Raw genomic sequence first — 127,004 nt, 5'->3', positions numbered from 1 at the left:
TGGAATGGAGGGAAGTAGCAGAAGAAGCTGAAACAGGGTGATGTTCAGGGTATGGAGGGAAGTCAGTCCTTTGGTGTCTGCTGCAAAGATGGTCCAGTTTATGAGCAAAGAGGAGAAAGAAGGCAGAACCAGCAACTGTCCTGGCTTAACAGTGAGTTTTGGGTGTGCTTGAAAGCAAAGGAAGAAGCAGCACACTGCCTGAGACACAGACCCGTGCCCATCCCAGCGTAGGGAGCGCTGCCAGGCAGTGCCTGGATCCTGTGTCCAAGTCTGGTCCCCACAGTTCCGGAATCGCAGCCCCTGCATCAGACGCAGTCAGAAATCAAAGCAAAGGAGACCAGAGGGAGGGAACCATTCCAGTCTGTCTGGGACGTTGCTGCAGAACAGCCAGAGCTTCTTCCTCCGCCTGCATCTGGGGTTTGCTGACACCAGAGCCAGCCAGGTTGTGCTCTGGTGCCCAGAGACTGTTCAGAGCGGGCAGGAGAAATGCTCCGTGCAGAGTGGAGAGTCCTCACAGAGATGCTGTTCTATGTTCTTCCTGGGAAGCAAGAGAATAAAGGAAGGGAAACTTGGGGAACAGCATTATTTCTGGTGGAGGGCTTCTGGTAACCTGAAGATGTGAGATCTGCACCCTCGCTAAATTTGGTGTAGTGAGTTGATTGATGAATAAGTTAATTTTTAAAACAAAACCCCAGGCTGTGGGTTTTGGGTATTTACCTGAAGAGGAGCTCAGTGAATGCTTGTTTGGCTTTGCCAAGTAGCCAAGGGAACAACCAGACCTAGTCAGTGGAATCAGGCTTGAGATGTAATGTGGTTAATGGGGCTTTTCTCCCTCAGCAGTGAAATCTATTGAGAACTTATTTTAGTGGTAGAGCTGTAACTGTGTGTTCTGTAGATGTGCTGTGACACAATCAGTGCTGCTGGACTTGGTGTGGAAAATGGTGCATGCCAGAAGAAGAGATAAGCCACTGGTTGTGGGATTTTATGGGTTTTTTTGATCCCAAGCACTTTATTCCTCCTCAGGATACAACACAACTCTTTTCTTCCCTTTGGGATGTGAGTGAGTGTAGGTGCTCTCATAATCAGAGACCACAGAGGACCAGCCAGTCCCATTTTTGTTTATTTGCTATAGGAACAGGAGAAGGTTCTGTGGTGGCTCTTTGTCCCACCAGCAGTGATTTTTTGGTGTGGACTGAAGGATTGCTATCAGCAGGCAAAATCTCTCTTGCAAAGATATTTGTGCAGACAAACTGTTATGGATTATTGCTCTCCTTTTTTGGACTCCTCCTTTCCTGTGAACATGCTGAGTGATCACAATGATCAGTATAAGCACAACAGCAGACCCTTTTCTAATGCTTTTATTTCTTGGATGTGAAGACATGGATGGAAAGGATTCGCAGGAAGGCATGGGTGGGATTTGCAAGCTGACAAGACTTTCTGAGCAGCTGCAATGTAAAAGAGTCAAGATAGGAAGAAGATATTTAATGGTGGTAGAGGGTTCACTGTTTCACCTGCGCGCTGTGGCGCATTGAGGCACGGACTCAGGGGGGTGAAGCTGAGACAGGTTTATTGGAGTGGCAGCCCTCCTTTTCTAACCCAACACCAACAGGCAATCACACCTTACCAGGTAAAAGCTGTGACTGCAGCATCTGGTTGGCTGCAGCTGTCAGGGCAGTTGAAAGAGCAGTTGGAATGGCAGTTTTGGGAGTTGCAGCTCACCCCTGTAATGAGCCGCTCCGTTCTCTGCAAAGGTGTGGTTTTTTTTCTAGGCCCTATTTCCCTATTTTCAGGTTTGTGAACCTGAAAAGGGAAAGCATAGGAGAGTCTGTATCCTCATGGTCAGAGGGGGGAGGAATGTCACCTATTGTTTGGTTCAAAATTCCACCTGTTCCCTCAAGCAGCCCTTTTTCAGAATACTTATGTTTAGCTCCGTGGAGAACAGGTTGTAAGCAGGGTACTTTTGAATTAGATGATCAGTGGAGCAGAGAGGCGTGAGAAAGAAATCATATTAGGATGTGAAACCAGCTAGAGTATTGTACAATGTAACTTCATGGCACAAGCTAATTTTAAGGTCCATTGTGCTTTTTAGCAAGTCAGCCTGATATCCCCTATTATCAGAGCTGAGTTCTTCCTTGGTTTTGCCAAATACTGCAAGATAGATACATCCACCCTTGAAACACAATGGGAGAGGTCCTGGCAGCCCTGGCCTGTCTGTGTGGGTAAGCACAGTTTATTGTTAGGAAGCAACCGAGAGAACAAACTTTTTAATATCCTTTTTGTGTCCCTTTAATTCCCCTTTTATTATTGAATATTGTTACATAAATAAGTTGTCCGTGGTATTTCCCTTTAATTTCCCTTTTTACTAACCAATATCGTGTTCACAGTTATCCATAATATTGTGTTAAGATCCTTTTTTGGTATCTTTTCAACTCCCTTTTTACTAGTTAATACTGTATTAAATGCTGTTAGTAGTATTTGTTTTAATTCCACCCGATAAGGTAGTTATTTCGTATTCTTTTTAGTTTTTTGATTCTCTTTGTTAAGTTTATTATTATTATTATTTTCACTGTAATAAAAGATATTTTGTGTGTTTGAATGTTTGTTGCACTTGTTTTTATTCCAGGCATGTATCCTAACAAACTGTTGCACAGGTCCTCAGATATTTGTCTGGAGATGGTGAGTTTACCACAAGCACCTGACTTAGTCTTTCCTCTGAACAATTTCACAGGCAGCCAGATCTCTCTGAGTCCTCCTCTGTCCTTCAGCCCGGGCATTCACACGGCAAGAAGAGATGCTGATTTAAAAGAAAACAATGCCCAGCTTGGGGAAGCAGAGGGAGATCTTGACTTGAATGAGAAATGAAAACGTGTTGTTGAGTAGAAAAAGACTGAACAGCAGATTATAGTGTGGCTCTGGGAATGCAGTTTACTTACAGCAGCAAGACCTAAGCTTGGTTCCCTAGCATAGGGAAATGTCATTTGCTCAGATTGTCCCTGCTCTTGTGCAGATAGGAAGGCAGGGTCCTGTAAGACGTTTTTCTATGCTTTGTGAGATTCATGTCAGCAAAATGAATATTCAGTATTTCTGGAGTTCTTTGGAGAGCAGCTTCACTGCTTGTCTTGTTCAGAGTTGGTATGTTGAACACTTGTTTTTCTTGAGAAATAGGAAATATTTGTGCTCTCAGATCCGCATGGCTTTTACTTCTGTTTTGAGAAATCCCTTTGTATTTACGTGGAGATTTTGTTGTCACTGTGTTGGTGGAAACCCTCTTTTTGTTCTCGTGAACTTAGAAGTCTTCCAATTTTCCTAAATGAAAATAATTCCTCACAATGTAACGCAAGAGCCAAGTGGATGTTTGAGAGGTTCGAAACCTTTTGTCTTGTGAGTAACTGTTTCACACGGAGCCTTAGGGGTTTCATTTTCAGACAAGCTGCAAAATGCAAGTTCTCATTTCTTCTGTGCCACTAGCTAAAACCGGAAATACTCTGCAGAGATAGCAGAAAGTCAATAGGATACTGCAGCTGAGCTAATGTCTGGGGGAGAAATGGAAATCTTTGTCTTTGCTGTCTTAGGGCTATGTTTGTTTTAAATCTCTTGGCCTTGGCAAAAGGCTGAATGAGAACAATGTGTTTCTGTAGTTTCCTAGGGCTGTCTCGCCTTGGGGGCAAGAGGTCTCTCTTTAAAACCCATTTCCCATTCAGTTTCTCTCTCCAGGGTTTCATTCAGTTCCCACTGTATCAGTTACAAGTCTTCTGACTTCGAGTTGATTTGGATCAAGGTACAGTGATTTTAAGTGTGGATGAGGTTAGTAGAACTGACCTAAGTAACACTTCAAAACAAGGGGCCTGTGGGCTCTGCTGTAGCAAATAACATGGATTTTTTTTCTTCCATTTCCTGCAAAGATGAGCAGTAATATTGACTCTGAAATTGTAAGTTTCAATGCTGGCAGTTTTTTGTCATTAGAAGTGACAGATGAGCAGATTCTTGGTTTAGTCTGCTGGGACTGTTTTGGTTTTTTCCATAGAAAGGTACAAAACTGTTACTACAATTTTTAATTTTTTTTTAAATCAGAAACTTCACTCCCTAGCTTTCATTAGAGAAAAGAAAATTCCAGGGTAAGTTGGATGTCCTCCCTATGAGACACTGCTCCTGAGCTGACAAGCTGGGGAAGATGTGGAACCCTGATCAAGCTGAGGGAGAAGTTCTTTCCCTTTTTAGGAAATTCTTACTGTAAATTGTACTTATCCAATTTTCAGGTCTTTATTGGTCTCCTAAGAGCTTTTAATGAAGCATTCTTCACTAGAACATGACTCTTTGCAGCATTTGCAGAAATGTTCTTATAGTCTCAAGAAAAAGACATTTAGAAAGGATTTCCAGTTTATTTTCAACTTACCTGTCTTCCATAGTTAGTACTCAGAATACCAGGCTGGAGGAAGGTCCATGCAGAGCTGATCTGTCTGAAGAAGTTGGGAGATCCTCCAAGCATGTCTGGTGAATTCCTCTGAGAGCAAGGGGTTAGTAATATTCCAAAGAAGGTCTTGAAGACCAGCTAATAAGGCGCAAGTCAATCTGCACTTGTGCCTGCTTCTCCAGATCCAGCAGCACTGAAAAACATCCTTTTTCAGCACTGAAAAAAGTGCTCCTTTCCAGCACTCACCGAAAGAGCTTTATCTTGGATGGCACTGACTGGTAAAGTGCACAGAGCTGCCAGCTGTGAGTTGCAGGGTCACTGGGGGGGGCTGGGGATGTGCTCCAGGTGGAGGATTCCTGTGTTTGGCTCCAGTGTCCCACCCTTCAGCTGTTTGCCAGGCTGCTGTGCCCGTGTCCTGGGAGCAGAACGACACAGTTACGGTGGGAACACGCTGCATTCAGCAAGGGGCTGTGTTTAAGAGTTCAAAGAGGGAGGCTGTGGCCCCAAGTGTGCCCTGGTGCCTTTCCTGGAAAGCACTAAGGTTCCTTGGTTGCACTGCCTGTACCAGAAGGGTGGGCATCCCCCAGCGACCTCAGGCTGCTTTGATTCCACAGGAATCTAGGACGGTTTAGGTTGGAAGGGACCTCAAAACTCATCTGGTTCCAGCCCCCCTGCCCTCTGTCTGTGTGAAGCCATTCCCCCTTGTCCTGGCACTACAAGCTCTTGTAAAAAGTCTAGAGGGCAAGCCTGAGAGCAGCCCCAGTCCTGGCCATGCAGCCTGTCTGCAGGCAGAGAAACACTTCTGTGTGTGCTGAGCTCTTCAGAAGGTGAGGCAGAGAAGATGGAAATCTATGAAAGAGTGGGAAATACATTAATTAGTCTTTGTTCCCCAGTTTCTTCCAGCATCTTTGCAAATAGCAATGTGTCATCCTGAAGCCTTGTCATTTTTCCCATAGTTAAGAGTTCCCAGACTTTTGTAAGATGTGTGCTGTTGAAAGCATGGATTTACTCCAGTCTCTTTTTCAGGGATCCAGGCTATGATAAACAAATGTCAAGAAAACCTTACCTCAAAGCTTTTTTTTTTAAACAAACAAACAAACAAACAACCCCCCCCCCCAAACAACATGTTAAAACAGTCAAGGTAAGTATAAGGAGCCATGTCCCGATTTATGCATGGATATAAACCAAATCCTATTCCTTCTAGGCAGGAATTAAGGATTATATATTTAGCTATTTGGATGCCCAGCACATCTACTTTAGAAAAAAAGATCAATTGTTTACTTAAGCTATGGCATTTGTGATAGATGTGCTTCATTTTGCACCTCTTTTTGGGAGAACCTTCTACTGACTTCAGAAGGGACAAGGATCCCACCTCAAGTCCAGCACAACCTCTGGAGAGCACATCTGGCCAGATGGGAAGAGGAGAGCTGTGATAAGGAATTGTGCAGGCTCTGTTAGGAAGCCACTGAGAACAAGACTCTGTAAAGCATAGGAAATTCTGTCTAAAGCAGAGAGGGGGAAGGAAAAATAAACAGATATGGACATGTTTAACCTTAAATTCAAATTTATTTCTCTCAGGGTATTTTATATGATGGAGAAAGTGGTACTGCTTTCCCTTCTGCTTCTAAATTTCATGCTGTCTCTAGGCACCTAGCACAGAAGTTAGATTCTACTAAATGATTAAATTTACCACTTAGAGGCTGAATTCCAGAAATACCAGCATATCTAGTCTGATCAATTCAACAGCACACCGCAGGACCACTTTCTTCTGGTTGTGTTGTATCCCACACAATTTCAAATGATGCTTTTCCAAGTAATAGCCTTCTTGGGCAGCAGTCATGCAGTGGGAGGGGTGACTTAAAAACCAAACCTTTTGATTCAAACAGAGGTCTTCCTACTCAGAGTTACTTGAGGACTCTCCTTGTATATCACAGATGTAGCTGGAAACCCCTTAACCACTCATAACTTCTTGTCCCTGTAGTATTTGTAATAGAATTTGGTGTCCTTGAAAATTAATGTTTGAAACCTACTGGGTTTTTAGCTGTTTGTATTCTGTGTTTGGTGGTGGAGTTGATGTCATCCCTTGCCACTGCAGAATGTGCACTCTCATGTGTGGAGTGGTCAGCTCTATGGCACCACAATCAGTCAGCAGGAGGAATAATTTGGGGAAAATCAAGTTATCACATTTATGGCTTTATAGTTTTAATATTTTGGCCTGGAAAATTGTTCATTCAGGCAGCCCAAATTAACTAAAACCCATAAAATGTGACAATTTTTGCAGACAAAGGCAAAGAGTGTGGGACTTGGAGGATAAATTGTGATATTTAGTAGTATATTCACAACATGAGTGTGACTGGGGGAAAGAGGCAGAAAAGGAAATGTTAAGAAATCCCATAGTTTGGAGCACTTCCCTCACATGTGATATGTGATGTTTTTGTGTGCCTAATCACTCCAGACCCTATGGAAGGAGGCACCTGAGATGATAGGTGAGATGGATTTATCCAAAAGACCTTGGGAAAGGAATTTAGAATTGAAAGAATATGAGGCAGTATGGATCCAGAGATCTCTTGGCAAGATTATTAACTCAGCAAAGGCTGTCTTAGGTTTGAGATTGAGTGTGGAGCTGGTTCCTTTGATTTTTATTTTTTAATTAGGCCATGAGCACTTTGACAGTTTTGCAGCCCTCCCAGATGCATATTGTGACCAAAATAAAAACCTTCCCAGTTTAGCAGCTCAGGGATACTTTGCCATGTTAGTGAGACATGAAGGACCAAGAAGGGCAACCCTGTGTCCTGTATGTCGGGTGAGTGGGAGCAGCCACGGCATCCTTGTGTCCATCAGCCCAGTGACACACTGGGGAATGAATCAGTGGGGAGAAAAACTGTCATAGGTTCTGGTGGACAATTTGTACCCATTGCAAACCAGAACAGCTCTTTGACCTGTTTTGGAGCTTGACTCATGCCAGGAGGAGACTTTTCTCTCCAGTTTCCCAGCTGCTTTCTGGGCTCGTTTGTTTTCCTTGCAGCGGTGGTTTATGCTGCATGGGCTGCAAGGAGAGACACATCTCTGCCATGCCCCCCTCCTGCTCCTGGAGACCACCACTGCCACAAACCCCTCCTTGAGGAGGTTAACCACATGGCTGTCCTGGATGCATCGTGGGATGGGGCTGGTGGGAAGTGGAGTGGTGTGCAGTGCCAAACCATGACGTGTGTGCTCTTTCCGCTGGGAACACTGACTCATGAAGCAGAGTAAAAAGCTGTTACATTTCCACATGATGAAAAATGGGCCCCAGTCTCGTCTCTCCTGTGTGCTCACACAGTCTCTGCCCGGTGAATGCTTTCCCTGTTGTAGCTTGTGAAACGTGGCTCCCGTTGGTAGAAATTCAATTTATTTCAGCTGAGAAGAATTGGGTGTCACCTTGGATGGGCCTTCTCCTCACCCACAGTCAGGCCAAGCAGTGGACTTGTGACTTTCTAAATACAGTCCAGGTTACTTATTCTCTGTTATTCTAATTCAGCTGAGAAGAGCTTGGCAATGTCTCCCTTCGACTGTTCTGTCACCTGGTTGCATTGCTGATCAGTTATCCAAGGTATGCTTGGTAGAAAATAGAGAAGGAAGCACTTCCAATAGCCATGGTTCTCACTTCTAACTCCTGTTTCAAATCCAGAGTGTAAGATATCAACAGGAGAAGTAGATCAGACAATTAGAGGCGAGGAAGCTTAGGAGAGGATGTGAATATTCTCACTGTGTCCAGCAGAAGGTGCAATAGTTAAGGACTGGACTTTATGGTATGATGTGTTACAAAGTGATTGTGATGTGGTGTTAGACCAGTGCTGTTTTCTTCATAAGTAGATAAAGTTTAGGCAAAAGCCACTCAAACCTCTAATTATTACAACTGTGAATGGGGATACACAGTTAAGTTGCAGTTTATGTTATTGTGACTATTGTGCCATGGTCTCAAACTATCTGAGATTTGTGAAAATGCCTCTTTATTTGCCTGAAAGAGGAACAAATGCAGTATAATTCAAATAGTGTGGCAGAGCTTGAACTGTCTTTGGGAACAGTGGCACAGTAGAAAGTAAACAAACTGTCAAGAAATGTTGAACTGGACTCAGTGATCCTTTGTGGGTCTCTTCCAACTCAGGATATTCCACGATTCTATGACTAAGAAAGAATAAGAAATGTTTTGCTTTACACTGGGGCTCAGACACAGCTTGAGGAATCACTGCTGCTCTTGCACACCCTCCCAGCTGATAATTGTGTGAGCTGTGCCTTAGCCAAAGCCTGTTCCTGATGTTTTGTGCAGCCTGGGCACGGATGCTCAGCTGCTGTGGTTTTGCAGGGGGGGAGGTGAGTTGTTGGGACAGTGGAACCTGATTGTTTGGCCACTGAATGTTAGGATGTTCCAGGTGATGCCACGTTGATGAGTTAGAAGCATGGCCTAGTTATACAGCAGCTATACCAGTTGTCCTGGTGAAAAAATTCTTGTTGCTTGGACTTGGCTCACTTTAACCAGTGGGGTTTTCATGCAGTCTGGGAATGCATCCTTGCTCTTCAGTTCAGTGTTCTGGATACACAGTGCATGTGAATTTCTGGAGGCAGGGTGGTTTTCTGCTCAAATGGGAGCAAAGTTAAGAGCCAGGAACTCTGTTGAAATCCTTTTGTTATCAGCACAATGCACTGTGGCCTTTGGCATCCCCTAATTCAACTTCTCTGCAAACTGATAGATACTTATGGTAATTATGGTACCTACCAGATGTGGGAATGTGGAGGATCCTGGAGAAGTATGTGGCCTCTTTAAATCTGTGAAGTGATACATCTGTTGAGTATTAATGGTTTGTTAAATTTATTGAGCACTTTGGGACTGTTGAATGAAAGACCTCACATAAAAGGCACTTAATTATTGTTATTGCTAGAGAAGGGCTTGCACAACAGCAGCAGTTATCTGGGAATCTGTGAAACAAAGGTCTGCAGCATGCTGCCAGCTGTGCTACCACTTAAAACTTAGAACACGAGGCATTAATTTGGGGACACAGGGAGGAGAGGTTCTGCAGTCACTGAGTTGTGGCAATCCTTTGGTCAGGCTGGTCATATGCTGAATATATTCTGTCCACCTTACTCTGTGGGAAATACTCTGCCCTGGTAGGATTGTCACAGGGATTGTGTGATACCCTTTTTACAAATCTGCTTTAAACACTCCTGTTTCCTTCCTCACAGACCTCACAGAACTGAGCAGAAATGTGCATTGGTGTTTTTCATTCGTGACCTCAGGCGTCCTCACAAACACGGGCAGGACTGTGCTGCAGAGCACAGAGCAAAGTTTTCCAGGGCAGGTAACGAAACCTTCTATTTCTAGGAGCTCTCACAGCTCCTTAAAACTCTTGGGTCTCAGCATGTGGAAAAATCCATTAGTGTGTGGTGTTTGGCTCTGGGTTTGCTTTGCCTCTGGAGCGGTGGGAAACAACCGCTCAATTTGAAGAGAAACTGGGAACTTTGCAACACCAGTGTACTGTGAGTCATCCACCCAGTGGCTTCAGAGGAGAGAGGATGAAACCTCCTACCCCCAAGGTTAATTGCCAGTGACTGTGGCAGTCTTAGTAGGCCCATTTCCTAGCAGTTTTATGGGTACTATGATGAATTCACTGGCAAGCTTATTCTCACCTTTCTGTGGTGTAACAACAGCAGAGGGAACAGGGCAGGGAGACGAGATTTATTTAATGCTTCTATTTATGTTCATATTATGGACCAATAAACTGCCAGCTGCCTTATGACCAGCAGGTTTGCTCACAGGCACGAGGAGCAGGTGGTGGTGGCTGCTGAAGTTTTGTGTCTTGACTGAACCAAATTCTTCCCCAGCAGCTAAAAGGATCACTTAGTCATTCTGAGTATATTCAGCTAAAAACAAAGCCCATAATTCATTGAAGAAGGTGCCACTGCTCTCTTTAACCTACTAGTTAAATATTATCCTGGGATATGGAAGCTTCCCAATCTTGTTTTGATAGCTATTTTTGGCTTTTTATATGGTATACAACCAGGAGCTGTGGAAAGAGGCCCAGGACAGAATCTCAGATGTGTGAGCAGCCCTTCCAGGACACACAAGATCCAGCTGGAGGTTTTGCTTATGTCAGTTTGCTTTTTGGAGGTCTCCCATGGCACACAGACCTCCAAATCACAAGGGGATGAGAAGGGAAGGCTCCACCTCCATCCCCTCTCTGCTCTCTCAACCAGCATCAAATTCCATCTGCTGCACTGGAGCCACCCGTGGTCATAATAGTATTTAAACTTTATATATAAATACTTCATTATTCAGCAAACCCTTTTGTCAGTGGTTGGGAAGAAACAAAAGGTTCTTTTTCTGAGATCTTCCTTCTGGCTTTAGCAGCTCAACTACAAATGGAAGCAAATAAGAGAAGCAATGAATAAGTACTTTTACTCCTGTTTGATCTTCCCTCCCTTAGGACATTTTTGCTGCTCTTTCCACCCCACAGGGATGAATGTTTCCTCCAGCAACTGCCCACCCACAAATCCATACCCACACAGGCTGTGGTTGCTCAGCACACTTGCATTAGTAATACTTTGGCTAAGAGTAGTGTCCTGTCCTCAGACACAGCTGTGATTGCTCTTGCACTTGCTTTGCCCGAGTACCAGGAAGGAAAATTGTCTCCACAGCAGCCCCTGATGGCTCAGGAGAGAGTGGTACCATCCCCTTTTCTTGGAATGCCAGAGATCAACTGGTTCCCAGATAATTTCATGGTGACAGGAGCTGTAATTTCTGTAGATGAATCTATGGTTTCTGGTTTTGACTGTGAGTCTCTGGCTTTCCCACTTGTGTACTGGACTGGAAGAGTGGAAATGTTAATTTGAGCGTGGAAGGTTGGTCCTTTTGCCAGTGGCTCAGGAGAATGGAACTTGGTACTTGTACATGGATGTGAACTCTTGTTTTGCAGGAAACTTGTTTCTTTGTAGAGCAGCAGGTACATATTTCCTTTCCAAGGCAAGAGAACTTTGCACTTCTGATTTGTCTGTATTTTGCCTACACTTTGAGATCTGACACATCTCAAACCATGCTAAGTAGTGCATATCATGTCATTCCCAGTGAAACTGTTTGGTTTCACTGCTTTGTGTTCTGTTCTGCAAAGTTATCGATGCTTAAAGGGGTAACTGCCATAGTTAATAAGGAAACTGATTTTTTTTTTGCCTAGTCTTGAAGTTTCCCTTTAGGAACAATTAACACTGACTCCCAGTATTTTAACTTTAGCATTGCTTTTGATACTTTTCTAATCAAACAAGGTCTTATGTAAGTATTGTTGGTCCCTCGTGGTTTAGGAACAGTTAAGTCAGGACATCAAAGATTGAAAAAACAGAAAATTCCTTTTTCTACCTCTTCTATTTCTAAACCATTTGGGCTTGTTAGTTCCTATTCCCCAGGCCTTCCTGAAATTTGTTCTTTTTTTCAACAAAATGACTCCCAGAGCAGCATTTCGAATAAAATGTTGGGTTTTCCAAGAGTTGACAATGTTGATTATGTGGGGCATTGCTGGTTTGTTCTCTGTGCCAATTTTAAACATTTCACTGGTCTTGAATATTGCCGAGAGTCTGATTAAAATATTGATGTGCTCATCCTCAAGTTGTCTTCACAAGAGGAGAGTGCTTGGGCTGGATTTGAGGCAGACAGGATAGCCCTGCTGTGAGGTTTCCAGCATTTAAAATCCAGGCTCTGTGTGGAGCACATGGAGCATCCCCCTTGTTTGTGCATTCCCCAGCAGGGCAGCAGAGGTCAGGACAAGCACCAGTGTGCTTGGAAGAGATCATTTCCAGGGTTACACCAAGGGCATGTACAGCTACAATAGCCCATGGCATCAGGGAGAGAGAAATCCTGTGCCACTGCAGCTCGGTTTGCACTCCAGCTTTCCAGTGCTTGTGATCTCTCAGGCCTAGCTACTGCTGAATTTGCTCCTTGGGACCATTCAACATATCTATACTGGGGATTTTATTTGGAACCGGAGGGAAAACATGATCCTTGTGCATTTGACGCCCTCTTGGACTGAGGGCTGGCTGAATTTTCTCTCTTCCCTTGCAGGGGTTTCAGGGAGTGTTGCTTTGTGTCCTGGTGATGCTCCATCAGAGCTGCTCCGAGGAGACGCTCTGGCTGACACGCAGCTCCAGCCTTGGCTCCTGACACAGAAACATTCCTGCCAAATGCCTGGCCACTGAGTTCCTGCTCCCCAGCGCCAGCGACTCGCTCTTTGCAAGGTGGGGAACTGCTGTGGAAGGGAAGCATTTCATGAATCACAACTCCCACGCCTTTGCCTACCCGCTCGTTCCCAGCCAAAATACTTTCGCTCTTACTCACGCCAAATACCACCTTTCCTCCAGAATCTTTTCCATCTGTCCTGCAGGTTGCCGTGCATAAAGGAAAGGACACGAGAGGCTCTAGGACTCCTCTGAAAAGACCTGCAGCAGTAAATACGTGTGTCCCAATCAGGTATTCGAGTTACCTCAGTGACTTCTGTTCTCTCCTGTTCCCGCTGTCAACACCAACACAGGGGTGACAGCAGAAAGATGTCAGAGTCACCCATCAGTTTGCCTGTATCTTGCAGCTTGGCAAGAAGAATTATCAATTTCTCAAGTGGGTGCCTGAGGAGCTTTCTCAGCTCTGATAGCTTCCTGTGGGACTGTGCTCATCTCTCATCAGATGTATATTTGATAGCAAGCCAAAAAGGAGAATTACTTTGGGTCTTTAGCTAGTAGCAGGGATTTGTTGCAGTGTGGCCTGTTTTAAGCACCTAAAAGCATGTGTAAGACACTCTAAAATGGCTTGATTTTAGGTCTTGTGTGTGTTGTTGCCAGATAGGACCTGTTCAATCATTTTGTCTGAACTCTTGGACAGTGGCAAAACTATACTCAGTGAAATAGATTGTGCTGTTTGTACTCCTTGTGTGAGTGGTTAAAATCTGGGCCTCTTAAAGGTAGGACAGCTCTGAGGGGAAAGTCTCCTTGGCCTGCACAGGACTGGCTATCAGAAGTGAGGCTGTGCAGCACAGCTTCTTCTGTGGCCCCTGGGGAAGCGAAGGGGATGAGTTGGGTGCTGTTGGTACTGCTGAGGTTTGAGGGAGCAGCACAAGGTCCAGGGTGGAGGCAACGTGTGGAGACCCCAACCTGGAAACACCAAGCCTGAAGCTACAAAGGTGGATCTGAACCCTTCTGCTGGGGTAGACATGAAGCATGTTCTGGCAATGTCAGGACATGGCACCAGTCTGAGCTGTGATGTTTCATGGGCTGGAAGCTCAGCCTCAGAAAATAGGGATTATCAAGCCAGATACTCTGTTCTCTCCGTAAATATTTATGAGCTCACTGTGTAGAGAAGAGTCAGGGAATGGTTTTGTTATTGGCATGGAGCATTTGAAGGACCTGGGTGTGAGTGTCAGGCAACACCTAAAGCTCTTGTGATTTTAGGATATTAGCAGAGCCTGGAAAGGAGAAGATTGTGGTTTTCTTGCTGATGTGAAGTGGTGAAAGCAAACCACCCTATAATGGGAACATTAATCATGAAGGTACAGGTATTCATTGCCCTTTCTACCATATGCTGGAGTAGTAAGAATGGTGTTCTTGCCACAGTCCTTCTCTTTCTTTTCCCCTATTCATGAAATAAGGGCAATCTCTTGCCTGTTCTTCTTCCCAGGTGTAATGGAAGGATATTTGTCCTGTACTTTGAGCTGGTGTTCGGATACCGAGTGATGTGGATAGGCATTAACTGGGCAAATCCCACTAGGCTTATCTTGTCCTCAAAGAGATTCCCAGGGCTGAATCTCCTGGCTAAAATAAGTATTGCTCAGAGATGAATAGGGCCCCTTCAGCTGGTTGATGGTGTTGAAGGTTGGCAGCAGTGACTGCAGCTGGCTCATTCCTTGAGGAGGCAATGCCAGGCAGGAGTTTGTCACTAAGTGACTGATACTGTTACCTCCACCCTGCTCTCCTCCCTCAAGCTAAAGCTTTCCATGGAAAATTCAGCTGGGTTGGCTCTGGCTGAGGCTTCAGGCATAGAAACATTCCTGCACTCCTGCTGCGTTCAGGTCTTTAGCAAAGCACAGCAGTGAGCTTACAGCCTGGCTAGCGTGGCCTCCTAGTGATTGATGGATGTGAAAAGTTGGCTTTTGCCCCCAAAATAGTGGTTACTATTTTCTTTATAGTCATGTCTAGCATGTTCAGGTTACAGAGAGGGGGTGACTCAGCTCTATCAACATCTGAACTGCCTCACAACATTGTCTGTCCCTTCATTAGGCACGTAAAGACCTCCAGCAGGCTCAAGGAGCTCCGTGCCTGCCATTAGCTGGGTGGAATCTTGGCCATGGTGAGAGGCAGCTTCTCTCTGACTCGGTGATAAACCACTCACAAGTTAGGCTGGCACTAAGGATTAGGAACATTTGGTTTGGAAATAAATTCGGCGTTTGAAAACAAAGAGTCAAGACGCTTATTTTGTTGAGCACTGAGCTGCAGGGAATTTTCAGGATGTGGTTCTGACTTTTTCTCAGGCACAGAGTAGCATTTTATGTCCCTCACAGATTTATTCAATGTGATGAGTTACCCAGATTTGAAAGAGTTGGTTCAGCCAGAGACAGGTGTTCAAGAATGTGCAAGTTCACACCAGGTGTCTGTGTCAGAGCTAGAAATAAACCCCATGTCTCCAGTGACTTGGTTGTCATCACTGTAAGGAAGCCATAGAGGTGTTTTTCCTTGTGTTATATGAAAAGAAGGTTAGGCTGGAGTGTCTGCCTTGGCAGAGGCTGTTTTTCCCTTTCCAGGGAATGAGGGGAGATTCACTCCTTCCAGTGGCAATGAGAATTGCCTTTGTGTTCAAGTTAATAACTGCAAGAGATGAAGCTGAACATAATGTACAGATTAGAAACACAGCTTTGCCCAGGAACTAAAGATGCAGGAAAGAGAGTCAGAGCCTTGGCAGCAGCCTGGAACATACAGCAAGTTGTTATGCTGGGTGTGGTATTAAAGCCATTTCTTATGGACATTGCAGGAAAGTCTTTGAGACTCTTCCAGTGATTGCTGGAGGTTTTCTGGTAGCAGAGAACTCAACAGAGCCATGGGTGAATGATGCAGCTTTTGTCTAAACCAAACCAGCTGCTTATTAGCCTTAAATCTCTGCTCTCCAAGCTGAATATGCTCCACTGCTCCAGGCAAAGTCATACACTTGATTAGGAAGCCTGAGGCACTCCGGGCTTTTTTATCTGGGAGACCTAGAACAAGCTATTTTGGCTTTTTTCTTTTCACTGTGTCAGGGTGGGGGAGAGTTCATTAAATAGGAGTGAAAAAGATGAGCTGTATCTCTTTTTCCATTTGGAATCTGACGGGGCAGAAATCACACCTCTAATAAAAAGAGAAAAGTATGTTATTGGACCTGTTGAGGACATGAAAAATGCCTCACATTTCAGTCCATCTTCAACAGCCCAGCTTGGAAACCAAAATCTGCAGAAGAAAGAAACATTGTTTTAAATGAAACCATTTCAGGCTCTAAACTTGGAACTTTTCCCCTGAAAAATGTTACAGCAAAACATTCTGTGAAATTTGAAACTTAAAACTCATATGGAATCACTCTTCCCTATGAACATTCTCATTTTCAATGAGGTCTCTATTTGCTCCAGTGCTCTAGTGAAATATTTCTAAATAACTTATGCCCCCGACAGAAGTGTCTCTTCCCTGCATTCAAACCAACTGTTATTGAAAGGATATTTTCTGTGGAGGGAGAAGATATGCCAGGGTGTTTTTGCAGTGGAGAGCACCTGAAGTTCAAAAACATATTCAGGCATTCTGATCAGCAGGGTGATGCTTGGGACTGAAGAGATCAACGTACTGAAGTCTTGGTGCTTTGTGGTTTTTCTTCTGGTTTTGAATATCTGGCTGTAAACATACCAGAGTTTGCTGATGGGCTTTGAATACTCAGGTATCAGAACTTGGTCAAACTTTCCAATCACTTATACTCAGGTCTCCAAGGCACTTCAGGTCAGGGTGGGGAAAGGTTCCTGACTGGGGCAATTTGGAGCATTTTGAGTAGGTTTCTGTGTGCCTGGTCCTCTTGGAGGGGTCTCTTTCTTTCCTAAGTGACTGGAGGATGATTCTGGCTGGCTTCATTGGATCCCTAAATGGGTGGGATGTGATGATCTCCCTGTGAAATCCTGGCTTGCAGAAGTGAAGACCTCCTAGTACCTGAAGGGAACCTGCAAGAAAGACGGAGAGAGAACTTTTGAAAGGCATGGAGTGACAGACAAAGGGGAATGGCTTCAAACTCAGAGAGTAGGTTGAGATCAGGTATTAGGAAAAAGTTCTTTTCTGTGAGGGGGGTGAGACCCTGGCACAGGTTGCCCAGAGGAGCTGTGGCTGCCCCTGGATCCCTGGAAGTGCCCTAGGCCAGGTTGGACGGGGCTTGGAGCAACCTGGGCTAGTGGAAGGTGTCCCTGGCCATGGCAGAGGGTGGGGAACAGGATGATCTTTAAGGTCCCCTCCAACCCAAACCATTCTGTGATTCCGTGATGAGTTGACACCCAGGGTTTCACCTACAGTGACTGTGTGTGATATTCTTATCCCCTCCAGTTGTTTTGGGGGCTCCAGTGTTAAAAGCAGAGCCCCAGGGAAGGCGTTTGGCACTGGGTGACGTCATGGGCTGTGATTCCTGAAAGGCTGCTACGTGCACAGGAAAGAATTTGATCTTGTACAAACAGGATAGCCATGTGCAGTTATGGGCAGCTTCTGTGTTCTCTTTCCCAGGGAATATATGCTGTTCAGCTGAGATCCATCCCTCTTGGTTTCACTTGCCAGCAGTTTTCAGCTGACATCGTGTTTGCACGAAGGCAGCACCAAGTAGGAACTGTATTAACCATTTATATTCCCCCTACTCTGATATTTCAATTTTATCCTTTTCTGTTCCTCTCTGTCTACTGTTTTATATAAAACACTTCCAGTAGAAGCATACTGGGGGGTTGTTTTTACTTGCCATTAGTTGAAGACAGTGTAAAACTACAAAAAATACAGGCAGAGAGAACAGGACTCTGAAACGGGGTGGTAGGGATGATGGGGCTCTGGTTCTTAAAAGTTTTAGACCAACCAGATTGTTGTAATCTGTCTGACTTCCACCAGGTCATCACTGGGCAGGAGGTAGAAGAAGGACCTTGTGTGACATGATGTGTGCTGTGAGACAAATTTGGTCACACAGCAAAGGAGGTGACTAAAAATTCCCAATGGATTGTCTCTCATGTCCCAGCAGCCAGAGAGGGATCAGTGCTCCACACAGCCAGGAATATCTGGTGTCCCATGGCTTCCTGCTGAGCTGGTAGCACAGTCCTGTCTGAGTACCAGCAGTGGGATATTGATGGAAGCCTGCAGATCTCAGCTTGGGCAGGGCCAGATTAATTTGCCCAGGCTGTGTGTGAATGTCATTAGTCAGGTTCAAAAATGGCAAAGCAAAGTTAGTGTGAAGCAGTAACAGGTGAAAACAGAAACTCTTCTACATTTAAGAGCATAAGCATGGCTCTGCTGGGTCAGATCTGACATCTGGGCATCTTGTTCCTGGCATGGTCCAGGGGTAGAGATGTGGAGAGAGTGCCAGAGCAGCTCTGAAGGGTCAGTGAGGGAGGTGGAGAGGAGATGCTTCAGCCTCCTCCAGGAATATCATGCAGGGGGAGGGCAGCACTCTCAGCTCTCAAACTGGTCAGTGAGGTAACTACACCACTGCAGTTGAAAAGTCTGCATTCAGGAAATCCAGTTTGCTGCCACCAGCAGCCATGTGTGCACTGTTGCTTTATGAGGTTACCTGGGATGCCCTGGCTTTCCGTGCCTGTAAGATGGAACAAGACAAGGCTTCTCCTTTCACCAGGGCAGCCACACCCCCGTCACTTTTGCAGGCACTTTGCAGTTCAGACCAAGTCTAATTTGCATCAGGCAGCACAGGCTGATGAACTCAAACACATGTAGGGATAATGCCAAGCAATAACACTTGCCATATTCCTGGACTGCACTAGAAGTCACTCTTGTTCTGTGCTGAGGCTGTTCCAGTAACCAACTGGCAGTTCATAAAGAAATATGTCACCATTGAAGATGCCATTAAGCTGAGCCTATTTTTCTCCTGGTGGAGACATTCCTTGTCTGACTTCCTGGTGAATCATGGGGAGAGTGAAAACTTACTTGCCAGGCCTCCTACTCATTTTTTTTCCCTGAGAATGTTAATTCAGTGTCCTGCCACTTTTCTCCAGAATCCTCCATGGTAGCCAAGCCAAGAGAGAAATGGGAGAGACATCAGGAGCTGGTCCAAAGTCCTACAGCTTCCATTCTTGTTTGCACCACAAAGTTTCCATGGGGCCTTTGGGAGACCAGAGAGGGTCCAAACACCAAACTGACCAGTGTGTGAGATGAAGTTCACCAGTTTCAGTGCATCAAACTTACAGGGAGGAGGTTTAAATGACACATTATGAAAAAACTCTTCCCTGTGAGGGTGGGGAGGCCCTGGCACAGGTTGTCCCATCCCTGGAAGTGTCCAAGGTCAGGTTGGAGAGGGCTTGGAGCAACCTGGGTTAGTGGAAGGTGTCCCTGCCCATGGCAGGGGCTGGAGCTGGATGAGCTTTCAGGTCCCTTCCAAACCAATCCATTCTGGGATTCTATGATCCAGAGAGGTCAGCAGGATCCAGGTAGAAAGGCTGGTTTTCTTCTCTATCCAAACTGTGATATGATTCAAAGAACTTCAGGTAGGATTCCCAGAAGCACTGGTGTAATTCTGTGAAATCAGGTCTGTTTATTGCCCTGTTTTACAGCCCCTCTTTTAGAGGCAGATACATTTACTTCCCAGCCTGATTTTACAGTTGTTTCAGTGCTTAGGATTTTTCAGTGGAAGAGTGGGTGAAGATGCAGATCTGAAGGGATGGAAAGGTCTTTGGTTCAGGGTTTGAATCCATTACTTAAGAGGGTGGTATTCCAGGATTTTCCTGTCTTGGGGAGCTACCATGCTAAGAGGAACACTGTTACTTTAAAGACTGATGCTTTCCTTTTGCCTTTTTGTGCACCAGAGCCTCAACCACAAGCCTTGCTTTAATTTAAACTTTAAACAGCAGGCTGACACACACGCTACAAAGAATTATGGGGTGTCACTGCCAAGGATGCCATCAAATGATTGAGCAAAAGGAAACATTTACAAGCTAATAAAACCTGTTATTAAGGGGATTATTAATGAAAGGCTTTTGAGCAAAATAACTCCCTCCTCCTCAAAGTGCTTGAGGTTACTTTTTTGTAAGCTCCTCTCTATTTTTCTTTTTACTGGACTTCATGGGAAGATAAATATCAAAAGAAATGAGTGAGGAAGCTATCACCATTATTTGGGTCATTTTTTGGGACCTGGAGGTTTCACAAGAGCTCAGATCATGTGTCTGTCCACCCCCACTATTTTGCACAGATGTAGTGAACTTCACAGCCCATTCTAATTAACACCAGGCCTAACGAGGAGCTATGGCGTGGGAATTCAGGAGTCGTGGGGGGGTGGAGAAAAATAATTCATACTGTTATTATTTGGATTTGGTTAGTGAGGGGAAAATGGCTGTAGTCTGGAAAACACGCCTGGGTACTTAAGGTTTCATTTAGCAAATGGGGTGAATATCTGGGAGACAGGGGAATTGGTCTGTTATCCTGGTTTTTGGATCATGTAGGTAGGAGTTTGCCTGTCATGTCACCTCTGCTTGCCTGGGTAGAAATGAAACCACTGGATATCTGCATCCCCAGCAGCGTGGGCAGCAGGAGGAGGGAGGGGATTCTCCCCCCTGCTCTGCTCAGGTGAGATCCACCTGGAATACTGTGTACAGGCCTGATGCCCCCAATGTAAGAAGGACATAGAACTGTTGGAGCAAGTCCAGAGGAGGCCATGAAGTTTTTAAGGGGACTGGAGCACCTCCCCTGTGGAGACAGTCTGAAAAATTGTGGCTGTTCATCCTGGAGGAGAGAAGGTTGTGTGGAGACCTCAGACCAATCTTCCAAGTCAGAGAAGGACTCTGCATCAGGAACTGGAGTGACAGGACAAGAGGGAATGGATTCAAACTGAAAGAGGGTAGATTTAGGTTAAATATACAGAAGCAATTCTTCCCTGGGAGGGTGGGGAGGCCCTGGCACAGGTTGCCCAGAGAAGCTGTGGCTGCCCCTGGATCCCTGGGAGTGTCCAAGGCCAGGTTGGACGGGGCTTGGAGCAACCTGGGCTAGTGGAAGGTGTCCCTGGCATGGCAGGGAGTGGGGAACAAGGTGAGCTTTAAGATCCCTTCCAACCCAAGCCACTCTAGGATTCTATGATCCTGCTTCCTGTGAGAACCAGATCCTTACTCTAAGATGGCTAAAGAGAGGAGAAATGCCAACAAGAGAGTGGAGGAAAGGGAAGCCCTGAGGAGATGATTTCTCAGTAAGCCCTTTCATGGGGCACATGGCAATGTGGAGAAGAGATCCCACATCTCTTGAGGGTCCACCTTTCCATTTGCTCAGCCAGCTGCTCATGGCTTGAGTTACAAGGTGACTCCTTGTTCCTCATCTCTACTCCACTGTTCCATTCTTGGTGGGTATCACCTACTTTGGCACCAAGCAGGGCTGACAGACCAAGTCCAAAGACACTTCTACCTATGGCAGCACCCAGTGTACCCACAATAGTGTATGTTGTTGCTGAGGGAAAGGACAGGTCTTGCTGTGCAATTCTGGCTGCCCAAGGGCGAGGTGTTAGTCCCCCATGCTGCTGTGTTGTAGGCAGGGAAGCACATTTCTGAGCTGGAGATGGGCTTTACAGGGAAGCCAGCGCTCTTCTGGGAAACTCTGAGCAGTTTGGCAGATGCTTGTGAGTGGAAGTATCCACAAGAGAAAGGCAAGAATTGATCAGTGTGGAGAAGAAGGAGGGCAAAGCCAAAGTACCTGGGATGGAGGAGGCAGCCTGTCCTCCATCGAGGGGTCAGGGAGTCAGGGTCCTGCAGCTCTGCCCTGGCTGGTCTGACTCTGGTTGTGAGCTCAAACAGCTGGTAGAAAATGGATGATGCAGAAGAAGCATCTTTTGGAGTTGGAAGCAGCAAAAGGCTTGGCTTCTTCCACAGCAAATGTTCCCAAGGATAGAGGTGGAAAAAAAATTCCTGTGGATTAGTTGCGTGCAGCTGGGAGCAGGGACTCTGCCAGTTCCTCCCTCCTTGCTGTCACTGTGAAGGAAAGCTAGGGGATGTCTTTAAAGGGATTTCACATGGTGCAACTCCATCTTCCTTGAGGTTTGGGAGGCAGAGGCCTGGCTGATATCTGTCTTGCTTGCATCCGCCGTGGACTGCCCCCGAGGGCTGCATGTTGCTCTCTGCCTTTGCAGCCCAGCTGCAGTTTGCTCCAGATAAAATCCTCTAGCTTAAGAAAATCAGGGAGCTGAGCTGCTGCTCTGCTGAATGAAGCACATATTTAATGTGTGGCAATGGACAGCTCAGTGGGAACCTGTGAAAGGGAATAAATGGGATTTGCTCTCTGTCAGTGCTCACCATTCTCTTCCTGCCATGTCCCTACCCTGGTACTGCCCCCATGATGAAGAGTCCTCTCAGCACTTCTGAGTAGGGATGTCCTGTGTCACCTCAGCTGTGCAGCTCCTACAAATCCCTGGAAAACCCTCCTCTGAGCGGGGCTGAAGGGGCATCCACGGCTGTTCCCCAGCGAGCAGCCTGCAACACTTACACCACAGTCTTTGGTTACTGGATGCAAAACTGAGATCCCCATCAAGTCATCCTGTTCAGGAGCTGCCTCACCTCAGAAGCACAACTTTCCATGTTGGTACAGCTCCTGCATCTGGTGTGACACGTGCCCAGCACGGCTGCTGCTGGAAAAGGAGGTCAGTGTTCAAGGATTTGGGTGCAACCGTGGCAGAGCTGGTCCCAAACCTCCCCAACCTGGCTCTGTCCCTTGCTGTACCCATTAAGGCAAGCCCAGATTTACCTTATGGCTGAGGTCCCCCACCAAATCTGCCCAAGAGAAGGCAGCATCCTCCCATTATTGGGTGGTAGCCTGTTCAGAGTGCTTCTTGCATGCTCCTGCTGTGAGTGTTTGAACCCCTTCGGTGGGGTTCAAACCTCCAATCCTTCAGGAGGATCTCAAGGAAGACAGAACAAACAATATATGAGAAACCTGGCCTCGTGGAAGGTGTCCCTGCCCATGGCTGGGGGTTGGAATGACATGGGCTTTACAGTCCTTTCCAACCCAAAGCAGTCTGTGATTCTGTAATCTTCACCTGATAGGGCTTTGGACTGGCACAGGGGACAGGGGACAGGGGTATGGCATGGAGGAAGATGTGGACAGAGAGATCCATGGGTAGCTGATGTAATGTGAGCAGCATTTGGGAATGGTTTCCTCTCTGCTTGCTCTTGACATGACTCTGTTGGCTTAACTCAAGGGGTCGCTGCCTTCTGGGCTGAGTGGGAGGGGAGGATCATCCCTTCAGCCTGCATCCTCTGGGCCATGAGAAGGAGCAATATTCCCAACAGACATCTCTCACTTCTCTCTTAATAATGTAAGATGATTAGGGCAGCTGTGCTTTATAGTTTCTGGTCTAAACCCCAGCCACACTTATTTTGAAATCTTTCCTGTGTCAGATGTTCGTGGTCCCGCCTGTAAAATGGTGCTTCCTGAGATCCTTCCTAAGAGTCCTCTGGAATTTCTTTCCTTGGAGGTTGTTACTCTCCAGTTTTGCTTCTAGATTTGCATGTGCTCTCTCCTCCTGCTTTCTGAACACCCTCTTTGGCAGCCTTAGGTTTGCTGGAACCTCTCTGAGCTGTCAGTGTGACTGATGTCTCTCAAGCATACTTGAGTCAGTGCACAGGACATCCACAGGTTCCCCTTAGGCTGGGCCTGGCTCTGCCACCTCAGGTGACACCACAGTGGGTGCATGGCCAAGCAGTATCCATGGACTTACTCTGCATAAGGACAGTGGAATCCCAGAATCCCAGAATGGTTTGGGTTTGAAGGGACCTCAAAGATCATCTCATTCCCACCCCCTTGCCTTGGGCAGGGACACCTTCCACTAGACCAGGTTTCTCCAAGCCCCGTCCAACCTGGCCTTGGACACTTCAGGGAAGAATAAGTCTTATTGTGAAAATCTCTATTTTGGTCAGAATACACATTTTCCACTGGAGTCAAGACAGATGGAACATTTTGACCATTCGTGCAGCAGTGTCTCACTCCTGACTGCATGCAGTTGATTTGGAAGAATAAGCTTATTTAAGGTTCAGACTATTAAAAACATCTGCTTTCCCATGTATCCTGAAACATGGCAGGATTTGAAAAAGGAGAACATGTATCATGCTTGTCCTACCACTATAAAACCTCGGCTCCAGAGTTTAAATTGTGGGATTTTAATGATGGTGTATCTGTATTATTCAGTCCTGTGTAATGCACTGTTGGTTATGGTGCTGTGATCCATTTTCCTGGGTTGGAGCTGGGCCACCTGACCATATTTTCAGTGTGTGGTTAAACATCAATCTGAATAAGCAAAATAATCACTTCCAGACTAAACACAATTTAAAATTTGTTTAAAATATTGAACGAGCTTTGTCACTGGGAGATGTCTCTTCTATGACATCAGGCTACATTGGTGTGTCACTGCTGAGTGACAGTTTCTTTTTCCCCTGTTTTGGGACTAAAAGCACAAAATTCACTGAAAATGCTCCTTTGGCTGGGGTAACTTTTGGCTGAGGGTCAGTCTCTGTCTTACATCTGGGCATCTCTGAGCATTAATATCTATGCCTTCAGTGGCCCCTGTGGAGCAAAAAGTTATATACAGTTATCCTCCTCTTTCAGATGGACAAAACTGGATTGTAAAGAGACAGTAAAAATCCTCATCTGTTTAGCTTGGAATGACTTGGGAGAAGCTGATGACAGCACTAGAGGACAGTAGAGACTTGACATAGATTGAGTTGCTACAGGACCCTTACTCTTTTAGCAAAACTGTTTGCTGGTGGCCAGGGAGAAGGGAAGGAAAGATGCTTTATATCTCAGGAGTGCTGGAAGAGCAAATAGAGCCCATGTATGTGTGTGACTTCTGTCCCTGCTGACTCAGTGTCATGGTTATGATTTTTTTAGGCTTTTTTCTGTTTTGGATGTTTAGCCCTGACGTTGTCCTGACAGGATGCTTTTCACTCCTTGCTTTCTTTCCCTTTCTGTTTAGTTCTCCAAAGCCCTGAGGTTGGAGTCTCTACATTGGTATTGTGCCTTGGAGGTGAGCAGTGAGAGCTCCAGCTGTATGATGTGTGTTCTGCCTCTGATCCTGTCTCAGCAGTGCCACTGTAGATGCTGGTCCAGAGGTGTGATGCTCGCCCAAAGCTCTGCACGTTACAGAGTAGGGATGCAGCACTACAGGCATCCTGCCTACATAAATCCTTCTTTTTTGGGTAATTTGTCTGTCTTCTTGCTGTCTGCACTCCTGCAGTTGTGGCAAGAGTTTATAAAGCACCTGTGGTCCTTAAAAATTCTCTGCCTCCCTGTTTCTCTGGAGGGAAGATTGTTACAACCTCCCACCAAATTCCAGTTGGTAATCACACATGGACCAGAGTCCCAAAACAGCCAGAACTTGGACACCAATGACCCCCTGAGCTGTTGCAGAAAGAGCTAACACACTTCTTCCCTGCCCTTGCACAGTGGGAATGCTGAATAAATCAAGCCAAATAACGAGGTTGGTTCCTGAGCCAAAAAAAAAAAAAAAGGTGCCAGCAGTCCATAAGGATTGTTCAGTGTTAATGCTGAGCTTTCGTGGGGCCACAGGGAAGGAGCTGAACAGGGATGCTGTAAAGGTCTGGGACAGAGTCAACAGGTTGATAGATTCCCACCAGGAAACTTTCCTTTGAGTTTAACATGGCATTTAAGCACATACCTCAGGGCAGAGGGGAGATTTTGGCCCCAGTGACAACGTGTGTTTAAGGTCAGACATAAACTTGAGCATCGTACTGGAGTAATGCTCTGCATAAGAGTTAAAAAAATGTTTTCCTGATCAAGCTCTTCCCCACTCAGAGATAGTTTTCATCTTGGACTTCTGAAGTTCTTTAGAAATGAACCCTCCCTTCCCCTTCCAAAATATTTTCTCTTGAATAGCAATGTAATCAGTCGTTTCAACCTGCTCCTGCAATGTCTGTGATTACTGAAATTATTTTTGTACGTTCAAAAGTGTTGTATTTTTTGCTGTGATTGTACCTAAATAGTAAAGGACACTTTGCAATGGATAGCACTCAGGTTTTTTTTCCAAAACCATCTGAGTACAAGAATGAGGATGGAGAGTTTGTGACAAGTTGTTGTGTTGATGAACAAATGGGCTCAAAGGGTTTACCTTTCCAAAGTAACAGCAGCCATTAAAAAGTCCTTCTGCGTGTGTTTTGCTTTTCTGAACACATTCTTATCAGTATATTTAGTTTGAAAAATACTTTTTTATGTACTGAGAAACATCTATTCTGTTTCTTTCAGAAGTGAAGTTTTGAAACTTAAAAAAAACGCCTCCATTTGTATTCCAAGAGCAATCAAGATTCTCTTTAAGATGCTGCTTTCCTCAAAGTTTTTACGTTGTTAAGAACAGGCATTCAGAGCTGAGGCTGGATGAGTTCTGTCATGTTTATGAAGTTGTGAAAGCATCTGGATACACTACAGAAACCCTCAACCAAAAGCTTTTTGAAGTCTCTTTCTAGTATAATCATCCAGGCTTACTCCACTAAACCAAGCATGTATTGGATTTGGATGGAAGATAAAGAAAGAATCAAACTGATATTGTGGAATACAAATATACTGTTAAGATTACATTGCTTTAGGGAAATGTCCCTGAACTGTGAATGTTAATTGTATGCACTTTTCAGCACCTAATTGGTACTTCTACAATTGATTCACAGCCATCCTGAGCGTCAGTCAGATCAGCTGGAGAGCACAGTCTGTTCAGTGAGCACTTAAAGCACTTAAAGCAACCTTTTGTTTCCTCAAGTATCAGGGAGCAAAGAAACAGAGTAGTGTGTGGGGCCCTAAGTTTTTAGGGCATCATTCATCTTGGGCTTCATTGGCATCAGTTTCTTAATTATCATGAGGGAATAAATAATAATAATAATAATAATAATAGTAAATCTAAATAATTATAAATAATAAAACCTGAGGCACCACTTAGTGTCTGTTGTCCCAGGATAAAGAGCTTCACCCTGGCTTTGCTGCAAAACACCAGTGCACAAAATAATTCAACATGTGGTGTATTAATGACCTGTCCTTACTATAATTTACCTCTCCACAGTCTTTATCTCCTATAAAATTAGTAAAAATCTTCTTAATTTTATTTCTCTACATCTGATATATTGTGGGTTGTGTCTGCTCCATCCCTGGAAGTGTTCAAGGCCACGTTGGATGGGGCTTGGAGCAACGTGGTCTAGCATGAGGTGTCCCTGCCCATGGCAGGGATGGAAAGATATGGTCTCAAACCATCCTGTCATTCTATGATTTTCCCTTACACTCTTTTGCCCTTCAGCAATTTTCAACCCAGGCACTACCTGAGTCCATTTATCTCCAGCTCCTTACATGTTTTTTTTACTATGTCTCTGCCTTAAAATTATTCAGGTATCACAGCTGCACTTAAGACATCATTTATTTCCAGGCTGAGCAGAAGAGTTTAGTTAAGCTGCCAATTAATGTGACTCTCAGTTTTCCCCCATAGCAAGGTCACAGCAGTTCAGTCTGTAACAGGATTTACCCCTCTGTAAGTGCTTCCAAAAGAAGCCCTTGAAGTGATTCAAGAAGTCATTTGAAATGATTCCATGAGAAGAGATTGGGATAGCTATAACATTTGTTTCTTCCTGTTTGCCAAACCAAAAAGAGCTGGAAAAGGAAGGGGGAGTGCAAACAGACACACAGGAGTGTGATCACTGGTGCTGGTGACCTTGTTCTTCACATTGGGATGTTTTCTGCCATCAGCCCACTTCAGGATGGTTGGTGACACCTCACTGGGGGTACTCCAGAACCATCTGGATGCAATCCTGTGCAATGTGCTCCAGGGTGACTCTGTTTGAGCAGGGAGGTTGGACCATTGACCCACTGTGGTCCCTTCCACCCTGACCCCTCCTGTGATTCTGTGAAACTGAATCCAGCCAAGGGCTGGAGAAGAGCCCCTGAAACTCTTGAAATCTTGAAGAGCCCTTGAAATTCCTCTTGAAATCCCCCCATCTCAGTCTAGGCTTGGGGGATTGCTGGGCTGTAACAGATAAGGGAGACCAGAGCAAGGGTCACTGCTACCTGCAAAGCTGCTGTGGGAGAGTGACTCTTATCTGAGCTGGAAGCAGGACAAGGACTGGTGGATCAGTTCCCACCAGCAGCCATGGGGATGGCCTGGAGGAAGCAGCTGAAAGCAAACAAACATGGGATTTTTACTGCCTCAGAGAACTGTCTGGGTCACCTCCTTATCTGTGATTTGTGTTTCTCAAGAATAGGCTGCTCAACTATCTGCATGAGAGGACTCACCACCTTGGAATTAGAGCTGGGAAATGTTTTTGGAAAAACAGAAGAGGTGCTGGAGGAGAAAAGCGTTGTCTCTCTGGCCTGGCAGGTTTGTATAGGTTTGTTTTTTTCCATTAAGATGAGGAATTGATTACTTTATTTGGAGAGAGGTATTCCTTGGAAAAATCATTATTTGCTCGCACACCATGTCCGTGATGTCCTGTTGCTATGATCCCAAAAGAAACAAACAGTTTCCTTGTCAAAAACATACCACTTTCTCAGCAGGCTGTGCCCAAAAGCTCTGTGTGTCTTCCTCCTCCTCCAGACATGCCTCCCACTTCCTCCTTTAGGCTTTCTTGAGTACTTAAAAGGCATGTTGTCTTCCTTTCTTTCTGTCTGTGGGTCTCAGAGTCAGTCATTAACAGCTTCCAAAGGAAATTGTGTGTTTATAATGTTCTGGAAGGACAAAGATTCTAGCTCTGGATTAAAATGAGATGACATTTCTACTGATTTTTTTTTTTTGGTTTGACTCTTTAAACTGTATTGCATTTCACTTTTCTCCAAGTGGTGCTCCTCACCCCTTGTGGACTTTAAAATAGTATGGAAAGAGAGGCATAACAAAGGATAATTGGATTAAAACCAGTGTTTGTGGTAATGTAATGTTTCTATCTGGCCTTAGCCTCTGAATTTATAACTGAGGGACAAGCAGTGCCCAGTGTCAGGGCTAAGTGTGGAGGAAGGATGCAGCACTGAATCACAGGAGAGAGGCTGTCCTATGGCAGGGTGGGATAATCTGGTCCAGGAGGGAGCACATGTGCTATCCCTGGTGTCTCAGAGCACTGTTACTGCCTGGATGATGTTACATTATATTATTGCACGAGTGGTCTGTGCTCCTTTATTTCAGCTCTGTTCTAAGGGCTGACAAGAGTGAGGAATTCTGTGCCAACCACACCTCCCAAAGGACTTCTTGGCATTTTTACAGCTGGACCACAATGTGGGGCTTCCCCTTTCTGGGGTGGCTGCTGCTTGCTCTGGAATTTCCCAGCATATTCCGGCAGCAGTGACTGTGCTTTTGCATGGCAGGCTCAGGTCTGTTCTGGGTGCACAAACTATGCCCAGCCCTCTGAGAGCTGGGCTTCACTGAGCTGCTGTTCACCACTGTGCGGGTCTGTCAGGCACTTGCTGACATCTTTGACTCGTGGGGTAAATATTATTTGTTTTTCAGACTCATTCTGTGGGCAGCAAAAAAAGCACAAATGTAAAGAGATATTGACATTCAGTGGTGCAGCCCGACCCTGCTGAGCTGCAACAGAGGGGAATCTGCCTTGCCATCGGAGTGATGTGTGTGCCTGTTTCCCTCAAACCAAGTGGGAAAACCTTTGGATCCCATTTAACAGGTTGAGATGACTCAGTCACCAAACTCAGACTCCCAGCTGAGCCGGGCACCCTGCCCCAATATGTGACACAAAGATTGATTCCTGTTGGCTCACTGACTGGGAATTCTTTTGTGGCATGTTGCAAAATCCTGTCCTATTAAACTCCCTGACAGCTTCTGCTCCCTGCTGTGCCTCGTGGTGTGAGTTGGACCTTCATTACCCTCAATGCACAGTGAGGAATGGGCAGATTCTAACCTAATTACATTCTTCTTCCCTCCTGGACTTTTATTTGGAAGGGAAAAGAGATTTGGCCCATTGTAAATATTGTACATCATGGTAAAGATAGAGTTAAGATTGTCTGTAATGTATTATACTATTTATTTATTTGTACAGTGTATTATAATATATATCCCTTTCCCCCCATTTTGAGTCTCATGTAGTGTCTGGAAAACCCATCTCACACTGGGTTGAGATGTGGGAGGGGGGCTAGGAATCAGGAATTGGATTTTGGGACTTCAAACCATGACACTCAGTCTCCTCCTTATCATTATTGCCAGGTTCTGTGGGACATTTCTTCAAACATCTCATCTCTTACGAGCTCATCTCTTGTGGCCTGCAGCAGGGGACAAGGTTTTCATAAACCTTTAGCAGCTGTGAGATGTAAGGCAGGATTTTTCCAAAGCACTTACCCTGTGAACTCCACTTCTGTGGCAATAAGGGGTGAATGATCTCGATTTCTGTGAATTCAGGGTAAGAGCAACAATAGGATTTTTGTAAAATCCAACAGATTAAGCCAAGTTTTCAGCACTCACCATCCTGAATTCTCTTTAAACACAAGAAATTAAATCCCAAACAAGAGCCCCAAGGGAACACAAAATTTTCCCCACATGTTTCAGCCCACAACATGGGAGCACAGAGCTCCTGTGAGCTCACCTGGATGTTCCTACCTCTGTTTACCCTGTAAAATGGATATCAAAGAAATAATCTGAACAAAAGGTGGACTTTTCAGATATATGAATGTATGATCTTGAGTTAAATGAGCCTTGGTCTTGCAGTATCAGGACATTTTCTGAAAGGCTTCTGCTCTAAAGCAGAGATACTAACATTAGTCTCAGGGGGAACAAGTTTCTCCTAAAATTATCACCAGTAACAACCATAGAGTGGTTTGGGTTGGGAGGGTCCTTAAAGCCCATTTTGTTCCACCCCCTGCCATGGGCAGGGACACCTTCCACTAGCCCAGGTTGCTCCAACCTGGCCTTGGACACTTCCAGGGATGGGGCAGCCACAGCTTCTCTGGGCAACCTCCCCACCCTCACAGGGAAGAATTTCTTCCTATCCTGTCCCAGAATTTGGTGTCATTAGGCTGAATTTAACATATGACCAAAATGAAGTGGGTAGGTTACATTTACCTTATTTTTATTAATCAAGAGATTGGGAATTTCACCTCTTTCAATGACACTGTGTGAGACAGACTTGCTGTGATAAGCCCTAAACAGGCAGATAAAAGGAGTGAGTGATTCCTGCCCGAAACATTTCTAATGTAAGTAGATCATGAAGGAGGTGATGAGGGGACATAAAATTGAGTGATTTTTTTGAACAATAAGACCCTAAATGGTGACTGGGTTAGAATTCCCACCAGATTTCAGCCCAGGTTGACTCATCTGCCTACAGTTGTCTTCTCCATTGGCTTGAGGAAGGACAGCCAGCAGGGTATGAGGTAACACCCCCTCCTTGCTGCTACCTAACCCAGAGGGCCATGGATGTGTTTGAATGGGCCCAGTTCTTGGAGAAGGACTGAACTCCAATCCCACTGCTCCTGTGGAATTCCTGTGCCTGTTCCTCGAGTCTCAACCAGAAAATGTTGTGTCCTCTCAAAAAGAGTTAATACAGCTTTTTCCTGTAGCTTGTGAAAGCAATTCAGTGTCCTCAACATCATCTGGCTTCACAAAAACACTGAAGTCTGAGTGAAAAGCCCATTAAAGCCAACCTTTTTTGAAGCTCTCCATCTCCCAGATGGAAGGGCTCCAGCTGTGTGAGGAGGCAGCACAGAGCTGCCCCTCCCTGTCTGTGTTCCTGGCTCTGCATGCCAGTGGGGTAAAAATAGCCATATTTTCAATCTAATACAAATATTTGGGGCTTAATTACCATCTGCTTTGGGGCTTTCCTTCAGCTGAGGCTAAGGAGATATGAAGAATTTGGCTGCTGTTTCCTGCTCCTGCACCACCCTGAGAGCTAAAGCATCTTGGTGGCTACTGTGTTTTCAGTGGCTCCTCTGGTAGGAAGGGATTAGAGGGACTTACAGCTACTTCAATACCCCCTTGTTCCAGGCATGTGTGTGTGTGTCAGTCCCCAGCAGACCCCTTGGCAGTGTGCAGCTTTATATAAAAGAGGGACACTAAAATCTGTTTATGGGCAGTCTGAGCAGCCCATTATTCGGGCTGGGTTCTTGACTCTTGCCCATCTGATATCATTCAAAGGCTTAGGTATTGCCAGGGAACAAAAATTAGTGCTGTTACTTCCTTCTAGTCAGCAGAATTAACTGTTCTTAAGATGACATTTGCTTTCATGGCAGAAGCAGTGCATCCCAAAGGTCCTGTTAATAATGTATACATGGCTGAAAAGGTGCAAATCTGGATTTTCTTGGGTTTATGATGATGGAAGCAGAAATATGAAGGCACCAAAGCTGCCAGAGAGCCTTCAGCTCTGTGTCTGGCACTTATGTTCATCTCTATTAAAAGAACTTGCAGAAATTGTAAGGGAAGGAGACAAAAGGCAGCCCTGTTAACACCACGGGTTCTTCCTTTTCCACGGTAGAGTCTTGGAAAGGCCCTTCCCTCCTCCTCCTCATCCCAGCTTGTCTCGGGAGTATTTGCTTTGTTAAATAGAAACTCTTCTGTTTCCTGTCTGTTGGTTTTTGGAGCCAGTTTTTAAGCCCTGAATCACTCTCTGGGGATGTGCACTGGAAAACTGATGGGAACCGATTTCCTATCAGCAGCTGAGATGCAATTCTTGGCTCCCCTTTCCCAGGGAATCACAGTGTGCAAACCTGGACGGCATCATGTGCTCAGTGGAAGAGACCAGGCATACCTCTTGAGGGCTGAGTGTGTGAAATCCTGAGGCAAATACTCATTGCAAAGTCAGGGCACGAGGGCGGTGGGAGGGGAAAATATCAGCTCATAAAGCTTTGGCTGCTGGCTCAGGAGAAGGGAAAGGAATACATAAAAAGTGAATATAGGTCTGCTTCTTTTCTAGGTCACAGCTGAAATTAATCATGAGAGATTTAGCACTGAAGTGGAGGAGAAAGCTGAAAAGCTGAGAGAGGCACTGCTCGAACACTGGTGAGCCCAATGTCTCTTTCCAAAAAGGAAGATGCAGAATTTGCTCAGTGTAAGGTCACACAGCCATCACAGAATGGTTTGGGTTGGCAGGAACTGAAATCTCATCTTGTTCCACCCCCTGCCATGGGCAGGGACACCTTCCACTAGCCCAGGTTGCTCCAAGCCCTGTCCAGCCTTGGGCACTTGGACACTTCCAGGGATCCAGGGGCAGCCACAGCTTTTCTGGGCAACCTGTGCCAGGGCCTCCCCACCCTCCCAGGGAAGAATTGCTTCATAATATCTAGTCTAAACCTGCCCTCTGTTAGTGTAAAGTGTAAAGAATCACAGAATCACTGAGGTTGGAAAAGCCCTCCCAGCCCATGGGTCCCCCCTGTGCCCCATCCCCACCTTGTCCCCAGCCCAGAGCACTGAGTGCCACGGCCAGGCCTTCCTGGGACACCTCCAGGGCTGGGCACTCCAAACCTCCCTGGGCAGCCCCTGCCAAGGCCTCACCACCCTTTCCAGGGAGAAATTCCTCCTGATGTCCAACCTGAGCCTCCCCTGGCACAGCCTGAGGCCGTTCCCTCTCCTCCTGTCCCTTGTTCCCTGGGAGCAGAGCCCGACTCCCCCTGGCTCCCCCCTCCTGTCAGGGGGTTGCAGAGCCAGAAGGTCCCCCCTGAGCCTCCTTTGCTCCAGGCTGAGCCCCCCCAGCTCCCTCAGGAGACAGAGCTGAACTCCCCCCCACAGCTGCTGTAATTCCTTTAACTTCCCAAGTCCCTCTATGGTGACTTTTTCTCCCATTTAAGGAGTGCTGAGAGCTGCTCTCTGGGTGCACCTCTTGGTTTACCATGGTGTCCATGGTGCCTTGATTGCACTGTCAGAATTTAGGCTGATCAGAACCAAATGGGGCTTTGCTTGTAGAAAAGATTTTTCTGTACCATGACAGCAGTAGTTATCTCAGAAATATTCCTGGAAAGGTCGTGTTTTTCTCACAAATGAGAACGTGGGCAGAGAATGGCACTCTAGAGACAATATCTGAGTCAATCCCGACTCTTTGTGGGGTTTGGAAAACCTTCTTTAAAGTACTTCTCAGTGTCATTGGATGCATAGAGCAAAACTTATGCTGCTCTTCAGGTTAGCACTGCACGTGCTGGGCTGTGCTCCCTTTGCCTAACTAGAAAATTTATCCCAGACCTGAAAGATGTAGATAAATTCCTTTCTTTTCTGAAAAAAACCCAAGATTTTTCATGAGGTGAGTGGGAGAAAACTGCATTCAAAAACGCACAGCAAGAAAGCACATCACAAGAATATAGGCAAAGTAGTCATCAACAATTAGAACAGTTACTTGGAAATAGCAAAAGAGCTTCTTTATTTGTGATATGTTGACTAATGATGTGCTAATAGCTGAGGCACGTTTGTAATAACTAATTGGTTTTCAAAAAACTAAGCAGAGCCAGGGTCCTCTTTGGGCTGAAAGGGCATTTACAGCTTCCCAGCAAGGCAGGCAGTGGGATTGGAGCCAGCAGGTCCTGGGAGTCACAACCACGGTTCAGCAAAGCCCAGAAAGCACATGCCTAACCCTGCCCTTCCTCCATAAAACTTGTGATACGTATTGACAAGGCAGAGCAAAAGAAATATTGGATTAAAGGGGAAAAGACCGAGTTGGCCAAGTCAGGCAGGAGGCCCGAGTTCAAGCCAGGAGCTGAAATCACCTCTCCTGAGACGCTCTTTGCCGTCACTGCCAAAGGCAGAGATGACCTCCCCAGCTCCCTGGGTGAGATCCCAAGCTCCACAGGACCTGCCACTTGGACCCAGCTTCTTGCTGGTTGGCCCTCAATCTGCTTTCCGAGGGGGCCATGAGCATCACGGTCCCACAATCCGCTTTCCAAGGGAGCAAAAACATCGTGGAGAAATGCTGGCAGAGGGCTTTTCCTATTGGAAAAAAACAAACAAAACTCACCAAAAAAACCCCCAAACAGACAAACAAAAACACCACCACCCCCTCCCCGAAAACCCAACCCCACCCCAAAAAACAGAAAACAAACAAACAAAAAATCCCCAAACCCAAACAAAATCCGCAAGCTACTTCCAAAAACCTTCCTGAGGCTTTTTTACCACAAACTCATGGAGAAGTTTAATGCCATGGTGGAGGACTATGTTGTGCAGCGTGGTCTGAAGGGTGAGGAGGAGAAGGAGAGCAAGAATTAATCCTGTGGCATGCAGTGAGCAAGATGTTCACCTTGCAGGCAGATGCTTTTCAGCAGTTGGTGGGGATGCAGTCCCTGTCTAATTGTATTTACCCAATCCCTGACCTTTTAGATCAGTGGGAAGAGTCCCAGGCAGTCAGCAGACTTGGGAAAAAAGCCCCAAATGACAGAGAAATGTAGACTTTGAGAGTTTTGAACTGTTATTGCTTTTTGAGTCATGGCTGCGGGTATTTTTCTCTCTGTGCAGCTGTTGGGAGAGCTGTGGGTGGCTACTGGGAGATGATTGAATCCATGTGACATCCCTGGGGTAAAAAAGCTCTGTGGTGAGGCCTTCAAATGTTGCAGCAATCCTAACAACCAACAATTCTGACAGGCAGGACTGGATCTGGGAGAGCAGGCATTGGCTCTGTTGTCGAATTCCTTGAGTAGTTTGGGCAGTCACAGCACCCACTGCCCCCAGTGTTATGTGAGAGGTCAAAGGGAGAGGTTGTTGCTCCCAGAAAACTGCTTACAAAAGAAATGAGAAACAGAAGTAAAGGGGCTGTTGAGAATTTGAAATGCTACAACAAACAGGAGGATTGTTCAAACGTGGGTGCTGAAGGCTCCTCTAGCTGCTTTTAGGTGCCTTCTCAAATGAGCTGGCCATCTGAGGAAGGTTTTAAAGAGGTGAAAAGGAGCTAATCTGCTCCAGAAGTTAGGACCAAGGATGACTGCATCCTTGTAAGTCCTATAGCAGTGGTACAGAGAAAGAGAGGCCCTTAACTCCTGCCTGCTGTCGGGCTGCAGCTCAGGAAGCTGCACGGCTGTGCTACTCACAGCTGCTGGCTCCTCTCTCTTCCCTGCTCTGCTTCTAAGAGGGGTCAGAACCAGGGCAACAGTCAAAGTGCCAGGAAGAAGTTTCAGTGGTGATAGCCATAGTTTCTACTTCATCTGCAAAGCTGAAAATGGAGAGAGACCAAAAAAAAGTCTGAAGCGCCACAATGATAAAAATAATCCCAATTCCCTCGCAGTCAGTCTCATCCCACCCCACCCTTTATTTCTTCTCCAGCAGGAAAATCTTTCCCCAGGATTGCTGGCACCCTTTGGAGGACAGATCCAGTGCAGGAGTCGTGCTGGGGGTCAGAGGGATGGTGTGAAGGGCTGGGCTGGGATGTAGGTTTCTTTCAGGACAGTAAGTTCAGATCATGGTCTGCCAGAGGTTTTTCCACACAACCTTAAGCCTACCTTTTAAACTCCTCTCTGATTCAATTTGCCTGCAATTAAATGGGGTAGTACTTTTCTCTTCAGCTGTTTGGGTTGTCAGCTCTCTAGAACAGAGGCTGTTCCACCTCCTGGTCCTGGCTGCAGCTGCTCAGTGAGAGAACGAGCACACATCCTCCTCTCTCTGCTCAGGACCAGCCCGGTCTTCCCCTTTGGGCTTCCCATCAGTCAAATCCTATCTCCAAATTGTCCCAGTGTGAAAGCACACCACGTGTTGTACCTGTCAAAGCATGAAGCAAAGCTCAACTTCATGCAAACCCGTTGCCTGAGCAGGAGAGGAGCACGGCAGCCTCTCCCACACACTGCCCAGCACACATTAGCCAGGCATTTGCAAAAAGCCATGGGACAGCCTCTGCTCTGAGAAGGAGCTCCCTGAAAGTTGTGTCCCAGCCTACAGAGGGTCCCTCTGGACTGCTGGGCTCTCACTAGCAGCACTTGGCCGTAGGACACTCTGAACAGGTCCTGCAAACTGTCCTCCTTTTGTGTTTGTTTTTTTATTTACAAGCAGGGCAAGACCATCTGTTATGCTCTGAGGTCATTAATGATTTCCAGGATGGCCAGGAAATAGAAAATACTTCTGCAGCATACGACATGTGGGGCAAACAAATATCATCCATACATATGCAAGAACACAGAGCAGGGTGTAGGGTTTTATGAAATATTCCAGTGGGGCGGCTTCCAGCGGTTTTGCCTCAGGAAGCTGCACAGCTGCTCCGGGCTGGGGAGCGCTGGGGAGATGAGCTGGATTTGCATGACAAAGGCCAAAACATCGCAGTGGTCTGTGACCTTTTCCTTGGTGTGCCACGCAGGGGTGGAAATACAATCAGCAATCCCTGGGAAGGGATTGCCTCCACCTGCAGCCAGGGATCCCCAAGGTGTTACCCTGGCACTCAAACCCACCACTTACCTGGAGAGCTTGGTGTTCTGGGTTGTAGCCCAAAAACCCAAATGAAACCCTGCTGGAGCCATTGGGAATGTTCCCATGGAATGCTCAAGGGTTTGCCTTGGATTTCATTTGCTTTCTGCAAATCTGATCCAAAGTGAGTGGAATGACTCTGCTTTGGGACACTCACGCTGCCCCTCTGAGGAGTGTTTCAGAGGCTGGGGAGAGCTGGTCTCCAAGCTGGAAGTGGGGCCCTACCAGGAACACATGGGGCCCCACGGATCTAATCCCCCCAGAAGCCTTAATGAAGCTCTTGTATGGGGCAAGGCCACTCAGTGCTGCTGTCAGACACTCCTAAACAAATCCTTCCTGGCCCGTGGAGCAGCTGAGAGTGCTCAGGGGAGAGCTGGGATGTGCTGCTGTACTTTGGCAACGGGCAAGGAACATCAGCCATTGGCTTCCCTGGGACAGGCAGGATGAGGCTGTATTCATGGATCACTTATCAGGAGTCTGGCTCAAGTGGGAGGCAGAAAGGCTTGTGATAAAATTGTCTGGATGTTTCATCTGCAGCCAGGAAAGGGAGCTTAATTTTCTTAGGCTGGCGTGGGTTTCCCAGGCTTTGACACAACAGTTTTTGTTTTGACACTGTCAATACATTTCATTTTTCTGTGCTGCTTTGCCTTTTTGATGGAGATGCTTTTATTAGAATCTGACTTCAGTATGCTATAGACCATGCTATTTTTATAGTATATTAATAGTCTGATTTATTGTTTTGCTGTTATTGCAACAAATTATCTCTACATCATTAAGAAGAAGAGATGTTATGCTATCAGAAAAAGAAATCATCATTGCTAGAACAAACTACATTGATATTTCAGGTGGGTTTCAGGGTTTTTTTTGTTTGTTTTTTTTTTTTTTTAAGTAATTCACCAATTAATTTCCACAATGCAATTTTTATTTAATTTGCCTTTCTAAGAGCTTATACAAAAATATTGGGGTTTTCCAGAGAACAGAAACTACACCTGCCAGCCCACCTGAGTGTGATTCTTTGTGTAGGGATATGCAGGCATTCATTTCACTGGAGCAAGAGTCCCTTTGTAAACCTATTTCCTGATCCACGTGGTCTGGCAATAAGAACCTGCAATAATTTAACATTACTGATTTTATAATCTGTTATTACATATACCTGGCTTACAAAAGCACCCAGGGGGTTTTCACTGAAAGCCATATAGAGTCAGAGAGAGATTGTTAATCCTCCTATTTTACATCTGGAGAACCAGGGAATGGAGAGAGCAATTATTTTCCAAAGCTGGTGCAGGGAATTAAAGGGTGATAAAACCTTTGCCCCAGAACTCCCACGCAGCATCAGGACCCCCAGCAGTCCCAACAGGTCCTACCTCTGTTTTCCATTCTGTCTTGCCAATGCTTTTTCCAGATCCCAACCTTCTATAGAGACCTCATAAAGCTCTTTCAGGAGCATCCACTCTGTCCTGTTTAAAACTGTGCTGCGCCCTTGAGGAAACAGAATTTTCCCTCCCTCTCTTTTAAACTTGTGGTATTTTCAGCTGTAGCATCACAGGAAATTATTTGGTGTGATCCTGCGTAAAACTTCATGCCATCAACAGCTTCATGCCATCCAAAATTCTTACTTTCTGAAGGTTATCCCAAGAGTGATGGTTAGGACATGCATACTTCTGAATTTACTCAGAATTAGAAGCTCACAGGGTTATTCTAAACTTAAAAGAGGAATTTGAGAGTAATAAAGGGCTTAAGCAGCCTATTGTGGTTTGATGGTCCTGCTAAGGTAGATAAGTGTATCCTTGCACTGTATGCATGGCCTCCACTCCAGTTCCTCCAGATTTCACTGCCAGCAGCCTTTTCACTCCCTCGGGGTGAAACTGGGTGGAATGGTGAGGACTGGCCAGTCGGATTGCAATGGAGGGTAGGGATTGTGATATTTGTGGAATGCCCCAGCAGGAATCTGGTGCAGTGGAGTCTGGCTTGAAGTGGAGACTGCAACTCCTGCCCGCCCCGAGCCCTGCCTTCAGTCTCCTGGAAGAAATTAGAGGGAGTTACTCACTGAATTCTCAACACTGCCAGTGCTTTAGGACAGATTTACACAGAGGGTGACTGGAGACAGAGCTCCCCTGCTGCAGCATTTCTTTGGGTGCACAGCTTTCAAAATGTTCTAATCATTCCCCTATTCAGGGAAACCCGCCTGGGGCCTCCCCGGTTTAAATTCCAGATTCCCATAGAAATCCTGGAGTACAGCTTTCAAAATGTTCTAATCATTCCCCTATTCAGGGAAACCTGCCTGGGGCTTCCCCAGTTTAAATTCCAGATTCCCACAGAAATCCTGGGGTCTGGGGACATTTCAGTCTGACGTTTGTGCTTTGTGATGTCTTGCCTTTGTTCGGCAGCATTAGATGCTCCACGTAAAGCAAATCCTAAAGTGAAAGATCTTAGAACAGGGTTTGCCCTTTCTCTATATTGAGAAATACAGCCCATCCTCCAGCTTTTCCTCATATTGTGGTTACCCAGGCTTAGAATAAAGTCTGTTTTAAGACAGCATGATAACTTGCAGCTTGCCAGGGAGCTGCTTCCTTCAAGTCTCACCTACCAAATGTTTGGGCCGGGTCAGCTCCTTTCTTTTTGCTGTTTGGTTGGCTTTTTTTAGCATTCTCTGAGCTTTCTAGGAAACAATTCATGTTACAAGGTTCTCCAACCAAATGTGGCTCTAACTCCTACACTAACAGTGCTTTTGATGTGCTGTTCAAAGAACAGAGAAACAAGAGGTCAAGTGATGTAAGTAAATAGACCTTTCCATCTCTTTGGAGCTCCTATTCAAAGGCATGAGGATTTTATCCTGACAAAAACACTGGTTTTCACTCTGGAGATTGTTCTTTGAGCCACAAAGGACTGCTTCATGCTAGTGGATTGCATAGCAACACTCTACCCACATCTTTCCAGTGCTCCCAAATGTGTCTGGGAACAACTATTTTTTTTTCTTAATACACCTTTTCATCAAAAGAAATAAATGCCAAACCTATATGTTTAATCCTTTGGTGACCTCTAGACTTGTGGCAGCTTCAGCATGTCAGGGGCAGAATCATTTGTAACAGGAGATGAATTGCCATTGTTTATATTTATCACATAATAAAAACTTATACCGGGCAGTTCTTGTGGTAATACCAACGCTCTCATTTGGGCAAGAGGGAAATGCAGTGAATTTAAAAGAACTTCAGCTGGTCAAAATTGATTCTGCCTGAAATCTGCCCAGTTTCACCTGGCAGCCTTTTGAGAGAGTGTGCAGGTCTTTTGAAGCTTCACACAGAGGGTGAAGGTCAGTCCATACCTAAGTCCTCGACTTTGTTTGGTGTTTCTTAGCTTCAAACATCACTTCTGAATAGAAACAGAGGCATTTATTCTGAGGAAGAGGTGAGGGTTTGCACAGGATATCAGCTGGCCAGGGCTATCTTTACTCAAGGAACCCCTGTTTCTAAAATCTGCTGGGTTTTGTTGGGGTTTTTTTGATCCCCAGAGGGAAATCTGTGCTATTACTTCCTTTTGCACATGGCCCAGTGTTTTTAGCTGACTTTCCACCCTGCCAGTCACATAACTGAGATGATGCCAGTACAGAAAATACCACATCTTGCAGAAAACTTATGCCTCAGACACTTCATATGGGAGCACCACACGTGAGGGTTACCTGGAGGAGCTGCTGCCTGCCTTTGGGATGTCTGCCCTGGACATTTGGGATGGGGTGAGATTTATCTACTGGGCTGGCTTCCCCTCTTCTGTGAGATTTTAATCAGCTGTGTCTCTGCCCTGTTTTCAGATTGGTGCCACCAAGAGAAGCATCTGCCATAGCTGATGGGAAGAGCTGCATGCATTGCTGTACCCAACAGCAACAACCTCTTCCCTTTTAATGCAACTCATTGTGGGAAGCCTTTACTGATGGCATCACACCCTTGTTTTCACCAGGATGGGAGGTAAGGAAGATCTGAAAATCTCATTTCACATGGCCCACCCAGCCCTGTGGTTTTTCTCTCCACCTCTTGTCTCAGTAGCCTTGAGCTGCTTCTTGGTGTGGGGGCTGCCAGTGGTGATGGAGAGATGTGCTCATCTCTTGCCAAAGATGTTTTTCATGTGACCACAAACCCAGAGCAATCCTGTAATGCTCACTCTTCCCTGCCACTTCCTCTCTCCTCCCAGTGTCCAGAAGTGACCTTGCAGAGGCCATTTGCAGGTTTTTCAGGCCTCCAGCAAGGTTATTGAGCCAAATAATTTGGCTTTCTCTCCAAGTCTTGTCTCTAACTGAAATACCTCAGCATGGACAATGTGCCAGCCATGTGGGCCTTCAGCCTGGCAAAACACAGGTTGTGTGCAAGATTCTGGGTGCCCTGAAACCTCAGTGCCACTGTTCCCATGTAACCTGAACTTATAATTTCTATCAAGGGAGCTTTGAATTAAGAGGAGCCTGTGGTATTCTTTAGGGATGAAAAGGAGGATGTCAGAAACCCCAAGCTGGCCCCAGGCTGTTGGATATCCAATAAGTGCTGGCTGATGGGAAGAGAGGACGTGGGATAGTCTCTGTGGGGACCTTCTCCCTTCTTTCCACTCCTTTGGCTCTGTGCCTTTTGCCAGCACTTTCCATATCTGTCATCCTGGTGACACTCTTGCCAGATTTCTCCCTTGGTGACAGACACGGTCATCAGACTCACCCAGCAAAAATCTTGCCCTGGTTTGGCTCAGGCCCTAACTGGTCACCATTCCCAGCCCTCCCCCAACCCCTGCAGAGATTTCCATGCCCACAGACGCCCACGGCTCTTCCAGACTCCCAAGCAGCCCTGTGAACCAGTTGCATCCCCACGTTCCAAGGGTTTTCCCTTTCCTCCAAATGACTCAGGGCATATGGGGATAAGAGGCCCTTTCTTCTAGAAGGCTCCCAAACACATTGGAGATGTTGCAGAGAAGGACAAAAGTCATCTGGAAATTATTGTGTTGTTGGTAAAAAATGTAAAATATTGCAAAGTGGGATTTGTCTTCCCAAGGGAATGGCAGGCTGTCTCAAATATGGATCCCTCCCACCTATCTTTGGACAGATTGACTCACCCTGTGAGGGTTCTTCTTTCTCTTTCCATCAGATACATGCCTAGCTTAGGTGGGCATTTAACTTGGAGGACCTTTGAAGGATTCTATATTATCTTAATTTCTCTTTTCAGGAGGGTTTGGTGCACTCTGTAAGTCAGATAGTGTGTGAAATGGGTGTTCAGAAATACTGAACCATAGCCTCAGCTCAGCCTAGCACAAGGCACAGAGAAGTAAAGGGCATTAGGAGCTTGCCCAGGCTCTTTTTAGACTCCTCAGCTTAGTGGGTGAGGATGGAAAGGAAACAGCCACTGGGGTAGATGTGTGGAAAATGAGCATCCAGGGACACTGGGTATCACTGGTCCCACTCTGTGAGGGAAGCACAGGTAGAGGCTTCCCTGGTTTGTGAAACTCCAGACTTGGGAGTCTTCAGTTATGCTGGAAAAACCTGTTATATCTGTGACAAGTCTCAGAAGTGCAAATATATTCACCCATTATGGGTCTCTTCACTGCCAAATGGTGCCTCAGTGGGTTGGTAGCAGCCCAGCTGCTGAGCAGTGACTTGTGCTTTAACCATAAAATAAATCATAGAATCATAGAATGGTTTGGGTTTGAGGGGACCAGAAAGCTCATCCAGTTCCACCCCCTTCTACCACATCTTCCATTATCCCAGGTTCCTCCAAGCCCTGTCCACCCTGGCCTTGGACATTTTCCAGGGATGGGGCAGCCCCAGCTTCTCTGGGCAACCTGTGCCAGGGCCTCCCCACCCTCCCAGGGAAGAATTCCTTCTGTAATGCAGTACAAGAACAGAGTAAAAAGAGTAAAACTTCTTGTTTTAAGCCAGGTACAATTATCTGGGCACATATAAGTGATGTTTGGAGATTTGGGGTTAACATGTGTATCTGAAGGCAGTTTTTGGATTTAAAGGTCAGTTGTGTATGCTGATGAGAGGAGGCTGATTTATTAAACATACTTTTCCCATAATTTTTCATACTTTTGTGACTGTGTATCCCTACTCTCTTAAAGAACAGCCTTCACTTTAGCTGTTACATCATGAACTTGATATCTCTCCCTGGGAAAAGAAACACTTTTTTAGGGGAAAAAAGAAAAAGGATGGGAGAAAAAAAAAAAGAAGGAAGTGTTTGCAGAAGTTCAGAAAGCCTCAGATTCCTCCAGGGTCCCCAGCTGTGCTGTATGTTGTCCCAGCTGACTGCCAGATATTTCTGCTCTGCACATTAATGCAGTCACAGAGAGATCAAAGCAGCTGCTCTGAGAGTGCTTTGGGCCAAGTGTGGATGTCCTACCTCCGAACAGCCCTGAGCCTCCAGCCCTTTATTCCTCCCCTTACAGGCCTGGGGCTGAGCAGGGGCTCTCTGGAGCTCACTGTGGCAGTGCATTAAGTGATGGACAAATCTTCCAGTGCCTCGCTGCCCTGGAAACCAGATCTGCTGCTGGACCATTTCGGGTGATGGAGAGATTTTCTTTCCATGTTGAGAGCAAGAAGGGCAGTACTTCTCTGATGGTCCCATCATACCACATGTGCTGTGCTACCACTTGTTGAGAGTATTTTAGACAATACAGGACATAACATGTTGCTTCAGGCCTGCCTGCACAATCCAGCCCATGTGCAGGATGGTGAGAACCGTGTGCCTCGAGCAGATGTGTGTCCTTGAGCAGCAGATATGAGAAAGCTGCATGGAGGTAAACAAGAAGAAAGTATGTAATCCAGGGTGTTAGAAACCAGAGGATGGGAGGGCCTGGAAATGTCAGAGTGTGTGCCTTGAATAGCTGAACCAATAAAGTTATAGCTATAGTGTGTGAAAACTGATGTAACCAACAGAGAGTTAGGATAGAGCGTGTGAACCCTGTAGGACCCCATATACTGTGTGTGATTTTTTGCAATAAATGGAGCATTGACTTTACCTCTCTGAGGATGTGTCTTTGACTCTGGAAAATTGGAGCACTGACTATACCTCCATGAGGAAGTGTCTTTGACTCTGGAGCTCCTTTTTGCATCTTCTTGTTAAAACCACTCTTCACTGAGGTGCCTCCTTTGGAGACAAATGCTGGTGTGTGGCCAAGCACCAATGGCCTTGGGACAGCCCAGCTAATCCAGGGTGTTAGGAAGGCTCTGCCAGATTTGTTGGTTTACTGGTCTGATGTTAGCTTGGTCCAGCCACTGGCATGAAGCCAGGTTTTGGTAAGTGATGTCTGCAAGCAGAAACCCTTGTCACAGCTTTCCTGACATCCCAGAGGAAACTCTGTGTGGGGTTGTGGCTGTGCAGGGGAGCAGAGCTCTGTGCTGCAGCACCCTTGGTGGGGAAAACTATGTGGGGTCTCTGCAAGGTGGCAGGTTCTGTCCAGACCCGATATTCCAGCACTGGAACAGGCTGCCCAGGGATGTGGTGGAATTGCCACCCCTGGAAGTGCTCAAAAGGAGTGTGGATGTGGCACCTGGGCACGTGGTTCAGTGGTGAACGTGGCTGTGCTGGGTTAATGGTTGGACTTGATGACCTTGGAGGTTTTTTCCAACATTAGTGATTGTGATTTGTCACTGAAGAAGCACTGCAAGGCAGAAGTGCAGTAAAATGAGCACCTGACATATCACCCTTGATGAGGTGAAGATGCAGGGGGCTGGGCTGACCTGGACTGGCCATGCACGTGGTTCACCTGCTTCTTACATCTCTGAGTTGGGAGCTGCTGTGACTGTCACTCACATTTCCTCCTGCCCCTGTGTTATTCACTGTCCCTCAGCCTTCCATGGGGTTTTGTGTCCTTGTTGGGGGACTGTTTCTCTGTACAACGTCCTGTGGTTGCTTGTTATGCAGCTCAGATCAAAACCTTGTCACCAGCCAGTAAATGATTTGAAGCACTATTTCACATTTGCACAGTATCTTTTCACTCTATGAAGGAGATGGTTCTGAAATCATAGAATCACAGAATGGTTTGGGTTGGAAGGGACTGCAAAGATCATTTTAGTTCCAACCCCCCTGCCCTGGACAGGGACACCTTCCACCAGAATCAGTCCTCGTATCTTGCCTTTCTCTTTTTAAGTGTTTTTAAGGAACCATGACTGAACACAAAGGGAACAGGGAGATCTGCTGAAAATTGAAAATACTGGAGACAGTAAAGTGTGTTGTGCAAGGGCTTCTGTTGGCCAGAAGAAGTGAAATAACAGCTCACTTCCTAAAATGGAGATATCCCCACATTTTGTTCCTGGCTGAGGAGAACAGCTCTATTTACCATAGATCTGACAAGTCCCGGGGCATTTTGCACCCTATAAAATTCCTATAATTTACCTGAAACTGCCAATAAATTGACTGAAACCTAAATAGTGTATCTTCCTTGAAAAGAAGCTGCTGTTCTGTGCTTTTTTTTTTTTTTTTTTTTTTTTCTGTTTGGTCTGTTACTGCTTATATTGCTCCCAGATTCCCTGGGGCTCAAATGTTTCGGGCATGTTGTTAGCACAACAAATTTAAATTGGAACTCTGAAAATCCTATATTTGGAATTTATTTGCACGGTTAAGCAGCAAAAGACTGTTCCTTGAAAGGGGAGAGCAGTCAAGGTCCACCCGTGCAGTGTGGGGAAAATGACTGGTAGGTGACAGTGGAGGAAACCCAAATACACCATGGGACTCCTCACCCTGGGAATGATCCATCATTCCATCCAGAGGAGCAGTTAGCCTCCCTCTCTCTGTTTGGGATCCTAAGATTGCAGGTTAATTTTCATTTTAATTTTAACTTCACTCACCATTTAAGCCTTCCCCAAGACTTTGGGCAACATGACCTTCCCAAAACCTGAGGTGCTGCTCATGTTCTTCTATCACAATTTTTACCTCTTTTTGTTTTTTTCCCCCTTAAATGGCTGCAGCAGGATTGTATCATTAAGGTGTTTCCAGGTAAGTTATTTAACCAGATAGCACATTTGTTTAGCAGTAGCTCTGGACACTAGTTCCTTCCAGATGTCCTTGAAGCTGGCAGTGTCTTGCTCACAGTGCATTAATCGTGCAGCCTCTGCCTTGCCAGAGCTTGTGGACAGCATTTGTCCTGATGTTGCTTCCAGTGTGCCTGAGCATTTTTATCCATTTAAGGACTAGGGACTTGAATCTCTTCTCCTTCCATATGAGTTTCCCCATAGTTTTAGCCGTTTGACCAATGCAAGCTCTCATTTTGTAGTGAACTTTTTTCCACATTCATTTGTTCTTTCCCATTACAACTTGCCCAGCCCCTCACCACTCCAGAATTTTCCCTGCCACGCATTTTCTTCCTAAAAACTCCTTGATGGTATCTGTGGACCAGTTGTCTTGGCTTTCTGGAGCAAAACTCCTCTCTTTTGGGATGCATCGTGTGGAGTTTCACTGCTTGCCCCCGCAGTCCAGCTCAGCTTGGCCTTTCATGTTTGTTAGTCCTTCCAGGGTCTCAGCCCTGCTTGTTATCACCCACCTCATGCCCCTCCTAGGGTCTGATCTGCCTCGTGGCTCAGTGGAGATTTTCAACACCTTTAAAAGTCTCCAGAAACGAGGTTTTTACAGGATTGATGAAAATTGCATCCAGTCCACGGCTTAGTTTCAGAACCAAATCTGGCACCAGCCCAGCCTAAGCTGCACATCATGGTTCCACACAGATGTGCCCTCTGGCACGTCAGGTATGGATGTCCAATTAAATTAGAGGTAGTTAGCAAGTCACCCAGTTTCACTGTTCTGTTGCACAGCCCTCATTTACTCCTGTCCTGAATGTGTGACCAAAACACAAGCAAATCTGAAGAGATGTAGTTGAGCTGCTTCTAACAGGGTGCAGGTAAGGAGCAGAGGCAGGGATGTCAGGACCAAGAGGGACCACATGGCTGCTTCCACTTCATGGTTCCACTTATTTTAAGGCCAGGGACCAGGAACAGGGATATTTGTTCCATGAACACATTAGTTGAGTCATTCATACACATATGACCCTGATTACTGAAGTCATTCTATGGATTAACCCATTATGTATCTCTAGGGATAGATATATACACATTATATAAAGCCAGTGTAGTTTTTCAGCAGAAAAAAGGGGCAAAGTCCTGCCCTGATCCATACAATGGACATTTGCAGCCGTGTCTTCCAGCACAGTGACCTGGGCAGGGAGCTGAAGGGCAGAGGAATGAAATTTGGTGTGGGGAAACCTGAATTTCAGCTGCCCTTGCTCCGGGGCAAGACTGCATTTCAGCCCCCTTTGAGCACTACATGCAGCACAGACTGGTTCAGGTGGTGTCAGCAGGCCAACTAGGAATTTCTGCTTTAAACACAAGGGAAGCATTGAGTGGGTTTTTCTTTTGCTTTGTTCTTTCTTTCAGAAGAAATAAAAATGAGGGTGAAAGCCCTAGCAGTCACTGGGATTGTGGAGCTATACACTGGTCTGGGATCTGCCCTGAAATCCCAGCCCATGGGGAGCTCCCAGTCCTTCCTGGGGAAGGATTCACAGATATCAAATTCGGTATGAGATTCAGTATGAAACCTCTAACACTGATGGGAATAAATTAAAGAAAGATGACACGAGTTTTTCCTTAAAACCCCTTAAGGTTTGACTCAGTTTATTTGAGAAGAACTGAGGCAGAGATGGAAGAATAGCTTCCCTAGGGGCAGTGGCAAGGATGGACCAGGAGACCAGAGGGATCTGAGGTCTCCAACATCAGCTGCTGTGAGAAGGGAGGATCAATGCCATTTCCTTGAGGCAGAGCTCAAGGAAACTGAGAAAGGTGGGAAATACCCTCTAAAACAAACTTCTTTTCAAAGTCTTCAACTTGTGGTTTTTTCCTGTGTTCAGTCCTTTGGCCTGAAACTGCAGGTTTTTGGAATGGGAGGTTCCTTTTATCTGACTGAGAAGGTGTGTGTGTGGCTAACAGGATTCCTGGGACAAATGTGTCTCCAGCCTGTTAGCTCTGGGCTGGGATTCAGTCCATCAACTGTCTTTGAAAGTGGTTGTTTTCATTTCTGTCCTCCTTGGCACAGGAGGGACAGAGGCCATGACTAAACTTTTCTGGCTTCTGTGCCAGTGCAATCATGTGAGAGGTTCAGGGCTGAAGAAAATACCGAGGCCTCACATCTGAAATAGGAGGGATTTTTGCACATCAGATCAAAATGAGCAACCTCAGGCAAAAATCCAGGAGAAAGATGTTTCTCTCTGCAGGACACAAACCACCCAGCAGCACTTCCCAGCTCTGGTCAGAAGGAACAACAAGAGCAAAGGGTGGATGCAAAGGGCATTTGCAGCCTTTCTCCCTGGGCGGGCCCAGAAACCTCTGCCCTAATCCCCCAGCCCCAAAAATCTGCCTTTTCGCCCCAGAATCTGCCCTGGATCCCAAAATGCGAATTTTTTTACCTCAGAATTGTCTCTCAACACCTCAAAATCTGCCCCAGACCTCCAAAGTCTGCATTTTCACCTCAAAATTTCCTCCCACACTCCAAAATTTGCTCTTTTCACCCTCAAATCCGCATTTATTTTTTTTTTACTTCAGAAATTTCCCCCACACCCCAAAATCTGCCTCAGACTGCAAAACATGCATTTTTTTAACCCCAGGATTTCCCCACACACCCCCAATTCCACCTTTTTTTACCCCATGATGTACCCCAGACCCAAAAATCTGCATTTTTAACCTCAAAGTCTTCCCCTTTTACCTCAGGATTTTCTCCCAACCCCCTAAATCTCTCTTTTCACCCCAAAATCTGCATTTTTTTTACATCAGGATTTCCTCCCACACCCTCCACCATCACCCCCTGGGGTCTCTCATCTTTATCCTACTGATTGCCAGAATAACATCAGGAAAATCATGGAAATAAATGTATTTTTATCCTTGATGCTGTTGGATGATAATGGAAGTGAAGGAGCTGGATGTGTGGGAAAGCGGGATGATAAGGAATCAGGGGTGAGACTAAGTCCATCTCTCCCTGTGCATTTGCTGACCCCAGCAAAGGATGGATGCTCCAGAAATAATGAACTTTTATTAAAAATGAAGAAGGAAACCAGGAATCGCCTTGGTAACACATCCCTGGGTGCTGGGTTTTCCCTGGTTCTTGTACGTGGCCATGGTGTGGAAGGAGCTGGGAAACTGTGCTCTGGGAATTTTCCTGCCCCTGTGAGAAGTGGGGTATTCAGACTTTCACTAATTTGCTTTCTTTCAAGCTGTTTCACAGAGAAACTTGTTTTCTCCTGTCTGGATTTTCAGGGGAGGGATGATCACGGTTTTCAGCTCTGAATCGGATCAGAAGTGGGACAAGGACACTTTTTCCAGCTTCCCGCCCCGAGTGGCTGCCAGGAATGTCGGGCTCTCACGTCTGGCTTTTATTCTCTGAGAAATATTGTTTCATCCAAAAAAATTACCGAGAAAGCAGCTAAATGGCAAAGCTTTTTGGGACACGTTTTCAGCCAACCCCGTGCCACTGGGGGACGGAGGAGTGGTTTTGCAGAAGCAAAGGCTGTGCTTGTGTCTTCTCATACAGTAAACTCCCCAGGAAACGAGAGGGTGCAAAGTTAAATCAAAGCTTGAAGTTCTCCCAGATTAAGGTATTATTAGATTAAAGTATTACTAGAAAGCACCGAGTTTCTTTAAGCCCAGCTTGGGCAGTCAGTTGCTGTTTCAAGGAGGTGTTTGGCCGTGCCTGTAAAACATGAGACACCTCATGATGCAGTAAAGCTCTCTGCAGAAAATTGCGTCAGTGAAGTAAAGGAAAAAGATACTAATTGGAGGAAATGACTCGAATTTCTGCCTTGGATCAGCCAGTGTCCACCCCCGAGTTTCTGAAAAATGGCAAAGCCAAGGGCTTGGAGAGCTGGATGAGTTATTGGCTTGTTTTTGCTGTGTCCTGAGGAATTAGCCACGTTGGTAGGGTTGCAAGGGACACCCAGTATCAAGGCTTGTTTAGTGGTTAAGGACTGGGATGGTGTGAGAACACTGTGGGTTAAAAAAATGTGGGGAAAAGCTGCAATGAGAAGGGTCATTGCTGCAGAAGGATGGAAAGGCCCCATCTCGGTGCCCATCTCCCACTTGAGGGTAGGATTGCATCCCCAGGGGGATTGTAGGGAGAAGCAGCCCCCTGCTCCACCAGAGCACATCTCTGATTCCCACTCTAAAGGGAAACAGCTTAAAACGTGCTTGAACCCCACTCACTTCTCACATCCTTCAGGACATCAGCAGGGCTGGATTTGCCACTGTAAGGAAAGTCTCCTTATCCACTTTGCCTTGCTAACAAAATAATTCCAGAGAAGTCCCAGTGCAGGTGGGTTGTAGCTGCCCGAGGACTGGGTTCTTCTCAGTCCCCCAGTGATGGATCATCAATTTTGTTGGCAGAGTTTGCTGGCTCTGGGTGTACAACCCCCCTCCATCTCCGGGCTCTGCCCAAGCCAGCCCGTGGGTGTCCTCCAAGCTGGGTCCCACAGGGACAGCACAAATAAAATGCTGCCTTGAAGGTGCTTTTACCATTCCCAGAGGATGGTTAAGAGGCTTTATCAGTGGCTTATTGTGAGGTGAGATGAGATGAGGACTGCTTGAGTACCCAGGGCAGAGGTTGGAAGTGGATGATCTTGAAGGTCCCTTCCACCCCAAACCAGTCTGGGATTCTGTGAGTACATGGGGTTTTTGTAACTGAGCTCCTCTGTGGCTGAAGCACATTTCTGCAGAATTTGTAGAACCTTCCTGGGAAAATGCAATTGTGTTGTTGGAGAGGTAGGGGATGAGTTGCCCCACAGGCTTTCCCATGGGATCCTGTTCCATGGTGCAATCCCAGTCATGCAGGAACCAGAGCAGACGATGGCAAATGCATGAGTATTAAAGTTGTTTTGGCTGTTGATGAAGTTCTCCTTTTTTTCCACCAGCCTGGCCTTTAGAGCAGGAGACAGCAGCTGTAATGTCAGCAAGGGACCTCTTCCAAATCTCACGCAGGGATTTGTGGCCACAAATCATCCCCTTGTCTCAACCAGCTCAGAGGGGAGACCAGCCAAGCAGGGTCTTCAAAAAAACACTTGGCTCTCCACAGAGAGGGTTATTTACTTGCACCCCTCCTTGTCTGAGTGTGTGCTGTGGCTGCTGCACCCTGCCAGTCCCACAGAGAGCAGAGAGGTCTGTGAAATCCCAAAGCCAGCCCCTTTTCAGCCCCTTGGGCCAGGAGAGTTCCCTGTCTGTAGGTGTGTGAAATACACACAGGACTTGAAGCTCCATTTCATATGGGCTCAAAAAGCATTGAAGTCAAGATGATTTCCCCCCCCCCCGTTTCTGGGTTTGGCAGGGAGGCTGTTTTCAGCAGGAAAAAGCTCCCTTGGCCCTGCCCTGGTCCCCATCCTACTTCTTGTTCCTTCCATGAGTTGCTATAGGCCCATATGGAGTCGGCCTCAATCTTTTTCTTTCTTTTTTTTTCTTTTTCTTTCTCTTTCTTTTTTTTTATTTTTCTTTTTTTTTAATTTTATTTTTCCTATTTCCTTTTTTCTTTCATCTTTCTCCTTTTTCCTTCTATCTGTTTCCTTTTTTCTTTATTTTTTTCTTTTTCCTTTTCTCCTTTCCCTTTTTCCTTTTTCATACATATATACTTCCCATTTTCCTTTTTTACCTTCCCTCTTTCTTTTTTCCTCTTTCCTTTGGTTTATTTTTTTAAATGCACATATATTCCATTTTCCTTTTCTCTTACCCCAACATCCCGCTTCCTTTTTTCTTTTTGATCCTCCTTTTCCTCGTGCTGCCTTTCCTCTGCTTCCCTTCCCTCCTGGGTCAGGCTGGCACCCCCCCAGCAATGACCTCATGCAGCTCATGGCTGGGTCCCGGATCTGTGTGGGAGGCAGGGAGACGATGCTCAACCTCAGAGCTCAGCCCAGTGCCTCTCTTGGTGCTCCATTTCCACCCCATCACTCATGTCCGTGGTGTATCCATCATCTCCCACTGCTCAGCAAGCAGGACAAACTCCCCTTATATATTTTATTGTTAATTTTTTATTTTTTTTTCCATTTCCAACCTCCAAAATAGGGCAGTTGGGTCTTATTCCTAGGGGATACAATCACTGGCCAACTCAGGATTGTGCCGTCTTCTTTGGGATAACCATCTCCATCCATCCACATGTGACTTTCCAATATATCCACAAACTTCCAGTGACACTTCTTGGAATAAGTGTTTCAAAAATGCAAATATTTTTCTCCTTCAAGATGCCTGGCCTGAAATCAGATGTCCAGAGGCGCCAGTTTTGTCTCACAGCAAAAGTTCCCGCTGGGGCTTTCTGAGGCCAGAGGTGGGTGAAACTGGGATGCAGCTGGACCTTCAGAACAAACCCATGGAGATTTGTTACCTATGGAGAGTTACCTGAGTTTGGTGCTTTCCAAAACTGAGCTGCCAGAGGTGTCACAATGTGTTCAATGACCAGTGGACTCCCTGACAGGAGGGGAGAGCCAGGGGGGTCGGGCTCTGCTTGCCAGGAACAAGGGACAGGACAAGAGGAAACGGCCTCAAGCTGTGCCAGGGCAGGGTCAGGCTGGATATTAGGGAGAATTTCTTTGCTGAAAGGGTGGTCAGGCATTGGAAGGGGCTACCCATGGTGGAATCCCCATCCCTGGAGGTGTTCAAGGAATGACTGGACTCTGGTCTAGTTGACAAGATGGGGGATCAGTCAGGTTGGACTCTATGATCTTGGAGGTGTTTTCCAGTCTTAATGACTTTTTCCAACCTTAATAACTCTATAAGATGCTGCTTGGCCACTGCAGCATTGTCTTTCTAGCTCTTCTAAATCCACCACGGGCTGCTAGCAACATTCTGAGGGTTTTACAGCTGGGAAATAGCAGCGACCCCCTAAGAGAGCCTGATGTCACAAGATTTTTCAACTTGATTTCCAGAGCAGTGGTCTGGATGCGCTTCAAACTTCTGACTGCTTTTTCCAAGAGCAGTTGTTGCTTGCGATTTTTGCCTCTTTTTTTTTTCCTGAACTCTCACTTCCCCCGTGCTGGGACCATCTTGTGCAATCGGTGTCCCTTCACAGGCACGTCTGTGAGAAATGCAGAGGTTTCCTGAGAGCAGTGCCATGGAAATTCCTGAGATTTCTGGTGCAGACAGACGTGCAGGGAGCTGGGGCTGGGGAGGAGGAGGCAGTCTTTTAGGAGATGCATTTTCTGCAGAAATAAATCCTTGCCACTCGTCCTCTCTACTCTGTACCTGCCAAAGGGTTGTTCCCCCCATGGAATCCCAGAACTGAGGGAAGGCTCAAGCATTCACTGCTGCGCCAAATTTCTGCAGCTCCTTCGTGCCTCTGGCAGTTTGGGGGCTGACAAACATGTCTTGGACCTCTCCCTGCCCGCTGAAAATGCCAAGGGAGCAAAGGTGAGATGAAAACTCGTGGGGAGATAGTGGATTTTGGCAGTGCCTGGGAACTGCAACTCCTCCCATGCTGCTGCTGAGGCTGGGAAACTCATCACATGCAGCCTCTCGCAGGCCTGGAGGAATTCGACAGAATGCACAGTTGTGGAGCATGTAGCAAAGGAAAACCCTTTGGCAGGAGGGTTGGAATGAGATGATCTTTAAGGTCCCCTCCACCCCAAACCCGTCTGAGGTTCTGTGACTCAGGATGAGTTGCCCCCACATAGGGAAACCCATCTGGGAAAAAGTTTTGAGCCCACGCTGCAAGGAAGGGAGTCGGGAACATGGGATCATCCAGGGATCAGCACAGCACTGGTTCGGGAAATCCTCAAGCCCCCTCGGGAAAGAGCAGAGCTGGGCACAGGCTGCCAAAGGAAATTTGTGAGGGGGATGTTCTCCTGCCCATCTTTAGGTGACCACCAGCACCAGGTGTCCCTGCGGTGGAACGCAGCTGCAGGGACGATGCACGGGGCTGACCAGGGTACAGCCCTCTCTTTTGCAATGAGTTTGGCTCCAGACTGCAAACAAAAATGCCTTTTTATTCATCCCCCCCCCAAAAAAACTAGAAAATGGATGCAACATTCCAGCTGCTCTGCCTGTTCAAGTGGCAGAAGAGGAGGGGTGGAAACCAGGTGCTGTTTCCAATCTTCCCCATCCAGCAATGGCTCAAATGTCTGTGGCAGAACTGGGGTCTCAAAAGTGGGGGCTTTGAATAGAGGGGGGTCAAATGGATGAGGGATTAAAAAAGCCGTGGAAAAGTGAAAAAAGACCTGGGTTGTTAAATGCAGATCTGCAGGTGATGGTTGATGGTTTCTGAAGCTGTGGGGTGATGCAAGCCCTGGGTGGGAAGGGTAACCATCCTTTTCTCTATGCCCACATCCCTTCCCAAGGCATCTGGAGCAGGAAAATAGGGCAGATATGGCTTTGTTCGGATTGGGGAAAAAACCCACTAAAAATTGGATGTAGCCCCCAAATTAGAATCACCTGAGCTGGAAGGGACCCACAAGGACCATCCAGGCTAAACCCTGGCCCTGCCCAGGACACCTCAACAATCCCACCCTGTTCCTGAGGGTGTTGTCCAAACCCTCCTGGAGCTCTGGCAGCCTTGGGGCCGTGACCAAACCCTGGGGAGCCTGGGCAGTGCCAACCACCCTCTGGGGGAAGAACCTTTCCCTGAGATCCAACCTAAACCTCCCTGACACAGCTCCACCCATTCCCTCAGGTCCCATCCCTGCTCACAGAGAGCAGAGATCAGGGCCTGCCCCCTCACTTCCCCTCGTGAGGAAGTTTTAGCCTCTTATGAGGTCTCTCCTCAGTCTTCTCATCGGGGTGTTTAACCTGGGATTAACCCCATCCCTGAGGGCCTGTGCCCTTCTCAGGCATTGACACCTGCCTTCTCTGCTCACCTCCTGCTTTCAGGATGAAGCTGGCTTTAATCCCAAGTACTTCAGAGCTTGTTAAGCTCTTCTAAACCGCAGATATTTTTCTAGCACTTGACAAGGCTTTTGCACTTAGGTGTTAAACCCAACTGATCCACCTGGTCCTGCTGGGAAGTGGGCATAAAGGGGTCCAAGATGCTCTGAGTCGGCTGACTTCAAGAAATAGCCTTCCCTGGGAAGACAATTCTAATTCTAATTCTAATTCTAATTCTAATTCTAATTCTAATTCTAATTCTAATTCTAATTCTAATTCTGCTTGCTAGGATAATTATCACATGTTTCCCAAAATTACAGGCAATCTGGAGATGTCACCTGATGTCACTCATGGCAGCTGCCATGAGTTCGGAGGTCCCTAAGCTGCTTAGTCTGTGTCATACCCGTGTGAGGAGCTGTGGCTGTCCTCAGAGACCTCGTGGGCTTGGCCACTGTGGTTTTTCAGGGTAACATTTGCAATTTTGGGTGTCTCATTGGCCAACCTGCTGCTTTATTCCCAGATTGACACCTACAACCTACAGGCTTTTAAGGTAGGAAGAGGAGGTGCAGCTTCCAGGCTGCTCTGGAGGTGCCCCTCTGCCTTTCTCCATCCTGGGGGGGAAATAGCATTAAATAATCCATCCTGAGGGAGAAATAGCATTAAATATAATGCTTCTGCCAGCCCAGGACCACCTGGATCTATTGCTGGGGGGGCACAGAGGACGATGCAGAGCTGTGAAGGAAAAGGGATGAAGGATGAGAAAGCACAGAGAAAACAAGGAGTACAATGCAAGTGGGGATTTTGAATAATTATTTTGGGAAAGGCTTCGGGAATCTGGCAACTTTTTGCTGTGTGTCAAACTGTCAGTCAGTTTATCCAAAATGCACCCCTCTATGACTCCAAGTGCTGGAAAGGGCAGGAATAGGGGGAACGAAGGTAAGAGGTTGAGGATTTTTCCTCAACTGGAGTTTCATCCAGTGAGCCGTGCACAACACCCAGGGCAGGATTCTGGCTTTTCCAGAATCATTTCTCATTTCTAGCAGCCTTAAAAAAAAAATGAACTGGGGCAAAATGCAATGCCATGAGATCTGTGGAGCTGTGGATTTTGATGGGAAAGGTCAGGTTCATTGTATCTAATCCTCCTGCTGCAAAACTTCCCTTTTCAACCATTGATTATCTTTTTTTTTTTCCCTTAGAAAATCATTCCTGCCCCCAAAATTGCCAGATTTCTGGGAAAAAATGTGTGAGCAGTGAGTGAGAGTATTTAACTTTCCTTTCCAAATGGCACTTAAACTTTTAGTTGCTAGACAGTAAGTGGGAACGTTGTCATCTGAGATTTGCCATCAGTAAATATAAGGATCTCCTAAGGGCTGGAGCAGGGAAGCAGCAGGGGAGCCTGAAATCCAAAGGCCACAGAAGAGTGGCCGCAGTGCTCCAGTTGTTTCCAAAGGCTGTGTCATGCCCTCTGCAATATTACAGTCAGTCTAATGCAATGCTCATTCTTTTCATTAACCTCCAACACAACCTCCCCATCTGCCGAATTAATCACTGCTGGAAAGCTAGAGGGGTATTTTAGAAATAACAAACTACTGATTTTGTCCCTAGCAACCTTTTTTTTTCCAGGCATTCAGTTCCTCTTCAGTTCATTGACCATGCTCACCATCTTGCAGAGGCCATTTATAAGCTCTAAATATTATATATATATATATATATGTAAATTCACAGACTTTAAAATAATTTCTACCTTTTTTCAAGAACAGTGGCTTATTTGGCCTTTGCTCACTGGGATATCCTAAAATTGAGACACTGATCTCAGAGGGGATCCCTGGCAGCACACTGGGGTGCTTTCATCCCAGGTTTGGAAGCTAATTTTCGGTGAGTGAGAGCTGGATGTTATTCCCAGGGTATTTCCTTGGCTGTGAGGCATAGAGCTAGGAGTTTGGAAATCAGAGAATCCCTAGGTTTGGGTGGGAAGGGACCTCAAAGCTCATCCAGTGCCACCCCCTGCCATGGGCAGGGACACCTTCCACTAGCCCAGGTTGCTCCAAGCCCCGTCCAACCTGGCTCTGGACACTTCCAGGGATGGGGCAGCCACAGCTTCTCTGGGCAACCTGTGCCAGGGCCTCCCCACCCTCCCAGGGAGGATTTCTTCCTAATATCCCATCTAACCCTGCCCTCTGTCAATTTGAAGCCATTCCCCCTTGTCCTGTCATTCCATGCCCTCTCCACCTTTCTTGCAAGCTCCCTTCAGGTACTGGAAGGCTGCAGTTAGGTCACCCCGGAGCCTTCTCTTTTCCAGGCTGAACAACCCCAATTCTCTTGACCTTTCCTCAGAGCAGAGGTGCTTCATCCCCCTGATCATCTCTGTGGCCTCTTCTGGACTCGCTCCAACAGGTCCATGTCCTTCCTGTGCTGAGGGACCCCAGAGCTGGACGCAGCACTCCCCATTTTGTCCTCCCCCCCTCAACAGAGCCTTCCCAAAAGCTTTTCATCCCCCAAAAGCTGCCCCTTCCTTGAGAGCACAAGGCAGCACCCACCACTCTCCCACACCTCCCCCCATGTGTCTTGCTCCCTAGGCGGGAAAAATCCTCAACCTCTTGCCTTCATTCCTCTTATTCCTGCCCTTTCCAGCCCCGCTGTCCCGGAGAGCACAGTGATGGGCACGTCCTCAATCCTCTGCCCGGGTTATACCTTTACAAATCCTAATTTTGGTGGAGCAATAGGATGAGGTCACCCCAGCCGGCCGCACTTTTATTTCGGCGCGGTCGCCATGGCAGCGGAGGGCGAAACAAAACATATAGTTCACCAAAGCAAAGTTTCCTGGCTCCTGGTGCTCATTTTTCTCTCTGAGCTGGCTTTGGGAGGCAGCGGAGCGGCGGCTAATGGAAACTCCAACGTCTTTCTCTCTCCCCTGTCTGCTCCTCCGTCTCCTCAGCAGTGGAGATAAAGGTTAGACATCTGGTTCGGATCTGCCCCGCTCGGCCGAGGAAGAGCCGCGCTCCCGCCGTCCCATAAATCATCCCACAGCTGGAGCACAGTCCCGGCCGTTCCCGCGGCTGTTTATTCCCGCCACGTCCGATTCAGCCCCGGGCTTTGCTTTTGGGAAGGCTGTGCTTCCAGCAAGCTGCCTCCTGCCATTTTGTGAGCGATCCACAGCTGCCGGGCAAGGGCTGAGAAATTATCGTGGGTTTAAAATGATCCCAGGATTTAAAGCCACCCAGGATACGGGGCTCAGGTCAGCTCAGGTGGCAGGAATGGTGCTTGCTTGCGCAGCCAGATGCTGCTCCCGGGGGAAACTACTCTGCCCTGAAGGGGCTATAAAACACAGGCAGAAAGTAAATGAGCACCTAGAAAACCTAGGATCGTTCAAATCCCTTTCTCCCAGCTTATTGTTACTCAGAAGTTTAATGATTTTAGGGTTGGGAGATGTAGCACTTCCATTTCACAAGCAGAAGGAAGGGCCAAGGGTAGGGTAATGGCCACACAGAAGACCCCTGGCCAAGAAAATGCCCATATTTCTGCCCCAGTTATGTGAAGATCCTTTTCTCCAGGCTCAGTTGCTTCAAGTTTATCTGCATCTATGCTGAAGCACTTGGATACAGTCCTAATTTCCAGGAACACCCAGAGTGGAAGACATCCTTTTCCTTCAACTCTTGACCTTGCAATGTCAACACTTGCCATGTAGGGCATTGCTGGAAAACCCTCTTTAACTGGAAGGACACAGGATAGACAGGTACATGTGTACATCTATGGACTGTTAGACTGGCTTCCTTTACTGATGTAATAAATTTAATACTGGCTAATAAAATGTGTCAAAGCCACTTTGCCTCTCCTTGTGAAGGTCTCCCAAGAAGGCCAGGATTAAATGCAAGGCTACAGCATTAAGGGCACCAAACCAAGCATTAAATGCTGATGATGTCTTAAATTTAAGGGTCTGCTTTCAGTGTTTAACTCCCTCTTGGGAGGAGGTGTGGGTGCAGGAGGGGATGTAGGATTTTGTGGCTTCTTCTGGGCAACCTTACTGTGAAATACTCCATGATGAAGGTCACTAGTAAAAGAAGGGCTGCTGGCTCTGCTGATTGTAATTCACCCATCTCCCTGCAGTACCTGAAGGGACCCCACAAAAAAGATGGAGGGAGACTATTTACGAGATCATGAGGGGACAGGACATGGGGTGATGGCTTCAAACTGACAGAGAGTAGGTTTAGATTGGGTGTTGGGAAAAAATCCTTCCCTGTGAGGGTGCTGAGGCCCTGGCACAGGTTGCCCAGAGAAGCTGCAGTTGCCCCATCCCTGGGAGTGTCCAAGGCCAGGTTGGATGGGGCTTGGAGCAACCTGGGCTAGTAGAAGGGAGTGGAACGAGTTAATTTTAAAGGTTCCTTCCAACCCAGGCCATTTTCTGTGACTGGGACAGAATTAACACAGATTTGAAGACAAAGCACTAAATTCAAGGCTCACTTGGACTTTATGCAGGTCTCCAAGTCAGGGTCAACTCAACCTACGTCAGCCTTGCGAAGGTTTCCCTGACCCGTTCCTGTGAAACTCCAGAGATTTAAAGCACTTCCAGTGAAGCTCTTTTACTCCTCAACGCGCCCTCAGCTCGCGGGGAAATTCGAGGCTGGAGTCTGACTTTTGTGTCTTTGCTGTCCCATCCCCGGGCAGGGGTGAAGCAGCGCCACTTTTGATGCAGGGGGTTTAGACAGGATGTCTCCATTAGAAATCCTGCTTAGAGGGGATTCTAAGGCCACCCCAAAAGCAGCAGGGCGTGGATGTCGGGGCTCCCCGTGGGCAGCCGGGAGCAGAGCGCGCTGAGCTATTTTTACTCGCGGTCGGGTCCCGCAGCCACGCTGGCAGATGCGCTCCCAGCTGCAGATGACTTCCATGTGTAGCCCCTCGTGGCCGCTGGCCGGGGGCCCGGGGCGTAACGTGCTTCCTTAAAAGGCTCGGGAGAGGCGATGCAACGCCCCAGGCACGGGAGGGAATGAGGGGCCCCCTTCCCAAGCCTCCTCCTCTTTTCTCCCCGCCCGGCGAGTTGTGAAAGCCCGGGCTGCGCCTTCGCATCCCGGAGGTCTGCGCGGTTCATTGAAAGCAGCTTTCCCGGGAAACGGAGGCGGCACAGGCGCTGGGAAACCTCTCCCGTGCTGCGGAGGGGTGGGAGGGCGAAGGGAAGGATCACTTTAACCTCAGTGCAGCTTTTATCCCCCGTGAGAGCAGAGAAGGGGTTTTGGGGCACGGCTCCGTTCACGGTGAGGGGCAGGGCAGGGCGCGGTGTGCTCGGGAGCAGCCCCAGCCGGGTGCAGCCGCTGCAAGACCCGGTTACAAGAATAAATAAATAACATTCACCCATTCCCCCCTTTTTTAATGAAGCCCTTGTGATGTGCTCGGAGAGGGTGCCAAATAAACAGCGCGGTTTCCCAAGTGCAGCTGCCATGGCTCGGCTCATCCCCAGCCGAGCATTGTCCTGCTGTGCCCTATCCCCACTCAAGTGGCTTAGCGCTGACGGGAAGTTTTGGGATCTGGGCTGCTCTGCATGCCAAGAATGGGGTGCCTGAAACTGTAAAGCCCCACGGGGACAAAGCCCCGAGCAGCCCTGCGAGGTCTCCTTGCCCCACCTGTTGGATTGCAGATCCATATGGACCTGCAGCCCCCGTCAGCTGGACGAGTCCAGGTGAGGCTGTTGGAATCCTGTTAATCGTGTGCAGCATTGAACAGGGAGCCTGAGGCGTTGGACCAGCTAAATTCAGCCTTGTCAATGGTGCTATGGAGGGCAAATCATCCTGTTGGGGCTGTGCTTCCAAAGGCATCGCATACAACACACGTGGAATGTCTCTTGTCGTGGTCCTTGGAGACCCATCTGAAGTGCTTCAGAAAGTATCACCTCAAAATGTGGAGTGGGAGAGCATCAAGTTGCCTTCTCCTTGTGACAGTCCCACCCTGACCCATGGAGGAAAACACTGGATAAGCCCTAAATTGCAAGGAGCCCTGGGTCTGCTTCCAGAAATTTAACCCAGTTCTCCAGAAGTCAATTCCCTCTCCCTTGGGCCTGCCCTGCTTTTGCAGTCACATTCATCTGCTTCATGCTTTTCAGGGGGGATTTTTGGAGAGGCAGGGAAATGTGCATTGTTTCTGTGAATTTTGGCTTCCTTGGCTGAGCTCAGATAAGGACAGGAATAGCCAAAGGTCAAAATCATGGCTGTGGACAGCAAAGGAGACAGATGAAAATACTTATGGGGTCATTGAGTCACAGAGGTTGAAGGGACATCCAAGTCCAACACCCTGCTCAAAGCCAGCTGAGGCCAAGTTGCTCCATGCCATGTCCAGCTGAGTTTAAATTCTTCCAGGATGGAGATTTCACAACCAAGGCATCTCGTTTTCCACCTTTTTCCAAGCTGGAAAACTCCAGGTTACCAGCAGCATCTCAGTGATGCTCCCCTGAATATCCATACTACATTTATCTTGCCTTAAAGGGACAGGGGGATTTCCCAGCAAATAATTGCTTTCCAAACCCTGGAAAATTACTCCACTGATACCCACTGTGGCTTTAAGAAAGACAAACCCACAAGTTTCTCAAAACCTCCATTAGACTTTATTTAAAAGTTCTTTGTATAGACTTCCTGACACGGAATCCACAATAAAAATAAAATCCCTCTCCCACCCACCGCTCCCCCCTCCCCAGATTGCTTTGCTTCGTATTTTATAAAACATACAACATCAGAGGAATGCCAGAGGCATCCTACACCACAATTTAAAAATTTGTTAACTGAGGCCTTGGTCCTAGCAGTGCATTTGCATTTGGAAACTCTGCTTCCTTTTCCTTGCTAGTTCGGTTGGCCACATGTGTAACAAATGCATACAAGAGATCTAGTTTGAGACCTAATCCAGCAAAAGGAGAAAAAACAATAAAAGAAGAAGAGTGAAAATGGAACCACTTGTTTATCTGAATCAGCCACTCTCTTACACAAAGGCTTCCCCTGTAAAGGTACACTCAGTTATGAGAAGGTTCAAAGCAAGCAGGTAGCAAGTTGAAGTGAAATTATTATGATTCTTTTTTTTTTTTTTTACTCATTTTTATGGTGCCTTAGACAGGCAAACTGCCGGAATCAGGACGAAAAGGGTAATTTAGAGACACGTCGAGAGACAATAACAATCTGCAATTAGGTAAATATTTGGCAGTTTTGAAGCTATACAATATAACCCTGGCATGTCCACACTCAGTCCACAAACAGTTTAGCACCATATTGATAGGTCATGCAGCAAACCCCTTCCTTCAGGGTTTGCTTAGAAGTTAAAAGCATGAAATATTACAGTGCAAGGTCGTCTATACCCTTAGCTTCTATGGGGGCAAGGTGGAACGGAGATGCTCCTGGCTGCCTCAGAGGTATGTGTTGGCCAGCCCCGGGCTCTATGTTTTTATCGTCGTCACCACACCAGAGTTGATGTTCCCTGAAAGGGGTTTGATGGAGAAAGAGGAAATAAATAAGGTTATTCCACGCAGGACACTGGGGGAAGGTAATTGAGTTAATTGCCAGGGCTTGCTGAGGAGTCCGGCATGGCGAGCAACCCCACAGCAGCCACGCAAGGGACTGGGAATGAATGCCAGGGATTTGGCTGACCCCTCCTTACCAGAGATGCAAAAGTTTTCACATTCTTTCTGCGTGTTAAATCTGTTCTCGTTGCCGCCGCAGCCGCCGTACCAGAACCGGGCGCAGCTCCTGGTGCTGGGGTCGTGGTACCACACCAGCACAAACTCCCTGCAGGTCCCCACGTCCTTCGGCAGCCAGCAGACATCCACGGCTGCAGATAAAAGCAGGAGAAAGAGTGGTCAGCAATAGCACTCCCGGGTGAAGGGCAGCCTCTCCTGGCATGGCAGAGAAATGCCTGTGGGCAGGGCTGGCATGCAAGCTCAGGCAGGGCAACCACGGCATTGAATTTGCAAGTCTCCTGTGACTAAATCCCATCTCTTTCCTTGCAAAGAGAAGGTCTTTCCCTGGTAGTCACCAGCCCTGATGCAAAGCCCTCATCCAGGTTGCTGCCATGTATCCATGGAGTGATGATGAGATGAAGGAAGGGCACTGCACAGCAGCAGTCGCCTGCAAATCCCCTGGATCTGCAGGAAGTGATTGGCAGGTCTCAGATCTGGGAGAGGACTGGCTGGGCTGCAAGGGAAAATGTATTGGCACCATCATTTTCCTGTTAAAATGCCTGCCTTCCTCTGAAAAGAGAAATCTTCCACGTGAAGATGCTCCTGGATCTACCACACGCTGCCCACATTTTCCTGCATCCCTTGCTGGGTGAGCAGGGAACAAAATAACAAAGCACTTGGATGTGTTAAAATGAAATTTCCGAATAACTTTAAAAAAAATAAAATGAAATCTGATATTAGCCATTAATTTACCATGTCATAAACCTCCCTTGCACACAGGGGTGCAGACGGAGCTCGTGCCACCTCTGCTCAGCAGGGCATACCCATCCTGGATGAGGGGGAGTCACAACAGACAAAGTGTGAGTTCCTCTTGCTAGAGGAATGTTTGCAACCAGGACCCTTTTTTAAGAAAAAAAAAAGTCTTTACCTTCTTTCCTTTCCCCCTCCCCCCAAAACAGAGTTAACTCAACGTGTCCCAAGCAATAAGGAAAAGCATTTTGCGAGGGTCTGAAAGATCTTACCTGGTCTCTGCTACACAAAAGAATATAGGAAAGACTATATAAATGGAGGGTGAATATATACATAGATGCATTTGCCAGCAAGTTTCTTTAGTGCCTGCTGAAAGCAAAGGTGTACAAAACCCCTCTAACATTTTAATAGGAAGAAGGGTGCAGAGGATTATCCCTGAAAGCCCAGCTGGAAAGTAGGTCAGGCAGTGGACCCTGGGCAGCAGGTTCACTTTAAAGGAAATTGCAGCTGGAGCTGGCAGCTGCTCAGAGCTCAGGAATGCTGCAGCGAGGCTGGGATGCTCCTGGGATGGACAGGAAATGTCTGGAATGTCATAGACCTTGCACCCCCCCCATCCTCAGGTATGACCTTCCAGCTCAGCTTTGCTTCTGGGCTCCTACAGCCAAAAGCCTCCCCATGCCTTTGGCAGGCTCTTGGCCTTTTTTTATTTTCAGATTTTTTTTTCCCTAAGCTCATCTCCCTTCTTCCACACATTCCAAAACTCTGAAATCCAGCAGATGTGAACATAGAAATTACCCCAAACCCTGCACAGGAATAAAATCCAACCAGTAACCAAAACATTCAGGAAGTATAATACAGTTTTTCTCTGTAGAATGGAGTCCAGGCAACCCAACTTCCCCCCCCCTTCATCCCTTTGGAAGGTGGAATCAGCCTTCAGAATCAGCAGATGCACAGGGAAATTCCATCATCACTTTAGAGGCAGAACTGGCTTCAGGAAAGCTGTGGAAAATTCACTTAAGATTTAATCTTCAGTTTGTCTGCTGCCTTACTCCCATGAGTGGCTTGTGCCACTCTCCAGTTTCACATCACCATGGGTGTGGCTCAACCCCTGGAGGGCATTTCAACTGAAACCTACCAAAAACCCCAAGCCCAAAACACAGTGAACCCCAGAATCCCAGAATGTTTTAGGTTGGAAACTTAAAGCTCATCCAGTGCCACCCCCTGCCATGGGCAGGGACACCTTCCACTAGCCCAGGTTGCTCCAAGCCCCATCCAACCTGGCCTTGGACACTTCCAGGGATGGGGCAACCACAACTTCTCTGGGAAACCTGTGCCAGGGCCTCAGCACCCTCACAGGAATTTATTTCTTCTATATATCTAACCTAAATGTCCCCTTTTTCAGTTTGAAATGAAAGAAAAAGCTTCTCCAAAAATTTCAAATAATTGATGGAGAGCAAGAACTAAGGAATTAAAATGTGTTTTGAGCTGTGGCTGGCTTTGACAAGTTCAAAAGATGGGGAGAGCCATGGCAAGTCAGGGTTTTAATTCACCCCATGGAGTAAATGTGCCTGGGCTCCTCAGTGGCACATGATAAAAAATGAAAATAATAATAAATGAGTCATAGAACCATTCAGATTGGAAAAGCCCTTGAGTGCAACCATTCCCCGGCACTGCCAAGTCCACCACTACACCACACATGAAATATATATATATATGTATATAAGGTCAATAAATAAAGGTTATCACAGCTTTTAAAAGGTTCCAAATGGAAGGTGGGTCTGTGCATATTTTTGCACCCCAAGAACCCTGAGGTTTGGGAAAGAACTCATTTCTCAGTGTTGTGCCTGGTACGGGCTGAACCGAGAGCCCAACCCAGTGCCCAGCATCTTAAAGCTGAGCTGCACGTGAATCCTGGGTCTCTTTTTCCATGGTGGATTCAAGCTCTGGTTTTCCAGAAGAAGAAAAGAGGATAAAGTGGTGAGTGGAACGTGGCGGGCAGAGACACGAGCGTCCCTGCAGGGCCCCTCAGCTGCTTTTCTTGACTATCTGCCTGGGGCAGAACGGTGCCAAGTTGATGAAATACCATTTTAGCCTCAACAACAGTTGCTGGAAACACCATCAAGGCATGTGATGATGATCAGAAGGGGCTGGCCCATGGGTTGGGGCTGGTAAAAACAGGGCCCTCTGGAGAAAACCACACCAGGGGGGTTTCCCTGCTCCGTGAGGGCACAGTCCTGCTCTAGGTTGAAGACATGGGTTTCTGCTGTACAGGCTGTACGCTGCTTCTTCTGGCTGAAAACTCCTCAAACTGCAGCCAAGGGATTCATGATGCCCATTTGAATCCCCAAAGCACCTTCAAATCTCCTTTTTCCACCCCAGACATCTCCATGGCTGGTGGTGGCCTCTTCCTTACTTGCCTGCACATTTCTTTAGGGGCAACCACAGCTGGACTCGGGCTGCCAGTGACAAAAATTACCCAGCCTAAAATTCCCAAGCTCCTTTTAAGGAGACTAAAATAAACCTAAGAAAATCAAAAAGGTGGGAGAGGTCCTTAATTTGCCATGACCCCTCAAGGACTAATGCCCTGCTGTTAGGTACCAGAGCTGTCTTCATTCCTTGGTTTCCCTTCCATCTCTGCAGAGGGCCCTTAAACACCACTGGGAGGGGGAGGCTGCTAAAATAAGGAGGCCTTGCTGGGATCAGGTTCACATCCCAACCTTGCTCAACCACCACAGTGGTGACTGGAAGTCTCTACTCCCTTCCAAAGTCCTGAAGAGGTTTGCAAACACAACCCCTTAACCTTAGAAGCTCCTTGAGGAGAGGAGGTTGTTGTCATTTTCCCTCAATCTTGATTTTTATCTTTTGGTGCAAAATGAAAACATCTGCCTGCAAGGCCCGAGCCTCTTGGAGTCACTTCCCATCAAGTGTTCTGGTTACTGGCAGTGAAATGTTTGGAACTCAGCAGAGTGGTGGCATTGGTTGGTCACGCAGTGAAAACAGAAACTGGTTTGGGCCCGTTCCAAGCTCCAGTTCACCAACCCCACGTTTCGCACGAATTCCACCGAGTGGTTTTGCCACAGAGCCGTGATTTGCAGCCAGGCTGTGCAAACAAAGCATGTCTGGCTGTGACAACACACATGCAAAGGTGACTGGCTCATGCAAAGTGGATGGTTGGGTGTGGTCTTGTCAAGGAGCAAGTGAAAACTAAGTCTGTGTTATTGGGGGTAGCCCGGGCAGGCTTGGACACATGCTGTGAAATGGTCAAGGTGAGAGAATGGATTTGCTTGGTTTGTGATTATTAATGGGTTTTTTTTGAGTGTTACCTGGCGATAATCTGTTCTCAAGCTGCTGCATGGCTTTCTCAGCTGCTGCTGGAGGAAAAAGAGCATGGGTTAGGATTTTAAACGATGTTTTCTCTCCAACCCAAACGTCATTTGACAACGGGATAAAATACAGAAGGATTAATCCCCGTGTGGTACTTACGTGGCTTTAAGCATTTGCTAATGCACTCAGCTTCGGCCTCAAATCTATTGGCATTACCTCCGCAGCCACCATACCAACCCTGGCTGCAGAACTTGTGTTTGTAGTCAAAGAACCACACAATCTGATAGTCCTTGCACTGCATGCCCATGTCAAAGTCCAGCAAGCAAGGGTCTGGCCAATCTGCATGTCAAAAGGTGCAAAGGTTAAGTGACTCTGAAAGGGTTACAAGCTGAAAAAGCAAAGAGATTGAAAAGAAAAAAAAAGGAAAACAGAGCCCAGTACAGGACTTGTGGCATTTCCTTCTCATGTGATTTCTCTTGCTGGATGCAAACCTTCCTCAGCCTCCAGCTTACCTCTCCTCACTCTTGCTTTTGTCATGCATCCAAACTCCAAATTGGAGCAGCATGGTGGGAGCCCCTTACTGGAGCACTCAGGATTGAGCCCTCACCCAACTCCCCCCATCTATTCTCAAAGCTATTTGTCTTGGCTGCAACTTTGAATCTTTAAGTGTGTTTATCTCTGAAAGCAAGCTGCACCTGGTGGACTTGAAGGCTTAGTGCAGATTTAAACATATGCTGCTTTCCTGGCCCCAAAATAGATAATTTAGGTCCATACCCTAGAGTTTTTATTAGCAATGCTAGTCCAACCATGCTATTTTACCTATATAAGGAGGGCAGAATTTGAGGCTTCCTCCAAGGTCTGTCAGCAGATTTGCATGTGGGTCTCTCCTGTTGCACAGACACTCAGCTAAACCCTCTCCAAATTCCCTGCCCTCTTTAAGGTCTTCAGCCTGGTGAAAACCTTCATATTAGCATCCTTGGGGAATATTTCCCCCAAATGGTCAGCTACATAAATCCTCGGGCAGTGGTGTTTGCTGCAGGTGGGTCATCAAGAGGAGCTGAGAATGAGAGGTTTGTGTGGAAGCACAGGGCGAGCACATCCATCTTGCCTCGAGCAGGAAAAGCCTACAAACCTTATTTCCAAAGGGCTGGCACACAGTAGGTTAAATGAAGCCACGAGGGTGGGGACAAGGCTTCTGAGGGGATGTCAGTGCCAGGGAGAGGGACCAAAGGAGCAGGAACATATGGGAAGGGTGGGATGATGGGTCATGCAGGAAGGCAGAAATGAGATGGTCCCTGCCTGGCACAAGCCCTCGGCCCCTCCAGTGGTGCCATGTCCATCCCACTCAGCACAAGCAGCAGCCAGAGCTCAACAGCAGCTTCACAACTCTTGGCTGAGCACACTGAGCAGCAGCATCTCCGCGGGAAGAAAATGAGCCACAGTGCAAGCAAAATGTTCAAAGGAAAATCATGGGATGCATTTTGGACAACAGTTCCATGGTTGGATGTGCTGCTTGACGCAGGCTGAGAGCCCTTCCAGGTCCTTGGAGGAAGAGTTGCAGCCTGGCATTGATGGTACAACTGAGTGTAGTAGTGTTGATATAATGAGCTTGACGTCAACCAAAGCGATGAAATGACAATTAACAGCTACAGTGATTATGGGTTATTAACACAGGTTAATGAGATCAACCACAGAGTAGGAGCTGACAGCTCACTCATTTAGCAGTTTACTGCATACACCACCCATGGCAGAGCAGCAGGGTGAGCAGATGGGTGAAACTGGAGGGAGGGAGGCTACCAGTTAGTCTAATTTATGCAAATGTGACTCCTGGCGATCTCTGGCTGTTGGGCATAGAATCATAGAACACTTTGGGTTGGAAGGGATCTTAAAAGTCATCCAGTTCCACCCCCTGCAATGGGCAGGGACACTTTCCACTAGACCAGGCTGCTCCAAGCCCTGTCCCGTCTGGCCAAGCCCTTACTGGGAGCTGTGTGTTGAAACAAGAGACTGTGACCTGTTTTTTGCTCCACATGGGGAGGGAGGGAATGAGCAAGCATCAGGTGATGTTCTGTATCCACACCTACATCTACACATGCCAGGGAGGCCGTGGGACACAACTCGTCCCTGAAGAGTGGCCAGCACTTGGGTTGTGGCTCATCTCCCATCCTTATTATAGGAACAGGACCTGGTTTGAGTTCCCCATGAAGACCACAGCAACTTCAGGGCGCTCTGGATCCCTCACGGGGCAGAGACCCCACTACAGGGCTCATACCCACATGGCCAAGGATGTCATCTAGGTCACGACCTGTTGGCTCTGCAAAGCAAAGGACTCACAGATCCTCTGGTCCTGAGAGGACTTCGAGACAGGACGGATTTAGGAGCAGGCAAGGAGAAGGCTGGCTCTCAGTGGGGTCCTGCCAGAGCCCCCCAGCCCAGCACTCCCACCATACTCACCATTGTCAGGCCCTTCCAGGGGCTCGGTGTTGAGCATCATGTTGGCCAGAGACACCTTGGTCTGCGCCGAGGCCTCTGTGGAGAAGGAGCAGGGGGTCAGCCAAGGGGGAGGGCATCTGCAGCAGCGCCCTCAGCTCAGCCACAAACACACTGCTTGGCCCCAGCTCCGGCGCAGGGGATGCACACGAGTTGCAGGAGTCAGGTCTGGGTCTGTTTACCCTACACGTACATTTCAGAGATGTTTATTGGAGGCAGCTGATGGGATGTCATCCACAACTGCCCAGCTGTGCCTGGAGGGCTTCCCTTCCCCCCCGGCCAGCGGCTCTGCTGCACGACCCAGCTCATCCTCAGGGGTCATCCCAAAGAGTGTCCTCAGGGCCCCACGTGACCCCACTCACCCCACAGCACTGACTGGGTGGGGGCTCAGGAGCTGCATGTGGCCTCTCTGTGGCCAGTTTAACTTTGCTCTTCTGGCCTTAGAGACAACAGAATAAAAATGGCATCCTCCGGGCGAGCAAATCCGTGATGGATCCTCTCTTGTTCCCTCGAGGACTGTTCGTACGTTCCACGGCTCTCTTGGACCACACTCCTCCCGTCACACCTCCCTTTCTGCTAGGAACTACACTGAGGGTTGTTCACAGGGGGAGAAAATCCCTGTGATGGGAAGAACAGGGTTCATACCACAACGTGCTCTGCGTGGCTGCACCCCACTGCATCGTGCCCCTTCCTGTGGCTCATCTTCCATGGGGCTGGAGGGTAGCAAGGGGCTGCAGCCACAGGAAGGGCTGGATTTGCTTTTCTTTAGTGGACAGCATGGGTGTGGGTAAGGGGACAATGCTATTCAGCTTGTGGGCTAATGTGGTGTCACCACTGCCTGCTCAATTTGTTCCCATTCAAGATTTCTTCTGTGGGAAATGCAGCTTCCCCAGGCATCAGGAGCTCCAACTCAGCACTTGCAAATGTTACTTCTCCACATTGATGTCTTTTCTCCCCGTTTTTGTGGGCATGTTTATTGCTTGTGAAGGTAAGAGACTGGTCCAAACCCACTGAAGCCAAAGGAAAGGCTCTCTGTGGGCACTGAAACTGGATCTGAAGTGCCAGAAGAAGCCAGACACAGCACGGGCACAACCAGCACAAACTTCATACCACCAAGCCAAGTCACCTCTCTGCCAAACTGTATTAAAAAAAACTGACTGTGTCTTAGGCAGCAACTTTTGGCCATGCCAGAGGGCTCAGGTTGGTGAGGTTCACATGGGATCTGTACACATGGAGCTTAGATCCCCAAGGGATGAAACCCTCCATTTAATCTCTTCATTGTGGTTTTTTTTTTTGGATAGTATGGGAAGCAGACAGGAGCATATGGAAATGGTGATTGGAGAAGCAGCTTTTCTAGCTTATTTTGCAATCAGGCTGGACTGAATTTACCAGTTTGACTCTTATTAATTGCAGCAGAGCTGGCTGGACCCCCACCAGGACCTTTTGCACCATTGTACAAACCCTCCAGCATGTACAAACAAACCCCACTCTGGGACTGCCTTTAATTATCCCACAGTCTGTGTCAATTCAACCCCACTGAAGTTTAACTTGCATTTTTCAAAGAAACACATTTGCCCCATCTCATAACCTGCTGCTGGTCTGGAGGATTGCAGACATGCAGTGACACAACTGAGCATTGCCAGTGCTGGAGTTGTTGCTACCAACCTATTCCCTGTCCCTTACTTATTTTTATCCCCATTTTTTTGTGTCCATTTAATGAAAAAAAAAAATTATGTGTTTTTAAGAGGTACTCACTGGTGCTGAACGTCCCTGTGTAGGTTACTTTGGGCTGGGATTTCTGGTAGCCGGTAACGACGACGATGTATTTTTGCCCACTCCTGAGTCCTCGGACCACGTGCTCGGTGCCAGTCAGGTTTTGCCTCTGCACCAGAGAGTGGTCGTGTGCCAAGGTGACGGTGATGTCGAAGGCCTGGTGTGGCTCGGGGGTGCCCCAGCGCAGCCTGGCACTGCTCTCGGTGACATCCGTGATCTGGAGGTCGTGGGTCTTTGCTGCAAGGCAAAATCAGAACAAACAATGAATGGAGGGAGGAAAGGTCTCACGGAAAAAGTGCCTCAGTGCTGCAGGATCTTCTTCCTAGTGCACTGACAGCCAAGGCATGTGAAACCAAGGCTGGGACTTAGCTATCTCAGATGCTCAACCCAGCACGCTGCAGGGGGGCTTTGTTTTCCACAGCCTAGATGATTTATTTATTTCTAATCATCTGTTCCAATCTAGCAAATCAAAGCTTTTTTTTTTTTTATGAGATTTACACAACCTGAAATTCCCAGCACTTTCCCAACAACTGTAAATGTGTCCAGTCTGATCCTTCTCTAGGGTGCAATGGATTCACAGCTGCTGAAGACCTTCAAGCCAAGCCTGCCTAAGATTGAACCTGGAATCAGAATAATTTGGGTTGGAAGGGACCTTGAAGGCCATCTTGTTCCAACCCCCTGCTGGAGAGGGACACCTTCCACTCTGCCAGGTTGCTCCAAGACTCATGCAACACTTCCAGGGATGATAAGCTTAACATAACCTTAGGCAGATCAAAGAAGCTATTAGGGAAATGTTTTCCTGCTCTGGCAGAGTACTGAATGAGACTTTTATAAATGCTGCTGGAAATGTTTGTTCTCCTCAAGCTTATTGAAAGCATTAACCTTGCAAAAGCTGATTTCTTTTATATATTGCTTTTTATTCATTATTTATGCAGGGTCATGCCTTCAGTGGCTGGATAAGCATCCCTGTGCTTTGACACATGTTCTTGTTACTTGCTCAGCTACTACAGATCTGCCTGTACCCCCTTGCAAAAATACATGGGAAGTCTCTTTTACATGAACTGTGCTCACATGAAAGAGCTTTAGGGCTCCCAAATAGGTCTCCATGCTGATTCAGTGATGAAACAATTATTCGCATTAGCTGACAGAGTTCAAACAATGCCATTGTATGAATCACCACGAATAGCGAAGCTTGGCCAAGGGGGTAATGCTGTGAGGAAATCATAGAAAGCAAAAGGGCCACACTAGAAGGAGAAGTTCCCTGTTGCTGGATGGACTGTCCCAGGTTTAGATGTTCTTCTTATGTTTTGCCTGTGGTCAGCCTGTCCCCCAATCATTTTTGCACAAAATTCCCAACGCAAGTTGACAAGCCAACCCCCCAGCGCGGATCTCCAGGTTTGCACCTAAAAACTTGTTTCTGCAAGCGTGAAATCTGGCCTCTTACTGACATTTCCTGTAGGTGTGATCCCCCCAGGGAGGAAGAACAGCCACAGCCCCCGTGGCACAGGCGAGGGGGAGGCAGTGCTGGCGTGAGGGGAGCTGCTCACGTACCGCCCTGTCTCCTCCTGCCGCCGGCCGTGGCGTTGGCACGGGCGGCGGCCTTGGGGTGGACAGCGGTGCTGGGAGCGCTGGCAGCCGTGGCGTTGGCCGGCAGCATGGCACTGGCCGTGCCCTGCTGGCTGGCTCTGCTCTGGGCCGTGGTGCTGGCAGTGGTGGTCCTGGCACGGGCGCTCGCCGCTGGCTTGATGGTCGCGGTGAGTGTGGTGCTGGCGCCGAGGGTCCGGCTCAGGGTCGCGTTGGGCGCCGCGTACCTGCCGAAGGAAAAGCAGCTGAGACGGCTCTTCTTTTTGGATTTTGGAAGCAGAGAGGACAGGACATAAAAAAACACTGGCAAGAACCCACCCGAGGCCAATAGTCTTTGCCAGCTTTGGGTTTGCCCACAGCCAAGCATTGAAAAGTGCTGCAGAGCGCTGCTCGTCACTCAGGGCACAAGTCTCTCTATGCACCAACTTTACACACCTAAGAGTGTTCCAAGCGTTTCAAGGTCAGCTTGGACAGGGCTCAGAGCAATCTGGTCTAGTGGAAGGTGTCCCTGCCCATGGCAGGGGGTTGGAACTCGATGAGCTTTCAGGTTCCTTCCAACCCAAACTGTTCTGTGATTCAGTAGACGGGTCTGTAACGTGCCTAATTTCAGGGGGCTCAACCTTCTAAAGCCAGCACAGCTCTGTGCCAGCAGGGAGTCTTGGTGACACAAGCCTTCACTTCTCTTCAGAAAACACTAGGATGCATTCTGTGATGGATTCTCTATATCAGATAATCCAGGGCAGCCCAGCATCTGAAAATAGTGTGCTGAGTAGAAAACTCCAAATTAATTGTAATTTCTGGAATTCCTGACCTACACATTCAAAGGAGCATATATGTCCTTCATATTTTTATACATATATAAATATGAAATTGAACCAAAATTGAAAATTATATGTGTACTTGTCTACCCCTCTCTGTCAGATATCTCTGTTGCTCTTTTGATGCAGCACTAAGGGAGCTATTAAAATTAATTAAAATATTATTAAAATTATATTAATTAAAAGATAATCCTGATTGTTGGTATTGAAGTTGCTTTTTCTTTCTTTTTCCAAACAGGGACTGTGAAGTGAAGGCTTCTCTCTGAGATAAAGAGGGAGACAAAAAGCAACACTTATTGTCTGGCAGACAAACCAGTACTTACACTGCTTTCTGCCCAGTGTGCACGGGGTGCTGGCTCCTGGCTTGCTGGTCATTCTGGAACCACTCACACTGTTTCCTTATCTCTGGAGACAGGTAGAAAGCAAAGTCACCTGGAGACAGAGAGAGAGACATTAAACACTGGTGTTGAGGATGGTGGTTACCCACCAGCAATACATTACATATATTTCTTATTCATTTAAAAAAACCCCAACTTCTCTCTTCTTGCTTGCTATGGAATGTCTCTTGATGTTTGGTGTGGCTGCTGCAGCACCGTGGGCTGGGAGATTTGTTATTCCAGTTTACAAACATGAGAGCCACAGCTACAAGATACCAGAGGGCTGCGTGTGTCTTAGTCTGTCAGGTGTAAACAGATTTCTTGTAACAAGGCACTTCCAACCACACAGACGATGTTTTTTCAAGAGTTAGAAGTTTCCAGGGCTGCTGCAAGCAGTTAACAGAAAAAGCAAACTGAGAGAACCTAAAAGTTTATTTCCAGATGTTTGCTTTCCATTTAGTGCGAGACATTCCTGAATCAGTGATTTATCAGCCCACTAGTCTGATTTTCAGGAATTTTTGCTAAAAGCTAGTTTTCCTAGAGAAAAACTAGCTTTCCTAGAGAAGGTCCATTTCTTGTCCTTGCTGGTCGGGTGTGTTTAGGACCCCTGGCTGCTGGAGATCCAGCCTGGGGTCTCTAGTTGAGCTGAGATGCAAATTTTCAAGGCATAGTCTGCACATCCCAAGCTCAGCAGCATTGTTTATCCCTGAGCAAAGAATCCTGTCCATCTGGTCCTTAAGTCTGCATGCATCAACTCCAGATCTCAGCCTGAGCCATAAAAGTGCCTGCTAGACATGGTGTTTATGCTGAAATTGGGAAGATTTGCTGGGTGTTCAAGGAGCTCCAAGGAAGTGCTGGCAGACTGTAAAGGGCCAAGAGCCTCAGCAGGACCAGACCCTATGGGACATATTGCAGATGTGAGTGGCAAGCCATGCAGGATGAAGTCAGATCCCACAGGTGAGCCCATGGAGACCAAGTCAAAGCAGACAGAAGTACAAACTCTACTTGGTGAGCCAACGTGGGATGGGATGGGATGGGATGGGGAGTCCAAAGTGAACAAAACCCAGACCTACTGAACTAGGCAAACACATGAGCAGCCACAAATGCACCAAACAGTACAGAAGATATAAAAAGAGAGTAATTTCAGTGGGCCCCACTGCCCAAAGAGATGGCCATGCTAGAGCCACCCCCCGCCGCCACCAGGCAGGTAGACCAGACCTGTGAGATTAACCCCTCTGAGTTGCCCCTTCCATGACACTTTGGCTGCAGGATGTTAGACTTACTTCTGATAAAAGATGGCAGCAACCTGCCAAACCGCAGTAAGGGCTCTTCATGAAGCTCTCCTGGTTTATCGACCAGCTTGAAGAACACGTCACTTGGCTCGCTGGCTAGGCTGTAGATGTTCTTGGCATTCACCTTCCTGCCGATGCCCAGGACAACAAAGAAGTACCCGTTGCATTTTGCATTGGTGACAACCCTCTGCAGGTACTCAAGTTCTTGTTTGTTCACTTTGCCTGTCATCATCAGAACTATGACTCTCAGATCCCGGCGGTTTGGTGCACTCTCGAAAACATGAGCAATCGTGTGTTCAATTGCGCTGCCCAGAGCCCTTGTGCCGTGCAGCTGGGTCATTTGGTTGTGAAGGTAGTTAATGATCTTCTCTTTGGACCCATAATCTGTTAGGGAGAACTCAGTTTTTACCGGTGGGAAGCTTGAGTTGGTTTCGTGTTCGTAAGGAGCTTGCTGGAGAACTGCCACTCTTGCGTGGTGCTGGGACACTTTTGGCTCCGAGCTGATTTCCAGGTTACTCACAAGGTGGGAAATGTACTTCTTCATCTCGCTGAACTGCAGAGGCGTGGTGGACTCTGAGCTATCCATGATGAAGGCTATGTCAGTGTCAACATCTGTTGGGGCTGCCCTTCTGTCTCTGAATCCAAGCCTCTGGCTAACAGCACCACAGATTGGATTGGGGTCACACACATCTAAGGGAGAAATATAGTAGGTTTCACCTGAAGGAACTAAAAATGACTCTCTTTTATCTTTGTAAAAATCTCTTGCATCATATGAAATGCTATCAAGCCATGGACATTCACTAGTCCGTTACTTGATACCAAATTCATTTCACACCACAACACATTTAGTTATGCACTTAGAATTTTTATGTGCTCCTGCATCCAAAAGGATCTCTGCAGCACTCTGTCATAAATGGCAGAAGGCCATCTTTGAGAGCATTTTGCTACCAGTATTTGGGCTGGTAAAGTGGGAACCAGACTAAAAAGGAGTTTCCCTTTACAAAGTTGAGAACCCCCGGTGTGCCTCATTCACAATGCCAATGTTTTTTGCTCCACCCAAGAACATGAATCCCTTGTCTTCATCAACAAAAGGGCTGACTCCCAGCTGGGCTTCCCTTCTGCACCACTTACAACTGACTGCTGTGTGACTACAAGGATTTAGCACTGTCTAGAGGAGAAATTGGATGCCTTACCCAGACAAATGTGACAAGTCAAGAGCCTTTGGATAGTTTCATTCAGCTGACCGCCGCTGGCTGGAAGAACAATGGCATGGCCAACTGCTGTGTTGTTGATCTGGTTAGATGGAAACAGAGAAACACAGTGTTAGATATGCTGCCTTCTCTTGTTTTCAGCTCAGAGTAAGGGAAGGCAATGCACAACTCCGAGAGATTCTCTGCTCAGCACAGTGGCCTTGGTGAATCCCATCTGGAGGAGCCTCATGGCCCTGACGTGTGTTAGTGGGACTAGTTTAGAGTCACAAAATCCAAGAAAAGGATCAGGTGCTTGAACCAGTGCTCAGTGTGCTCGTCTGGGGCTTTTTTGTGGCTTTAAATCTCTGCATGTCCACTCTCCCTCTGCCAGCAATGCTAATGTACTTCCACTTTTCCCACCCTTTGCCTTTTCTGCCAGACCTTTCTCACGATGGAGACTCCTTCCTTTTGTTTCATACCACACCTGGCACCCTGGAGCCATGGTCTGGAATACAAATGACTCATGATAACCTCAGTAGCGTTTCACAGCAGGCGCTGTGGTGACTATGGAATTAGGAATTCTCTCCCAATAGACACACTGGATGAGTTTGGCCAGCAATGCTTTCTCTGAAGCATTTCTCCCCTCACTGCCTGTAGGATCCAATGCCATCAGTCTCCCCCGCAAACCAGACTGAGGTCATGAGCAGAAAAGGAAAGGAAGGGTGAACGACCCCAAACCTCCAGAGCTCTGCTGAGAACCGCGTCCTGCCTGCTGGTGAGGAACACAGGGATGACCCCGGCATCGTAGAGTTTCAGCACGGCGTCGTTGAGCTGCGGGGAGGCTCTCGTGTCCCCGTTGCTGAAGAAGACAGCCACCTTCCTCATGAGGAAGCCACTCCGGGCACGCTTGAAGGTATTCCTGGCCACGAAGGACATGGCAGTCTCCAGGCTGCGTGGCTTTGTGGTCAGGGTTGCCTGGAAGTTTTGGATCTGCTGGAGGAGGCTGGATTTCTTCCTGGCATCAGCAAAGCGGATCTCTGTGGTGACCTCGCTGTTGTAGGTGACCAAAGCCACCCGGGCACCCCGAGGACAGTTGCTCTCGGCGATGGTTAAGTTGTTGACGACTCTGAGCACAGTTTGCTTCATCCTGTTAAAAACTTCCCTGCCTACGCCCGAGGAGGTGTCGATAGCAAAGGCAAGCTCGGTTGGGAACACAGGGCACTCCTTGGGACCTGCCAGGAATGTGCATTGGGAACAAATCAAGCCTCAAACAGCTGTCAGGGTGCGAGGACCACGTCCTCAGCGGGGGTAAATCATTCATACCACGCGTGTGGGAAGGGCAACAATTCTGGCACACAGTCACCCCGGGGTTTAAAGGGCTGAATGTGACTTACCATAGCAGCAAGCTGTGGAAGAGATGGAGAGAAAAAGCAGCGTGGTCAGTGCCAGTCATGTAACATGATGGGCAAAGAAGGGTAGAGGAAGGGATGTAGCAGAGCACTGATGTACTCACGGCATTTGTCTTTGATGTTCCTCACGAGCGCACAGCGCTTCACAAAATAAAAGAGAGGGAGAAAGGGGGAAAAAGGAGATATGTCACACAGCCAACCAAAGGGTATTTCAAAACAAGAGAGAAATTATGCCACACTTACATCTCTGGATTCTCCTTTATCGCCCTTAAGTCCCTGTTTAAAAAAAAAATAAATAAATAAATGGAGAGCAATGGGTATTTTCAGGGTGCCACATGAACACTGTCAGAATAATTATTTAACCACAGGTTATGCAGAAGCCAAGGGAAAACCTGTCTGTTTTCATCTGTGTTTCCAGCACAGGGGGAAGTGCTTTCCCATGTGGGGAGTAAACATAGCTGAGACCAAACCCAAAAGGGGGGTTTGAACTAGATGACTTTTAAGGTCCTTTACAACCCAGACCATTTTATGACTTTTTGTTTCTGTAATTGATGCTGCTCTAAGTTCAAGTCACCTTGGCCTTTTTAGGGTGCTCTGTGCTAGCCAGGTTTGCTCATGGACCATGTCCTGTGTGGGGTGATAAATGATAAGGAGCTGAGAATGTCTTAGAAGGAATTTTAAGGGGCATATTGCCATGGGGAAATCCTAGTGCCTGGTAAGAGTGTGTGTCTTGAATTTTTCCTTCGGTTTGAGGATGGGTAAATATTTATCAGTGATAAACAGCTAGTTAGAAATTTAGAGTCACATCCAGGACAAATAAAGAGGGATTTGCCCAACTTGAAATCAGCAGGAGGAGGTGATGGGGCTATTTTTCAATCCCTGGCACCAATAGGGACCACCACATTTCTCAGGCAGGATTGTCTCCAAGGGTGAAGCCAGAGGCTCCATCAGCAGTGCCATGAACACTTACCGATGGTCCAGGATATCCAATCTCTCCTTTCTGACCAGGTGCCCCAGGTTCTCCTGCATCTCCCTAGAGACAAAGAGAAGTTCTACCTGTGAATGTCTGCAGGAGGACTGCCAGGAGCACTTGGGGGAAAAGATGTGTACATCTTTTCAGGGTGTTCATGCAGAGGGGAAAAGCTGTGTCACGATCCAACAACTTACTCTGCGGCCTCTGTTTCCTTTCGGGCCGGGGCCTCCAGCAACACCGCGGTCACCAGGTCCACCCTGGTTGGGGAAAAACACAAATTATAGCTCTAAATCTGCAGGATCACGGCTACATTCCTTGGAAAAGGAATGCGTAGCTCATGGGCTGCACCCTACCTTGGGCCCCGGGTAGCCTACGAAGCCACGTTCTCCCTGAAACAACAGAAAAGTTTATTTGAATATGTTTTACAAAATGTCCTTCTGCATCTGCACTGGAGACCTTGGCAACTTCCTTGTCTTTGTTAAGGAGTTGGGCATGCTGAGCATTCACCTACCTTTCTGCCTTTAGGACCTGGGCCACCAATTCCATCTCGTCCATCATCACCCTAAAATTGGAAAGCCAAAGTTGTTAATATGAAGTCATATACAAATAGCTGAAACCCCACAGGTCCAACAGCATCAATAGAAAGAACCCACTGAAGCACAGGCCTTTGAGAAACTCTTAAAGGTTCCTCAAAGTTCTTTAAGTGTCCTCAAAGGTGTGAGGGTGTGGCCACACTTACCATCTCTCCTCGTGGGCCTGGTTGTCCATTTGGCCCTTTGAGTCCCGGGTTTCCAGGCTCACCCTGCGAACAGGAGCATCTGTTAAAGCATGTGCTGGAACTCCAGGCAGCTCTGAGCCTTTCCCACCCCATCAGCACTGGTTTCTTTACACAGACCAGTCTGCAGTGGTCCTTGTGGCAGAGGGGCACGGCCGGGCCTACACAGCCAGCAATTCTGCCAAATTCTTGCTCTTTAGTGGGACCTTTAGTGATTTCAGGAAAGATAAAATCATATGGAGGGTCTAGAGAGATCCAGCACAACAGCCTTCCCATGTGGGCATCATCTGAAAATCTGCCCAGTTACTTGATTACTTTTGCCTCTCTGTTCAATGAAACAGGAGCCTAATGAGGCAACCAGAGCACTGACCTTGCTTCACTCCACCCTGGACAAGCCCAAGAGGTTAATCTCATATATTTTTTTAAGCTCATGCAAAATCCAGAAGCTTTTCAATGCTGTTTTGGTCGCTGATGCCAATTGCTCATGAAGACATACCTTCTGTCCCAGGGGACCGATCCTGCCGCGCTCTCCTGGGGTTCCTGGAGGTCCACCACCAGCCTGGAATGGAAATGGGGAGAGGCATGTTGTCAAGAAAACTTGAGTGCCAGAAACCAGGGAATGAGGTGACCACAGAAATCACGTATTGACCAGTAGGGCTGGTGCCTCTCAAAACACCTTAGGAAATTCAGAAGTCTAATTCATGGTTGGGAAGAGCTGGATGTCCAGCTCAGTTCAATAAAAATGTCAGCAGCAACCTCATATTGCCCTTAGAGAACCCCCCTGGGAAAGCAGGAGGGGAAAAAATCATGGGGAAATGCAGGATTGTCTGGCTTTATGTCCATGTAGTAGGAGAGAGAAATAAATACATGGGGGCCCCCAGGAAGCATGAGAGATGGTTATGTTCTGGCTTCAGAGAGTGAAAGGTCACAGAAGATGCCCTGCCAGTCACTCAGAGATGTTTTTGAACTAAAATGGCAAACCATAACAGGCCAAATGCTGAAGCCCTGACCCCTCTGTGGTTGCTTTTAACTTTTTTCTTCCATAATTCTTGATCAAGAAATCTTTAGTGTAAGTTGAGAGGAGAATCATGCTGGAAGAGTGCGTTATAAGAGAGTGGAACAGAGTTGGAGCCCTAAGGAATGGAAAGACCCATTGGCTGAATCTTGTTAGTTCAACAAGGATATAGTTGGGTCAATGTCTGAGAAGCAGCAGCAGGCTTACCCTGGGTCCAGGAATACCCTGCTCTCCTCTTATGCCTGGCGTGCCAAGCTGGCCAGGTGGACCCTGCATGGAGAGAAAAGAGACACTGTCAACACACACAGGCAGAAACACACCCAGACCCCAAAGAAAGCAAATGCTGCAGCGCCTGAGAGGCAGTTTATAAACTCATCACACTTTGGGTGGTGTGAATGCACCAGGCTTGATGTCCCAGGGCTGCACACCCAAAAGTACCCAAACCCTGACAGTCCCTGCTGATGAGACTCTTTGGGTAAGTGGTTGTGATGAAACAACATGAGGCAGGACATTTGCTCTGCTGCAGACCCACTGACCTGAGGCCCTCGCATGCCTTGTTCTCCAGCCGGTCCCGCCTGACCGGGAGCGCCCGCGGTGCCCTGGAAGGACAGAACAGGACAGTGCAGGTTGGCATGGGGGGACATGGTCAACATCATGCAAAGGGCATCATGGCATTTACAACTGCACAAAGAGCAGGGAAGAACAGATTGTTTTGGGGGGGGTGGTGTCTGTTTCTTTTCTTGGTTTGGCTCTTTTTTCAGAATATAGTTATAGCAGAGAATAAGCACAGCATGGGCGGGGTAATTTGCCCCCCTACAATGAATGGGCATCAACCTCCTTTATGCTTTGACCCTGTTACACTGCTCCAGCAGCACATGGAGACAAAACATCTGATCAGGGAATGCTGCAGAGGACAGGCAGCCCCAGAACGGCTGGTTCTGCACCCAGTCCAGGTAGAAGCATACATGGAGATGAGCCTGAGGAGGAGGAGCAGGGAAATCTGGGGGAGAGAGCAGGCAGAGAGGGCCCATCTCTTGGCACATGTCTTTGGCGCTGTGGCTGCCTGGCCCATGGTGTGGCAGGAGCCCAAGGTGCTGTCCCCATCACTTACCTTAACCCCTATCTGTCCCCTTCGTCCTGTCATACCCTGGAATGGAGAAACAATGAGGTTTGTTACTGGAGTATGTAACCACACGGTTCTCTATTGCTTTTATCTACGCTGCTCTGAGTCCAAAATTAAATTTGAATTGTTTAAACTACTGGGGAGAGAGGGAAAGAGAAATCCACAAGGGCAGCTGTCTCCAATCAAACTTTGGCATGTTTTCTCCCTCCTCACATCCCCCAGCACTCCACCACATAGGTGTGTTGCTCCCTCATGTATGCAGGAGTGTGTCAGCATCCCTGGGATGGGAGCAGGGAAGGCATCTCCAGATGTTCCAGTCACACCAGCTCCAGTTTGGTTGTTGCCTTTTCAAAATCAGCAGCCAAATGCAGATGCACATCACAGGATCATGGAATGGTTTGGATCAGAGGGGACCTTCAAGACCCTAATTCCACTCCTCCTGCCATGTTGCTCCAAGCCCCGTCCAGCCTGGCCTTACACAGAAATCAGTTGTAGCTCCACTGATCTGAGCACTGAGTTATTTGCATGGGAATAAATTCAGGGTTAGACCTTTAAAATCTCTACAACAAGCAAGGAAGCCCCCAGGCTTTTTCTTTTTGAGCTTGGGTGTTGTTTTTTTTTTCTTTGTTGGTTTTTGAGGTTGCATCCCTGATGGTTGTGGAACAAAGTACATGGAAGGGCAGGAGGGAAAATGTGTTTGTCAAAAGCTTGGTCCCTGCTGACTGGGGGTCTGGCAGCTCACCTTCCTCCCGACTCCACCGTCTTGGCCCTTGAGCCCTGGCGGTCCTGGTTCTCCCTAAGGGAAAAACAAAACTCAGGTGAGAGCCCTGAGATGAGCAGGCACTGGGAAAATATGTTCAGCTCAAAAATTGGATCCTTTCATGTTCTCACACATTACTTAATAGTCCTGCATTGGTGAGAATCCTTCTATCAAGTCACAGAGATTTTCGATCAGGTTTCTGAGCCAGCACAATTTGACATCCCCATTCTTTGGGAAGTGCCTTCTGACATTTTAAGGTGCATTTTTATTCTGAGCTGATTTGAAAACAGGTGGGTTTTGAAATTTTCCAAGGAGAGTGTGTTTTGGGTTTTTTTTCCCAATGTTTCAGATGAATCAGGAGGTTCAGATTTGGTATCATCTAAACAGTTCTCCATTTCTGTATATGACCTACAAGAACATACGAAATTAATTTCCATATGCAAAGTTGTTTTCAGTGAAAATATCAAAAAAGACATTGTAAAATAACAATTTTTTTTTAAAAGGCACCTTTTACACAAAACATCTTCTAAACTGACATCTTCACAGAGAAAGTTGCAAACCAGAAACATTTTCCAGTGGAAAAAACCCCATTCCATCTGAAAAGGCATGATGAGTTTAAGAAACCTGCACGTTTTTGGCAGCACCCTTTTTTCATACTTTCTCTGTCCCATCCTATTGTAAAAACCAAAAAACAACACAAGACAGCAAAGAAATTTTACCATTGGTCCAATTTCACCCTTTTGGCCTCTGGAGCCCCGCTGAGTGTTATCAGCTCCCGAATCTCCCTGAAAGCAACAGAGCAATGAGAAACATCTGTGTAAGTGGGACATGAAAATCAGAGCATAAACCGCTCTGCTAGAGCTGAGGACCAACTTCTCTTTTTTTTTTTCTTTTTTTGACTGAAATAGATGAAGTATTATTGCTGGTTTCAGTCAGACACAGCTTTTCAAGGGAGAAATAATAATACCGAAGAAGGGGAGGAAGGGGGATTTTAATATGGTGAAACAGTGATTGACAGGTTGGTATCAAGAGGCATGTGGTGCCCACATGTCACCTCCCAGTTCCTGCTCTGTCACTGGACCTGCCACTGTCAAGCACCATTTAATAAGCCTGATCTGATGAGCCCCAGGAGCGGTGGGAAGAGGGTGGAAAATCAAGCAGATGCCTCAGCAGTATTTACCGGATCTCCTCGGACCCCGCGGTCACCTCGCTCTCCTCGTTCACCTTTAACTCCCTTATCGCCCTGCAGGAAGACACAGAGGGTTGGGAGAGCAGCCCTTGCCTGTCAAAAGCATCCCTGAGGGCAGTGTGATGGCTTTCCCCTCTCCCCTGGCTCAAACCCACCTTGACACCATCCCTTAGCCCCCCTGTGATTAAAGCCTTACCCTCCTGCCGGAGTATCCCTTCTCTCCAGAGGAACCGGGCAAACCCTTGTCTCCCTAAAAAAAGAAAAATATTTTAGCATATTTGCCACTTCCAAAGTGCTCCTTAAACACTTCACTGAAGCGTCTTGTAACAAGGAGTAAAGCAATTAAAATGACTGACCTCTTCTCCATCGATACCATCCAGGCCCATCTCTCCCAGTTCACCCTGTGGAAGGGAGGCAAAGGGCAAATGCTCACTGAGGGAAAAGGGAACGGGGAGGGGGATCCTGATGTGTCCATGCATTCATGCTCACCGCCATGGAGTGAGGAAATAGCTCCCTACCTTCTCTCCTGGGAATCCCCGAGAACCCTAAAGAGATCAGAAAAGGGAGTTACTCCATTTTTGTCCAGTTCATTGCCGTGGGAAGTGGTGGAGAAGGAGGGCTGGGCTTGGTGGCAGACCCAGAGCCAGGACCGGGGCGAGACTTTGCCTACTTCCTCTTATGCCAATATTTTTCTTCAGCTGCCTCCTCAAGGCTTGTGCCAAGACAAAATATGTGGATCGTGGGGTTAATCCAGCTCATCCAGTAAATTAGCTCACCCCTTAGCCACAACTCTTTCTCCACTGACTTTTTTTTCTCCCTGCATCCATTTTTATATTAATTTAGAGCCAGTCCTGGTTCCTTTGACAAGGCTGGACAGATTTTTAAAGATACTCAGTATCTCAGCTGCAACTAATGGGCTTGGTTCATGCATTCCTTTTCTCCCTGACAGAGGATCTTGTCCATTTGCTTGTCAGAGCAAATGGTAGGAAAACATCCCCTTAATTTCACTGAATATTTCCCATAAATATTATATGTTTCCCCACCTTTTCTGGCTGCTGTTCTGAACAATTAGCTCAAGGTTCCTCCTTAAAGCTGCAGCCATGGCTCACTTGTCTCCATCCACACACTGTCCCAGCTCTGAGCCACTTTTTGGTGTTAAGAGCAGATCCATCTCTTCCCCAATCTTTCCCCCAGAGCCAGACTGCAGAAAATAGATCAGCCTTGTCTTAGATTGAGCCTGGGTGTCTCTGGGCTTCCTTTTTGCTCTTCACAGCAACACTAAAGCCACGACTCGTGCTGAAAGCCTTGGTGCTTGGCCAGGTGGGCACCACCACTGGAGTGGACATGGCAGCTGTTGTGTGACCTTCTAAAGCAGCAGGAGTTGCTCTTGGTGGACTCCCACCCACTGGACTCTGGGTCTGCTCCGTGCAGGCTGGTGCCACACATACCTTCGTTCCTCTGTGCCCGGGACATCCCTGGAAACCTTGTGTCCCGTTCACACCCGGTGGTCCACGCTCACCCTGTTGCATGGAGGGGAAAAAGCAGTGGTCAGGGTTTGCCTGCTAACCAAGTTTCTGTGGCTAACTGCCACGGGAGGTGGCTTGGAGGCACAGGAGCAAATGGAACATCAGGTTTTGCCTGATCACCCCCCCATCTCCTGCCCGCAACATTCCTCACGTGGAGACCAACTGCAAGTCTTTATCACTGGGAGAGAAACATCCCTCCCAAACTCTCAGCTGTGAAAGAGCTTTATAAAACTTCTCTTTCAAAAATAAAATGACGAGATGAAACCCCCAGAGCTCTGCATAGGCGTCTAATCCCACCCTGACCTCCAGGCCCCAGGAAAACATTGCATTGCAGGCAGTGTCTCACTGCAGCACTTGGCCCTGGCCTGTGCTGTTGACCTCGGCTTCACCTCCCGGGAGTGATGTGTCGGGGATGTTTATTACAGGGGTGACGTGGGATTCATGAGGAGTTTGGATGAAGCAGTGCTAGTAAGAAGTCATGGGACTCATGTTCTCTGCCATGTGGTTCCATCCTTGGACTAACTCAAATCTTTCAGCTGCAGGAAAACTTTGGCACAGGCTGCGGCTTTGATGAAGCTGGGGATTTTATTTGCCTTGGAGAAACAGCACAGACCTGGGTCACATCAAGTAATGTGAGTTCTTCCCCCCATCATGCTTCTCCAGCTCTCAAGAAGCTCCTGACTGACTTTATCCCAGGAGCAGCTGGGACCTGAGTTGCTACTCAGGCTACTGGGAGCGGGGACTTCAAAGTTCTGCTTTCTGTCTCTTCTAATCCACACCCACATCCCCAGAAGAAAATATTAGTGGAAAAGCCTCTAAATGCTTTGCTATAGTGAGGTCCCTGCTTGAGCAGGGGCAACCACTCACCGGTCCTCCTTCATCACCAGGATAGCCCCCGTATCCAAGATCACCTGTGACACCCTAGAAGACAACAGAGAGGATTATGCATTTCTTTCATAGTTCTGTGATTCATATTGCAGATTTCCCTAGATTTGCACAAAGCAGCTACTTGGTCATCTGTGTAAACAAGTTAATGAGAGAAACCATCTCTTTTTGATGTCCCGAAATTGTTCCACAAGATGCTTCACCTCCTCCTTCCAGCCACTCCTCCCTGCCCTCTTGGATGTTTTACAACACAGAGGCTGTGAGGAAAGGGAAGAAGAGCAGCTCTCAACCCCTGTGCGTGGCCCAGGGTCAGTTTTAAAATGAGGGGAGTAAGTGGAGATGATCCCCCCATTAACATCACCCACTACAACCTGCCCGTCACTCACCCATCACCACTGGGGTCCCTTGCACAGGGACCCTTTATCCCCAATAAAATGACCTACCTTTGGTCCTATGCGGCCTGGCAAACCTCTGTCCCCTCTCTGTCCTGAACACTTGCACGGGACCTTGCAGCACGTCCTCTCTGCAATGTTGTCCTGCAGCAAACAAACACAGGACACAACAGGAAGGTGTAAGAAACTTGGCAGAGCCCCATAACTCCTGCAAGGCTGTGGAACTGCTCCTGTGACAAACATAACATTGACCCAGCAGCATTTTGGGGTCCCTCTGCCTTGAAACACCCCCAACAGCAAGAGAAGGAGATGTGTGTTGGCAGACTGGTTAGGTCACACGGTTAGGAAGAAGAAGCCAACACTATATTTTGGACATCAGAAGGAGGGTTTAAATGGGAACTGTGTGGGGCAGAATTCATAGAGTGCATTTAGTAGGAGATCAGTCCCCAGAGCAGCACCTGTCACTGAAGAGAGAAATCTCAGCTCCAAAGAAACCAATCCAGGTTGTGGAATAGGCCACAAGAAAGTTGTGGCAGTGAGTAACTCACTAGCAACATGCAGGCTGAGAACCATTTGTGAGTATATAGTAAAGAGAAAAAAAAAGTTAAAAAGAAAGATATGGGCTCAGAGAAATTGCAGCTGGTTTTTGCATCATCCAGCAGAAAGAAAAAAAAAATCACTTTCATTGCCAAGTACATTGCTGGCTGCAAATATTTCCTGCCAGTTTTGAACATTTACATTTTGGAAGGGTTTTCCTAGGCTGAATTACTTGGGGATGGGCTGAAGACCAGCTTTTATCCCAAAACCCAAGGTTCACTCCCAAGAGGCTGCACTTTGATGTGCGGAGAAGGGCTTAGCAAGATTACCACAGGGATCAGTGGTTAAACCCAATCTTATTAAATCTGCTGCAAAAGGACCTCAGCCATGCTGGTAGCAGATGAGAAATTGGGGGGAACTGGACATTCCAAGGTTGAGAGCAAATAACCTAACAGACTCAAGAGGGTCTATGTATATGGGAGGGCAGTAAATCTTGAAGAAGAAAGAATCATGGAATGGGTTGGATTGACAGGTACCTTAAAGGATAACTCCTTGTCTGTCAAAAGCACGTCTGAAACACAGTGACTTACTATTTGTTTGTTTTTTCGGATTGCATAAATATTAAATAGAAACTAACTAAACAGAATCAGCTTGGGGAAAGAAACCTAGAAAGCAGTGCTGCTGCAAGAAGCTCTAACACTGGCCAGGTATGACAGGGCACTACCATAAGGTTAAAAACCCCAACAGCATAAATATAGGCAGAGGGCAGACTTTTGGCATGGCAGCTTTTGATGGTGTCTTATCCCATCCCACTCGTCTGGAGCAGTAGGAGACCAGGCAGCACCATGATCTGCTCTTCCCTTTGTTTGCTGTGGCATCTGTAAGAAGAGCTGACGTGAGGCAGGGAGGGGGGAGGAGCAGAGCCAAGAGGGTGTAATTCAGCCCCGGTTCAGCCCTGCAGGAGATCCAGCCACGGGCTTCCCTCCAGCATTACGAGGCAGCGCTGCCTGTGCCAAGTTACTTACGAGCTGCTCTGCCAGCTCGAAATCCAGGTCCAGCAGATTAACTCTGAGAGGTCTGTTGTAGGTGAACCCCCGGCCGAACTCCAGCTGCATCACTCTGTCAAAATTGCTCACTCGGTCCAGCCCGACGAAGATGAGAGCGCTGACACCTGAGAGGGGGGAAGCAGAGGGGGCTTTGGGATGGGGCGGGGTGCTCTGCAGAGCCTGCACACCCTCCCCCGTGATGACACATCCTCATCCACCTCTCTGATTGCAAAAGGAGCTTATTCAACTGAGAACGGGCACATTCAGTGCGAGTTACCCACGTGCTCAGGTGGCAGCAGGCAGCTAAATATCACAGGAAGGCAGTGAAGAACAGCCAGTGCCCGTAGAACTCATGAAATCCTCATTCCTTACTGCCCAAAGCCAGTGGATTCATGAGAAATGGGGGTAAAATGGGCCACATGTAAACATGGACTATAATCACAGCCTTGAAGAGTAAAAGGTTTACCTTCTGCATGCAAAGTAGATGAAGCAGCTTCCAGCTGATTTATTGGGTCATCTGCACCATCAGTAAAATGGATTATGACCTGGGAGAGAAATAAGTTTATATCAGAAAGTTTCAGAAACACAATCAGTGCAACCTGAAGAGCCTTTTTCACAGGGGATGCTTCATCTGAGAGGAGATGGGGGAACTGCTACGCCTTTTCCAGGCCATGTTTTTTCCAGGGATTTCTGTGCCAGGTTCCTGCACGTTGTCTCATGCAGGTGTTCATTGCTAGAGCACGATCAGGGAAATATCTGGAGAGCAATAGTTTGCAGCCAAGCAGTGGTCATGGGCACTGGCTGCAGCGATGCTCAATCAACTGTCAGGACAGGACCCTGACAATGAAGTGAGAGCGCAGGAAACAGGCAGGGTTTAGGTGACCAAATTTATGGTGAATAAATTTACTTATTTAATGAATAATTTAAAAAAAATCATTATGAGTTTACAGTTGCCTTTTTTTTTTTTAAACACACCAGAAGCCAGCTTCCCTGGTGTCCTAGTTAGAACAACTGGGACCAGTTCATCACTGGATGGGTGTAACCCAAAACTGTGTATTCTAGAGCCTTCCATGCCATTTCCCAGAAACTGTTACCAATGAACCATTTACACCTTCTGCACATACAGCCTGACTCCTCAGGCTATAAACTGGGTGTTAAGAGGCCTGCGAGATAGGATGTTCCTTTCGTCCTCACACCCATTAAGGAACCCCCCACCCTGAGGGAGGTACTGAGCATCCCTGCCTGAACTGGAGGATATATAATCTTGGAGTTTTGGGACTTTTTTAACCACTCTTGGGTGGACTGCAGGAAGACTGCAGACCACCACTCTCAACCAGACTGCAGATCACAACTCTCAACCAGACTGAGACCACCACCCTCAACTGGACTGCAATCACCACTTTTGACCAGACTCCAACAGCTCTCCCACCAGCAGGTTTTTCCCCTCTCCCTTTACTTTGGACTCAGGGGGGCCCAAGGAACACCACTTTGTTTATGCCCTGGGGTGCTGCGTTATACATTTGGGTTTTGTGGGTTAAAACCAATTGTTTGTCTGTATAATCGTACTTATTGTATTATTTTATTAAATTGTTATTCTGACTTATAATCTCTCTTTTGAGTTGAGTTCATTTCCCCTGCTGGTTAACTTTTAAACCAGCACACCTGGCCAACACCCCCCCAGTGGCTGAAACAGGAGGGTAAGCCCAAAAGAGTTAACTAAGAAACTTGGGCCTACTAACAAGTTACTTACATTCAAAACTATCTGTTCTGTTCTGCTAACTGGACCAAAGCTTAACAGAGTGCTAAAGGTGCATGTAATGGGCCTAGAGGCAATAAATTAGGATACAGTAAGCTAAAGTAGACATTTGAATAGGAAAAATAGGCCGGGAGCCAGGGCTTTCTCCAAGTTTGAGCGAGCGGGTCAAGAACAATGGAAAGGAAGAAAGGTCAGACTGAGGAAGATGAGAATAAGCCCCCTCCCCATGGGATGAAGATCGGATGTACCCCTAAAATTGAGGGCCAAGAGAAGCGCCGCCCCAAGCTCCACCTGAGCTCCACCTATACTCCGCCTGTTATCAATATGTATGAATAGGTGTTATAATCACTTGAATATGTATTTAATCACATTTGGAAATTGTATAAAAACTGCTGATTTTGCGTGAAGCCTTCGAGCAAGTTTTTCCAGCAATAGCTGGCTTGCTCCCAGCGCTGCTAATAAATACCTTCGCTGCTCAAAAGATCAAAGTTTCTCCGAGCAGTTCTTTATACCTGATTTTTCGGATTCATGGCCTTGGATGTGACTGACCTTGGCGCTGCCGGAGGGCGAGGATCTGAACTTGCTGAGGTAGGACCTCAGCGTGTCCCCTGTGAGGACGTAGGGCCCGCGGCTGCGCATGTCCCGGAACCGCTCGAAGAGCTCGGGCTGGTACTCGGAGAAGTCCAGTCCCTCCACGGGCCCCCCCTGCGCCTGGGCCATGATGGCCACCCTGATGTTGGGTGCCTGGTTGCCAGTGCAGCTGATCCTCTGCATCTGCGTTATCCTGTTCAGCACGGACTCGACCCGGGACTCCAGAGCTCTCTGGGAATTGAATATGTTTTGGCCGGGCCCAACATCCGTGACATCAAAGCCAAGTATCACATCCAAGTCACAATCTGAAAGGGAAATGCAGAGAGAGAGAGAGAAGAGCATCATTGAGCAATGTGATGATTGTTTTTCAAGTAATGGCTTTTTTAGTCACTCTTTTAGTCATTAGTGAAGACATTCTGCATCAAGAACTGCCACCACTTGATACACAAGTGCCTTCTATTTCCTTTCATCATAGCAATGATAACCTGAAAAAATTTGCATTTTATTAATTTTAACTTTTTTCTTTTTTTCTTTTCTTCTTTTTATTGGGAGGAGCTGCCTAAACCAAGTCCAAGAGAAATTTTCATTTTCACCAGGCAGCCAAGACTGCTCCTTTTTTTCCACTGCATGAAAACCTGTCAGTACTTGCACAGTATACCTACACCCTTTGCTCGTGCTTGAAGTGACAAGGATGCAGAGGGAGGTGACAACCAGGTAACTGATCCCAAATCCCTGAAAGGTGTAGCTAGGATTTACATGGGATAACTGGGAATTAGAGAAGAAACAGGATTTGAAGATGCTCAGCCCAAGCCAACAAGGTGATGCACAGTCTGCCTTTCTGCTGGAATATTTAGTGGGGGCGTGGAATCACCCTGCAGCCATCAAGCTGCCCATTGGTCTGGAGCATGGGGAAATCAGGCTGCTGGGTGCCTTTCCTCAGGATTTAACATCTTCTTCTCCTACATAGGCTTTCAAACAGGGAGGTGTTTGAATTCTCTTTGATGTCAGTCCCACTGGTGCTGCATTTGGGAAGTGCTCCTGGTTACCACCAGCAGTGGTTTGCTTTGTCCTGAACTCAGTTTTCATTCTCAGCCGGAGCTGCTGCTCAGCTCAGGGCTGCTGTGACTCTCCAGCTTCTCCAGTGGTTCAGGAGACGCCTCTGCTCAGTGCCAGAGGGCTGAGCCACGGTCGGTCGTGCTGGGAGTAGGACTGGCTGTAATGCAGTAAGTAAAACCAGCTGCTGGGAGTCGGATCTGACATCAATACCAGCTCACTTACTCACCGCAATTCCCCCGCGTGGCTTCTGAAGCAGCCGAATCACGGGATTCCCTCTCAGGGCAATTCTACCTTAATCTACAACCACTCACGCGCTGCCTTTTCCTCATATACTTGTTGTGAGACTCAGTGGGCACCCTGGACGGTCTGGCAAGAAAAATTGTTTTCCCCCTCCGGTGCCTAAAGGGGTTATGAGAGAGCTGGGGAAGGACTTTGGGCAAGGGCGTGGAGTGACAGGGCAAGGGGGAATGGTTTCCCACTGCCAGAGGGCAGGGTTAGATGGGATATTGGGAAGAAATTTTTCCTGATGAGGCACTGGCACAGTTTGCCCCATTTCTGGAAGTGTTCAAGGCCAGGTTGGATGATGCTTGGAGCAATCTGGTCTAGCAGAAGGTGTCCTATGGCAGGGAGGTTGGAACTATATGATCTTTGGGGTCCCTTCCGACCCAAACCATTTTAGAATTCTCTGATTCTATGATTTCCAGCACACTCTTGTATGCCTGAATGGCCGAGAAGTCCAATTAGCTTGCAATAGACACCAAGGGCAAAACAAGGACCATCACTTTTCATTTTGGCACTAAATAAGTTTGTCTGTTAAGATGATACTGTTATCATGTCCCTACACATCTGGGAGAAAGGTGGTGAGACTTAGTCCAAAGGCAGCTAAATAAAGGAGCCCCTCCAAGGCAGTGATAGGATCCCAGTGATTTAGTGCCCGACTGTCACATCTGAAATGAATTTCACCACGATGGCACCTCTGTGGTGATGTTACACCATGCTACACACATGAACAGGCAGCTCTCCTACCAAAGGTTTGCAGTCCCCCATCACACTCATGAAGGAGGAATGAGCCCTTGCTGCACCTCAGGTTGTAGGTGAAGCACAAGAGTAGAATGGATAAGTCCATCAAAACACTTTGGATATTTAAAGCCACCCTTGGGAACAACCTCAGCACATTACAAAAGAACTGTGCTTACCTCGTGTCGCCTCTGTTACTCCTGGGCACAGCGTCTCCTCCATAGCGGCTTCCAGCGTGACCAGGACCTGCTCATTGAGCTCAGACAGCTCCTGGGCTGTGGATGCTCTGAAGCTCATGGCGCTCTCGCTGGCCAACATGCTGACTTCCTTCAGGTCGATGTTTCTCACGCCCACTGCGAACACCTTCACGCCTTTCTGCGTGATTTCCTGGGAGGCCCTCGGCCCATCATCCGTAGACGTCCCACCCGTGACGATGAAGGCGATCTGGGGCACCCTCTGGTCGATTCGGCTGCCGGCCTCCTTCACAAAGTGTCTCTCCTGGATGTGCCTGATGGCTGCACCAGTGTTTGCCACTCGCCCGCCTTTGTAGACGACTTTGTTGATCGCATCTAAAATCTGAGGTTTGGTGGAGTAGTCCTTGAGGAAAAACTCGTCGGTGACATCTGAGTTGTACTGGGCCAGTCCTACCTGGATAGAGTCCCCATCCCTATAAATGGCATCCACCACAGAGTAGACAAACTGAAGAACTTCTTGGAAGTTATCTCTCCCCAGATTGATGGAGCCATCCAGCAAAAACACAATGTCAGCCTGCTTCTTACCTCCTGAAAAAATCACAAAGCAAACACAGTTGTTAACAATTGTTTGCAGCATCTGTAATATTTAAGTGGCTTAGTGCTTTGTGAAGCATCACTTTGCAAGGTGAAGTTTCTCTCTCCTTTCTACCATTTTAGTTTCATGGACTCTTGGCAGGATTTTACATCCACACAAGAAGAAAGGTTTTGTATAACACTTCATACAGCATTACCTGTTTTTGTGATAGAGACCCTCATCTCCTTTCGAATTTAATTCCATTCTCTCCTACGCTCAGCAAAATCTGTTTCAAAGTGTTCTTTTTATCAATGTGACTAAAGGGACGGGAATCAAATGGTGTAATCATGGAATCATTTTCACGTTGTACAGATACAATCTGTGCTCTGTTCAGAAAAGTCTACAGGAAGAATAGCAGCCTTACCAGGAAAGAACGGTCCAGGTGTTTCTGTTGTAGGTATTGGAAGCTCTTCAAGAATCCTCTGTATCCTCTGTTCTAAAGTTGAGAGCCCTGTGAAGTCCTGTACCACAAGCACGCGCTCAGGATCGTTGGTAATGATCTGCAGCTGGTCCCTGTCCACGTTCCTGGCTCCAACACCCAGGGGTTTGATGTTTGTGGAGGTGATCACATTAGCAGGTCTGTTCACGTCATCCTGGGACCGGTCCCCGAGGATGACGACGAGGTGCTGGGGCACTCCATCTTCTATCCTGCTCCCCGCAGACTTGATGAAGTAGTTCTTCACCACGTAGTCCAGGGCTTTGCCAGCGTTCAGGGGGGAGCCCCCTCTAAGCCTCAGACGGCGGATGGCTTGCAGGACGTCATTTTTGGACTTTTGGGCCTTCAGGTAGAACTCAGGAAAGACGTTGTTGCTGAACTGTACCACCCCGATTCGCACTTTGTTTGGCCCCACTTCCAGCTGCTGAACAATCCTGCTGATGAAATCCCGAATGTGAGCGAGCCCCTCGGGCCTAACGCTGTCGGAGCTGTCGATGAGGAAGACAATGTCCTTTTCCTCACCAGAAATATCTGCGGGGAAGCAAGAAGAGAGGAAATTACTGGCGTGCCAAGCCTTTGCTGAAGCTTTGCTGCAGGATTTCTGCACTATCTGCTCTCGTGTGAGGTAAAGCCACACAGCATATTTTAGCCAACTTTAGTCATGGTGTTCTGGGGGCCCTCTCCAAAAGGGCTTGTGTGCAAGTGGGCATGTGTGTGCTAACAGTCTGCCTGATATTTGAAGCATGCATCACTTAGAGCCTTATCTGTTTTGTTCATTAATGCTCTAATCTGGATTTATCAACATTTCCAGCTTTATGTATGTTTCCTAGAGAGCTGCTAGATGGGAATAGGCAACTGTACACATTGCAGAATTTGAATTGAAAACCGAAATAGGCAATGTATTGACCTGAAAATTGTAAGATATAATGTATTTTAGGTACTTGGGTAGAATTTCCACCTATCTGAAAGTTTCCTTCCAAGACTGTACATGTGCTGCACATTTGCTTTTGTCTAAGGAAAACCTCAACTTAAGGGAAGGTTTTTTGGGCGACATTTACTTGAGTAGCAGCTCGGAGACAGCCGGTCCTGACAGCACCTTACCTATGGGGGGCTGCACATCTCCCAGCAGCTGCCTGATTTGGTCCACAGTCAGGGTTTCAATAGGAGTCAGCAGCTTCTGCTCGAGGCTGGGCAGTTCCTGGAAGCTGGAGACTTGGAATACATAATCAGGACTAAGGGAAATCTGTACCATCTCCTCAGTATCCACATTCTTTGCTATCATCATAGGTGCCACCCCCACTTGTTTGACCTGGAGCGACGGGTTCTCGAATTCATCGTCAGACTTGCGGGAGGAGAGGATGACCAGAAACTGAGGGACACCCTCCTCTATGCGGCTGCCGGAGGGCCGGGTGAAGATGGTCTTTGCCACAAACTCAAGGGCCTCCCCCACGTTCACCTGCTGGCCGCCCTTGGACCGCAGCTGCCTCACGGCGCTCTGCACCTCGTCCTTGGTGGAGTGGGTGTTGAGCAGGAACTCCACGTGGGGATGCTCGCTGAACTGGACCACCGAGATCCGGGTGGTGTCGATGCCCACGTCCAGGTTGTTCACTATCCTCCCGATGAGGTCGCGGATGAGGTAGAACTCCTGGGCGGCGTAGCGGGAGCCGTCCACCATGAACACAACGTCCCTCTTCACACCCGCTGCAAGGAGAGAAGGCAGTGGTCAGAAGGTGCACCAGGCATTGCTCATGGAAAGCAGCTAAGCTCATCATCTACACCACTGCCTTTGGCCACGGGGAGGATGCTCCTCGTCTCGTTGCCTGTGATTATCTCCTGGGAGCCCCAGCAGACAGCTCTGGGTCCAAGGCAGAGACAGGGCCAGTCTGCTAGGCACATCCCCGGGGGGGTAAGAACAGTAACTTCCAGAGCAAAGGAAGCAAGAGGGAGCAGGGGACACTTGGAACAATAATTCCTTGTGGGATGCCCATCCAAGGAAACATATCCTGGTGATAGTCCTTACTCAGGGCAGGTTGCTAGGCAGCCTGGGATGGTTTTACACTCAGAACTACCCCTCTTTCTTTGGGTTTGTCCTCTAGGAAAGTTTCTATCCTATTATTCTCTCAGCTTCTTCCTTTCCAGGATGACTTTTTGATTCCTAATTAAGTATTTTTTGCAGTGGTAATTCAGGTCAGAGCTTGAATTATCACAGTATATCTCACTGATAAATGGGGATAGAGGAAGGTGGTCTGGCTTAGAAGGAAAAGAACAGACAGAGTAGGATGGTGAACTGCTAAGGGACTGATCTGGGTTACTCTTCATCTCAGGCATACACTGGCTGTATTTCATTCCGAGTGAGACCAGAAATGGAAGATCTGATCCTTTTCCCGATGCCCACTTCAAATTTCCCTTCCCCTGGTGAATGAGGGTGGCAAATATAAGAAAAATCAGCATGTCTTACATATAGCAGAGAGCTGACCTTGATTTATAGTAGTGTGACGGTGTTCCTGTAGCATCTAAATGATGCCATTTCCATTCCAGAAGGAATAGCATGGACTTAAAATCCATCCATTTAAAATAAGATTAAGGACATAGCATTCACTTTTTGGGTCTTCCATGTGGATATAGCGTAGACCACCTTGAGGGACTGGGCTTAGAGGTGGCTCAGCTTAATTACACAGCTCCTACCAACCCTAAATAGTGCACCGACAGTGAGACCAAGATTGACTGGGAGCCTCAGCCGTGACCATCTTTGCTTTTCTCGGTTTGTGTTGCAACCATGATGCTACTAAACATCATATTTTGCTGCTGGCTCTTGGTGCAGACACAAACATCTTCTCACCTGGGCTGGGAGATGTAAAAACCAGATCAGGGGCAAGTGACTCTATCTCTTTCTTGGTCAGCCGGATGACTCTGTTGGAGACGACCTGCTGCACCGAATCCAGCTGGCTGAAGTCGGGAACAGAGATAGCGAAATCCGGTAGGAAGGAAATGGTCTGCAGCTCTGTGAGGTCAGCATTTCCAATCCCAATGCCGAAGGGCACCGTGCCACTCGTCTTCAGGACCACTGAGGGCCTCCTCACGTCGTCCTGGGACCGGTCAGCAGTCAGCAGAATCAGGAACTGTGGGACGCCCTCTGCTATCCTGCTGCCGCTCGACACCGTGAACACGTTCCTGATGAGATAGTCGAGGGCTGCTCCAGTGTTCAGAGGAGATCCTCCCATGACCTTCAGCTCCTGGATGGCACTGATGAGATCTGCTTTGTCCTCGTGGGTGTCGAGCAAGAACTCAGGCTGTATGATGTTGCTGTACTGTACGACAGCGACACGGACCTTGTCACGACCGACATCCAGGCTTTCAATGACTCTTTGGACAAACGTCTTCAGCAAAGGGAAACCTCTTCTGACACCATCCGAGCCATCGATTAGAAACACCACATCCTTCTTCTCACCTCTCTCAACTACTGTTTGAGACAAGTAAGGGAAGGGGGGAATAAGTGAGATGCTGTTTTGCAGTGATTAATATTCTCCACGTACATCGACCCAAAGGAGTGCAAAAGCTCGGGGAGGGGAAAGTGAGGTGTCAGGACAAGTGGCTCAGTTCCTTTGCCATCAGATGCAATCCCTGGTGAAGAGGCAGATGGGTGGAAGTTGGTGGTAACCACAGTGGAGTGGATGCTATGCCTTACCCACCGGGTCATAGAATCATAGATCCATAGGAAATAGGATGCAAAGGGACTCTGGGTGCCATCTCCTACCTGAGGCTGGGAGAAGCCATCTGCTCCAAGGGAGCTGGGAAGTTGATATTTGGCTTTGCAATATGCAGGAGGAGTGTGGGGCATCAGGAATATTTTGCTGGCAGCAAACTCTGAGTCTCTGGATGAAATGACACATTGCAGGGAGGGCTCACAGGGAGATGGTGAAGAGAGGGAGAGAAAAGCTTTTCCGGGGCATCACTGGACTTAGAAACAAACACTTCTGCACGTGCCCAGAATAAAAATAAGAAATTACTGGAAAGGACATCCAGCTGAAAACGCTGAAATGCTCTTCTAAAATGTTAGATACTGGGGGGGGGGGAGTTTGTTGTTTGGTTGGTTGGTTTGGGTTTTTTTGTTTGGGTTTTTTTTTTACTATTTTCAGGTAGGAAAAAAAGAAAAGTTAATTGTGACCAAACATTCTTTATTTAAAAAAAAAAAAAAAAGAAAAACCTCCAAGACCATGAATTGTCAAAGATCAGAGAATTATTGACGGATTCTGCTACTGATCAGCAGAATTGCAAAGCTTTGGCTTAACCAAGCAGAAAACATCCCTGGCTCTCAAACACACCAACTACTGGACAACATTCTCAAAATATCTTGGCAGGAACATGATGTGTCCCTCTGAAGAAAATCTTAAATATCTGCTTTATGAATGCTAGATGTATAAAGAAATAACAAGGGCAGTTGAATTCTTAATGCAGACTTCAGATTAAATTTAAGAGGACTGTTGGAAACCTGGTGGATTAATGCATAGGACCAGAACATTAATATAGGTGGGAAGAGGGAGCAGATGTTGCCTGGTGTGTCCCAATTTCATATACTTCCTCTAAAATTCAGGAGCAGGAAAAAGTCCTATTAAAAGTGTCTGGGTAGTGGATAAAGAAAAAAAAAATATATGCACTCTAATGAAGTGTCTCTCTTTTAGCCAAGAATACTAGGAAAAGTGGGTGGATGGAGCTATCAGTGAGCCAATAGCACAATTATTAATAGTCCTTGGTGGTCCAAGGGATTCAAAATGATCCTGACATGACACAAATGGTTTGAAAAGGGAGGGTGGAATTCAAGAGCACCAGCTGCACAAGTCTTTGCTGAGGCAGAAGTTGTACAAATATGAGAAGGGTAGTGGGTCTGCATGGAAAGATGTGGGATAAGAGACGACCAGGAGATGCCATTGTTGCACTCTGGTCATTTGGAGCAGACTGATGCTGGAGAGGAAAGGGTGAAAATGTAGATGATGATCTACAAGGCCTACCAGGACAGATTGAATGAGCTGGGTACAGAGCTGGTGACATGAAGACAGAGACAAGACATGCATAGCACCCAAAACACGGAAGTGAGCTGACATCTGTATCCTTCTCGAGTTCAAGGAGATGTAAAAGGCTCAAACTGTGACTAAGGAGGCAGAAGTTTGACATTAAGGGAAAATGTTTATTGATATAGATCAAAGGGATTGAACGGATTGATTATGGAGGCTGGGAAATCTCCACCAGAGGGTTTCCAGAACAGATTAGACCAATGTCAGCTGGTTCTGGACAAGAAGATCCTGTTGGGGACAAGGGCATGTAGCAGATGGCACTTTGAGGTCCCTTCCAGCCCTATTTCTTTTTTATGTTTCTATGATTCTAAGTCCATCTGCTGAGGACTTTTATGAAGAGATGATGTGGATGTTATTACACTTTTCCTTGTCTCCACCTCCTGTTCGAAGACAAGGTAATGCTCAAATTAGGGCTGCCTCAGGAAATCACACAGCTGTACATTCATAATTTCCAGCACCACAGACTGAATTTATAATTGTGGCAGTGTGATCCTCTTTATGATTCTTTTTTTAATATTCTTCAATTAATCCATCTCATCTACTGAGCTTCAACCATAATGGAGTCAAGAGCATCTAATTTATTGGTGCGTAGGAACAAAATCTAGAAACTGCCATCATATCCTGTAAGAAACAACAGAGCAAGAGTGAATCCAGTGCTCTGCAGTGCTCCTTACTCCCTACCACTCCTCCAGAAAAGGGAGGATGGAAAAAGAAATCGAGACAAGCCCTTCTAGCCCTTGCCCAGCATTGCACATCAATTACAGCACTGTCTCTGGGGCAATGACTCCTTCTTATTTCAGGTTTGTACCCATGTAACAGCACCAACTGCAGCTCTTCCAGCTGAACAAAAGGCCTTTTCCTTACTTATCTTTAAAATTCAGTTTGAACCTGAACACTTTGCTGGATCAGGGTCTGAGGAGAGGAAAATCTAAGTGCAATGGCAGTTTCTGCATAATTGTTTCAAACACCACCAGACCCAAATGCCTCAGTTGCCAATTGAGATGGGGCAGGTAAGTAATTTCTTTCAACTTCTTGGAAACCCCAGGGCTCCCTGTACCTGTTGGCTGAAGCTGGACAGTTTTCAACAGGTTCACTACGTTTGGCTGAAACTCTGCAATCCGAGACAGGGACTCGACGTTCACAATGAATTGAGGGGCGGAAACGATCCTTTCCAGCTCTACAAGGTCGGCGTTCTTGGCTTTGATAGCAAAGGTCACAACTCCAGCTTGCTTCAGGACATCTGATGGCTCCTCCACATCGTCAGCTGATCTCCCAGCAGCGAGGAGGACCAAAAACTGAGGCACCCCTTCTTCGATCCTGCTTCCAGCTTCCTTGACGAACAGCCTCCTTATAGCTTCATCAAGTGCAGCCCCAATGTTCAGCTGCTTCCCGGTTTTAATCTTCATCCTTTTCACTTTGAGAAGCATGTCTTGCTTAGACGTGTGTTCGGCAAAGTCAAATTCAACTTGGATGGTGTCACTGAATTGAGCTACTGCCACTCGTGTGGCATCAGCACCCACGTTCAGGTCAGAAATGACTTTGTGTACAAAATCCCGGACGACAGGAAAGCTACCCAAGAGGTTGGCTGAGCCATCAATCAGGAATAAAATATCTTTCTTGCTTTCTAGAATAAATTCACAAATGAAAAGAGGGGGAAAAGAGATATGAAGGCATTTTTCTCCTTACACATCAACCTAGAAACTTCTCTACGAGTCAGCTGGGTTTCAACCTTTCATTATTCTCATTTACCAAAGTATTCAAAGTCTACAGGATTAAACAGCCCCTTTGACTTATTTATCTGAGGAAGGAAGTTAAGCAAGAACACCCCCATCCTAAGATCCAATAAATTCAGGCACCAGACAGACATACCACATATTGTATCACATCAGACCATGTCATTAATTGGCTGATCCAGTGATGTTTAAGGTCTAGCAATATGTCAATAATACAGGCATGAAGTAAAACAGCAGTGTTGGGGGGTTTTTTCTATTTAAAGGCTCAGCAGACAACAAATAGAGATTAGTTCATACACACATACACAAAGCATTTTCTGTACCTTCTCCCATTTGCATCACAAGGAACATCTAAATCCATAGGTGAGTTATGACTTTCAGAGGAGAAAAAACCTTTTACCTGTTTCCATTTGATGCCCTTTTAATCTCATTGAATACCCAAGATAAACCCAAGCATCTCGTATCTGTGTGTCTTAACATCTTTCATAATAATCTTGATGGTCTTTCCATACTAACCAATCCTGGTTGTTCTTATGTCTTCATAAGCACACAGCCACAATAATGGAATTAGTGAGAAAATACCTGTTTAAAAAGGGTTAGACCTGCCAACAGCTTTTGGGTTTAATGTTGGAGGATAACTTTGAACATAGGGAGTCAAATCCAACCTCTGTAACAGCCTGGTAACATCACTTTGACCAAGTGGTTCTGGGAATGGATTTGGCCTCCTGTACCTGTACCTCTGCTCCTCTGTGCTTTTGGTGTGACTTTAACCTTTCCACACCAGTCCTTGTGGCCAAAAGCTCGTGCTCCCAGTGCCTGATTTAGTGCACAAAAGGCATTTATAGGTTGTGGCACTATTATGGCAACAGAAAGGGAGCACCTGAGGCAGTGACTGGTGGGCATAGACTCACTTGGATCCTCCTTTGGTCCTGACCTACCAAAAAGTGTAAAATTGTGCTTTTAAAGCATGCTGGCAGTGACTTGAACAAAATGAAGAGCTGTCAAGCCATGTGTTCATAGGCTCATAGAATGGTTTAGGTTGGAAAGGACCTTAAAGATCACCTAGTTAAGCACAGCCATAACCACTTTGATGACTCAGGGCTTGGACAGATGTCAAAGTGTACATTGGAAAGAAGAAATTAACTTAAACAAGATTAACTTAATGCAGTCAACACGAAGGAAGGTAGGTATTACCTGTTGGGGCGAGTGGAACCTCTTCCACACCTCCACTAACATATGTTGTTATAGGTTTATTTAATTCCTGGGGTAAAGCTGCCAGACCACTGAAATCATCCATAAAATACACCATTCTTGGATTAAAGGCAATCTGTTCAAGCTCTGCCTTATCCGCACTCCTAACGCCAACAGCAAAGGTCAGCACTCCGGCTCGAGCTAATTCATTGGAAACTTGCAAGAAGGGATCTGCAGACCTCCCTGCCGTCACCAGGACTAGGACCTGCGGCACTTGTTCATTTATTCTGCTCCCACCAGCTTCCGTGAAGTGGTTCGAAAGCACAAAGTTCAGTGCGGAGCCAGTGTTCAGCACTGACCCCCCCTTGGGCCTCAGCTGCCCCACGCGTTGAATTATGTCTGATTTGGTTTGGTAGGAGTACAGGGAAAACTCGGTTTGGGGGGAGTCGCTAAATTGCACTAAGCCAACTCGGATTTTGTCACTGCCGACATCAAGGGCGTTAACTAGGGTGGCAACAAAGTCCCGCACAAAGGGGAAGTTGGCATTTCCGACGTTGAGTGATCCATCCAAAAGAAAGATGATATCCCTTTTGGTTACTTGAACTGCAGTAGAGCACAGAAAACAACGTGAGACATCACAGAAAACAAACACGGAAATTTCTTTTCATGTGTGCATGCAGCATACGCCGTACACGCATGTAAACCTTGTTAGGAGAGAGAGACAAGAGCAAGGGTGTGATCAGCACAGAGGTAACGAGGACCTTGATGGAAATGACTGAATTGGGCAGGGAAGGATTCTGGCTCGTACTGAAAACTCTTCTGAATGTCGGGTTTATCAACAGCCTCTCCCGTGGCAGATATTTCCAGTGGCTGCTGATGCCAGAGTTGTGTGCTCTGGGGCAAATCCTTAACCAGCAGAAAGCAGTTTGATTGATTCTGGTGGAGCAACATCATATTACACCTACAGACACCTTGCTCATCTGCAAGTCACCACACATTGACCTGGGGCTTCCCAGCAAATTCCCCAGTAGGGAATTATATTGCTTTCTGGCACCAGTGCTATCACCCCCTTATTGAGCACTCCACAGGGATGCTCCTGTGCATCCCTAGAGGTGGAGAGATATGTGACTTCCACAGTCCTGCTGTGCAATCAGCAGTGGCTGGCCCGTGGGGGAGATTTAGGCTCCACCTGTACGGGGAAACACTTCTGCCAAGTAGCCAAACTGGTTGGTGTTTTGAGTGGGTATTAAATTTACTAAGGCTGAGAGAAGCTGGTTCAGATGACACTGCAGTGGCTGCCTGAGGACACCTGCCTTCTGACCTCTGCATTTAATGCACTTTAATGTTGGCAGTTACAGATGTCCATTTATGGGCTGGCAAAGGAGGAGAAATTTCCCACTTTGGGCAGTAACCAGCCAGTTCTCGGTTCGTTTTTAGGGTTAAATCCTTCCTGGGCTGTATCCCCAGCATCTGTGCCCCAGCACACAGATCTACACCCCAAGAAACCACAGGATTATCACCCTGTGCTTTTTTTGCTCTAAACACATCATGTCTAGATCACAGACCAAAACGCCAAAATTTTGAACAAGATCTCATAGAACTGATAACTCATCTAATTCATCACTCCTGGATGCCTTCCTCCAAAGAGTTATTCAAAATTTATTTATGCCCATTGCTAATTCTGCCCATTATCTTTCTATTTAAAGTGTTTATGACTATATTCATCCATCCCTCTAGCTTGTCTTGTCCCTGTAAGCATGCTGTCCTATATATAAAATATATAAATACTGACATATTGAAAACAAAAGGGGAAAAACCCCGACTGTTTGGAATACAGGAATTGTTCTCAGATTTTACAGATTGTCTTGGCTTCTGGTATTTTTAATTTTTCCCAGAAAAATGCCATTCAAGGCTCAGGGTGAGACAATATCCAGTTAAAATGAAAGTGCCCGGTGTCAAAATCAGTTTTCTTACTGCTATTAATAATTTAAAGGAGTAGGATCTGATCCCTTGCTTATTATGTATGTGAATAGCTGCGAGTACAGTAGAGCAAAAAGACTGGAAAAAAGAGAAGCTGCACAAAAATGAGCTTTAAACAGGGAAATATAGGAACATTTTTAATTTACATTGAAAAATAAAAATGCAAGATTTGGTGTATAGCCATGCAAAACTGTATTAGCAGGAAAAACACTCTGAAACAAAGCTTATTAAATGATAAGTCTTGTGATATTCATCTTAATTAAGGACAAGTATTGGTAAACTGATCTCAAAATGTCTGCTCTGTGTGTAGATCAGCCATAGGCTTTAATTCTTTATGGGCTCTTTCCAAACATCCTGTTTCTTTTGCACTTGGTTTATAATTTTAAATTACTTTATAAAGTAGAAAAAATATGGACATGGTTCAACAGCCACTAAGCCAATGGGAACCTCACTATTGACCTTACTGGGAGCTGGAAGAAGAAGTCCTGGATTTTTAATGCCATGAGACGGGAACGCAAGGTTCAAATCTGATCTAGGGCAGCATGGATTCAACCTCGAGCTTCTCTACGGGGGAAAAAATCCTGAGAAATTTGGTATAAAATCTCTGTGCACCCAGAACATCTCTTGAAGTGCAGGGGAGACTCCCTCAAAAGACACGACTTTAGCAGCTGGATTGCTTCCAAAGTCTACTGGTGTCAACGGCAAGACCAACTGAAAAGAACCCACTGGCTCCACGGGGCTTTGGATCATCTTTTAAAACAGACTAAATGAAAAACAACACTGCAATATTCTTAATTGCACCTCTTAGGGTTTGAACTTAGTAAATGATAAGGAAACTGTAAATATGTTCTTAAAGGGTGAGTCTCAGTCCAACAGTGCCAGGGTAGCTTTCTCTTTACATCTCCATGAACAAATGGGCTTATGTTCTTCACACTCAGAAGAAACTTCTGTGTTCCTGAGCAAATACCCACCACCAATGATTCTCAAACCGAGGAAGAGATTTTAACATTCCCTGTGTGTCCCATTAATAGGTTACACAAACCCTAAGTGAGGGCAAAAACCTCTGTTGAACAATTTTGGTACCTAACTAGTAAAGCACATCTTCCACATCCAGGCCTTGGTGACAAACATGAAACGGGACAAAAATCTTCAGGAAGGGGTGATAAAGGTGTAACAACAACCGCTCTACCAAGTTCACCAACCTGTTCATGCACTTACTAAACAAAGAGACAACATTTAACCATGCTGGAACATGTGTTTGATGCTTTTTTTCCCCCCATTATCTCCACATGGCATAGAATAAGAGTTGACAAACGTATAAACCATATTTCCTTAATTAGAAAAAGGCAATGAATTACCTGAGGGTGGTTCTTGGACAATCAGTCCTCCTGAGAGTGTCCGGATGGGCGACAGCACCTGAGGTAGAATGGCTTGCATGAACTGAAGGCGGAAGTCCTCTGGGTTGAACACAAAATCTCTCTCATGGGCAATTTCTTGAAGTTCTGCCAGGTCGGCGTTTCTCGACCCCACAGCGAGGGTCACTATCCGGTTCCTTTTCATCTCTGCTGCAGCTTGGTCAACAGCATCCCTGGACTTACCCCCAGTGATGAGCACCAGCATGGGGAGCACCCCCTCCTCCACCCTGCACCCAGCAGCACTGGTGAAGAAGTTGCTCCTCACGAAGTCCAGTGCCGAGCCAGTGTTGAGTGTCGTGCCACCCATGAGCTTCATCCTCCTCACGTTGGTCATCACATCCTTTCTGGTCTGGTGGGTGTTAAAATAGAACTCTGGCTTCACCGTGTCTGCGTACTGTGCCACTGCCACTTGGATCAGGTCGGGTCCAACCTCCAGCCTCTGGACAATTTTGGCAACGAAATCACGAATTGCGTTAAAGGGGGCAGCCCCCAGAGCAGTCGAGCCATCTATCAGGAAGACTATATCCTTCTTGTTCACTTCAATAACTGCAAGTAACACATGAACATCACGTTAGCAGAAATCTTCACCACACTCAGCATCATTTCTTTATCAACAGTGCAGCAATGTTTAGAACTTCTTGTTTTCTGGAAGTACTGTTAATCTCCATACCTTTAAAAGGGTCTTGCTTTCAAAACATAATTGCTTTTTAGGTTCTAATAATAAATCTGAATGTTTCCCCTTTCTAAAACACAGAAGAGCTGAAGAGTGGCAAAAATGTTGTTGTTTACACACTTTAATATTAAAATGTCTATACATGTCAAAGCAAAGGATGAAAGTCAAACAGTGAAAAGAAATGATGGCATTTAGCTGGCACAGGAGATAAAATAAGCAGGTGATGCTCCCACTATCTGCAGTGAAACCATCTGAATCATGCTTCAGCATCTCAAAAGGATTAGTTTCCAAAGACCAATGACACAAGTAAAGAACGGTCTCCATTTAACATATCTGATTTTGGGTCTTCAAATCCTACATTTTATTCCTTATCTAAGAAAAACAAATTAGGATTTTTCTTGGCACAGCTAGCCCAGTCATGGAAGAGCATTCCAGTGCCCTGGCTAAGTCTGAAGGAGGATAATTAGGGAGGAAAAAAACCCTGTTGTGCAGCGTTAGAACCAAAGCATCATCACATTTAATACAGCAAATATATTTTAAAAAAGGTAAATATTAGCAAGACCAATATCATTATGATAACAGCTTTCTACATGATCATCACGGGGCCTAATCTTAATACCATCTTTTAGATGACCCCACTCACATCATCACGTCCCTGATTTCATGCCACTGACGTTAAAGAGGAAACCCTGTGCTGCTTCCAAGTTATGCTGAGCACTATGACTCATTGTGTTATGGATTTGGGGTGCCCTTAAATCACCTGCCCACCTAAGAGCTCCCGAGATGGAGTCAATATTCAAGGAGGCAGGTCCATCACCTCCCAGGCTCACTGCTGTGCCCAGCACAGAGCCTGGGGGAAGAGGAGACCTGGCATGTTTGGGACCTCACAGCCCTCAGGGCAGGCGGTAGCAAACACTGCCTTGCCCTGCCTGGATGTAGAAGGGCAGCCCCTCAGCCTGGAGGGCTCCACTGCCTGGAGGCTGTTTGCTTTGGATTTCAGCAGAGAACAAAGCTTTGGCTGTAGTCCCCCTTGGCCACACAGCAGCTGGCCACGGACAGCAGTGCTCCCAAAGGCCTGTCAGGTTTCTCAGTAGGGGTGAGTGCCTGAGGCTGGGCTACCCCAAGGAGTGATTTAGAGCTGGCAGGACCCCTGTGATTCGGTTACCCCTCTGCCCTCAGACCCCGAGAGACCTTCCTCCACCAGCAAGCCTGAGCCTTCGCAAAAGCCTCTCCCAGAGTCGTGCTGGAAATAGTTTCATTAAGGACCAACTGTCAAAAAAATGAAGTTTAAAATTGCCCACCGTGGTGCAGTCAGACACAAAATGATGAGAACAAGCCCGGAGTGAATGTGGTGGTGCCCTCCCTGAGCCACGGCCTCATGTGAGTTGTCGGTGAGCTGCATTTGGCTGCCCAGGCTGTCAGAACAGAGTTACTCACAAGGCAATGAGCATTTGTTTCAATGATGCCTTTCCCAGAGGCGTGACTTCCGACATTCATCCCTCCAGCCAGGTTTTTTTCCCCATCAGTTACTCCGAGGAGGAGAGGGCTGAAAACAGGAAACTTTTCAAATTGATAACAAGGGTTGAAATCTCTGCTTTGCATCACCCAGAAGAGAGTCCAAAGCATGTCCTTAGCTTGTCAGCAGCTAGAAACCCAAAAATGGAGACCCTGGAAGCTTTTGACTTTATATAGAGGTTTGGGGAAAACATCAAAGGGGTTTTAGAAAGATGAGGGAGGCCAGGAAGGAAGAGCTCCCTCCACTACTCATTCCTCTTGCAGCTCTCAAATCCTGCACTGTGATTCCTTAGAGGAATGCAAGAACCAAAACCAAAACCCAGAGGAAGAAACAACATATGATGCTAATGTCAATGGATACAATTAGAGCAAGAGCCTTTAAGTGAAGCTGTACACATCACCTAGTGTTTAATCCAAAGCCCTGTAAAGCTGATGGCAAGTCTCCCAAGAATTTCAAAGGATTTGGGATCAAAGCATTGCATCTTTGATTCCAAAAGTTGGGAATGTAAGAGGGTGTCAGCATCAAAGCCAGCCCTGCATAGTTCCCTCCTCATTGCCATCTCAGCTGCCTTTGGTGAAGCACCTCATCTGATTTAATCATCCAGGCTCCCCCAGTAGTTGAAGGACAGAGGAGAAGAGAGGCAGAAAGTCACTTTGAGGTATCCATTCATCCCAGGAGGATGAGTGTACAGCCAGAGAGCTAAAGTGAAGCCAGGTGACTTCAGTATTTCACAGGAACACGTGGCACCCCAATGGGTTTGGCACCCACTTCAGGCTGTGGCGTGTCTCCCAAACCAGTGTTTTATGCTCCAGGCTTCCAAGATGCTGATGCAAACCAAGCAGAGCAGTCAAAATTAATTTCCATGGGTGCTAGAGATAGGAGATTCCCTAAAGCTCCTTTGAAAATAGCCACTTCTCCATTTATCATATCCTTCTCTATGTAATTGCACGGGCCAATGCTGCTGTAGCACCTTCCACGACTGAGCTGGCATTCTCAGGGGGAAACAGGCAAGTGCAGACAAAACCAAATGTACCCACATTTTTAATCTCGTCATTCAAACTGTTAAAAATCAGAGGGGAGGAAAGAGAGGTTTTCCATCGACTTGCAGGGGTCCTAGCATGCACATTTTAGCTAGACATGCTGACTTCATCTTACTTAGCTAAATATGGTGCTTGTAGGATGCTACAAGAAAGAGCTCTTTATGTTCTTTCCTGGAATAATCAAGCCAAGGCCATAAAATGATCTTTTAGGCAAATTCCTCCCTTTGATTTGAGCCATGGGACAGCAATCATGTTTAGACATAGATCAGTGAAGACATCTGGAATGCAGTTTTATATGTCAACATACATCATGAGGAACAGCGTGTACAGAACTCCAGACTGGCAACGGGATCCCAGAAGTGTTGTTTGCATTAAGCATCCTGTTAATAAAGTGCAGAAGTTCCAGCTTGGCCCTTTCCAGGGGCCTCTGAAATATGACATATTGTATCTTTCATAAAACCTCTCCATCAGTGAATTTAAATTAGTCCTAAGCCCAGAAGGTGAGAAACTCGTAATCACCTACTTGCTCAGTAAATCCAGGTATTCTTTGTTCTACTGCACCCAATCTAATGCTAGTCCAGAAACAATGTCAGTGGGGCTTAAGGGTGACAAAGTGACCTAAGTGGAACATTGACACCTGCATTTTGATGTACCATGGCCTTGTGGAAAGCTGTAAACTTTCTCAGCTAATGGATCAAAGGGAAATGTGTGTTAGCCAGGTAGAGATGTCACTTCAGAAGCACTAAGGGCTGCTTGCCTTTTAACAAATTTAATAACACAGGAATTTCACCCTTTTCCCGAGGACAGCCCACAGCTTCCATGAGGTATGGAATTTTACTGTTTTAGCAAGCTGATAACTTCAATGCTGGTAAATAGGGATCCACTAACATCCCTGTTAGCTTTCCCAGTCACATTTTATTTTCGTGACACTCTCAACTGACATATAATGTAAGCTCACATGACATAAATGTTTTACAGCTGACAGTGCTGCAGTGTTTATTCCCATGGTGTTTAGATACCCCAAAAAGGATTATATGAGTCTTTTTATACTCTTTTTTTATACTCGGCTTCTGTCTTTTGAAACACCATTTCATGTGATTTATTGCAACAAAACCTCATGGTTTTTGAAGGATAACCCACTGGTCCAACGAGTTTCTGCACATTAGCCACAGGACTATTTGTCTTTCCCGTGGTTTGTCCATAACCAGACCAGAGAGATGAATTGAAAAAAAAAAAAATCTTTAGATAATTAAAGAGCTAAATACGTTTGCAAAGTGTGCAAAAGCTCATTCATTCATCGATTCACGGAAATGCAACGGTCTAGAAAGACATACATACCTTCAGTCACAATGGTTGGGGCCGCTAACAAAATGAGTCTTTGGGCCACTCCAACAATGTTGGGCAGTAATAATTCTCGAAGAGCATCAAGGTTACGGATATCCAGGGCAGAATATGCGAAGCTTCCATCAGTAGCAATCTGCTGCAGCTCTGCACTGTCAGCATTCAGGACCCCAATGCTAAACGAAAACACACCAGCTTGCTTCACCGCTAACAAGCCCTCTCGGATATCATCACTAGACTCTCCACCACTTATCAGCACTAAAATCTGAGGCACCGCTTCCTCTATCCTGCTGCCTCCCGCCTGGGTGAAGAGGTTCTCCACCACAAACTCCAGTGCTGCACCGGTGTTCGCTTCCTCGCCACCGCGGAAGCCGAGTGCCTTCACGGCATCCAGAACATCCGCTTTTGTGGAGTAGCTGTTCAAAGCGAACTCGGTTCTGGGTTGATCACTATACTGCACCACCCCAATGTGTATCTGCTGAGCTCCAACTCTGAGGCTTTCAATCAAATTTACAAGGAAATCGCGTATGGCTTGAAAATTGACACTTCCGATGTTGTTTGATCCATCAATAAGGAAAATAAGGTCAGCAGATTCTTGAGCTTTAAAAAAAAGAAATGCAAAAGGTGAAAGCATTAAAATGGGTGATTACATGCGGTTGTACAGTGTTCTGACATGTTTCTTGGAAAACCAGTAAGAAACACAAAAATGAGAAAACAAAACACGTGATCACTGAGGAGGTGACGTTTTGCCTCTTAGTTCTGCATTCTGATTGAATACGGGCTCCCAGCCCCTTCCCAGCAGCATCCACGACCCATCAAGAGAGGGCTTCAGGGGACACAACCTGAGCCAGTGGTTGTATTTACGCAGGGGTCAGCAGCGCTGGCACACAAGGACAAAACTTGGCAAAATAAAAATTTGGGAAACCAAAATCCATTCCACCAGTACTGTCCAAATGTTTAGACAGAGCCACAAGAAAAAGGTGGATTTTGGTGGCAATTCACACCAAAGATGGCAGGTGAGGACAGTAATATTCACCGGGAGTTTTATCGTTGCAGTCTCTTATTTTTTGGAAGCTAAAAAGCCAGGATTTACTGGATGCATGGAACATTTCAGCCTCTCTGTCACAATTCTGCTCTTTTCTGGTTAAACACAGCAGCTGAATATACTGGCTTCTCCCACCATGAAGGAGCATTATTTGAAATGTATTTGTTAGAAACAATTGAAAAGGTTTCGGTTGTTTTTCTTGCACTGTAACTCTTTGACAGCTCCCAGCATCCAACCGGTGTTATTTGTCCAGCAAGGTGGACCCACACAATTCTCAACCCGGGCCACGCAAAAATTGTCTCACTTTAAATATTATGCACAAGGATGGATTGATTATTGCTAGAGGGGTCTGGTCTGTATTTTTCCTGTGGACTCTGGATATTCAATCAAAGAATGCAGAATCAGGTTAAAAAAGGGTGATGAAATCAGTCATGACACAATTATCCAACTCTATTTGTTGTGACCATACCCAGACGATCACAACCATTTGCTGAGAATATACACACACCAAACAGAGCTTGTATATGGCATGAACATGGTGCTGAGGGGGAGCATTTCTGTTGTGAGACTTACCAAAGCAGACCCAAAATGCCCTGGTGTCTGCCCTTACTCCTTTTGCTCAACTACTTTTGCCATCAACATCACCAAGAGCTGTATGCATGGAAAAAAGAAGGGGTGAAGAAGACCCCTGAAGCATGGTTGGATATTTCCATGCTATTGATCTCCAATCTTGTGAAGAACTCAAATTTCAGACTATTTGCAAATGAATGACAAGCAGCATTTAGAAACATCAATCAGCTCTCAACTTTTGAAAGCCAAAGGTGAAACCAGTAGAAAAACTGATATGTAGTTTGGCAAGGCCAGGAATAAACCTCAGGTCTTTGCCATTAACCAGCAGTGCCAATAATTTATTCATTTGTTTATTTATTGCCTGTTTGATCATTCTTCTGTAAATGTTTTCATACACTGCAATGCCCTCCAGAGATTCAAATAATGCTGCAATTCCAGCAACAAGGTCTCCAGGACACCATCACTCCCCTGGGCCAACTCAATAGCCAGTGTTGGCTTGGAGAACTTCAACAGGGTTCAGCAAAGAGCTACAGGATTTATTTCTCCCTGGAGACAAAATTTAGGGGTGCTTAGGTCTGAATTTAACGTGCCATTTTCAGTTGGGATATACGCATCCTACTTCATCATACAAATGAAAGGGAAATCTCAACGTGGTTGTGCCCAGGGCTGCTTATCTCTTTTGAGGACCAAGATTTCAGCCCTTAATGGGTGCCATCACACCAGCTCCCACCAGAGAGAAAACAGACATGAAACAGATGTGTTGGATAATTTGTCATCACCGTAAAAAAACCTTGTACTTCAGTGCACATTTATGGAACAAGCCGGTGTGGAGAACAAATAAAAGCATGCTGGTTACACAACTAAGCGAGGAAGGTCAGATGAGACAGACAGCTCAGCTTTAACAAATCCATCAGGGCAAACGTGGGGCTGACTGTTGTACTTACATGAGTCAGCTCCGGGGACTGCCACAGACCAACACTTTTGGTTCTCTCTACAAGAACCACCACGGGACTGGGATTTTATTACATTTCCTCTTCCTCTTAGGGCTCATTTCTATTTTAACATCTGTGGCACTTTTATGCTTATTATTGCCACGTGGAGTTATCAGCTCAATAAACAACTTCTCGAACTCTTATGCAAACAGTTATTTGTACCATGCTTTTCAACCTACTGTCATCCAAGGTTTAGGACCTGTAACAACTTTTCCCTTGTTTAATGATACTGTGTATCGCCCATGGAAGTCACACAGGGGCAAAACTACAATAGTAGGATTTTTTAAGTTTGCGTTATAGGATGGGAAGGAAATACTTGCAAAAAATATCTCTAAGTAGAAACAAACTTGGACATTCATGATATACTCGAAGTAGGATTTTGGCTCTAATGCTTTTAAAGAAATGCCTGTGACTCCACGCTGTGGGGTTACCTGCTGGCATGGCCCAGAGGAGGACAGCCAGCTGCCACAGACCAATTCCTTACTGATTTCAGAAAGGAATCACTGGGGTCCTTCATGGCAATGATGCTCAACAGCCGCTGCAGTGCTGTCATCAGGTTGGGTGTAACATCCATTTTCCACGTATATTGGTATCATTTTCTTAGCATTGGTGAGACTTTTGTCATCTCTCTGGGGCAGCTACTCCCCTGTGGCTTTCATGTGGCCTGGATAGTTGCCCTGTCAAGCGCTTTGCACAATAAAAACACACATGAGCACAGCCTTTTGGTGTTGCTCGGTGTCATGCAGAGATGGAGAGCACCCAGTGGGGCTGGCGTGAGGGTTAATAGGCAAGACAACACAGGGAGATTAATGTTACGCTGCCTCATCACGCTCCCGTTGCCTTACGTCACCCCACAAGCTATTGACCTTCAGATGGAGTCTCAGGAATAAAAAGAAAGGTTTGATCTCCAGGACTTCTGTTTTGAAACACAACAAAGCTGCTCAGAAAGCCCTTTCCATGCTGGAATTTCATAAACAGAGGAGGGACAGAGGGAGACTGTCTTGTTTTTTTTTTCCAGGAAAATTGGGCCCCTGTCTTGTGGTCAGTGCAGATCCTTTGAAGCCAACGTGGCTTGGAGGGAGGTTTCGGTTATGGGAAGGGTCCAGCACTCCAGCAGGTGGAAGCCATTGGCTTGTAGAGAAGGCATTCCCGTGACTCTCCAACCACACACCTTCTCCAAGTGCATGAGGAGAGGGGCTAAGGGCCGGCTCAGGGCTGGGGCTTTCAGCAGAGAAGTTCTCCACCCAACTTCTTTTGCTGTCTTCAGCCAAGAATGTGACTTCCTGGAGTGGCACATTGCCTGTTTCCCCCCCCACTAGCTGTAAGGTGACATCCTGCACGGTATCCCTGCAATCAGCAGGGACCTTACCGGTCTCCGGAGGGTTTTCAGTCAGGGTCACCATCAGGTCTGGTGTGTTCATCCCCTATTTCCCTGCCTTGGGTGTGAATAGCATGGGGCAATTTAATAACTCTGCACAGCTCCCTGCATTTGCATTTCCATGCCGTGTGTGCCAAAGGACGGGCACAACGTGCTGCTGCCCATCCCAGGACTCCTGCGCTAACTCCCGGCAGCTCTGGCAGGGATGCCAGCTTGGTCTGCAAACCATGGCACGCTACAAACACCGGGCCACGTGCTTCAAACCTTTATTTTTAAACCTCTGAACGTCCATCTCAGTCTTGCCCCTACAAAGGCTTCAAACAGCACAATGCCAGCAGATACCACCAGCCAGCCATTACCTGTGATGTCTTTAGCCAGTCCTTTGGCCCCAGCCTTTTCTGGAGTCATGGATGAGCGGACACTCGCCACTAAGTCCCCAACTATGCCGTGGAGAGCAGTAAAATTCTCTAGGTTGAAACGGTGCGTATCGAAGGGTTCGCTCGCTATTTCCTTTAGCTGCCCTTGCACTGCATCCTGCACGCCGACCGCAAACATGTTTACACGGGCCGATTTAAGGACAGATGATGGCAGAGCCACATCATCCCGGGGCCGTCCGTCCGTTAACACTATAATAACCTGGGGGACGCCTTCACTGGCTCTGCTTCCAGCAGCTTTAGTGAGATGGTTCTCGATTAGGTACTCTAATCCTTTTCCGGGCTCGGTGCCTCCCCCCGCGTGAGACATGTTGGCAATATGGGACAGGACGTCTCGGGTAGAGGGGTAGGTATTTAACTGGAACTCTGTGTGGGGGTTTCCGCTGAACTGGACCAGGGCAAAGCGAAAATCATTTCCTCCCACATCTAAAGCTTTTACAACATCATACAGAAACTCTCGAACGAGTTGGAAATGTTCCTTCCCAACGCTCCAGGAGGAATCCACTAGAAATATTATATCAGCCACGGCAACGGTTTTGACAGCTTTAAAAAAACAGATGGAGGTTTAGGATTTTCTACCATCAGCACAAGCACGTCTCCTCCACCTCCTCCTCCTCCTCGCCCAAACAACCAACAAACAACCAGCAGCCCCTTTGGCAGGGTGACAGTGAAGCTGAGCTTCCCCTCATCGCCCGCAGCAAAACGAGAAGCGCTGGAGAACAATCAGGCAGCCGTCAGCACCCTGACACTGCAGTGCTGGGGGGCAGGAGGGGACAGCATGCGACCTACCCTTCCCAGGGAGGGGGAGCCGAGGTGCTTCTCCCCTCCCAGGCCCTCACCTCACAGGCTTGGACACCAGCCCTGAGCCAGACAAAGACGCTGGCAGCTCCACATGTGAATTTAGGCTCATTCCATTTCTGGTCTCCTGCACTTTTTTGCTGACTCAGGGCTTTGTTGGCTCTGTGGTCATTCTCAGGGAAGGAAGGGCTCCTTGGTTTAAGCAGCCTGGGTGCTAGCATGAGTTTTCCATATTTTTCCTGCTGTTAACACCCCCCGCAGTGACACCAGCTCTGGTCCCAAAGGCACCAGCACCTCCTCTTAAAGCAGCCTCCCTGCAGGTCAGTGGCAGTGCTCTTCTCACTGCTGAAAGCCCTCCTACACATGCAAGGAGGGCAGAACAGCTCTGCCCACGTGAAAACCCTCTCAGGGCCACCCTGGGTGCACAGCCCACAGCCCAGTCCCCCGCAGAGCATCCTCAAAGGCACGGCACGGGCCAGCGACATGCTCGGGAAGGCACTGGGAAGGTCTGGGTCCTCGAGGACCCTCAGCCAGGTGGGAGCTGCGGAGCAGAAGGTCATCAATCCATGACATACCATCGACATGCATGTTAAGAAACAAACAGGGTGAGCTAGTGGCTCGTTTGTACAGGGCCAAAGTCAAGGGAAGCAGTCTGGTCTTACCTGCCTGCTGCTGGGCACGAACCGAGCAAAATCCTGGGAATAGGAGACAAAACATTGCCACAAAGGGCAAATGTCGGTGTTTCCTCATTTTGGTCTTTTATCTGAGTTTTCCTTTTATTCTCTTTGTTCCAAAGCACCCAGTGCGAGACCTAAGGGAGAAAAACAGGGAGAGTGAGAAACAGCGGCAGTGTTGGCCAGGCATGGATGAGGCATGAGATAGAAAAGCTGAAACCATGTGGTTTTACAAGGATTTTGTGGCACTTTGACAGGAAAGAAAATATTTTACTGCTGGACAGTCTACTTCGTAGCAAGCAACCCATTGCAAGAGGAATCCTCACTCACATAATTGACATTTAATCACCCCTGTGGACTGAGATGACTTTCCTCTTGCCTGTGCTGTCCCAGGTAATACCAAATACACGGGAAATTGCTGAGCCTACATTTCTACCATCAAAATATGTCATTGCCTCTCACCTGCCCTCCTCACCCATGGATGACCAGCTGAAACATCTTGGCCAAGATGTTCCCTCTTGCTGTTGTCATTTCTTATTTTATTTTTTCTAAACACCGTAGTAATTGCCCTGAACATCTCACTTAGCCTCAGCTCACCTTTTCAGCTGTCCCAAACGTACAAATGGAAATTTAAATACTCCAGACTCCAATGAACCACATGATCTGGCTGTACAGCAAAAAGGCCTTGGACTCCCCCAAGCTCACAGCCCCGGTGGTGGAATAGCCTGTGCTGGCTGGTCGTAGTTTGGAAAGGCCCCAGGAATAATATTTTATCTCTTGGAGCCAAAAATATAATTTAAGCAAGTTTGTTATCTGTGATCCACCTGGCAAGCCTTCTAAAACAATGTCTCTGTCAGGAAAGCCATGTTTCTGTTGCCATGGAGATGACCAATTTATTATTTAATCTTCATTTCCAAGCATACGGAGCAGAAACCAGCAAGGCTTGCTTAACTGAGAAAATATCCTCCCAAAAGGGAACACAGTGATTTAATACTTTTCATTCCACAAAAGGAGCTCAATTACTCAAATCAGCCAAAAGTGACTCAAATACATCAAACTGTTAACCGGGTCATCATCATAAAAAAAAAAAAAAGAGGTAAATCAATTTTCTTAATACTATCCTTGCCAATTCCATCAATCCAGGGAGTTATGACCAATACAAGAGCCTAAGAGGGCTATGGGGAAGATAGGTCCCTTTTTGAGGAAAGCCATGGTATTTACACTGATGGTCATTGCTGGCATGGCTGGAAATGGAACCAAGAGCTGGGAATTTGGAAAAATTTGGAAATAAGCAGCTAATCCCACTTTCAATGAAGAAACACTCCTCAGGGCTATCATGGGGCAGGTTAGTGGAAGGGAGGGGACAACTTCCACCTGGTTTCCCAAAACCTGACTTGATCCTGACACTAGCATTTGTGAGTTTGGAAAAAGCTACCTTCTACCTTTCCCCCCACATTTGTGAATAATAACTATAATGATAACAATAATAACAACAGTAATGATGTCAGATGGAGAGACATTTGACAGGCACCCAGAGCCAGCAGTTAGCACACAGTGTGAGTTCAGACACAGCAAGTCTTCCCTGTCATTGGCAATCCCTCAATCCACAGAGGCAGCTGCTGCAGCCCAGAGGTATCGCTGTCATTCATAAATAAATTAAAAAATCACATTTGTGAGCTGGCACCGGTCCATCCCCCTGGCTGTTCCACTCCAAGCCCAACCTCCCAGTGCCTCCAGTGGGAGCAAACCTGCTCTGCTGGACTGTTTCCCCGATGGACAGTTTGCTCTTGGAAAAACTAGTTTCACCCAAAGGACACGTGGAAAAGGAAAACCTCTGCTTCCCCATGGATGCAGAATTAGCCACAGGGTTTGACCCCTGAGCCCACAAGTACAGAAAGTTCTGTAAGTCCCAGAGCTGAGGTTTGCAGAAAAGCACTGAGCTCATGACAACCACCCATCTGACCCCATTGGAGCATCTCCCCTCGGGGAAGAAGAGGTTTAGGGAAGAGCTGCAAGTTTTTGGAGAGGGGTTTGCCTCACAGCACCCATTGGGAGTGTGTAGAAGCCAAGAAGAGCTCTCAGGCACATGGTGGGATTGCTGGGGTGGCCCATGCAGGGCCAGGAGTTGGACTTCCATGATCTTTGTGGGTCCCTTCCAACTCAGGATATTCTATGATTCTGTGGTTCTAAGGTAAGGGGGCTAATGTGTGTGTCAGAGATCAGGGTCTGACACACCAATTTCCATGCCAAGTGTGTAATTTACCAATAAAACTTTGTAAGCTTTTGTGGACCCTCTGACTTTTGTCTTTCCTTTCAACCCTGAGCATCCAAGAATGATCCTGAGCAATGAATGAAAAATACGAACTAAAATTCATGCTAAGGAAAAACAGCTCATTAAAACAATGTATGCTGTCAAAGTGCTCGTATTTCTTTTCCAAACCCCAGGAAGTTATGTTATCATCCTGTGTATTAGAATGCTGGCAGCTTATCCCAGCAACAGCTGGGGACGAGCAGAGCATGAGGATAAACCAGTGATAATTAATGTCTTGCCAGCTAATAAATGACAGGACTGAAGCAAACATTTGGGAGCTTTGGGGTTTTTGCACTGAGCAGCTGCACAGAGCCTGTTTACAGCCATGAAATGCAGCAGAAGGGGAAAGTGAAACCCCCTGGTGCTACAAAATCCCCCCTGCCCATGGGATCCCCTGTGACCTTCCCACAGCCCACGGGCACCACGAGATGAACCTGGATAACACAGTGTACCAAAGCAACACCCAGGGTCAGCTTTTATTTCTTTTCCCTGACAGGGAAATGCAATGCCTTTCCCAAGCAATAATACATTGACTACTCTTTTTAATCACCTCCTTTCCCATTTTTGCCTTTAGGAGGCCTCCAGATCTATTTCCAGCTTTCTCGGTGACCTCCATCATGGTCACATCACAGTCCTGTGAAAGCAGAGGGACTTGTTCATCAACAAGAGATGAGCTTCAGCATCATGCAAAACCATCCATTCTTATGGCAGGTGTTTGTTTGGCAACTTTATTCTCCTGGGTTTTTGGATTTTCAATATTATATCTTGAGTAAGGCAATTTGATGGTGGATTTGTTTCATTTTTTAAATGAAAAGTCCCTTGCAGTCCTGGGAGGGGGTGAAAGCTCTGGTGAAGCATTTGATATAAACACTGCAAGCTGGAAAAATAAGCTGAAAAAACTGACTGCTGACTGTCTTTAGGAAAGGAAAGAGTTTTCCTGAACTGTTAAGAACTAGCACCAAAACGTGGGGAGCCAGTTTCTTCATGATTCATGTGCTAAAAGACTAACTCCTTGTTAGCCTTAAATAATCTGAAGGTTTTATGTGTGTTTGGAGTTTATATAGTGTGTGCTGACCTCTTAATATCACAATATGTCCTCCATCAGAAGAAATACATCTGTTCCTAATAATGCTCTCAAAAAGCAATCATTTCTATCCCTGCCACAAGGAAGTGATTTCCTTAAATATTTTCCCCAGCAGCTATTTTTTGCATATTACATATTTCTCCGTGCATAAAATTTGACATTTTACATCTTTTTTTCCTTTATTTTCCCTTGAGGGAATGTTTCAAATTCACTTTCTAAGCAATCATCTGCTTGTGTATGTGTGGGGGTTTTTTTCACTAGAGTGTATTTAAAAGAAAATCTGTAAGAGTGCAAAGCAGATGAGAAGACTTAGAAAGCAAAACATTAAAGGCAGGGAAAAATTACTGCAGCTGTTGCATACCACTTTGGTTCATCCTATCTGCCTCTGAGCTGGGCTGCCTGGCTTTGGGAAGGTGGGGAAACATCTTTGGGAATGTGATGTGTGTCATGCAGGGATATAGAGAGGTGCAATAGCATGTAGAGGGAATAACTAATGTTGCAAAATCCCTCTTAAATCTGAATTCTCAGCTGGGCAGTGCTTCAGGCACTGATGTTATCTGTCACGCTGGACTCTTGAGAGAAGGCAATAAGCTGTCAGAGGGGTTTTCTGTCCTGGCATTTTGCAGTTTGATGCTTTTTTTATTGAGGTTAAAGGGCTGAGGTGGACAGAACTGACTCTTGGCATGTGATAAGCTGGAAATCCAAAATTAGTGACTAATATTTTCATAAGGGCCTGGAGTGACAGGACAAGGGGGAATGGCTTCAAACTGCCAGAGGGCAGGGTTAGATGGGATATTGGCAAGAAATCCTTCCCTGTGAGGGTGGGGAGGCCCTGGCACAGGTTGCCCAGAGAAGCTGTGGCTGCCCCTGGATCCCTGGAAGTGTCCAAGGCCAGGTTGGACAGGCCTTGGAGCAACCTGGGCTAGTGGGAGGTGTCCCTGCCCATGGGAGAGGGCTGGAATGAGATGGTCTTTAAGGTCCAAACCATACTGAGACTGTATTTGTGACACTTGTTCCAATTGTCTCCCCCTCCCAGCGACACATTTGTGCAGAGCTGAGCAGCCTTGGGGAAAGGGCAGAGGACCCAAAGCAAGCAGGGTAGGCAGAGCTATAGCTGGTGTGCTTTTCTGGGGACAAATAGCCGGGGTTTGGGCTTGGCCTCGTGCAGCTTTGCCACCTGTCACAGCCAGGGACCTCTGGGATGCCTCACTGCCTCAGACTGTGGTACGTGTGGTCCAGTTTTCCTGCCCAGCCCTGGAGCATCCCCAAAGAATATATTGAGTAAAAACCTGAGAAACAATGTCATCTCTTAAATTCCTTGTGCATGGAGGGTGCATCACGTTGTACTGGGACAAAGAGGTGGATTTGCAGCTGGGTCTCAACAGGTTTCCTGAAAGGAGCTGAGGGAGGGCAAAGCATCATCCCAGAGATGGTGCAGGAGATGAGATGCTGTGAGCATCCTCCAGACCCCTCTAAAAGTCTGTCTCGTGGGATGTCAGAGTCAAAACCAAGTTGTTTCCGCCTTCATCTCAATTTGCTTTGTGAGGATCTCCCCTTGCCCATCATCACCCTGTTTCCCAACCAAACTGCTTGGCCTCAAATCCCCCTGGCTTGGCTGTTCTCTGCTGTATCCACATCCATAGGAACTGGCAGTGAAGACAAGAGGCTGCTGTAAGCCTTGCTAGTGGCTTGAAAGTGAGTGCCAGCCACCCAGAACAGCTATTTGCACCCCCAGCAGTGGGATATGCATCTGGTCACGCTGTGGAACAAGCAGGGAGGAGAAATCTGAACTCCTGATGTGGAGCCATGGAGGCACAGATGGCATGCTTCTCTCTTGCCTGGATAAATGCCCTGTTAAATTTCTCTGAGCTGGGCAAATTGCTAGCCAAAAGCCACTCCTAGCAGTGATTTGGGCACATGTGAGGCTAAATGCCAGGATTTTTCCATGTGAAACAGCTGGGTTACCTTTCCAAGGGACATAAGTGTCCCATGCCTGGCTGCCTCTTCATCACAGAGCACTGAATCTCACCTGACTCCACAGCACCCAGGAGAAGCAAAACTACTTCTAGAGGCTCAGGATGAGCTTGAATAGGAGAGATCCTGGATTTATTCATGGCTACAGGTGGAGCCATTTAAATTTGCATGGGCTCTTTTGAAGTGTTTCCATTAAGGTTGCTGCCATGTGGCACTGGGAAGGTGAGGCTTGTTGGGCTCCTACAAAGTTAGACCTGAATATTAAGAGCAAACAAGCCTGAAAGGCTGGAAAATTTTCCTGCTTTTGCAAACCTTGTGAGCTCCAATTCAGCAAAGTGACAGTGTTAGGCTGTGTTTATATCCCATCCAGGCTAGTTCCCTGGCTGTTAGGGTTTGATATGAATCATATACTCATTTTTGTCCTTCTAAGCATGCTGCTGGCTTAAAATCTAGTTGTTTTCTCCATCCTAAGGCTGAGACTAAAATAGAGCCGTTAATAAGGGGAAAGGGAGTATTTGCTAAAAAAGAAGAGGAAACTCCCTCAAAGATCAATGACTCTTTATGTATAGTAACTGAAGCCTCCCGGAGCCTCTCCACCCAAACAAATCGGCTGCTTAATGTGGAACACAGAGCACTTAAAAACGTGGAAAAAGTGATGGGCACGCGGAGGGGTAAAGGCTGGCTGTGATTCACAGCAGAGACCAGGCACGCACTGCCACCCTCTGCCGTGCACGCCCAGCACAGGGACAGCCTCAGCCCTGGAAATCCAGCACATCCAGGCTGGGGGAACACAGTCCAAGACTGGCAAGGCTGTGCAGTTACCACAGTTTGTGCTAATGGAAGGAATAAGATGTTCCCTTCCCTTCCCTCCTGTTCCTGGACAGGCACGTAGCAAAAGTACTCCCCCCGCCTCCCCTGGCCTTTGACAGAGTAAAGCAGGGGCTGGTTTAGCTCACCCTGAAATCAGGGCAAGTTACTGCATTTGAATGGAAAATGGTAGAGATGTCTGAAAAACCAGAAAGGGGACTGGGAAGAGTGCTGGAAAATGGAAAGGGAATGAATGAATGAATGGCAATGTGGTGGCAACAAGCACAGAGCCCTCCACTCCCGTCCTAAAAAGGCCATCACAGCCCTGGTCATGGTCAACCTCTCTGCAAAGAGCAGGATGGAATGAAGGGGTAAGTTTGGGGATGAAAAGTCTGTTTCCCTCAACTCTGATACTGGTGACTTAAGGGATGGTGCCAGGGAAGTGCAGAATTGAGTCTCTCCTCTGTCACTGCATTCCTACATGGCCTTGAAGGAATCCCCCCAGCTCCCCGCAACAAACTCAGGCTGGAGACATCTGTCTGTCCTCCACAAACCTCCTAAACTGGATGGTTGTGCCCCAGAAGCAGCACTGTGTAAGCACAGTAATTATCCAACCACAAACACTGACTTTTTTTTTTACCAGTAAGTAATGGGGTAAAGCCAGGAGTTTGAAAAATGCAGGATTCCTCCCCCGAGAGCACACATGAATCATCACAGCAACCAGAAATGAGCTGAGAGTTTCCCAGTACACCCACTGGAACCAGAGGCACTTTGGCTACCTCTGCTCCAGCCAGTTTTGGCCCCCATTCTTGGTCAGGAAACCAGTTTGGCCGCAACCATTTGTTGCTCCAGGCTCCAGTTGGGAAGGGAGGGCTTTGCTGAGCCCAGCGGGACGGTGGCAGGGTGTCTCCAGCATTAGTCAGAGCCGCCCCCTCAGCAAGAGCATTGCTGTGTCAAAGCCCCAGGGAACTGAGGGCAACTGGGGCTACGGGGCAGGAGGGCTGGGGAAGGCGGGAGGGAGTGTGGACGGGAGCTGTGGGGACAGGAGGTGACAGCAAGGCTGGAGAGCCCGTTCCCTCAGGGGAAAGGCTGTTTGGCTCATTTCCCTCTCTGGGGATGACCACAAGAGGATGAGGATTATTCTTGGAGCCACATGCTGGCCCACCCCGGAGCAGTGGGCACGGCTGGGCTGACCAGCACCTCTGCCAGGTTCATCCTGCCTCACCTTGGGACAGGAGGGGCGAGGGTGGCTGTCAAACACCTCCTGAGCCCTGGGAGCAGGAAAGAGGCACTGAGACACCACCTTAGCTGCACTCTTTGCGGGGTCCCATTCATGCTCCCACCTCCTTGTGCCCAAGCAGCTCCCCAAAATATTACATGCCCTCCTCGGGGCACTGCTTCCCGTGTCATCCTGCTCCGATCCCATCAGGCTGCTGCTGCAGTGATTTCGAGGTATCAAAGGCAAAAACCATCCTGTAGCAGCAGGGGAAATACTCTGCTGAGTTCTTTCGGATGGATTCATTCACCTGCAGCGGCAGGGACAGGAGCGTCCCTGTACAACTGCGGTGCATCGGCTCCGGGAGGAGACTCCCAGGGTAGTAAGCCGGCAGAATCGCCCTCCCTCCCCCCGCACCTCCGCTTTCCCAAGACCGATGCAAACCTGGGAATGGGTTTTGTCCAAAATTCCTTGAAAACTCCGCACTGAGGAGCGGGAAGATGGTACAGCAGCTGGCTAGGGCTATAGCCCGGGCTAAGGGCTCCCGCGCAGAAAGCAACACTTACCCCTGAGCAAACCTCCAAAAAAAGTTGCTTATTCCAGGATTTTCTGCTCCGAAGCGCCTCTCACCCTTGCTTCATGGCATGCGGCGCTGCTCAGCCTTGCCGGTGGCTGCCTGCCTCGCTCCGTGGGATGCAGGCACGGGCGGGATGAGGGACAGGGCTGTGCTGGTCCCCGCGCGGCGGCTGCCGTGGGTCTGAGCGCGGCCGGGGAGGCGGCTGGCGCGGCAGTGCCGGGGGGCCGGGCCATCCGGCGCCGCAAATGGGATCCAGATGGTTGGTGCTGGCGTTCCTGGGGCTGAGGTCAGAGCTGCTCATCACACACATTCCCCCCCCCCCCCCCCCCGCCCCTCGGCCTCGGGGGACGCCTCCGCGCTGTGCGGCTTCCCCTCTTCCCGCGTTGGCCGTGCGGTATCCAAAGTGCTTCCCCCTCATCTGTGAGAAGAAATGTATAAAAAAATGGAAAAAAAAAACAAAACCCTGTGGGATGGAAGGAGCCGATTAAACTGTGCCTTTTGGTCAGGAAGGGCTGGGCTTGGATATTTTCAGGAGCCAGGACGTGCCAAGGACCATACTAAGTTATGAAGCGCCGCTCCGAGATGCTCGAGGCTGCGAGAAGCTCAGCCTCTCCCCCTGAACAGTCACGAGCATCTACACAGCGGGAGGGAGTCTCTTCATACAGTTTCCCATTGAAATCTGCTGTTTCCTACTGAAAACAGCAGGAGCTTTTTACCTACCCAGATGCGGAGGAAGAAGTGGGGGATTTATGTTACAGCATAACTTATAAATAAAAGGTAATTCCTTGGCATAAGGATACATATTTTAAAATACATATAGGTTTAAAGGAAAAGTTTAAAAGGCAACAAATCGAGTCTGAAAGTTTTTAAACTTATATAATGTGAAAGAATACTTTTAACCTTTTATTTGGCAGAGCCTAATAAATTTGGGACTAATTTTATTCCTCCGCCTTGAGCGAGAGCAGATCACTGGCCAAAATCAAACATTTCAGCCTGGAGTGGTTTTCTGGTTTTTTTTTTTTCAAGAAAGGGTGGTATGGAAGCATTAACTCTTATCTCTTGCTCTTGTTTGGTTCCATATAAGGCTGGAACAGAGATGGAGTCCCTGGAATCAAATAGTCAAGTTCTCCTCCTTTCAAATGGGAATTTATGATGTTTGCTCTTGGTTTTGTCCTGTTTGCAAGACCAGCCCCATAAAGAAATAGCTGGAATGTTTCAGGAAAGTGCTGAGCCCTTGGAGTGATGCAATAGCTTGTTCTAGAAATGGTGCTTGGCTTGGTGCTAGCAGAGACTGAACGTCGACCTCGCAGTGGGATCCAGAGCGAACCTCCCCAGCCTTGAGCCTCAAAGCAAGCAGGGTGTCATGAACCCCCTCCAAATCTGTCAGGCTGAAGCTCAAAGGCTGTTCATGGCCAGGCTTTGCGAATGAAGATTTGGGAAGGGCTCTACCCACGTTTGTTGCAAGCACACTGGTGGCTATAAAGGCCAATACGAGACAGGCATGTCCGGTTGCAAAAGGCACAGCAGAAAGACTCCTTAGGTGGTAAATTCTGCAGGGCACGATACTTTCTGTGTTGTCTTTTCTCCTCAAGGGTGATCCTGGTGTTTTCTCAAAGGCATCAGCAGCGTTATAGATGGTCTGTCTCCAGGCCTCCCAATTGGAGGCCAGAGTAGACCAGTTATGGTGATCAATGTGGCCAAGGCTGAGATGTTGTTTCAGGGAGTCCTTGTATCTCCTCTTTGGAGCTCCTCTCTTGCAGCAGCCAGTGGCAACTTCACCATAAAGCAGGATCTTAGGGAGGGGGTGGTTGGTCCTTCATCCTGGAGACGTGCCCTGTGTTCTCAGTAGCATGGCCTCAATACTTGTGATTGCTGCCTGTTCCAGAACAGATGTGTTGGTCACATAATCTGACCAGTGGATGTTTAGGATTGTACAGAGGCAGCATTGATGGAAGCGTTCTGGGAGACGCAGGTGGTGGCGATCCCAAGATTCAGATCCATATAAGAGGGAAGACAGCACAATGGCTCTGTAAACACCAATCTTTGCGCTTTTCTTCAGGTGTTTATTTCGCCAAACTCTTTTATGAAGCTTTCCAAAGGCACTGTATCCTTTGCTAACCTGTTGTCTATCTCCCCGTCAATCTCACCATCCGAGGAGGTGAGGCTGCCCAGGTAATTAAACTGCTGGACTGATTTGAGCTCTGAGGGTATTCCCAAATAACAGACATACCTAGCAGAAGGGAGCTAAAGCTCCTCCCTGGGGGTCAGTCAGTGGGTGCTGAACAGGGATGGTGGGAATGGGAGCAGCTGCCAAGCGCTGACAAGCAGGTTATTTTTATTTTATTTTAATTTTTAAAATTTTTCTTTTCACTCAAAATGGTTGAGAGAGAGCTGCTGGAGGATAAAATACGTATGATGGAGGTGCATTATGTCAGCAGAAGCATCCAAACCAAGGGCTTTTCCAGGTGATTTTGGATGTCAGGCAGAGAGCCCAAGTGGGCTGCCCCACCCCTAGAAGTGTTCAAGGCCAGGCTGGACAGGCTCTAGATTAACCTGGTCTAGTGGAAAGTGTCCCTGCCCATGGCAGGGGATGGGAGTGAGATGGTCCTTAAGGTCCCTTCCAACACAGGCCATTCTGTGATTCAGCAGCACCAGCATCCCAGAAAAGCAGCAGCTCATGATTGTGGGTGCTGTTACCTGTATGAAGAATTACATCCACCAAATGGGGTCCAGTGGTTCCAGTTTGCCACCACCAGTGGTAACCAGTATGGTCTGGTCATATTAGTTCAACAGCAGCTGGGATCTTTGTTGCCTTTACTTCAGAAACACCTTTGAAAACCAGAATTTTCTGTGTGGCAATGGAGGAGCACAGGGAAACATTTTTGTTTGACTGAAAAAAACCAGAAGAACAAACCACGGGAAAGTTCCAGGCACCCTTAGAACTGTAGTGAAAACAGCCAAGATAGAGGATTCCAGGTAAATAATGGAACAGTACTAGTAAAATGTGCCCAACGTGTGTTGGGTGTCTATTGCAGCTCAATTAAGAACATATTTAACTTGGAAGTTAGATTAATTTCTTGTTGTGGTGTTAGCATTTGTTCCTTTTTTTTCTTTGTCTTAATATGGTTTTAATATTGAAATAACTTTTACCAGTGCCCCAATAATTAATGAGGCTGTAAGAGCTGTTCAATTCCCATCTGACTGCCTTTATGGCTGTAATAACCAAGCTGAGAGGTTTTCCTTTCCCAAAAGGGGCTTTGTCACTGGCACACAGTTGGGGAGCAGCCAGCCAGGATGCTCAGGGCATTTTGGGGTGGGGTTGCTTTTTTCCCCTTTCACTCATGATCCTTTCCAATCCTTCCTTTAGCAGTTCCCTCCATGTTTGTGTTGGTGACCCCCAGAAAAGCGCTCCCTGTCCATCCTGGCAGTGACAGGGAACCCAGGCAGGTCCCTTCTGTGGCTGCTGTGACATTCTAGGGGTGAGTGACACCCGGGGAGAGGGGGTGACATCTGCAGGGACAGACTACTTTCCAGCCCCAGACACCAACAAACCCTCTGATAATTAGTAAAAGACCGAATCACATCACATTGGTAACTTGTAGAGGCAGCTGGGATTAAGTTTAGCAAGATTTTCTCCCCGGTGTATTAATAACTAGACGTGATTAATGCTATGAGTCAGAAGGGTTTTGAGGAATTCTCTTTCTACCCACGACAAAAAAAAAAAAAAATAAAAAAAGCCACGTGTGCTGCATCCTTGCCTGGATGCAAAGGGGACCTTGGTGCCCTCCCATCCCCAGAATACGGGTCCCAGCTTGAGCCCCTCATAAAAAATCTTCAGTG

The 127,004-nt window shown here is 47.1% G+C and overlaps 1 protein-coding gene and 2 long non-coding RNA genes across 9 annotated transcripts; 2 read left to right on the top strand and 1 right to left on the bottom strand.

Moving 5' to 3' along the window:
* The first annotated feature begins 1,713 nt into the window (after positions 1-1,713).
* On the top strand, positions 1,714-12,855 carry LOC113978492. The gene is made up of 5 exons (XR_003537593.1): positions 1,714-1,751; positions 9,629-9,744; positions 10,447-10,684; positions 12,492-12,664; positions 12,811-12,855. It is a non-coding gene; the product is annotated as an uncharacterized LOC113978492 (long non-coding RNA).
* Positions 12,856-27,886: 15,031 nt separating this feature from the next.
* Positions 27,887-45,405, top strand: LOC113978493. The gene is made up of 3 exons (XR_003537594.1): positions 27,887-27,998; positions 32,518-32,652; positions 45,078-45,405. It is a non-coding gene; the product is annotated as an uncharacterized LOC113978493 (long non-coding RNA).
* Positions 45,406-61,355: 15,950 nt separating this feature from the next.
* COL6A3 (collagen type VI alpha 3 chain) lies at positions 61,356-123,278 on the bottom strand. Of its 7 annotated transcripts, XM_027705447.1 has the most exons (46): positions 123,154-123,278; positions 115,184-115,332; positions 113,649-114,266; positions 109,302-109,904; positions 104,678-105,280; positions 101,343-101,942; positions 99,473-100,039; positions 96,186-96,806; positions 94,448-95,047; positions 93,275-93,877; positions 92,262-92,864; positions 89,968-90,314; positions 88,129-88,207; positions 87,642-87,787; positions 86,131-86,223; positions 85,670-85,723; positions 84,725-84,796; positions 83,795-83,821; positions 83,633-83,677; positions 83,473-83,526; positions 83,268-83,330; positions 82,807-82,872; positions 82,070-82,123; positions 81,316-81,351; positions 80,741-80,803; positions 80,412-80,474; positions 79,686-79,748; positions 79,154-79,216; positions 78,926-78,976; positions 78,768-78,803; positions 78,609-78,671; positions 78,412-78,474; positions 77,685-77,717; positions 77,546-77,582; positions 77,427-77,438; positions 76,771-77,264; positions 76,036-76,135; positions 74,834-75,532; positions 73,497-73,605; positions 72,323-72,582; positions 70,754-71,008; positions 68,963-69,037; positions 66,668-66,847; positions 66,508-66,555; positions 62,416-62,586; positions 61,356-62,235 (listed from the first exon to the last, which is right to left on the bottom strand). In XM_027705447.1, the coding sequence occupies exons 2-46, from the start codon at positions 115,269-115,271 to the stop codon at positions 62,195-62,197; spliced, it is 9,621 nt and encodes a 3,206-aa protein (XP_027561248.1). In that variant the 5' UTR covers positions 115,272-115,332; positions 123,154-123,278; the 3' UTR covers positions 61,356-62,194. The 7 variants fall into 7 exon arrangements, with proteins under 7 accessions (XP_027561248.1, XP_027561242.1, XP_027561243.1 ...); XM_027705441.1 differs by lacking the exons at positions 101,343-101,942; positions 113,649-114,266; XM_027705442.1 differs by lacking the exons at positions 101,343-101,942; positions 113,649-114,266 and having other exon boundaries at positions 66,508-66,552.
* Between the last annotated feature and the right edge of the window lie 3,726 nt (positions 123,279-127,004).

This window comes from Neopelma chrysocephalum, unplaced genomic scaffold (assembly GCF_003984885.1).
Source record: "Neopelma chrysocephalum unplaced genomic scaffold, ASM398488v2 Primary Assembly neopelma1_335, whole genome shotgun sequence".
NCBI classification, from domain to species: Eukaryota; Metazoa; Chordata; class Aves; order Passeriformes; family Pipridae; genus Neopelma; species Neopelma chrysocephalum.
Note: the sequence above shows the minus strand (reverse complement) of the source record. Positions and strands in the feature narration are given on the sequence as shown.

Excerpts from the sequence above, each read along its gene's own strand:
- COL6A3 (XM_027705447.1), bottom strand. The coding sequence starts at position 115,271 with ATGAGGAAACACCGACATTTGCCCTTTGTGGCAATGTTTTGTCTCCTA. Across the intron at positions 85,724-86,130 it reads CAGGCCGCATAGGACCAAAG|GGTGTCACAGGTGATCTTGG; the intron begins GTAGGTCATTTT and ends GTTGTCTTCTAG. Across the intron at positions 66,848-68,962 it reads CCTGGAAGGGCCTGACAATG|ATTGGCCAGACCCTTGCTTG; the intron begins GTGAGTATGGTG and ends TTTGACATGCAG.